This window comes from Schistocerca piceifrons, chromosome 1, assembly GCF_021461385.2.
Source record: "Schistocerca piceifrons isolate TAMUIC-IGC-003096 chromosome 1, iqSchPice1.1, whole genome shotgun sequence".
NCBI classification, from domain to species: domain Eukaryota; kingdom Metazoa; phylum Arthropoda; class Insecta; order Orthoptera; family Acrididae; genus Schistocerca; species Schistocerca piceifrons.
The window spans coordinates 238,755,202-238,899,380 of NC_060138.1; positions in this window are offsets into that span (position 1 = coordinate 238,755,202).

Consider the following 144,179-nt stretch of genomic DNA (forward strand, 5'->3'; position numbering starts at 1 on the left):
TCAGTAGTTAGTGCCTTCTGTAGTTTGAATCTTTTATTTAGCTGCAGTAGTGGCGCTCGCTGTATTGCAGTAGTTCGAGTAACGAAGATTTTTGTGAGGTAAGTGATTTGTGAAAGGTATAGGTTAATGTTAGTCAGGACCATTTTTTTGTAGGGATTTTTGAAAGTCAGATTGCGTTGCGCTAAAAAAATATTGTGTGTCAGTTTAAGCACAGTCATGTATAATTCTTCTAAGGGGACGTTTCAATCAGTCCCCTATAACTTAGAACTACTTAAAATGGTACTAAATAAAGATAGTGTGGTGGTCTCGTCGCTCTTCATTTGGCATCAAATTGAGTAATCTGATTTAATGAACAAAGTACTCCATTCACGAGCTGCTAATGATATCATCTGACTGCAGATATCATTGTGCGGGCATTACATTATTCTGTAGTGAATGGCTTGGCAAATATTACGGTCAGCTACGCAGCTGAAATGGCTCACTACACAGGTACTCTATGTGGCGCTTGATTAAGTGATCAGCTCTCTGCAATCCTGCTTCTGCTGTCCGTAAATACTTGTGTAATGTATTTCGTTATTTTATTAAATATGAGCTGCATTGTGACTCGCATGTATATGACATAGGTTAGCGCCATCACAAAGTAGTGACTAAGGAATTGTCACGTTACATTGATGGCAAGGCAAATGTACTAAAGTCACCTGTATTGCTTCTAAAAACAATTGTACTTAAATATCGAATGGCAACGTCCATACTATCACAGGGCGTTGAAATACAGCAACGGCGGCAGATGAAATTTTGGGTCCGACCGGGGTTCAAATGTGGACCTGCTGTTTACTAGACAGACGCACTGACCATTGCACTATCTCTTTTTTAACGCTTAACTTGTTTTGCCTTCCTCGCTTAGCTTCTCTGCTTTACTCTTATTATTATTATTAAGTCGATCCTGATTTTTATTACTTTTTTGCCAGTTCTCTGCCACTTTTTTTCCGATTCAGCTTCTTACTTTTTTTATAAGCCAGACGTCTTAACCACTTTTTTCATTTTCCGTTCTTGCTAACATAAAGGAGATAAATATTTCTTCTTAATATTAATTAAAGGATATTAATCTTCCTCGTGAGATTTGAGAGACAAGTGTATTAAATGGAAATCAACGTGAAGTCTCTCAGCTTCATAATGCATACGTAAAATCTTGTATCGCCTTGAAGTTAACACATTTTTAGAATACAAAACTTCTCTTCTTGTCACATAAGGGTATTAAAAAATAAACTAAAAGAACTTTTTGTCTAATTTCTTCATGAGGATTTAGTCTTGCTCTTCTTGCCACGGACTTTATTTCTTTTCTGCAATGTCTCGTGAAAGGATCTAAGAAATTTACGTTCCAGTTATTTGCAATGTTGCAAGGCTATCATCTCTGAAGTCCATAACAATCTTTATGTCTTACTGTTCTCTGTAGCATTATGTTCCATGATTCTAGTTAAGTAGCATGCGTAATTTTTTTGTAGTCTTTTGTCCTCATGAGATGATGGTGCTGAGTCGTTATGTACACCAAATAATCTTCTTTGCTTTTATTTTCTTCCTTCAAGATATAATGTAGCGTGTGCCCTTTTACTCAATTAACAGTGGTTCTTTTCGTATCAGGATATGGCACTGCGTCTGGGGTCTGCGGCGGTGAAGATGGTGGGATATGTTTTGTTGACGGCTGCTAACTTCTGCTTAACCATATGACAAACTTCTCTAACTCTTTCACACACAAATCGGTGTTCTTCAGTATCAAGAAGGTTGCATGATGCGCACATAGTCGAATTTTTTAGATTTATAGCATGCATTTCGGAATTAGTTGATATTTTCCTGTTGACTGCGTTATACCAAGTTGCTTTCACCTTGGAGGGTAAGTTCTGATCATGGACCTTTTTCGAAATTACAGACCAGTCGTTGTTAGGGTATATTCTTTCAATAATATATCCTTCCTTAGCTTCCACCAAATATATATAGATGTCCTCTACTTTCGTCAATTGCTGTTCTGAGAGCATCGATGAGACATAACAGTATGCAACGAGAAAAGTTTTTAGGTAACAAAGACCAGCTGGTGTAAGCTGCACATCTATTGGCGGCTGCTTGCTTGCAGGAGCAATTTCATTCAGTAAGTGGGCCGTGAAGTTGTCCGGCAGCTGTTGCCATTGCTTGTGCATTCGACACACATATAACGTTCGTGACTTGTAACAGATATCAACGAGGTTTAAGCCTCCTTTCCTTGTGGAGAGTGTTAGCGTATCCAATTTCACTTTGAAAATGTTGCCTTGGCTTACAAAGCTTTCTATCGCGGACAGAAATCTTCTGGCTCTTTCTAATGGCATCGGCAAAGCTTGTGCAACATAGTTAACCTAGGATGTTATCTGTACAATTACTGGAGTGGTTTTCTGTATCTCGTCCAGTTGTCTGATACTGTTCCCCTGTACAGATGCTCGTATGCTTGCAAGTAGTTTTTTGTAATTGATGGCAATGGTATGTTGGATGTTGCTCCTAAATTCAATACCCAAACATTTCAATTTGCATGCTTCCGTCAACTGTCTCTGATTTTGCATGCGTATTCCTCTGCCTACGTTCGTGATACCTGATTTCCTTTTGTTTAGTTTGGCGCCAGAAGCAAGTTCATATGTGAGCACAATCTTAAGAGCTTTCACCACTTCAATTATGACCAGGACGCCCACATCATCTGCTTAGGCGTTGCACACTGTTTCCTTGCCGTTTGTATGCAATCCTTGTAGATTTTCTACTTCTTCTGTGCCAATTTTGCCTGATACGTTCCTAACAAGATCTCGCAGCGCCTCGTCGTGGGCAGGTTTGCCGGACATTATATCTGAGATATATTTATGAAACGCATCTTGAATTTCACTCTGCTTTGTGAGACTGGTTACATCAGATAACTTCTGTCGATATTTTTCTGTTTCCTCTCTTATTCTCAATCATTACACGGAACATTGCTGTTTTTCTCCCTTCTACAATGTTTTACATCCTCGTTCTGATTTTAAAATCTTCTGACTGTCGCCGCTTCGGTGCTAAAAGTTTTGCTTCAATTTTCTGAATCCGTGTATAGTTCTCCAATAATCGTGTGTCCAGGGTGTACAGGTCTCTAAGGCAGCTAAAATTAAACTCCGTCGTCTGTTTAATCCAGAAGCTTTCCTGTCGTCAGTAGTCATCAACATTCTTCTTATTTCAGGTTTCGCACATGTAGCCAACAAGCTATGGTAGAATTATATAGCGGGAAACGTTTTTCGCATTCTTTCCACACATTAGTAAATGTCACGTGACAATCCTCATTTTGTAGATGTGTAATGTTGAGTTTCTATAAGCCCCTCGCTCGTTAAGTCTCTTGGTTTTCTACATTTATTGTCGTGATGTACGTGGAGTGCTTAGAAAACATAGTGGGCCTGACCTCAGACTGGAGTACATGATTCTTTAGGTTGGACGATATGTAAATCCTCTAAAGCCTGTTTGCTGAGTGACTGGTAAAATATGTGAAACCGGGCTGTGGCCATGGGTATGTTCCCTGGTATCGGTTAACTGCAATTGGTGGATTATTCTTTCCAGTTCTAAGGACCTATCAAAATTCAGCATGTGGTCTATCCGACTAAGAACAGAATCAAACTCTGCAGCTAGTGTTATACAGGGTTAAAAGAATTTAAACCGACAAACTCTGTGAGATTGTAGGGGACATCAAAACAAATATTTTTCCCTAATGTCATTTTTCCTATGAGGATTATTTAAACAGGTGGAGGCCGTATTACGCTCTTCAGTTGTTAGATGGCGTATTACTCTCTTCAGTTATAGGCAACTGCTGTGTACCAGTGTAGTAGTCCATTGTCTCTGTTTACTAATGGAGCGATACACCTGGAGTGAGTACACTGATATGGTTGGTGCGTACTACGTAGAGCACCACAACGGACGTGTTCCACAGCGGGTGTATCAACAACAATATCTTAATCACCGTATCCCGCATCATATGACTTTTGCTGCTGTGTACCAACGTCTGCGTGAGACCGTGTCAAAAATAGCAGATTACCTGGACAAGGACGTTGTCGCACGGTAAGAACTCTGCAATTTGAGGAAGCTGTCTTGCAGCATGTGGAGCGGGATCCTTCAATCAGCATTCGTTCAATTGCACGTAACATGGGGACGAATCAGACCCATGTAAGAATAGTCCTTCGAGAGCAGTTGTTACGTCCATTTCACTTACAGCGTTTCCACAACCTGGAACCAGTTGATTATCCACCCAGATCACAATTTTCGCAGTGGTACCTGGAACAGTGTGAAATGCATCCTACATCCCCATCCTCTGTGTTGTTTACCGATGAAGCAACGTTCGGGCGTGATGGAGTCTTCAACATGCACAATTCGCATGTTTGGAGTGAGGAAAACCCACATGTCACAGTTACTGGCGCTCGGCCACTCTGGCCGGCTCCTGGAGAGTAGCAGCACCAGGAACAATTCAGGATAATCCTGGGGCTTTTACCAGTGTCAGACAGAACATGATCCGACGGCGTAACTTTCGTTTACGTGTCAATGGAGGCATTTTTTAAAAATCTACTGTAATTGAACTTGGGTTGTGTTAATACACTCCTGGAAATGGAAAAAAGAACACATTGACACTGTTGTGTCAGACCCACCATACTTGCTCCGGACACTGCGAGAGGGCTGTACAAGCAATGATCACACGCACGGCACAGCGGACATACCAGGAACCGCGGTGTTGGCCGTCGAATGGCGCTAGCTGCGCAGCATTTGTGCACCGCCGCCGTCAGTGTCAGCCAGTTTGCCGTGGCATACGGAGCTCCATCGCAGTCTTTAACACTGGTAGCATGCCGCGACAGCGTAGACGTGAACCGTATGTGCAGTTGACGGACTTTGAGCGAGGGCGTATAGTGGGCATGCGGGAGGCCGGGTGGACGTACCGCCGAATTGCTCAACACGTGGGGCGTGAGGTCTCCACAGTACATCGATGTTGTCGCCAGTGGTCGGCGGAAGGTGCACGTGCCCGTCGACCTGGGACCGGACCGCAGCGACGCACGGATGCACGCCAAGACCGTAGGATCCTACGCAGTGCCGTAGGGGACCGCACCGCCACTTCCCAGCAAATTAGGGACACTGTTGCTCCTGGGGTATCGGCGAGGACCATTCGCAACCGTCTCCATGAAGCTGGGCTACGGTCCCGCACACCGTTAGGCCGTCTTCCGCTCACGCCCCAACATCGTGCAGCCCGCCTCCAGTGGTGTCGTGACAGGCGTGAATGGAGGTACGAATGGAGACGTGTCGTCTTCAGCGATAAGAGTCGCTTCTGCCTTGGTGCCAATGATGGTCGTATGCGTGTTTGGCGCCGTGCAGTTGAGCGTCACAATCAGGACTGCATACGACCGAGGCACACAGGGCCCAGGGCCAACACCCGGCATCATGGTGTGGGGAGCGATCTCCTACACTGGCCGTACACCACTGGTGATCGTCGAGGGGACACTGAATAGTGCACGGTACATCCAAACCGTCATCGAACCCATCGTTCTACCATTCCTAGACCGGCAAGGGAACTTGCTGTTCCAACAGGACAATGCACGTCCGCATGTATCCCGTGCCACCCACCGTGCTCTAGAAGGTGTAAGTCAACTACCCTGGCCAGCAAGATCTCCGGATCTGTCCCCCATTGAGCATGTTTGGGACTGGATGAAGCGTCGTCTCACGCGGTCTGCACGTCCAGCACGAACGCTGGTCCAACTGAGGCGCCAGGTGGAAATGGCATGGCAAGCCGTTCCACGGGACTACATCCAGCATCTCTACGATCGTCTCCATGGGAGAATAGCAGCCTGCATTGCTGCGAAAGGTGGATATACACTGTACTAGTGCCGACATTGTGCATGCTCTGTTGCCTGTGTCTATGTGCCTGTGGTTCTGTCAGTGTGATCATGTGATGTATCTGACCCCAGGAATGTGTCAATAAAGTTTCCCTTTCCAAGAGTGTATGTTTGCTGATGACACTAGTTTATTAGTAAAGGATGTTGTGTGCAACATTGGCTTGGTTTCAAATAATGCAGTTCATGACGTAAGTTCAAGGTTTGTAGAAAATAAACTAACGCTAAATCACAGTAAGAATCAGTTGCTATAGTTTCTAACACACAATTCAATAAAACCTGACGTTTTAATTACACAGAAAAGGCATATTATTAGTGAAACTGAACAGTTCAAATTACTAGGTGTTCAGGTAGATAGTAAACGGTCGTGGAAAGCCCACGTTCAGGATCTTGTTCAAAGACTTAATGCTGCCATTTTTACTATTCGTAGAGTATATGAAGTGAGTGATCGTTCGACGCTTGCTTATTTTCATTCGCTTGGGGTGGGAGGGTGGGGGTATGGTATTACATTTTGGGCGAACTGTTCCCATTTTAAAAGGATAATTTTGGCTCAGAAACTGGCGGTTTGGGCAACAAGTGGTGTAAGTTCACGATTCTTTGTTCACCCCTGTTCACCAATCTGAGAATTTTGACACTGGCCTCTCAATGTATATATTCCTTGCTCCCATTTCGTGTTAACAATATTCGCTTATTCCCAAGAATAAGTAGCTTTCACTAAGTTAATACTGGGCAGAAATCAAATTCGCATTTGGATCGGACTTCCTTAGCTCTTGTGCAAAAGGTGTGCAGTATACTGCTGCATCCATTTTCAATAACTTACCAATCGACTCCCAAAATCTTAGCAGTAATCCACGCGCTTTCCAATCGAAACTGAAGAGTTTCCTCTTGGGTCACTCCTTGTATTCTGTCGAGGAGTTCCTTGAAAAATTAAGCTGATTCCTGATGAATTGTTGATTGTGTTTACTTAAACTTATGGACTGACTTTTTTGGGGTTCATAAACGTTTTAATTTTATCTGTTATTATTTTTATCTTGTATTTCATGCACTGACACGTTCCATGACCTTTGAGATTGCCTCCTCAATTTGATCCTGCGAAACTAGACGTGTAAATAAAAAATTAAAAAGAATGCAGGAGATAGGGCATCAAGCATTAGAACCAGAATTTAAAAGAGCTTAGAGGACTTATTGCCAAATAAGGTAGAAGTGATAGATAAAATTCCATAAGAATTTCTAACAATTTGTGCAAATGGCAACAAAACGAATATTCATGTTGTTGCGTAGAATGTATGCGTCTGACGACATACCTTCTGACTTTCGGTTAAATACCATCAACACAACACCGAAGAGTCTAAGAGTTGAGAAATGCGAGACTTATTGCACAATGTGCTTAACAGCTCTTGCATCCAAGTTGCTGACAAGAACAGTGTACAGAAGAATGGAAAAGATGATCTCTTCGATGACGAGAAGTTTGGCTTTAGGAAAGGTAAAAGCACGAGAAAGGCCGTTCTAATGTCACCATTTATAATGAAAGCAAAAGTAACGAAAAACGAAGACACCTTCGGAGGATTTGTCGGCCTGCAATAAGCGTTCAGCAATGTAAAATGGTGCAAGATGTTCGAAATTCTGAAAAATAGGGGTAAGCTATAGGGAGAGACGGGTAATATACAATATGTAAAAAAAGCCGTGAAGGAATTATATGATTGAGAGATCAAGAACGAACTACTCGGATTAAAATGGTTGTAAGACAGGGATGTCGTCTTCCGCCGTTATTATTTAATCTCTACGTCGAACTAACAACGATGTAAATAAAAAAGGTTTCAGAAGTAGTATAGAATTGAAAGTGAAAGGATTTCAAAGACCCGATTCACTGATAAGTTAGCCTTTTCCTTTTTTTTAGAGTAATCAGCCTTCAGACTGGATTGCTGCGGCCTGCCACGAATTCCTCCACCGCCTTCATTTCAGAGTAGTACTTACAACCGACGTCCGCACTTATTTGTTGGGTATACTTCAGTCTCTGTCTCCCTCTACAGTTTTCGCCCTCTACAGCTACTTCTACTACTATGAAAGTTATTCCCTGGTATCTTAACAGATACCCTGTAATCCTGTCCCTTCTCCTTTTCAGATTTTTTCCACATATTTCTCTCCTCTCCGCATCCGCGCAGAAACTCTGCCCTTCCTTCCTGTTCATAACGAATCGTACTCCCGTTATACCATTTTCTGCTGTTGTTGATATTACCCTGTACTCATCTGTCCAGATATCCTTCTTTTCTTTTCATTTCACTTCACTGACCCCCACTATATCTAGATTGCTTATTTGCATTTCCCTTTTCAGAATTCCTAGCTTCCCTACTAGGTTCAAGTTTCTGTCATTCCACGCCTCGACTCTTAGGAGGTTATCCTTTCGTTGGTTGTTCAATATCTCTCGTGGTCACCTCCCCTTTGGCAGTTCCCTTCGAGAGATCCGAATGGGTGACAATTACGGAATTTTTTGGCACTGGAAGGATCATCATAACACTTTTACCAGTACAGGCCACATGTCCTGTAGATAAACGCTATGTGTCTTTAATGCGGTGGTTTCCATTGCCTTCTGCATCCTCATACCGTCGATAATTGCTTATTCTTCCGCCTATATGGGTAGTTTCCCATCCGAAATCCAAGAGAGTGCCCTGAACCTCTGTCCGCTCCTCTGCCCTCTTTGACCAGGCTGTCGGCAGAATGAGGGTGACGTCTTACGCCGGAAGTTTTCGGCCACAATTTCTGATGATTGTTATCAAATATTTGAACGGTGTCGGTTTTCTAACTCGGGGCCGAAGACGTTTTGATTACTAATCGAAGATACTACCCACAGACAACGGGTTCATGGTATATCATGTTTAAACGGAACAGTAGTAAGTAAAATCTACCATGAACTACGAGTCCAGAGATCCTTTAATTCTACTCGACGTTCATTTCGTGAATTGACGACACCTTAGGCCAGGTCTAGATAATGCAACCTGCCGAGCAGCTTTTTTGCGGTTGAGGTATTTGCATCAGCGATTACCAACCGGCAGCGCCGTCGCCATGGCCTCTGATAGAGCATACACGTGGTAGCGACTTCTGATCCACTGAGTAAGCAACTGCCGCATCTTGCAGTGCAGAGAGCTAGAGAAATAAAACAACATAGAGTAAAAGAGTCATTCGAAAAAATCAATGGTCAAAAGACGCGAAATATTTCTTTTACATAACGTACTGTGGGGGGAATGAAAGGCACGTGGTAGCTCGTTGCTATACCAGACCCGAACACTGGGGCGAGGCAGATAGTGCAGAAACTGATACGTACAAAAGAGCGATGTGTCGTTATCCGACCTCGTGGCTATGACCTTGTACATCTTCCGCGAGCTTCAGTGCAGTGAAGAGAAAATAAACGGGCAAAGCACCTGATTAAGTAAAGTTCCATTGTACTTGACTCTGAAAAAATTTTACAAGTGGTCTTCAATAAGTAATGCAACACATTTCTTCCTCGGGCAGTTTCGGTTGGAAAAAAAAAGCAGAATTAGCTGTGGGACATAGTAGAATATTCCTGATTCACCCAGTACAGGTTCATAAACTTCCGATATGTGGTGGCTCTATATGTAGCCTTCAAAATGGCGTCTGTCGCAAAGGCACATTCGAAACAGAGAGCTGTCATTGAGTTTCTTCCATCAACGTGAGTGATCATCGTTATTTTAGGTAGATGTATTACACCTATACCATAAAAATATAATATATCATTGCTGTGAGCGTAGTGTCTCTAGTGAAGTGCAACTAGAATGGAGATATATCGCGATTCAATCCCTGTATCAGTGTCAGAACATTATTCAACATGTGACATGTGAGAGATATGGGTAAGAATCCTTAAATATAGAACATATGACGTGTGATTGACATCCTTGTAACATTCTTGTACCGTGTCGCTGACAGTTATTAATCTGCATCCTGCCAAACAAAGTAAGCCTGGATACTTTATTTGGACGACACTTTTGCTTACACTGTGGAGGAGGGTTAAGATGCTGGGAAGAAACACATTATCCATGGATCAAACATGCTGTATGGCTTTCTGAGCGCCTGTCTGTAATTGGTGTAATAGAAAAACATTTCACGTATAATATTTGCCGGAACAGAGATGTGAAAGCTACCAGGAGACATGGGCTTAATATTGAAAAGTATCCCTATCCTCATTATGCTACTGTGAGAGTTTCCAGCACTACTCACTTGCGTGAAACCTGCTTTCAGGAAGAGGTGCTAGTAATGTTCATCCCATGTAGGCACGTTTTTGTGATAAATGTTGACCTCAAATTTCTTTATGTGCTGTTTGCCAAAGACCTATTTCAGCTACAGTTAGAGAATTTTGTATGAATAACCATTATTTTATTATAATGTTGTCAAGAAATGAGCATATGTACCCATGAAGACATACTGATAAACATCTTAATGATAGGTGACACTCTGTGAAGTGCTGTCATCAAAGTTTCCATGCATACAAATGGGATGGTTCTCCATGAATGTTAAATTAAAATGAGATGTGACTCCATATTATTATTACAGTCCGACCGACCCTCCTCCTAGATTACATTACATTCATGAGATGATGTAGAGCGACTTTTATTTTCTATTACACTGGAAGATGGTGTATATTTGGTATGTAGACTGACAGCCGAAGTGTCACCAGAGAGATGGTACATCACCTCTTCTTTTTTCATAAGTGTTCATATTTATTGCTTCATCACAAGCCCAGACTCATGTTGGAAACTGATTGCACAATTGCCTTAGCTTTCCAATCCATGGGTCGGTGAAGACATTCTGTAGTTAGGAGTCTCTAATGCATTTTTTTTTTTTTGCTTCAGGATAGATGTGTATCATGTTATCATGTATTGATTAAATTAGCATGCTACGACTACAACAGTGACAAACTACTATTTTTCCCTATACGTCTCACGTTTCAAGTATACTGGGAATCCAAAATAAACTCTCAAGTCTTGTGCATGGAATACACGTTATAAAAATTTCAGAGACATGTAAATTTTTACCGGCAGGTATTGCAGCACATTGCTCTGATCCTAGCTCTCTCTCCCTCTACACTCATGTGATTAGTAGACATAAAATCATCGTTAAAGAAGCATTAGTTATCGAACCTAACTCAGAGAGCTACTGTCTACAGAATTTGATTGATGTAAATAAGATAGTTGAATTTTTTATACATCAGTAAAACCATAGATCGAGTGTTGTAATTCATCATACTTAGAAAATAGTAGTGATGGTTGTTTCACCACTTCACTGCCTGGTTCCTCTATAACGCCTGCATCGACCACACATACGTGTCCAGATTACTTTGGAATCTGAATAAACCATCACTCTCGACGTGTCCACCACTGTGTATTATGTGGTGGGAGAGGAGGAAACGGTACTGATGTCACATAAGGTATGCAGCTTACTGTCTTGTGAACCCACTTAGGTAATTCATCTTCATACCTTTCTGCTGCACAGCAGTCATTTATTGTACTTTATTCCTTCTTATACATTTCCTAATTGTAGGTTAATCTGAATAAATTAACCTTCGCTTTTATATTTTCATGTCCTTCCAGTCTTGATTAAGGTGAATGAGAATACAGTCCTCTGATGCTTGCAGAAAATACACCTGGATTTACACAGGATCAAATTCATGACCTCTTCATTAATTTTTTTTTACCTCACTAGTTATATTCACGACTGCCCCCCACCCCAAAAAAATGTGTGGTACAGTGACAAGAACAATTTGTATAGAACCTGAAAGCTAGATGAAATAAAATCTGAATTCAACATTTCTTCGATTACTTAAACTGTTTGCCAGCATGAATAATGTAACTATGTATGACTTGTAGCACATCAGATCCTACAAAACCATTATATTCTCATACAAGATGAGAGACTATTATTAGATACATTTACCATCACATTATTTAAAATGCAAATTGTTTTAACACAGTTAAGTAGTAGGAATTTAGATTTCTTTAAGACAATATAAGAATTTCGAATTTTCAGAATTTATTTCAAATTTTAAACTTCACAGTAAAAGATTCAGTGTCTACGTTTCTTAGTTGAACTTGGAATTTCAACATCTAAAACTTCAGCTGCTTATTTTCCCAGTTCTATACTCATTCTTCTTATTACCTTTGACTTCTTTTATTTCTTGAACTGTTCTTTTTTTAACCTGGTCCACTTCATTTTCATCAGATTCCTTCTTTTGTAAGGCTTTTACATTTTTTTTATATTCATCATGCCTCGTATCATTATTTTCTTAAAGTCCACATTCAATTGTTTCTCACTATTAAGTAAACCACCCAACAATAATATTGCATTTTAAACACTTCTTTCTGCAAGAACTGAATTTTCTTCTAAGTTACCAATTAAATCTTGTTTGTTAACAGAAACGCCTCTTTTAACTGCAGGCCTTCCATGAAACATGCATAACTGCTTCTACATGAACGTGATGTATTGCTTCAGTGCAACTGCCACTAGAGAGTTTCTCAAAACGGTGCTCTGCATAACCTCAGGAGATAATCATGAGCCATCTTTGACTAACTTCAGTTTCGAAGAACTTGTCTCAGCAGTTTTTAGATACATTGCAAAATACCTGTGCACTCATTTCTGTTTATTTCTTGGTAGTAGCAGTGGCACCAGATCTGATATATGCATCCACGCTTGTTTTATGAATACAGTCTTTCGTAACACCAACAGTAAGTAATTTTCTAAGATTTCTCATGTACTTCATAACAGTCTTCTTTATGAACTGAGAAGCAGTGCTATACACTAAACTGAACAAATCTTTGTACAAAAGGGGGGTGAGAGAGTCGTTTGACTGGTAGTTAACAACTCCTCAAGTTCAATTTATAATGATAAAATCAACTCAAGTACAGCATAAAGGAATTGGTCTTCTAATTGAGTTAATTTTTTTTTAAGTTCCTACATTCTTGTGGTCATTTATGTAATTCAGCAATATGCTACCTGAAATATGGAATAAGTTCAAGTGCTCTCTCCATGACTTCAGTATTTCCAAACCATCCTATAGAACAAAATCGGGGAGAGAACTTTGAAAATGCAGTGATGTTTGAGAAGGTTGTCATCCTTGAAGGAAGAATCCGTCATAAATTAGGATATCACTCTAAGAAACTCATGGCCATTCCAACCACATTTATTATGATCAATGTTCAAAGCTCAATTCACTACAAGAAATGAGAAGGTGCTACAATAAATCGGTAGGTTACCTTCTTCACTGTTTAGAAATGCTTGCACATCAAGCAACATCTTCTTAGGTGAAAAATCAAGTACCATTCAGTCTCTCCAGAAAACTTGACTACAACTCAGAACATGTAGCAGAATTAAAAAAGCATAGGTGTTTAATATCTTGTAGATACAGACTGACTTTATTCATCCAGAAATAAACCACAAAATCCAGCTGTCCGTTTTGGACAACGCTGTTTAAATTTTCATGATATGGCACACAATATAATCCAACTTCACTGACTGTACTAGTAGCTAGGAGTTCCAGGAAATGAGGGTCCTGTCCACAAGTAATTATATATGGCAATTTATCCTTGTTTAATTGAATATTTTTGGCAATCATGCTGTCAGAAAACATGACTTGCAATAGTTCCCTTGTATTTACAGAACTTCTTATTGAAGAATGAGACATTAACATATTCAAGGTCTAGATAATTTAAGATTTTACCATAATTAAGATGATGTTTTAATGAGTTTGTTCTGGAACGCCTCCAACTAAAGTTCTAGAGGCTTTAGCAGGAGTAGATGATGATAACTGATTGTTGCCATTCAATTTCTGCTCAAAAGAAACTTGTGACTATGGTGGCACTGCTTTTACTACAGCAAAAGGCAACTTGTTTTGTCGTGATAAACTAATAAATGAACTAGTGTTGAATGTCTATTTCCTCTTTCATGCGTGTTTACACATGAAATGAGACTGGCATTACAATCGGAGTTTGCATAAGATATACCTTGATTTACTTTTATTCCTTTCTACCGATTGAGGACACACATTTCACAACTTTGAATCATCATGCCGCAGCTGTTTGTTATTGAAAGTGCACTTCCTAGGTATTCAACAACAATATTACGAAAAGGACAGACTGATATTCACCATACAGTGGAAATGTTGAAAAGCAGATGGGCACAGCAAAAGGATTGCTAAACCAGTGAGCATTCGGCCAGAAAGCCTTGTTCTGAATTAGGCAACACACACACACACACACACACACACACACACACACACACACACACACACATTCACACGAATGAAACACTCACGTATGACCATTGTCTCTGGTTGCCAAGGACAGAGTGCAGCTTCCAGAGACAGTGGTCATGTGTGTCAGATAGCATGTGTGTGACTCTGGCCTCGACAGCCAAAGACAGTGGTCATGTGTGTGAGGGTTGTATTTGCGTCACTGTGTGTGTGTGTGTGTGTGTGTGTGTGTCGGTTTTGTCTGACTCAGAAGAAGCCTTTTTGGCAGAAAGTTTACTTGTTTAGCAGTCTTTTTGTTATACCTATCTGCGACTCAACATTTCCCCTATAATGTGAGTAGCAATACATCCTTTTCACAATACTGTCACTACTTCAGTTTTCAGTACCTGAAACTAAAAATAAGGCCGTTAACAACAGATTCCTACAAGAATATATCAGAGAAACCTACTAATTACACTGCATACAGATGATCAATGAGCGATTATATGAGGGGGTGGTGGAACTGAGGTTCGACCTTTCATCACTTAAGCATGGACCAATGAACACGACCAAAAATTCCATTTTAATTGAAAGAGGTAAACATTTCTCTGGAATAAATAAACAACACTCTCTTCATGTTGCAATGTTAGTGGATGCCTAGCTTAAGTACGAGATTTCGTATTTATGCGACTTTTCGTCTCTGAGCTAAGGTGTTCTCCCTGAAGCCCTCATTACACTGAGACGATCATAAGAGAAAGCAAGCAAATGCCCATTCACGCGAACTGTGTGAGAGTATTCGCTAGCGTGCACCATTCATATTTGTACCCATTTAGACGGGAGTAAACGGAAGAGAATAAGAGGTAACCGAGCAGCCATGGTGTGTTTGGAGTTTTCTCGTATTTCTGCTTGAGTAATACGTGCCCACATAAAAGAAATGTAGGAGAAGCAGATGCCAGACGGATTCACAGGAAGAGAAATCAGCTATCATATGGAAATATATATACAGTCATTTTTCCCTCGCTCTATTTGCGGTGGAACAGTAAAGGAGAGGACTAGAAGTGGTAGCAGGTACCCTCCGGCACTCGCTGTACGGTGGATTGCGGAGTATCTATGCAGAATGAGATTTAGTAGAACCTTAAGGGACCATAAATCATCCACTAAAGATATAGCTTACAAGGGGCTTGTTTGACCAATCCTTGAGTCTTATTCATCAGTCTAGGGTCCATACAAGGTGGGACTGATAGAAGAGAGACGAGAAGAGCCAACGAAGAGTGGCGCATTTAATCACGGAATCATTTAGTCAGCTTGAGCTATATAGGCAACGAGAATGATTATGTCATTATGAATTTTTAATTTTAATTAGCATTACAGTGACTTACTCGTAGCTGTTTACGAATCTTGTGCTTTTCACTCCATTCCCAACTGATGCTGGCATGTAACCAGTTGGACGTTTGCATAGTTAATGATGAATTTCATATGCATTACATACTCATGTGTACTTATTCTGTTCTGTTAGTGAAATATTGTTTTTGAAACATTATTATTAATCTTCTTCTAATAAAAGTGATATTGCCATTGCCATTATTGTCAATTTCGATATTTTCTATGAGAAAAGGATATATATATATATATATATATATATATATATATATATATATATAAGTACACTCATATATGAATTCTGGTAATGTGAATACTAAAACAACTCGATAAATTTTCAAAATACTGTCAAAATAGTACAGACATAAAGTAAAACACAGTATTTCTATATCACAACTTCATAACTAGTCCTGTTTGTCAAACATATTAGTTTTTAAATTTCTATTGAAGGTTCTACTTGTCAATGAAATTGTTTTCTTGATGTCAGGTTTTGATTTTGCAAGCACTTTAAATTTCCGGTTGCTCATTCAACGTCCAATAGGGAAATGCTTATGAATCAAAACTGCTTATAGCATTCATTTCGCTCGCAGTAAATTAATATTATTATGCTACATGTATTTTGCAACGCGTTGAAATACCGTGTCACATGAAGCAATAAAACTTAAAAACAAATTCAGCAGTCAGCAGCTGTTGGAAGGTTATGACCTCTATTGATTTGTCAATGTTCATTGCCACTGGTACAGTGTACTACTATCTGATGTTGACTATATTGTTGTCTTCTGAACTGCACTGTCGCTATCTATGTTTTGTTTCGCAGTTTACATTGTTTTTTATTATTTAACATGACAATACCAACAGTGAAATCAATTTCAATACCACAAGGTATTTAACTGACGATTACATTCGACGTGCATATTGCTGCTTTCGTGTAAAAATTTTTGTTAAATGCGCTACTTACTTACAGTACATGGAGGTGGAGCGTGTTACAACCGCCCCCCCCCCCCTTTAGAACTCACACACATACACTTCCCATCTTCCCTAGACAAACACTGTAGCCATCCCTACTACCTACACTTGACAGGTGCCTATGTACAGTCTGCAAGACTACTAATATGGCTTGGGAAATGTTTTGTCTAGCGAGAAATCTGATCGTCATCAACGCCTTCAAATCGACATTGAAATTGCAAAAGGTTTATATTAATCATTAAAAACCTATAAGTAGACGTCTTTCCAGAAATGAGGCAGATTAAGAGAAGTGGGACTGGACAAGAATTAAAGAAACAGCTCTTCTAACTGATATTCCTCCAGCAACACATGAGATGGCAGCACTGTCATGGGCAGATCTATGCCATTACGTCTAGGTGGATACAGTGTATACAGCTCAACAAAACCACACCTCCAAATATCTCCATCCTCACCTACCACTCCAGGTTGCCAACTATAGTAGCAGAGGCTTTGCTAATATGGCTAGCACAGATGGACATGCAAGTCCTCTACAGATCATAAAGAATTTTCAGGTTTCCGGTGAACTTTTATACATAAAATGTAATTCAAAACTATGTTTACAAACTGATGTGGCACATTGTTCATACAACATGGATCAGTAATGACGTAGGAAACATGGATCACAAACACCATCTGCGGATACTAAATGGCGTTACAGTTTACTCACATGCTACAAACGGACACCCACTAAAGGAGATGCTCAAAGCTTTCTCCTGATGCATCGAGACATGCTTCATACCAAGTGTGAGATGAACGGCGCTCCATCTCAAAGGTACCTGGTGTTTCCCGTAGGCATCCTGTTGCCACAACAATCCTGTCCACTAGATACTCTTGTGACATAACAGGTGTTTCATACACAAGGCCTTTCAGGGGACAGATTGGGTCATCGTGGCGGCCATGCGACTGGCCCACCACGACCAGTCCAGCAGATTTTAGCACCGCAAAAACCCATGGTAGACAGATAAGTGTGACTAACTGATAAATTCAGACAATAGGCGTGGAAAAATTGGTTGTGTAACAAAAATCAAAAGACCCTGGAAGATCTCAAAGATACCAGGAAAACAGTCACAAAAGCAATACGAACAGTCCATAAACAACACGAAGACAAAAAACTGAGAGACCTAGAAGATGATTTCAAGAAAAATTTCTATAGGGTATTCAAACAAAAATTAACAAAGTACTGTCCTCCATCACTCCAATTCAAAAATGAGCATTGGGAAATTGCCCATACCAACACCGAAAACTGTGAAATTCTTAAAAAATACTTTTCTAAAATACTGAATTGTGGAAAGCCTGCAGAAAATTTAAGTTCCGTCATACACAACGAAACCCAGACTCAAAGCCACCAAGTTTACAGGAGATTAAAGAAATAATTCAGTCACTGAAAAGTAACAAAGCATGAGGCAAAGACTAAAGCATCCCAGAATTATATAAAAATGCAGAAGAAACTCTTATTGGAAAACTCAAAGAAATTATAGATGAAATCTGGAAAACTGAAAAAATTCCCACAGATTGGAAGACATTAATCATAAATCCTCTGTACAAAAAGGGAAGTAAACCAGACCCCAACAACTTTCGTGGAATCTCTTCATTGTCAAAAACGTACAAAATTATATCTAAAGCCTTACTAAACCGAGCAGAACCTCAGCTGGATTCAAAACTAGGCGAATACCAAGGTGGATTCAGGAAAGGTCGATCAAGCGTAGAACAAATCCTTAACTTGAAAAACTCGATCAAATATTTGCATAGCACTTCAAACGAAAGTTATGTCATCACGTTTGTCGAATTTTAAAAAGCATATGGCAATATCGGGTGAGGATCCCTTTTTGAAGTGTTAGCAGAATTTGGACTAGATCAAAAGACAACAAACATCATAAAAGAAACACTCACGGAGACCAAATCCAAAGTAAAATTTATGGGAGAATTGCGCCAGAATTTGAAATAGACACAGGAGTACGACAAGGGGATGGACTGTACCCAGTGCTCTTGAATTGCGCTCTTGAAAAAGTTGTTCGAGAGTGGAGAAAAGCACACAGACTGGGACCAAAACGTAAGGGCATAGAATTAGACTGTTTAGCATTTGCTGACGACATGGCACTGATCGCCGAAGACATTACCGATGCACAGAAACAGCTGGAATCATTACGTGAGCAGGCAGCAAAAATAGGATTAGAAATTTCAATTGAAAAAATAAAATTTTGACTGACATCATAGGTGCACATTCTCATCTCAAAACTGGTAATAGCTACATGTCTCGAGTAAAGGAATTTAAATATTTAGGTGAATGGATTAGAGAAAAGTGTAATGAAGAGAAAACTGTCAGATCAAGTGTCTAGAAAATGGAGACGGCGTTTTAGTTAGCAAAAAACGTTTGCAACAAAAAGAGTCTCTCGTTGAACTGCAAAATACGACACTACACAACAGTAACTAAAACCGAAGCTCTCTACGCATTTGAGACACTAAATCTTCAACACAGAAGGGGATCTCCAAAATAACAGACACAATGCGCATGAGAAGAATCCAATTCATGGGGCATTTAGAAAGAATGGATTCAAACAGGTTAACGCACAAAATCCGTACATTTTTAAAGAACAAAACTACAACACCGAACTGGTGCAAACAGATGGAAAAAGACCTGAGAGAATTAGGGTGTCCAAATCTACATGACAGAAATGAAATCAGAAAAACCACAAACACAAGCGGTTTTGAGGAAGAAGAGAGAAAAACTAACCAACATACGTGGTCTGCGCAACGAAAACTATCCCATTCGTTGCGCATGAAAGAATACTGGGCGAAAACGAAGGCCAAAAAAATGTAGATTACGCATAGTCCTAAGTGATCCATCCGCGAAGATGACGAAACGAAAACATGTAGCTAGTATAATTTTCATTTACTCTTGATGACTATAATAAGAAGTTGAGTTTTAAGGGACGGTTTCCACAGCTTTAAGAAGAAAAACTAATTAAGAACGGTCTCTGCTGCCTCAAAAGCCCAAAAACTAAGAGACACGAAAGCATTCTTTCCTTGGTAGTGTTCCACAACAATGATATGAAGGAACAAATATTACACTGACATCATCACAGCCAACAAGAGAAGAAAGCCAAGAAGGCAACGGAAACGAAACGAGTCAACTGGACCTTTCGGCATCATAGGAAGAAGGTGTGGCAGAAACAAGTACAACAAAAAAGGGGGGAGTGGAACGTCTGCGGCAACGAACGATGACCGTTGTACCAGCGTGGAAAAGAAGATGTCGTAAATTTCATTGTAATAATGATGCAACATTAGAAATGTGAAAAAAGGGATGAAATGAGGCAAAAGTTAATAAAAACGTATGTAGAACACAAAGATGATAATACTGACTTATTTTTCCGTTATATCAGCCCACTTATAAGGAATTCACCTCCGGTTTATAATGGAGAAGCCAAAACAAAAACCGAGCGAGGTGGTACAGTGGTTAGCACACTAGACTCGCATTCGGGAGGACGACTGTTCAATCCCCCGTCCGGCCATCCTGATTTAGGTTTTCCGTGACTTTTCTAAATCAATCCAGGCCAAATGCCGGGATGGTTCCTTCGAAAGGGCACTGCCGACTTCCTTCGCCGTCCTTCCCTAATCCGACGAGGTCGATGACCTCGCTGTTTGGTCTCCTCCCCAAACAACCCAACCCAAAAGAAAAATTAGTAATACCGATTCTGATTGTGAAATAATGGCTGCACAGTGAAACACACATCAGCCAAATGATACCAGCAGCCCTTCAACCTCCACACCTTTCTCACCAAGTCTTGTAATTGCAGCACAACATAATGATGTATAAAATTCTGTGGATATACCTCAGCGTCAAATATAATTTTTCTTCTGCACTTACTGCATTTCTATCGCGTTGTGGTTTTATGTCACGAATAATAAAACTGAGCACGAAATGAAACTGTCTTTGGATTAAACGACAATATCTCCTGAATATAATTTAACCAGTTATTTTTTGCTCAGTGCTGTGTGACTATATTCTGCAGTTCTACTTTTTTGTAAACGCATTACCAGCGTCCCTCTTTCCTTGGAATGTAATAAGAAAATGCCATCATCTTCTTCGTCCAATAACCGCGATGCAGTTACCAGACGTCTCGCCTCGCTTACAAGAGACACCATTGCTTGTCTGTCGCTCCGTTCCACAACACATCGACTGCAGACGGCAGCGGTGTTTGCCGTCCGCAGTTGCAGTCGGCCGCTGTAGCCGCGTTCGGAATCACACCGTAAGGCCTTCAGCCAAAGAAATAGACAAAGGACTGTGGCAGACATGTTAAAAATTAAAAATATCCTTCCCTGTTGAGGACTTCATAGTGTCTCAATCAAAAAATATTTAATAATGCTATGGTTTACGAAAAAGTAAATTATATTTCTTGTCTCCGCCAGAGATGAAGCCCAGTTAATCTCTGCCACGGTTTTGCTTACTGACTCTGGGCTCAGAGAGGAAGACAATATAAATTTTACTAGTGCTCCAGGTACTGGTGTGGCAAATAGTTAATATTTCCCCTGAGTTATTAAGATTGAAGATAATAAATAATATTCTTGTGAGCATTACGATAAGCAACAATCACATTATTTTATTCTCCGTGACGTTACTGCCAACGGAAATTTACCTTACTGTGTAATATTTGCTACTGGTTATAGTGAAGAGTGAAATGCGCTACAAATAATGTCATCGTAGTATGCTATCCCTTACAAAATAACTCTTGCTAATACACTTTTATTTCTGTGAGTAGCGATTTACTTTACATTTCTCATTTTGTCAGAGAATATTTTCAGTTTACAGGAGAACCCCTCTAATCCGTCACCTTCGGGACCGGGACCATGGTCGGAACGAAAAACCGGTCGGATTATCCGAAAAATCTAATATTTATTGCAAAAAAGTATAAGAAGACATTCAGTACAAAAAATTAAACGATTTATGAACTAAAAGATGTCTACAGTAATATAAAAAGATGTTTTTTACACAGTGTTAAACAATGTATTAACTAAAAAACGTCTACACACACTATAATATGTATTGGTTTTAAAAGGAAAAACGACAAACAAATTGCAGTACTGTACTGTACTTAATAACGTATAAACGATATATACCGTAAACTAAAAAATGTTTATAGCACTGTATATAAAAAAGAAATTCTTCACGAAGAAATAAACAACTGTATGTATAAATTGAGAAATGATTATCCTGCATGCATTGTTTTTACAGTAAAAATGAAAACAAATTACTTGGAAATAAAAGTCAGTGGTACATTTTTGTTTAGCAGATGTTATTCTAGATTCAGCTGCAGTGTCTCTCCATTTTTTTTATCCACAAAACGTCTATTGAAGATGAAGTTGGATTCTGCTCGATGTATTGAAGGACGATGTCAAAAGCGTTTTCTTGCATCGGTGTGTGAAATCCGGGTGGGGGGTACGTCTTCGCCGTCCGACTCCTCATCCACAGTTTCCTGGCTAACAGTGGTAACAATCTGGTCGTCTTTGAGCTCTTCAAAAGTGTCACAGTCTTTGTCACATTCGTTGATCCACTCTTCAGCTTCATTGGCAGGGACGTTCGACTCCAGAGTTTGTAGATCTTTAACGATTTCCAGTGCGTCGTTGTTTTCCTCATCTTAGGTATGCTCATTTTCAGTCATAACTTGTGGCCAAAGTGTGTCAGGTTTCAGTTCATCTCATGCTGCAGCGATTGTGTAGATAGCAGCTTTGATGTTCACGGATTTCATTGCCTCAGATAAGTTATGACCTCCAGATTTTACCAAGATTGAGCTGATATACTTTCTGCGATATTGCCTTTTTAACTATTCGATAACGCCCTGATCCATTGGTTGAGATCACATTGGGAGGCAGAAAGAGAGCTTTTATGTCCCCTTTCACCAAATCTTCCTCAGATGAATGTGATGGTGCGTTATCCAACAGCAGTAGAACATGAACAGGCATATTTTTTTGCTTCAAGTCTTTTTCGACCGATGGCACAAACTCGTCGAAAAAACAGGATTTAAAAAGGTTGCTGTCCACCCAAGCAGATTTTTGATTGCGGCAATAAACCGGCAAGGAAGATAAGTTTATATTTTTGAATGCCCTTGGCTTCTTAGATTTGCCAATGACGAACAAGGGGAGCTTGTGGGTACCATCTGCATTACTACACGGAATGACTGTTATTCTATCTCTTGTAAGTTTCGTTCCTACCACGGATTCATTTGACGCTGCGAGCGTTTTTGTCGGCAACATTTTAAAGTTCAGCCCTGTCTCGTCGATGTTATACACTTGGCAGGGTAACAGTTCATTTTCTTCTACAATTTCTTGAAACTTAGCAGAAAAATCCCTTAGCAGCTGCAGCATCGGCAGATAGTTTTTCACCGGAAATAGAAACAAATCGGACACCATGACGAGTTTTCCAACGATCAATCCAGCCTTCACTGGCAGCAAATCTACTTTCGGCTTCCAGTTTTCTTCTGCAAAACTATCGCTTTTTCTTTGAGAATTGGCCAGGATATTGGAGATCCTTTCATTCTTTCTTGACAAAACTACATCCACAATGAGTTTTCAAGCAGTTCAAGTATACGCTTTTTTAATGTTTTGCGATTCTTCAGAGTGTTTACACCGTCAATCGTAACTGTATAGGATTCAATGTCTTCCCGATTCTTCCTCCAATCCTTAATTGAAGTAACACCTACATTCAGTTCCTTTGCAATTTTTTGGAGCGATTCTCCTTTGTCCAGTCTTTGAAGCACTGCTAATTTTTCATTTAGTGAAATAGTTACATGTTTACGTTAGGATCGAGACATGTTGAAAAACAGACAGCTATACACACAATGAATCTAAAGTTGTAAGTACTGTAGAGAACACGGAATAAATCAAACAACGACGTTTTTTAATCCCAACAATGGATAAAACTCCGTAATAACGTACAGTATAACAACGTGCACAGCGATAGACACCGCAACAATGGCCCGACACGCGTCCAGTCAGTGACAAGTCGGCACAGGCTCGCGAGCCTGAGCATGGTCGGACTAACCGGAGTGACGGACCATCCAAGGTCGGATTAGAGGGGTTCTACTGTATAACGTATTCAGGTAATAGGATCTAACAGCAGAAGGTAGAAATATTATACCATCGCTACACCATTGCCATTTGCATTATGTTTGGTGCGGCTTGCTATTCTGTAGAGCCATGTATTGGGCGTTGAGATTTTATTTTCATTTCTTACTTCACTGAGGTTAATATTATGTGCGTCATTACGATTGTTTGCTGTGTAATACTGAACACTCTCAGAAGAGAGTACCTCAAACACTATTCGGTGGAAAGTTCGTCGTTGGTCTCCCGAACGAGGAATTCCCGTGTGAAACCAGTCGAGAGAAATGAATTGCGTGTTATGTGCTCACACCATCAACAACTTTTATTGATGATAGTCCCTGTCACTCTGTTGTTGTTGGCAAGATGCCCGCCATGGAAAAGTAAAGTAGGAGACTATTGATTAGCATCAACTGAACAATCTCAGAGTAAGTGATTATATTAAGAAAGTTGAGTTTATCGAACTAACAGGTATCACTCTATAAACCACGATTCCACGTTTCTTGTTACCAATATTAGTTTATTCCCAAGAATAAGCAGCTTTCACTCGGTTAATACTCGGCAGAAATCAAACCTCCAGTTGGATCGGACTTCCTTAACTCTTGTGCAAAAAGATGTGCAGTATACTGCTGCATCCATTTTCAATAAACTGCCAGTCGAATTCAAAAATCTTAGCAGTAATCCACGCGGTTTCAAATGGAAACTGAAGAGTTTCCTCATGGGTCACTCATTCTATTCAGTCGAGGAGTTTCTTGAAAAATTGAGCTGATTCTTATTGTATTGCTGATAGCGTTTGCTTAAACTTATGGATTGACTTTTTTTTTCAGGATAATGAACATTTATTTTTATCTGTTATTACTTTTACATTGTAAGTTTATGTACTGACACGTTCCATGATCTTGGAGATTTGCTCCTCAGTTTGGTCCTACTGAACTTGACGTGTAAATAAAATAAATAAATGGGTAAGAAATCAATGAGATTGAAGAAACGTATGTGCTTACACTCATTACGCTGCCTTCCTAACAAAGCTGACTTGGGCCCTGTTAAAACGTAAGTTGGCAGCCACGAAGTTGATAAAAGCCTGCCTATTCAGTCAAGATTGATAAAAATATGATATTGCGTTGTACATCTCAAGCATTAGCTGAATCTACTTCCGCACCTCTTTTGTGATGGCAATGGATGATTGGAAGTAACATAGTAATAATTTTATATTATTGCTGCCACCTTACGTCTTAACATGCCCCAAACGAATTGTATTAGGATGAAATGGCAGCAATAATATAAAATTATTCTGTAGTCTAAGTACCCATTAATGAATTTACGAGGAAAAAAGGCATTAATCATACTCATTGTGTCATGGGTAAAATCTTGACAAAATGAAGCTATTTAATAAAATTCAGCAGAGGAATGATGGCTCTGTCAAATAATGATAATTACCATCTGACTTCCAAACATCCATTGCCACCAGAAGAAAGGTGCACAAGAAGATTCAGCTGAAAATAAAGCAATATCATATTTTTATAAAACTTCACTGAATACAAAGACTACTATTAACGTCGAAATAGAGATCAGGGTCACTTAAGGCACTCATTATTTACCAGAAAAATAGATTTCTCTTACTTTTTGTATTATTTTGACATTAATACTGTAATATGGATATTTTTCCCTCTTCCACACCTACCAGATTCCTCATCTTGTGTGAGACGCATATTTTTCGTTTCTAAATGAGTAGATATCTTGGTCAGAAAATGTCATAATGTGTTAATCACAAACCTAGCGATCTATTTTAGTAATGAATCCAAATGGGTCACCGCTTAGGCTATGATGTCACGTTTTACTCAAAGTATCTCTGATTTGAATGAAATGAAAATATGAATAATTCTTAAATTTTGTTTGCCTAATGTTTTCACCTATATTCAATAAGAAGAAAAGTTTCCCGCACGTCAAAAATTCTGAGACGATACCAAAAAACACATCTTCTTAAATTTTCTACATATTTTTGATAAAATCTCCTCGGGTTATCAGCCGAATAGTTGCGTCGTCTTCTCGTAACCTTTCGACGAGTTTCCAACTCTTTGGACACAGATGTCGGTTTGGAAAGTCATTGGACCGTTGCGACAAGACGACGCCAGACTCAGTTGATAACCCGAAATGATTTCATCAGTGAAATCTGCCGAGAGACCCTGTATTCCAATTGAAACGTCCCCTTTGAAAATTAATACAAGACTGTGCTTAAACTGACACAAAATATTTTTTAGCGCAACGCAATCTGACTTTCAAAAATCCCCAAAAAAGAATGGCCCTGACTAACATTAACCTATACCTTTCACAAATCACTTACCTCACAAAAATCTTCGTTACTCGAACTACTGCAGTACAGCGAGCGCCACTACTGCCAGCTAAATAAAAGATTCAAACTATGGAAGGCACTAACTACTGATAGGCATAGTTAGCAAATGAAAGATTTTAATAGATTTTAATAGTCATAATATATATAGCAGTTCATGACAAATTTCAAAACTCCGCCATCTCTCTCCCCACATCCACCACTGCTGGCGGCTCACCTCCAACTGCGCAACGCTACGCGCTGTTAACATCCAGCTGCTGCTGCCCAACACTACAATGGCAGACAACAATGCAAACTAGCCACAGACTGCACACAGCACAGCCAGTGATTTTCATACAGAGCGCTACGTAACGTTGCCAATAAGAAAACATAAACAGCCTACTTACACAATGTCCGTATAACGTCTTAAAAATTTGTAACTGCTAATGAAACAAAAGTGAAAACTTAGTACAGCCCTTCCAGAACAGGCTGGAAGTTTCGTGTTTACACAATGACTATTCATCAAGTTTGAGCGAGTTGAGTGAAATGTCAGAGTACGCATGTGTTCTTTGCAGGATGTAGCACCTGTCATCAGCGCATCAAGATACTCCTGCACAAGGGTCAATCCAGAAGTGATTTCGAACAGGGAAAAGCAAAGCGTGAGCTGCTTCTTCACAACACCTCATTTTCTTCTCTGCATTGAACCAGGTACGTTGTAACTGAGTGTCATTATCCCTGGCACTTTTGCTTTTCCTTTGCGATTTTCGTGGTTTATTTAGTCAAAATGCGTTGTCATTATCTTCAGACAATCAAATGTTGTTGATTCTCAAACGAGTAAATTACAGAATCACTTCTGTATTATTTATTGGCATTATTGGAGCTTCACGGTCAGCAGATATGTATTTATCAGCGACTCAGGGCACAATGGACTACAAAATTTACTACCAACGCATTATACACTAAAAGCAGTAGATGAGTTTTGATGTTTAGACAGCAAAGTAACTGAAGATGTCTGAAGTAAAGAGGATATGAAAAGAAGATTGGCTGTAGCAAAAGGCATTTCTTTAAAAAGATCACTTGCTATCATCGAAAGTAAATATAAATGTTATGTTGTGTAATTGATCTTTTAAGGAAAAAGAAAAAAATCTGTATGGAATAAATATTCCGAGTAGAGGCAACAAATCAGTTTATATACATGTAACAGGCTTAAGAGACAGTATCTCATATAATTTTTGTTTGTAAAACAAAAGATAAAAACTTTCTATTTGTATCCTTCTATTCTGCGTGTTACAGTTTTGAGAGGAACGTCATACTGTGATCTACCAGAAGCTGTACAATTATTTAATTGATAAATTAAGTCATAAAATGTATCGGTGTTTTATTTAAAATGAAACTATACCGAACATAATTGCTTCTGTCATAAGGAATTTGTATTTGTGTACTAATACTTCGTAGCAATCAGCGCGAAGATAACTGACGAAGGATAATGACTGTTAACTAACATTTTACTAGCGGTCTCATTCTATAATACGGGTCATTTCAGACCAGCAAACTGTATCTTTTAAATATCGAAATCTGATTTTTTTGTCCGACGACCGTAGGTTACAAAATAACATTTTAATTATTTTAAATACGAGAGCTATTATCCCTTCTAGGCTTTGCAAAAATCACTAAAACGAAAGTCACTACGAGAGTGAAGTAAAGTTACAGTAACATTAAAACTGAAATTTTATTTGGGAGACAGCAACTCTAACCTGTAATACGAATATTTATCTCATTTCACGAATAATCCCTTTGATGAACTTTTCTGAAGGTATTTGTCTGGTGTAATCTTGTATTAATGTGAAACGAGCAGTGCAAATGAAAAACAGAAGATTTATGAATGGTTCGAATAATCAGATAAGAGACAGTGGGACGAATTGGAGAGAAAAGAAATTCCTGTCAGAATTTAACTACAGAACTACCGTGAGGCATCAAGAAATAGTTATGTAACGGAAGGAAGTGTGGAAGATAAAAATCGGAGATTGAGGCCAAAGCTTATACATACTAAGCAGGTTAAAATTGATATAGGTTGCTGCATTTATGCAGAAATGAAGACGCTTAGACAACATAGACTAGCTTGGAGAATTACAAAAAATCAGACTGCAGATTGATGATAACAACAACAACAGTTACAATGGAAAGGAAACGAGCGGAGAGAATGAGCACTTTACATGATTAAATTTGGGTTTCTCGAAGGAAAAACTTTATTTTTGGTTGGTCACATATTTCACGCTTGCAGCTATACAGCATTTTTTACTATTTGCGTATATGTAACTTATTGTGTTTATTTTCGGTAGTCTGCATCTCGTTCACATGCAGCCAACTGCTGACATACTTATCGTAGTCAATTGTGGCTCTGGCCGACATTAGCACTTTGTAATTCTTTCGAAGAGCTAAGGGTTACATCGGGTTCATAGAAAATTATACGAGTGTCCTTTCTGCCAATGAGACAATTTTTTTCCATTAAATATTCGTACTCTCCTTTGGGTACATAATTACTTTAGCAAAGAAAGGAAATGAAAGAGTACGAGAGCAAATTATTGGTTCATCGCACTTTTCAGATGAAGACAGTACTAGACAGAAGAGAACTGAATACTCGATAATAGGTGCTATGGCTCATTATCGAACGTACTACCGTCATCAACTAACGTAGAGATGTACTGAGAAAGGAAACTTAACATGTTCCGCTGACTGCATGAAAGTGCATCGAAACTGGTAAACGTTCTGAAAATTTATTGTAAACCTTTTAAAACTGTCCATGAAGTGTTAGAAATATACTGTACATTGTTAAGAAGGTATCATAAACGGTTCTGACTTTGTAATTTAACTAACGGGTGTGGTCGTAGCTGTAGGAAATGGTAAAATGCCGGGCTACCATTAGTTCACTCATGTTTGGAAAAAAAAAAAAAAAAAAAAAAAGAAACATATCTTGCCCAAACCTTTTTCTTAAAAAGAAAACTATTAAACATTGTAGCGAGTGGCAGTAGTACTGCGATGTTAACTTTAAGCTCAGGAGAATTACAGCCACATCAGTTAAAAGTTTCATGCTGGGTTACTTAATATTAAAATTTAAATCCCCACAGCTATCTTAAAAATGCGTATTGTAGAACGTTAAAATTTATAATGATAAATTGACATCAAATCACATTCCAAAACTATCTGCAGATAAGATCAATACAGAAACAAAGCCTGCACAATAATCATTACAGTGGGACTCCCCACCCCTCTTTTACACACATCAGTTTCACCTGGGGCACAGTTTAAGATAAACTTCAGCACTATATAGAAGTACCGGACTATTTGAAAACAAGCTTATGCGCAGTGCATTTTCTGATGAAGGTCAAATGAGAAGACGTGAATTGTTCGATTATCATGGTGACTGTATAAGTTGAAGAATTATCTGCAGCATTCGAATTCATCCATAGGTACCTCAGTGGACTTACAGTGCCATAAGCTTGAAACGTATTTTATTTCACACTTGAATCCTTCATACATTTCTTGGTGATACATCATACACATCATTTAATCGGCATCAGCGACTGTGTAGTGACGGCTGTACAGATCTTCCACGTTTGCTTTGAGCGACAATCTCTTCTAGACAATAGGTACAGAATCTGAAAGCGTAGACATCGTTCAGTGTCGACACGTCTGTGAATATCAGTACTGTGCGACAAGCAAACACTTGAATCCAGAACACGTGGTTCTTTTCTAAGAAACGGCCCTCAATTCCAAAGACGACCTGCCATCACTCCAGGTCTTGAACAGACATTTTCTGACACAAACACGGGTCTGACGTCAACACCGGCTTTGTTCGACGCTTTCCTCGTGCTACCACTAACCCAAAACATCTTCATCGACCCGCACGTGTTACCTTGCGGACCACGTTCACACAATAGCTTACTCTCTGGCAAAGAGAATCTATACCACCACCGACTTCACCAGGGGGGCATGAAGACGGGAAAATAGAGAATAACTTTCGGGAGGGCTTAGTGCGTGGTACACAAATAAATAGTAATAAGAAGTACGTAAAATTAAATAGGGGATTCAAACCATTTTGCAATGTTAACAGTTATGTACATCCTTTCGAAGTAGACTGTCTGTTTAATGAACCATTGTGCTTGACAAGACCATTTCTTTCGCCCCACTGGAACTCAGTGTGGAACTGTACGGTAAATGATTGAAAACTGTACATGGTCACACTTATGCCGCCACGTATGGTAGTGAATGAAAATCTGAAATGTTTCTCACCATGAATGGGTCGCAATGGCGGAAGACGTTTATCAAAGTACACCAGAAATGAATGAAAGCTAACTATTCTTGTGTCGTTGTAGAGTCAATTTGGACGAAATTTTTCCGTATACTTGTCAGGTTTGCTGTATTATTCATATTATTTATTTATTACCAGCTGAGTCCTCGGAATTGGCCTGGTACGCATTTTTTCCGATCTTCTGTTAGTCCCTATCTTCCTCGTCTCTATAAGTAGATCCCCTCCTTCCCCCTCTATCCCCTGCAAACACTTTGTCAGGGCCTACCACAGAATGACAAACGTCATGCGGACATGTGTGTCGGCCGCGGTCATGCCAAGGCTCTGCCTGTCTCAGCTTTGCTCGTTCCTTCCCCGAAATACATGGTACAGCGCGGCATTTCAGTTAGCACTGCAGTGCAGAACGTTTTGGCCTGCACGACTCTCTTCCATTCGACAGAATCGTTAGTGTCAACGCTTAACATTCGCTATTTGTTCGTAGCATGTTAGACTCCACAGGTCCAATGTCTGTTTCCACAAGAAAGGTGGCCAAGCAATTTGTCGTTATAAACCTTTAAACCGATTGTTAATAAAAGAAGAGAGAAATGAGGGTTCTCAGTTTCTATTACACAGTTGCATAATCGACGTGTACTCCTACTCTACTGTGAAACGACATTACAACACCAATCACAACGAATTCTGAGACTTATTTGACATGAAATAGCAAAAAATTACAACGATTGACAGAGGGGAATCATTCAAGTAGCACTTTGTACAAAATTTACAAGCAAGGAGGACATGTAAAGAAGTTGAATTGAATTCCTGAATGTCGCGCGCGATGTTCTGCTGTGTGCTGCAGCAGCCTTCGATGGATTGAAGAGTCTGGAGACTTAACACATTACTGCGAAGTACGTTAATTAAAACAAGTGCATGCCTGTGATTTTATCCTTGCTCAAATGGAAACAGATGAATCTTTCGTTTCAAATATTGTGTTTAGTAATGAAGCAACTTTCCACACTAACGGGAAAGTCAACCGTCACAATGTCTGTATATGGGGCACTGAGAATCCGCGGGAAACAACTCAGTATGAACCTGACTCGCCTAAGGTGAACGTTTTCTGTGCCATTTCAGCCAATAAAGTTTTTGGTCCCTTTTTCTTCGAAGGTGCTACTGTAACTGGACTACAGTATCTGGAGATGTTAGAGAATTGGCTGGTCCCTCAGCTCGAACAGGAAGCACAACAATTCATATTTCAGCAGGATGGAGCGCCACCACATTGGCACTTATCTGTCCGTAACTACCTGAACCTCAACTACCCGAGGCGATGGATCGGCCGCCAGGCAGCCCGTGATAGAGCACTTCATCACTGGCCTCCAAGAAGCCCTCATCTTACCCCCTGCGATTTTTTCTTATGGGGGTATGTTAAGGATATGGTGTTTCGGCCACCTCTCCCAGCCACCATTGATGACTTGAAATGAGAAATAACAGCAGCTATCCAAACTGTTACGCCTGATATGCTACAGAGAGTGTGGAACGAGTTGGAGTATCGGGTTGATATTGCTCGAGTGTCTGGAGGGGGCCATATTGAACATCTCTGAACTTGTTTTTGAGTGGAAAAAACCTTTTTAAATACTCTTTGTAATGATGTATAACAGAAGGTTACATTATGTTTCTTTCATTAAATACACATTTTTAAAGTTGTGGTATTCTTTTTGAATCACCCTGTATTATGTCTTCAGCGTGCCGAAAACAATTAAGTAATACTGAAAGTGTATTTCATTTGATATGCGTTTTTGACAATGCGTCCGCCATTTCCTCCTCCTCCCCTCTTCCCACTCAGTATGCTTGACCTCGTGGTGGAGGAATTGCGCAGTCTCACTGAGCGTTATGGCACATGGGCCGAGGCATGGCTCATGATCCGAATTCCTGGCACTCCTCCTCTAAGTCCATCTCCTCCTCTCCCCTCTCTCTTTCATCCTCCTCTTCCTCCACTGTATGTCCATCTCCTACCCCCTCTCTCTGTTTGTCACAAAGTGATGTACTTCGGGCAAGTGAGAGACTGTTTGTTTACTCTTAGGACAATGTATCTTTGACATGTTGTATTGTATGTTCTGTGACTATGTAATAAAGTGTTGTTAGACTGGTAATCGCTGCTCTACTGCGATTCACGACATAAAAATTTGGTGCCGAAACCCGGGACTTTGCCCGAGGCAATTTCCACGATTGCCGTAGTGAACCACGAATTCTGGACGCACGTCACGCGGTAATACTACGAGGTGGCTCACTGCAGCGATTTGTCACACCACGCAACAAGCTCTTCGGCGACAACCGCCTGCATACACAGCTAAGTTCAATTGAATTATCACGCAACATGTTTTGTAGTGCCAATTGTAAAGGAAACTGAGTACATTATTGCCGCTGTGTACTGCTATTGTAGCTGTTCGATTAGCGCTTTAACGAATTATTAGATCCTACGCTACGCCTGTACATTTTTTATGAATAGTGCTGCCATCTAGCGACCATCAATTGAACTACTTTGACTAGCGATCCAAAGATAACGCCTTACTAGGACGAGCTGATCGCTAGCCGACACTTTTTTAAACTTTCGCGTAAGCCGACGGAGTGGACATGACAGACCACAAACCAGAAGCACAGTCACAGTCTCTAAAGAGAAAACGTATGAGAAAAAGAGCAAACATTACGCTACTCGTAGCGGAAGCTGCAAGATCGTCGGACACACCCCAGAGGAACTTAATACAACATTCATTGAATGCCAGCGACGTATTCAAGCTCTCCGGCCACTTGGGGAAGACGTAAACGGATACGGCCGAGTCTTCGCGCCGAAAATTTTACGCGCTTTTCCGGATGACATATGCCGCCGCTGGATAATTCACGCCAAGCGTACAGGAATATCCGAAGGGGACATTTTGCAACTGATGGAGTTTATGAACGAGGAAGTCGACGGGGCGCTTACCATGCAGAAGATACGCGGTGAATTTTCCAGCACTTCTAGTAACCTTCCCACAGCGTCCATACTTCACGTACACGCGAAATCTAAAAGATCGACTCCGAAGGATACCAGCGTAAAGGAACCACTCTGCGTCTTTTGCGAATCTTGCGGTCATTGGGCGCAAGACTGTAAGAAGATCGTACGCGTTAATGATCGAATAGATAAATTGAAACTAGCAAACAGATGCTTTCTTTGTCTTCAACGTGGGCACAAAGTGTCAAACTGCAAAAAGAAATAAAAGGCTCGGTGTGTTAACTGAAAAAAAACTGCATCAAAGTCCATTTGTGAGGAACGAAAGGATATTAGGGGTCCTGCGTGTCAGACACGTGTTACTTCCGTGGGAGAGGTATCTGTCGTTCCCCACGGATACAAGTACCTTCAGACAGCTCAAGTATGCGTCTCAGGACCTACAGGATTGAGCAGGACAACGCGATGTCTACTGGACGCAGGTAGTCAGTCCAGCTTCATAGCAAAATCGCTGATTGATGATATGAAACTGCAAGCAGTAGACCGACAAGAACTAACCGTTTGTTCCTTTGAATCAAACCCTGCACGCCCACGCCACCGCAGGCTTGTTTAGTTTAATATGAAGGGGCTTGGCAGAATTCTTCAGTGCCACTTACTGCCTTCGGAAGTAATCACGTTATTTCTCACCAGCCTTCGGTTCCACAACATATAAAGAGCTTACCAGATGCCCGTACGATTACGATAGTAGACCCGAAAACCGATTCAACAGAAGATCTTCCCGTGGAGATTCTTGTAGGAGGCGATTTTTATTGGAAGATAGTGAAGCACAATTCACCCATACGCATCTCTGAAGCCTTAGTGTTAGTTCCTTCTCTGTTTGGCTGGATACTTAGTGGTAACAAGTCAAAAGCCTGTGTGCACGCAACCGTGGTAAATTTTGCTCAGACTGGCCGATCTCATCTGCATTCGGACAATGATTTCAGACGCTTTTGGGACTTGGAAACTATAAGGATTACTGCCGATCAGGATCTACCTCTGAACAACAAGGATACGAAACTTCTTGAAGAGTTTAGAGCATCTTTCTTTATAAAGGATCATCGAGCAGTGGTTACACATCCCAAAAGGCAACATACAGTGCTTTCGAGTAACAGACCTATCGCGGGAAAACGATTCAAGCACCGTAGGGAAAGATTTCAACGTCAAGAGACCTTTAAGCAAATGTATTTCGATATTATGCTAGACTACATTACGAAGGGGCAAGTAGAGGTCGCTCCCACCCCACTCTCAGGAAAGGAGATATTTTATCTCCCTCATCATGCAGTGAGGAAGAATAAATACGGAACCACTAAGTGTAGAATAGTCTTTGACGCTTCATCTCACGAAAACAATGCTCCTTCTCTGAATGAGGTATTAGAAATAGGACCGAACCTATTACCAGAGATTCTGGAAATTTTACTGCGTTTCAGACTATATTCTACGGCTATCGTCGCGGACAGCACACTAGATATCCTTCAATTAAACTTGAACGAAAAGGAAAAAGACTTGACCAGATTTTTGTGGTTCAAACTTAGCCAGGATCAAACAGGAAATCTTCAAAAGACGGACGAACTAACAGAATACCGTTTTAACAGACTCCCATTCGGCCTGACCTGCAGCCCATTTTTACTTTCTGCAACACCAAGAGAACTTGCCGACATGTGTATGACAGCATTTTCCACCGCAGCGCCACTTATAAACAAGACTGCATACATGAACGACTTTGTGATCTCAGTAGAAGGTGATAATTTGGTGGTAACTATATACTACGGACTTGTAACCCTAATGAAGTTGGTCAGTCTCCCCTTATCAAAATGGGCTACCAACTGTGAACAACTCCACACTATCTGGAGGGCAGAAGGGCGAGAACTCCACACCCAGACTCAAGTTTTAGGCGTAGACTAGAACACCGCAGGTGACTATTTCTGTATCGATCCTATTGAAATCATCAGAAGGTCGTCAGAAGAGGCAGCCACTAAACGACTCCTTTTACGGCTAAATTCTATGACCCACTAAGACTGTTTTCCCCTGTTTCTCTTGTTGGGAAATAGCTATTTCAGGACACATGGTGCCGTGACCAGGATTCGAACCTGGGTTATTGCGGCCACAACGCAATGTCCTAACCAATATGTAATAAAGTGTTGTTAGACTGCTAATCGCTGCTCTACTGTGATTCACGACACTGTTCATCTCCTCTTCACCCCTTTCTATGTGTATCTCTTCTTCTTTCCTCTCTCTGTACTTTTTCTCCTCTTCACTTTATATCCATTTCTGCCTCCTGCACATCGTCCTCCCCACGATCATTTCCTCCTTGCCCCTCTCTGTCTATCCATCTCCTCCTCTCCCTTTCTCTCTCGCTCCATGTTATCATCCGTACGCCAATGGGAGGTTTCACTGCATGAACAGCATTAATGCAATAAAGTGATAAACATTTTTCCTTTCATTTTTTATGAAGGGTGTGAGCGACAAAAGTCTCTTGTAGGTCTGAAATTGTGTGTAAAGCTTGTTGCAATTCATTAAGTGCTCTCATCCTGAAATATTGGATGAATATAGTCTGAGTATGCTACTTTCTCACCCTTTCTCCGTCTCTTCGAGAGGTAGGCGGTTCTTACCCATACAGTGGTTCTTTCGAGACATTAAGGAGGACAGTAAGAGACGTGAGTACCAAGTTCGAATGGAATCGAACCAGTGGTTTCGGAGAAGGTGTGCAACGTACATGCATCCACTTTTATAATATGCGTGAATCTGTTACGGCCGCAGTGCCGGTCGCCTACAGTCCAACAGAATGATATTTCCACAGAGATACAGAAAGTTTTATTCGCTTCCTGATTTGTAAAGTAGTTTAAAATAACTGGTGAAAATAAATGTGAATTAGAGTATGAAAAGCTAGACTAACCTTCAAACCATGGCACTACATTTGTTAATCCCTTACATTACCGTCGCAGCAGGTGACTTACTGCCAGCTCCATATCTCAACAACTGGAGCATCTCAGGGTTAAGGCAGCTGTAGCCCTCGGCAAACTTGTATTGCTGAATTCTACAGCAGTGACCTACGGGAGTATTGTTTTTGGCTATAAGAGTTGCCGGTAGCTAAGGACAACAAGAAAAATCCCTGAAACCAGAGTTCCAGAAAACCCATACCATCCCTAAACCGTTCCTTACCAAACACGAGTCGGCCTTGAGCTGCAGCACAGGTGATCATCCCGTTGTCGTGACACGGAAGTGCGGCTCTCGCTGACTCACAGAGCAGAGCGGATGACCTCTGCTGGCGGCGGACTCTGGGGTCGGCGGCGGCGGCCGAAGCCATCGATCGAAACCCAGCCAGCTTCCCCCGCCCCCAGCACACGTGTTGCTCGCTGAGCGGAGCTGCCTCTTCCTGAGTCGGCCGCGCTAAGACTGCCACAGGCATTACTCACAGGCACATTCACTATTGCTTACTAATTATTAGAGTGATAAATCCAAAATTATCCTGTAATAAGGAGTATAGCACATGGTGCTGACACTATCTACATTTTCACAGAGGATTCAAGATCCACAAAGTATTACGCTGAGTGATAAGCTGCACAGTACAAAATGAGATCGTAGGTATGCACTCAGAAGTGACATGAAGCATCGTGTCACATAAGTCAGATCATGACGTCTTATTCACTGATGTACTTATTAATTCTCTTCATTTTTATTTTATGTTACTTCAAATCGTTCAAATGGCTCTGAGCACTATGGGACTTAACTTCTGAGGTCATCAGTCCCCTAGAACTTAGGTCTACTTAAACCTAACTAACCTAAGGACATCACACACATCCATGCCCGAGGCAGGATTCGAACCTGCGACCGTAGCAGTCGCGCGGTTCCAGACTGTAGCAGCCGCTCCGGCCGGCTACGTTACTTCCTCCGCACATACACTTACGTTTCTTTCTCTTAGAATCGCCAGCAGAGGAAGGGAGGAAGGGAGCTTTATATGTTTCAGTGAATGTGTAACACCGTCACACCACAGTAGATTAAACCACAATGACCGTGTGATTGTAAGCATGACAGTTCAGAAAGACGCCATCCAGATGAGACGGGAACACTTACATTACATGCCTAAAATGACAATCTACTCTAATCTGCACTTAAGATAAAATGACGTCATAATTTAAACAAATGAATATGAAACCGTAGAAATCCTCACTAATGGACAAAAAGTAAACAAATGCGTATGAAACGGTAGAAATCATCGCTAATGGACAAAACGCAAAACAAGAAAAAAAAATAATTATTAAAAACTAGGCTGTCGCCCATCCACTAAGCACAGTACTACAGCGTATCAAATTAATTACTGAAACACTGATCTCAGAGTTTAGACGAATTACGTAAGTCCTTCGACAACACATAGCGAAAATTTCCGCAATTCGTTCAAAACGAACTTTAATTCAAAGATATTGCCAGATTTTGAAGAAATTCTATAATCGCGCCTTGCAGCAGTGACAGCAACAGCTACTACCACCTGATGATGTGTTGTCCTAATCATCATCGTTTCATCCCCATCGACGCGCAAGTCGCCGAAGTGGCGTCAAATCGAAAGACTTGCACCAGGCAAGCGGTCTACCCGACGGGAGGCCCTCGTCACACGCCATTATTATTATTATTACGAGTATTATCGATGAAACATTGTGCGAGTTGCACAACACGATCCAGTGGCATACACGAGAAGCGTATTAGCAATTCTATAGTAGATTTTCCGAAAGACAGTGCCTGAGAGTTACAGACGGCATGGCACTGTTGCTTTGCGGTTCTGCCTCAACAAAGCACATAAACGTATTTTGTAAACGTATCTTTGGCAAAGCGCCAATATTTTCGGAACCCTATAGACGGCTACTGGTTTCACTTGCAATCGTTTGCGCTTCGCAGTTGAAAGTAACTGCGGTATCAGGTGCCAGTGCACTTCTTTGGCCGACTATCCCGTAGCATATAACATGAACTGCAGCTACTGTGACTCAAAGAGTATACTCGTATGCACTGCAGTACAAATGTGTCGCTCCACAAGTCTGTACAGTCTGAAGTTACTGAAACTATTATAACCACTGTCCTGAATGATACAAGAAAAAATTTTCAGTCAAAACCGTGTTTCATTGCAAAGGAACAACAAGTTCGCTTTACATAAACAAAAATACGTTACACTGCACTATAACTCCAAAACTGATTAATGACGAGAAAAGAAATTACATTAACTTATTGGCTCCGATAATTATTCAGATTTAAGACTAAATGTCCCTAGTAAACAGCAACCGCTAAGCCAACTCAGTGATATTGTTACTTACAACCACACAACCTTATTACTGTTATTTAACCATCACTGGCACTGAGACTGCCTTTTTCATCGTTAACAATTTAAAAGATATTTCTTAGACATTGTGAACAATCCGATTACCGTCGCATCGGATGGCAATCATGTTCAACAGTCCTTCCGGCTCTCCATGTGGAGTACGGCGTACGGCCTGCACCGATGCCTGAACTCCGTAGCTAGGAAAGAAATACAGCAACCAGCCAGTTGTTATATCACTTTATTTATGCCAATACGCGTCTCAGACATTGAAGCATCTTCGACTGGCATGTTATAAGTATACACTGAGGTCACGAAAGTCATGTGATACCCCTTATTATTGTGTCGGAAATCCTTTCCCTGGCATACTGCAGCAACTCTGCGTGGTATGGACTCAGGTCGCAGCAAGTCCCCTGCAGAAATATTGAGCCATGGTGCCTCTATAGCTGTAGATAATCGCGAATGTGTTGTCGATGCAGTACTTTGTGCACGAACTGACTTTCCGATTATGCCCATTAAATGATCGAAGTGATTGATCGCGAGAGATTTGGGTGGTCAAATCATTCGCTGAAACTGTCCAGAATGTTCTCCAAACAAATCGCGAACAACTGTGGTACGTTGACATGGCGCATTATCATCCATAGACAATGAATTCCGTGAATGGCTGCAAGTGGTCTCCAAGTAGCCGAACGTAACCATTTCCTGTTCAAAATAAAAAAAAAAATGTTCAAATGTATGTGATATCTTATGGGACTTAACTGCTAAGGTCATCAGTCCCTAAGCTTACACACTACTTAACCTAAATTATCCTAAGGACAAACACACACACACCAATGCCCGAGGGAGGACTCGAACCTCCGCCGGGACCAGCCGCACATTCCATGACTGCAGTGCCGGAGACCGCTCGGCTAATGCCGCGCGGCTAACCATTTCCTGTCACTGAACGAACGCAGCCCACACCATTATGGAGTCGTCACCAGCTTGCAGACTTCCTTGTTCACAACATAAGACCATAGCTTCATCTAGTCTGGTGACACTCGAACTTGCCGTCAGCTCTTACCAACAGAAATCGGAACTAATGTGACCAGGCGACTGTTTTCCAGTAGTCTAAAGTCCAGACCATGAGAAAAAGAGTGGATAATCAACGAAAGGATAAAGTTCCACGAGTCGGGGCGTGGAATGTCAGAAGTTTCAATGTGGTAGGGAAGTTGGAAAATCTGAAAAGGGAAATGCAAAGGCTCAATCTTGAAATAACGAGGATCAGTGAGGTGAAATGGAAAGAAGACAAGGATTTATGGTCGATGAATGTAGGGTAATATCAACAGCAGCAGAAAATGTTATAACGAAAGTAGGATTCATTATAAATAGAAAGGTGGGGCAGACAGTGTGTTACTGTGAAGAGTTCTGTGATAGAGCTGTTCTTATCAGAATCGACAGCAAACCACGATAGACAACTATAGTTGTGTTTCGTGCTTATCCTTATTCAGTAGTACAAAATTACACTGAAGTATCAATTTTTTCAATAAACACCTAATCCTATTTACATTACCTACATTTAGTGCTCCCAAATTTCCTTCCCCTGTTTATCTGTATGAATGAGTGAGAGAGTATTTATGTTGAATTTGTCTTTTATACGGCAACAGTACAGCATCTTTCTGCCTGCTGTGGTAGCAACAGTCAAAAGTAGCTTTCTCGGTCAAGACAAATACACTCCTGGAAATTGAAATAAGAACACCGTGAATTCATTGTCCCAGGAAGGGGAAACTTTATTGACACATTCCTGGGGTCAGATACATCACATGATCACACTGATAGAACCACAGGCACATAGACACAGGAAACAGAGCATGCACAATGTCGGCACCAGTACCGTGTATATCCACCTTTCGCAACAATGCAGGCTGCTATTCTCCCATGGAGACGATCGTAGAGATGCTGGATGTAGTCCTGTGGAACGGCTTGCCATGCCATTTCCACCTGGCGCCTCAGTTGGACCAGCGTTCGTGCTGGACGTGCAGACCGCGTGAGACGACGCTTCATCCAGTCCCAAACATGCTCAATGGGGGACAGATCCGGAGATCTTGCTGGCCAGGGTAGTTGACTTACACCTTCTAGAGCACGTTGGGTTGCACGGGATACATGCGGACGTGCATTGTCCTGTTGGAACAGCAAGTTCCCTTGCCGGTCTAGGAATGGTAGAACGATGGGTTCGATGACGGTTTGGATGTACCGTGCACTATTCAGTGTCCCCTCGACAATCACCAGTGGTGTACGGCCAGTGTAGGAGATCGCTCCCCACACCATGATGCCGGGTGTTGGCCCTGTGTGCCTCGGTCGTATGCAGTCCTGATTGTGGCGCTCACCTGCACGGCGCCAAACACGCATACCACCATCATTGGCACCAAGGCAGAAGCGACTCTCATCGCTGAAGACGACACGTTCCATTCGTCCCTCCATTCACGCCTGTCGCGACACCACTGGAGGCGGGCTGCACGATGTTGGGGCGTGAGCGGAAGACGGCCTAACGGTGTGCGGGACCGTAGCCCAGCTTCATGGAGACGGTTGCGAATGGTCCTCGCCGATACCCCAGGAGCAACAGTGTCCCTAATTTGCTGGGAAGTGGCGGTGCGGTCCCCTACGGCACTGCGTAGGATCCTACGGTCTTGGCGTGCATCCGTGCGTCGCTGCGGTCCGGTCCCAGGTCGACGGGCACGTGCACCTTCCGCCGACCACTGGCGACAACATCGATGTACTGTGGAGACCTCACGCCCCACGTGTTGAGCAATTCGGCGGTACGTCCACCCGGCCTCCCGCATGCCCACTATACGCCCTCGCTCAAAGTCCGTCAACTGCACATACGGTTCACGTCCACGCTGTCGCGGCATGCTACCAGTGTTAAAGACTGCGATGGAGCTCCGTATGCCACGGTAAACTGGCTGACACTGACGGCGGCGGTGCACAAATGCTGCGCAGCTAGCGCCATTCGACGGCCAACACCGCGGTTCCTGGTGTGTCCGCTGTGCCGTGCGTGTGATCATTGCTTGTACAGCCCTCTCGCAGTGTCCGGAGCAAGTATGGAGGGTCTGACACACCGGTGTCAATGTGTTCTTTTTTCCATTTCCAGGAGTGTAGATTTGTACCCTTTCGACAGATGCTGGTGGTGGAAAGGACCCCTCTGGTATCTTCCAACTACCTGGTGGAAGTTCGTTGCAGGGAGAGCGAGCTCTTGGCACCTTGGGTGAATAAATGTGGTGGTCTTAAGAGCAACTTGGTGAGTGTGTTAATGTGTGATATTGTATAGCTACTCTCATGAACACATTTATTTGCTAGTCATTTTTAAAGTTCTGAAGTGGAATTCTTATATTTTTCAGGGTGTAATCACGAGTATATTTTCTGTATTTAGTAAGTTTTCCGGTCCTTGCTTTGTGGTGTAGAAAGTTTGTTACTCCAGCATAGGCTGAAAATTCAGTTCCTGATTTCTCTTTCAACTGAGATGTATATGTGAACTTTTCTCGTGTGTGTGTGTGTGTGTGTGTGTGTGTGTTTTATTTTTCTATTTTTTATTTCTTTTCAGTTTTAACATTGTGTAGCTTTGTTTATACAAGTGGTGGTGATGTTGCCGTGTTTAATTTCAGTACCATCTTGAATAAACTTTACTCTCAATTCCGTGAGATATTTTGTTGCTGCTTCTATCCATACGGTTTGCGTTTCTGTTCTTGAGGTTATCATAGGTTTTAGTAACTTTGCTTTGTTGATGAGTATTCACAGCATTTGCGGATGTTTCACGCCAGGGTACCTTAGTGTAAGGTGTAAGGTGATGCAGATAAATTTACTTGTTGGAAAGAATTCCAAGTATTCGTATTCACAATAAACAAATCATAGCGACTGAGTTGAACTCTTGAGCCTTTCACTTACTGTGACGGGCTAAATTCTTTTATCTGTATCTTTTGTAAGTGAATCGCGTATGGTTGTGTGAACTTTTCCCTTGTGTGGCTAAGATTTCTTTTTCATTTATCACCGCAACATATCTCAGCACTCAGTATTATAATATAAGTGACTTCAAATGGTTCAAATGGCTCTGAGCACTGTGGGACTTAACATCTATGGTCATCAGTCCCCTAGAACTTAGAACTACTTAAATCTAACTAACCTAAGGACATCACACAACACCCAGTCATCACGAGGCAGAGAATATAAGTGACTTAATTAATAAAATAACACGCAACGAAAGATCATAGTCATGAATTTTTAATATGATGTTTTACTTTAATAAACTGTGCTAAACTTTCATGACTGTTTCTCAGAGAAACCACTTTCCTTTTGTAAGATTATTTTTAATATATTCCCCCTGAAGTTCCTGGAGCGCAAACGGCAGATCTTATATCTGTAGACTTTTTCCTGAGTACCTTATTTTTTTATTGAGGCTTAAGCGTCGGCTTGCTCTGAATTACTGGAATTTAGCTTCGTGCTTGAAATATTCCTCTAAGTTCATTCCATGCATTCACTTAGTCCTTTTTATTAATATTAACATGTTAGTTATGCTTATCGATTGAGTGATTAATTCAGTTCTTATATAAAATTTTCCCAATTTTAACTAAATTGGGTGGCGACCCTGTAAAATACTGTGGCTCACGAAACTTACAGTAGACTGCTGAGTTCCAGAGTGACTAACTTCCCCACGTTTCTGTTTGCAAACAACTTTACAGATAACAATTCCCCCACTAATAACCGTTTACTGGTTCATTTCTACCTTCGGATTGTAGAACACACTTGTGATTCAATGCTAACATCCGTTTCCATAACAACTGACTGTCATGCAGGACGAAATATGCGCTAATAGCACTTGTCTTAAAGCACATGGATAGACTACCCTACAGCTTTAGATACAGGACAATGACTGGATGAAAATTTAATAACAGATGGTGTGTAGTAACTAATGCTACATGTATGTTCAGTCATTTATACGGATTTCGGCTATGCACAAGGGAAGGAAATTGGAATCATTAGTGCTTATATCAGTGACTGAAGATTTGCATGTAACAAATGTAGTATCAGAATTTTTATAGATTACTCAGTGTTACCAGGAAAAATTTGCAATATACAATGGAATCTATGCAGGATACCAACATGATGTTGATTATGTGATTTGAGTGCAGAGAGATTCAAAGCGAAAAATTTCACTAAAAGTAAGAACGTAGTATCGTTGTTTTTCTGTATTCGTAGGCTAGTTAATAAAAATTATATTAGTCGTCACACTTTTATTAGTGAGCAAGAATACACGCATCTGTAAAATGCAACGAATGCTCAGAGACAGGGAACGTAATTAGTAGGGACACCTCATTAGTATGATAACGGAACGCTGCAATTAGCGTACAAAGATCAATACAGATCATTAGTACGCTATTAATTTTAGGCCCAATTGAAGGGAGACATTGACCGGATACTCAGGACAGTAGAAACAATTTCAGGCATCCTTGTTAGTCGTAAGAGCGTAACAAAACGGCGTAGATATGTCAATAACAGGCATATCGAAAACCTCACGAATACCTGTTTAGAAAATTCGAGATTCGGTTTTTCTGCCGTAAAGCTATAGAAAACTTCAAGAAACACACTAAGCAATCGTTTTTATATAATTTTCCTTGTGCCAGCACGTCTTTCACGTTTTTCATCCGTTTTTCAGTTGGCGAAATTAACTTGTATCTTCATTATTATTTTAACGTCACATCCATTTTTAGCGCTGCAAAACAAAAATCCCTTAAGGTAGCACGATGCTCGTGTCTCATTATCAATTGCGTCAGTTAAGTATTTTGCACCGTTTAACTCGTTGCTTCGCGTTTACACACATAAAATACACACTTTTAAATTCACTGATACACCAATGTATTACTTAACAAATGGCAGCGGCAAAGCACATAGTTCAGTCAGCCTAAACTTAATAATGATAATGATATAGTGAGGTGACAAAATTAATGAGACAGCGATATTCTCAAACACAAATGGCGGCAGTATCACGCACACAAGGTAGAAACGGGAAGCAAATTCGCAGAGCTGGTATTTGTACTCAGGTAATTCATGTGAGAAGGTTTCGGAAGTGACTGTGGCCTTGCGACGGCGATTAAAACTTTGAACGCAGAATGGTTCTTGGAGTTAGATCCATGGGACATTACATTTCGAAAATCGTTGGGGTCTCAGAATTCCGATACCCACAGTCAAAAGTGTGCCGAGAATACCAAATTTCAGCCATTACCTCTCACCACGGGCAAGGCAGTGGACGATGGCCTTCACTTAACGACGAAGAGCAACTACGTTTACGTATAGTTGTCAGTGCTAACAGACAAACAACTCCTCATGAAGTAACCACAGAAATCAGTGTGAAACATGCAACGAAATTATCCGTTAGAACAAGGGGCAACATTTTACGATAATGGCCTACAGCAGCAGATGACCGACGTAAGAGCCTTTGCTAACAGCACGACATGACCTGCAGCGCCTCTACTGAGCTTGCGATCATATCGACCGGACCCTTTTCCTTTTTTTGAATAATCGATCTTCTAATTTGATGCAGCCTCCCACTCCCACAAATTCCCATCCTGTGCCAACCTCTTCACCTCAGAACAGCACTTGCAACATACAAAATCAATTATTTGCTGGATGTTTTCCAATCTCTATCTTTCTCTAGAGTTTATGCCCTCTACAGCTCCATCTAGTAACATTCCCTGATGTCTTAACATATGTCCTGTCATCCTGTCCCTTCTCCTTGTCAGTGATTTCCACATATTACTACCTTCCTCTACGATTCAGCGAAGAAGCTCCTCATTTCATACTTTAACAGACCAGCTAATTTTCAGCATCCGTTAGCACCACACCCCATATTCTTAGATTCCCTTCTGTTCCAGTTTTCCCTCAGTCTATGTTTCAGTATCATACAATGCTGTGGTCAACACGTACATTCTCAGAAATTTCTTCTGCAAATTAAAGCCTGTGTTTGATACCAGTAGAGTTCTCTTGGACAGAAATGCCCCTTTTGCCAGAGCCTCCTTTTGAAGTCCTCCTTGCTCCATCCATCATTGGTTATTTTGCTGCTTAGGTAGCAGAATTCCTTAACTTCATCTACTTCGTGACCATCAATCCTGATATTAAGTTTCTCGCTGTTCTCATTTCTGCTCCTTATCATTAGTTTCGTGTTTCCTCGAAATCCTCTGTGTCTATATTCTGTATTCATTACACTGTTCATTCCATTTAGCTGATCATGTAATTCCTTTTCACTTTCACTCAGGGTAACAATGGCATCTGCGAAACGTATCATCGAGGTCGTTTCTCATTGAATTTTAATTCCACTCCTTAACGTTACTTTTATCCCCATCATTGCTTCTTGGGCCTGTAGATTGAACATTAGGGGCGAAAGACTACATTTTACACCCTTTTTAATCTCAGGACTTCATTCTTGTCCATCCACTCTTATTATCTCCCCTTGGCTCATGTACGTATTATATACTACCCGTCAGCAGAGTACAGTCAGTGTGTCACCATTGTGACACACGCATAACAGTCAAATCGCTATGAAACCTAACGACATAAGAGACTGGAGAAACCACATTTTGCCCCATGTTTCTGGCACAGATGTCAAGATTACAAAAATGAGCGCACAGTTCATGAACTGATATCACAAAAAGATTAATGAGGGAATGTAGTGGGCCTGACTGCATTCCAGTATAGTCTGCACTGTTGCCATACCTCCATACATAAAAACAATTTGTCACACTGATTGTAATCTCCATCCCCTTCCACCTTCCTCATCGTTCTAGACCATTTGAGCGAGATTTAAATCTAGGAAAATGTAAAGGATCATTACCCTATTGGTCAGGAAAGTTTGTGCAGCCTGCATGATTGCCTGACAACTCAGATACGTTTAGGATGTAATTTATGAGTCAGTTATCATAATGGTTATAATTTATGATCTTTATGTAAATAAACTAGCCACCTGTGCTCTTATTAATTATTTATTCAAGTCTAGTTTATAACCCACTTTGGTCTAATTACCATATTGTATGACACAAAAAAGATGTTACAGTGATACACAGGTGATTCATCATTATCTTTCTTACTTGATTTTTTGAGACATTGACCCACCACGAATTACTATCCTGCGCCAACCTTTTCGCCTCAGAGTAGCACCTGCAACCTACGTCCTCAGTTATTTGGGGGAAGTAATTCAATCTCTGTTTTCTTCTGTAGTTTTTAGCATCTACAGCTCCCTCTATTACCATATGATGTCATATTTAAACAGTGTCATAACATCTAGTGACTTATTATTGTCAGTGTTTCCCATATATTGAAGTATGATAAAGTATAGTCATAAGTGGGAAAAGGTCAAACATTTTCGGCGCATTATTTCCTTCTAGTTTAGTACAAGGGTGAGGTCAAAAGAGGCAGCTCTGAACGTTTGTATTGTGTGGGGAAAGCGTTTTTGGGCAAAAGATGTCAGAAAAAGACATTTCTGCTACAAGAAACATTGTTCTGGCTGGAATGATTTTGCACATTAAGGAAGCCTCGATAACAGGCACATGTGATGGAATGAGACCATGTAACCCTTGTGGCTGCACGATGTTGGGGCGTGAGCGGAAGACGGCCTAACGGTGTGCGGGACCGTAGCCCAGCTTCATGGAGACGGTTGCGAATGGTCCTCGCCGATACTCCAGGAGCAACAGTGTCCCTAATTTGCTGGGAAGTGGCGGTGCGGTCCCCTACGGCACTGCGTAGGATCCTACTGTCTTGGCGTGCATCCGTGGTCGCTGCGGTCCTGTCCCAGGTCGACGGGCACGTGCACCTTCCGCCGACCACTGGCGACAACATCGATGTACTGTGGAGACCTCACGCCCCACGTGTTGAGCGATTCGGCGGTACGTCCACCCGACCTCCCGCATGCCCACTATACGCCCTCGCTCAAAGTCCGTCAACTGCACATACGGTTCACGTCCACGCTGTCGCGGTATGCTACCAGTGTTAAAGACTGCGATGGAGCTCCGTATGCCACGGCAAACTGGCTGACACTGACGGCGGCGGTGCACAAATGCTGCGCAGCTAGCGCCATTCGACGGCCAACACCGCGGTTCCTGGTGTGTCCGCTGTGCCGTGCGTGTGATCATTGCTTGTACAGCCCTCTCGCAGTGTCCGGAGCAAGTATGGTGGGTCTGACACACCGGTGTCAATGTGTTCTTTTTTCCATTTCCAGGAGTGTATTTAGCAACAATGTAACCGACGTGTTACTTTCTGGATGACGCAGAATTAACCTACAAAATTCGCTTCATACATCGTATCATTTCCATTAAATGAACTGTGTGATTTTCACTTAACAGTACGGTTAGAAATACAATTGTTAATTTATGGGTTTTAGTCGAGGGGACGTGGAAATTGGAGATAATCTCGTCTTTTAAGTTGCGAGCTTATGCAACCTAGCAATCTGTGCAGTAATAAGAGAGAGCACAACGCTACAGTGAGGTAAAGTTGTTACCCGTAAAGTGGGGCTGTTTTGATTCCTAGTTCCATGCTCAGTAAAGAATACACTTTTAGCCATTCCGTGACAGAGCTACAAGCAGTCAGATCGAAAATCTTTAAGTGAATTTCATTGATTTTTAATCATGAAACGTAATATTTCCATACTAAATCATTGTGACACAGGACAGCAAATAAACACAGACAGTTTCAAATCCAGAATGAGTAATACTTTACCATTTCATGCTGATGTATACACGCTCCTGTTACAGGTGCTTAATGTTTCCTTAAAATAGACTTTCGTCGTAAGGATATCATGGTAAACTGAATTTCAATTAATAGCGATGTCCATTATCTTATTGAATACACAGTAAACATTTGAGAGAAGTTAGTAATCAACAGTATTTTCTGTCGCATAATCGTAAAGATTCTGAGACCGCTCAGGTAGTTTACAGATTCCACGATTATAAAAACCTACTGGATCTGAGTTAAGGACGTCGTCAAATCAGCATTGAAGTGCGTTTCCGTCCTGTGAGGGATATCCATAACTGTTTTTGGGTGATATGGTCGGATAGTAGGCATTTGATGGATAAGATCAGAAGAAATGTCATATGGCTGTCATAGAGGCTTCCTGAATGTGCAGAATAATTCCTGCCAGAAGGATGTTTCCTGAATGAGAAATATCTTTCTCTGACGCGTTTTGCCCAATAGCACTCGCCCCACACAGTATAAAGTTTCAGAGGTAACTCTGTTGCCTTCACCCTTCTACTAAACCCGAAGGAAATAATATGTCGAAAATGTTAGACCTTTTCCCACTTGTGACTACGTTTTATCATACTTGAACCACGTCCAAAAGTTGCGGGCATGCAAAGTTCAAATCATGACTGTAAGATACCGACAATTGGTAAATAGATTCAGCGACACGCCACGTTAACGTCTCTGGAGGCATCTGAAGATGGCAGCGGACTGCGTATGGATGGTAGCTGGTAGCTGCACTGGAGCGAGGAAACTCTTGCGCGTAAACTGTTGTAATCTTAACGCAGGCCGACAACTGTCTGGCGGAGAAGTTTCTGGAACTTCTTGCTGTTGCAGGTGGATTTAGAGGTGAAACGAATTATGTTTGAGGTTCCATGAGAGTCACAACTTCAACAGATATCCGACATGCGATTTGAAGAATATAGTCAATGGAGTGGACTCGAATGCGCAAATTTACGTTTACAGAGCACGAAGCGTATCACTACACCAATAGCAGATACATCTCCATACGCTTTCGCATCCTATTGTTTTTCAAAATCCTGATGCGGCCGGACTTAGAATTCTGAAGAGTGGCCGGGAATATTGGCCACCGTAAGTCAGCAACTCGGATTTCGTCTCTGAGGAGACTGGCCAGCGAGAAGGTTTTATGACTAATACTGTACTTTCTTGTCATCGCGTTGTAATATCTTAAGTGGTTTCCATTTAAGATGTTACTCTGGGTACGTAAAATTCAGTGTTTAAACCACGTATTTGACATTGGCCGCCTAAGCTAAGATAGCTCTGTAGTAGCACATTCCCAGCAATCTACATTAAGAAATATAGACGTAATGATAGAAGGTACACCGCAGCAGTGACATTTGGCTTATTGATAACACGCTCGATATTCAACGCCCTGTATGAAATAAAAGTCAGTTCTGATCTAGCTGGAGAAACACTGTTGTTTGTAAGTCTTTTTGTCGCTTTCTTTGTTCGATCTACAAACGACCAGAACAAAAATCAGAGACTAAATCATAAGACAAGCTCAGCATCATAAGCCATCTCACAGCTTCCATTCAATACATTGTAGGACAGATCAGAAATATATGTTTTGGAAATACTTACTTACTTCACAAGACAGGCTCTGGAAAGGCGCCAAGGGACCATTAACGACAGTAATTTTTCTGTTGTTTATGAGACATCACTTCAGGCAAACATTACGGAAGAAATGTTTATACTGAGGTAAACATGGAGGTGAAAAACATTTTGAGTAGCAGAATTGCACGGTTTTCATCTCTTTCTTTCTGTATCTGCTTCTGAACAGATACATTTTCCTTGTAAATTTACATTTTGATTAGTGTTTCATGAACTTGAATCAGTTCACAACTATAAGTGAAAAAAAAACAGTTTTTATTCATTGCATAAAACTTTCATCGTAAGATATATACCATAAGTCTATAATTCAACTGCATTTTCTGGTACATTTCAATCATGGTGATAGAATATATGCTACAAAGATTCTCAAGACGAGCAATTATCACATCAGAAACTCCGCTGTCACTGTGTCGAAATTTCATGACACTTCCGTTAGCAGCTATTACGTTAACACATTCTCTCACGCACAGCATTTCCAAAACAAATAGGTCTGGTAAAACCTGACAGAATACTTACAGTGTTACTTTCTGTTAGCTTATGTTCTTCATAACTCCGTTCATGGAATTCTAAGTCAGATGGACTGTTTGCATTTCCATCGAAGAAGCTATACGCCGCTCTCATTCGCTATACCATTTCTTTACCGTGGAAGGTATGGATCACAGACCATGTCATATCATTTCGTAAGCGTATCGTTCGTTATGATGAAATGGCGTACTGCCTAACGCCATCAGTTTCTAATCTGCAGGCAGAAGCTCGGAATCCTGTCACTTCAATGAATGTTAATTGGTGGTAAGAGTTGCTAGTTTAGGAGGTCGACGACAATTATTAAGTATTTACAGTTTTAAAGTATCATGTCTACACCGCAGGTTTCGCACCACTTTTTCTCTTTATGTATTGTGATTTCTGCTTGGCATTAAAAGAAAATGATACCCTTTTGTGCTTTCTTTTGTATTGGAGTCCTGCCTGCGTCTAAGTAGAGAGAACACAAATTAATGTGATGCTTTTTCTAGACGTACAGTAACTAAATACTTTCTCTTTGACGCATTCGTCGGCGGTGACTTCATGTCCCATGTGACAAAAATATTAGTTTTATGTGCGTCTAAGTCTATTTGATCACAGGTCGTAAAGTAAATTAAAATAAAGAGTCTATTGAACGACTGAAAAGAGTGAAATTGACAGCGTAATTATTACGTATAATCTGCTCCTGTTTTCTTTAAAAAAAAGTAAAAAAAGAGAGGCAAACGAATTTTCAAGGTTTTCGAGGGAGAATTAAACATTCATTTGTCATAAATAATTTCTCCCTAGCAACACAATTACTCAGTACCGCATATAGTTTCCGTCCTCATCTACAACTGCTTTTAGCCGCCAGGGAATAGAGACAAAAAGTTTCCTGATGAATCTGTTATTCTTTGACAACTCTTTTCTTGCGTCATGAACTGCTGCGGACAGCACTATCTTGGTTGTCGGTGCCGGGCTTCTACACCTAATAATTTTCCCTATCTCTGGCCATTCTTGCTCTATGCGTCCGAGCACCTTTGCGAGCCCAGTCCAATAGCTCAAAGTCTCCGTTCTTTTGAAACCAGTGTCTTACCCAGTTCGCTGTATACAGGGTGGTCCATTGATAGTGGCCGGGCCAAATATCTCACGCAATAAGCCTCAAACGAAAAAACTACAAAGAACGTAACTCATCTAGCTTGAAGGGGGAAACCATATGGCACTATGGTTGGCCCGCTAAATGGCTCTGCCATAGGTCCAACTGATATCAACTGCGTTTTTTGTGTAAATAGGGACCCGCCTTGTTTATTACATATTCGTGTAGTACGTAATGAAATATGAATGTTTTAGCTGGACCACTTTTTTCGCTTTGTGATAGATGGCGCTGTAATATTCACAAACATGTTTTTGTTGTTGTGGTCTTCAGTCCTGAGACTGGTTTGATGCAGCTCTCCATGCTACTCTATCCTGTGCAAGCTTCTTCATCTCCCAGTACTTACTGCAACCTACATCCTTCTGAATCTGCTTAGTATATTCATCTCATGGTCTCCCTCTACGATTTTTACCCTCCGCGCTGCCCTCCAATGCAAAATTTGTGATTCCTTGATGCCTCAAAACATGTCCTACCAACCGATCCCTTCTTCTAGTCAAGTTGTGCCACAAACTTCTCTTCTCCCCAATCCTATTCAATACCTCCTCATTAGTTACATGATCTACCCACCTTATCTTCAGCATTCTTCTGTAGCACCACATTTCGAAAGCTTCTATTCTCTTCTTGTCCAAACTAGTTATCGTCCATGTTTCACTTTCATACATGGCTACACTCCATACAAATAATTTCAGAAACGACTTCCTGACACTTAAATCTATACTCGATGTTAACAAATTTCTCTTCTTCAGAAACGATTTCCTTGCCATTTCCAGTCTACATTTTATATCCTCTCTACTTCGACCATCATCAGTTACCTTACTCCCTAAATAGCAAAACTCCTTTACTACTTTAAGTGTCTCATTTCCTAATCTAATTTCCTCAGCATCACCCGATTTAATTTGACTACATTCCATTATCCTCGTTTTGCTTTTGTTGATGTTCGTCTTAAATACTCCTTTCAAGACACTGTCCATTCCGTTGAACAGCTCTTCCAAGTCCTTTGCTGTCTCTGACAGAATTACAATGTCATCGGCGAACCTCAAAGTTTTTACTTCTTCTCCATGAATTTTAATACCTACTCCGAATTTTTCTTTTGTTTCCTTTACTGCTTGCTCAATATACAGATTGAATAACATCTGGGAGAGGCTACAACCCTGTCTCACTCCTTTCCCAACCACTGCTTCCCTTTCATGCCCCTCGATTCTTATAACTGCACATCTGATTGCTGTACAAATTGTAAATAGCCTTTCGCTCCCTGTATTTTACCCCTGCCACCTTCAGAATTTGAAAGAGAGTATTCCAGTTAACATTGTCAAAAGCTTTCTCTAAGTCTACAAATGTTAGAAAGGTAGGTTTGCCTTTTCTTAATCTTTCTTCTAAGATAAGTCGTAAGGTTAGTACCGCCTCACGTGTTCCAACATTTCTACGGAATCCAAACTGATCTTCCCCGAGGTCCGCTTCTACCAGTTTTTCCATTCGTCTGTAAAGAATTCACGTTAGTATTTTGCGGCTGTCGAACTCGGATACTTGATCAAACGATGTTCGCTGTTGTCTACGAGGCATAACTGATCGTCTTGTGAAACAACCACAAGGTAAACACACGTGCCGAACGTACACTCGTCGAAATCGCCAAGCCTTAAATGGCGCTATGAGGTGGCGCCACAGGCGCGCGTGATGTGCGTCTGTGCTGAAATTCTAATCAGTAGCATATCTCATCGCTGCAAACCCATGGTGTAAATTTCACTTGATTCGGATGCTTCCTTCAGGGTGTTGCATTTACGGTGGCCAGCAGTGTAATTGAAGTCTGGCCCGCATCTGGCTGTAACTTGTGCTAACTAACTGTAAATAACTTTCCCTATCCGAAAGTGTGGTGCCGCTACATTGTTCCCCTCTTTGGATAGACCCAGTCTCCGGGTCGACCCTTAAGTAGCTCTTATCTTGTTTGGGTCGGCACCTATGGCATATTTCTTTACTACTAGAAAACTTAAATGTGGTCTAGTGCTCTCTTAAAACAATGACATGAAACCAAGCGTAAAATTTCTTTACTGGACGACTACTGCTCGATCAACCCCTTACCTACTCGTCTCACATCCTCAGTATCCAATCCACTGGGACTTAAACTACCTTTGGTTCCCTTTTAGAATTAACTGTCCGCCTGATCAGAAAGAAAGCAACACATAACAAAGTTAAGGCTGTGATGAGACTTGGTACAGAAGTGGCCAAAATGATCGTTATTTACCGTTGCCTGAGCGACATGTTGCGCAAGCTGTTCGGCTGATATGCGGCCCTCTTGCTCTAAAATGAACTGGTTTATCGATCGGTCAGATTCTGTCTTGCCAAAACTCTAAAGTGGTTTCTGGCCAGTACAGGGGTGGCTGCGTGACATTCAATAGCATGACTCCTGAAACTTACACTGGCAGGTGGAAGGTTGGTCCTATTATGTTACACTTAGTACCATTGATAAAAATTCCGTTCCCCTCGAGCTCACAAATACAGCCCGCTCAAAACAACTTGCTACTACTACAAAATTCTCGTAGGTGGAGAAAATCCAATGCATACCGACCAGCTTCAAAGCTCAATTTTGGCTCCACGAAATCACTTGGACAGTCTATTCCTTCCCCCCTGGCTAAAAGTAACTGTACTGTGCATGTGTCCCATAATTGTAGCTTCACAGATTTTCCTCCAACATTCACTATTTTTTATCCAAACTCAACACCGACTGTGTGACTACTTTCATCCTTAAATTTACATTATATGAACTGGTGCAATAAACATGACTTTCCTGACCCAGCACTGTCGATAACTAAAAATTGAAACAGGAAATCGTACGACTCTGATATAGTTCAACAGATATTTATTATGGCATTGCCACAAAATTTACTCCAACTCATTTATTTCTCCAGAACTGCGTTTGATATCTCCTCCAACAACACTCCACATACGTCAGACGCTACACTTCTCTTTCCAGTGACCTGAGGATAGGGATCACCATCACCCTTCCTCCCTCTTCAAAAGGACTGCTGTCTGCAGCAGACTATATTCGAAAATACATAAAACATATGAAAATACAATGCATAATTACTCTATGCATACCCAATGATGTATGGCACGAAAACAAAAAAATTACAAATACTCTACTACGTTCTGGATCGCAAAGCATACGGTACTTCATGCTGTACTCTATCTTCCTGGTTTTCTCTACGCTGAACACCTCTCTTCACTCTCCCTTTCTGCTTCGTTCTTTCCTGTAACACACCTGGAGTCACATCCAGACAACCCTTAAATGGCTGTAACCACCCAATGGGTACTATCGTCGTTCTAGTTGGCAGCTGAAGCTTAACATTAATGTGAGATCTGGTTTCAACAACTTGGTGTGGCCCTTGATACCTCGTGAGGAACTTCTTCGTTTTCCCTTTTTGCATATAGGGGCTGGACAGCAATACCCATTGCCCCTCTCTATACTGTGGTTGTAAGACGTGTATATTTCTCCAAACCACAATTTATGAAAGATGTTTATATTTTAATAATAGGATTAAGTAGTAATTAATTAATTAATATTTGCCGCAGTGGCCGAGCGGTTCTAGGCGCGTCAGTCTGGAACCGCACGACCGCTACGGTCGCAGGTTCGAATCCTGCCTCGGGTGTGGATGTGTGTGGTGTCCTTAGGTTAGTTAGGTTTAAGTGGTTCTAAGTTCTAGAGGACTGATGACCTTAGATGTTAAGTCTCATAGTACTCAGAGCCATTTGAACCATTTTGCACCAAAGTATTGTTGATATATTTTTAAAAAAGGGCGGGAGAAACCGCGTACGGATACATTTTAAGAAAAGAGCGGGAAAGACCGCACATTGATACATTTTGTAATGGTAGCAGGGATTGTCTGCACCAGAAAGCATTGTTGGCAGGAGATACCGCACTTTAGCGTTCGTAGGAAGTCAGTAGTAACCGAGATGTGAAGCGAGTTGGTATTAGGTCTGAAGCGAGAGGTCGAGAAGAGTAGTCTGCCTGCCAGCCACCAGTTATGATTTACAAGAAATTATAAACGGATGTACAGAGACATCAACTAACTATTATCATAAGAGGAACTAATATTATTGAATTATTTTCTTTGCGAAACTCAAGACTACTGAAGGTATGTTGGCGCAATGCTAGTTGTAAGATTATTGTAAAAAGTAAGTCCCATTTGAACGTTTGTAAAACCATTTGATTACCAACAGTAAATATTTGAAGCGTTTTCAGAATATAATTAATTTTTGCTAGCAGTGTTGCATTACTGATTATAATCCATCCCAAAAACCATCAATGTAAAACTTTGCAAAAATTTTATTGTTGTCAAGTAAAAGTGTAACATGAATTATGTAACTTCAGTCAAATTAATTAGAGAAGAACGTCAGCTTTGCTATTAAAGAATAACGTCAGCTTTGGTAATAAATACAGCCACTTATTATGAGAGCCCACCTGCAGTTAACAGAGTATAGTAAACCAGAGTAAGTATATTCACGTCGCAGTTCGATGTAGCAGTCAGATGGCGATCTAGTAACAGTAAAAAAGGTAAGGAACAGTTTTGGGTTATTGCAGATAACGACTGAGGGCCACACGACGACGACACATTCTACGTTTCGTCGAAATAATCCGAAAATCACTTTTAAAAAGCAGCAATTAAATTTTTATGCGAAGATAGAGAAAGAGAATAATTTTCAAATGGAAGATTTCATTTGTTATTACTAAGCAAGAGAGAGAAATCCTAAGGGAAGGTTACATAGGTTATTGTAAAAGGGAAGGTTATAATTAACGAAAGAGGTATAAAGGAGACGGGAAGGTTTCACGGTAAAGTTCCTCTCCGCTTTACTGCGTCTTCTTGCCTTTCCAAAGCCTTTGTATTCGCCTGTTGTACCCGTTTCCAATCATCCTCAGATACCTTGCCAGAAAATGGAATAATCAAACTCTCAGCAGCTGGATCAATCTCCTGCAGTGGCATCCTAGGCAACAACAACTAATCCGACGCGGTTTCCCGCTACATTCTAAATATTAATTCACTTCTCAACTGCATACTGTCAGCTGTGAATTGCTACCTTTTCCATCAAAATCCGAACCGCTTCTGGTTCCGACACACCTCGCGTCCCTGACTCTGCCACTGTGTTGTTTTCGTTCCCAGTTAGTCCCGAAACAAAACATTTGAGAGAATAACCCAACTCCCTACACCTCAGTCTCATCATACTCGGTAACATCATAGTCAAACCAATACAAAAGTAATTAAATACCACGAAAACATAATAAATCTTACTGCCTCAAATGCAATAACATTTAATATGGCAACAAAAAATACTATGCCCACGTAACACATCTAAAATGTGGCTTGCCAGGAGCCATACTCGAAAAAAAAGGGAGTATGAAAACGTCCAATACTCAAAAGAAAACTGGTCAAAACTCACCACATCTTGTGACCGCAAAACAGGTGGTGGGCTTGAAAGTCATACTGTACAGACGATGTCCACTATTCTGACACCAAATGTAGTGGATGGTGCCAGGAGGTGCCGTATTAGAACTCGGAGAGAACTTTCCAAGTGATTTATTGTTCCGACTACAGTGCCCTCATACACCTCGGTCTGCGTCACAGGGCCCGGCAATGCTAAGGCCACTAAACCAGCGACCCAGTACAATGTAATGCTGTGTGTCGGCCTTGTAGGTTCGCGTCGTCAGGGCTGCGCCTGCAGCCAGCTCAGCTGTAGCTGAGATCGCGGCGACCGCAAGCGCCTGCGATCTGGCGTCAGAATCTGCGGCCTTCGCCTCGGGATGCCTCCAGCGTGTGTTGTATCCAGGATGACTACCCACGGTAGAGAGCTGTGGAGTGGACCGACGCTGGCTGGCTGGCTACGGGCCTCGCATCTGCCTCAGAGGGTCGAACCAACGGCCTGCCGTGGACTGGAACGCTGGGGCCCCATCTGCTGCTATGTGTAGCTGGTGGTGCGACATGCCCCGCCGTCCAGGAGAGCTGTCACACTTGAATTAATCTCCTTAGGAAACGGCAACTATTTACACTTGGCTCTGCAACCCTGTTTTGCCAAGCCCACTGCTTCGTGTCACGTACGCATAACACTTAGGTTGGCCAGTGGTCTCCTTCCGCCTGTGACTTGCTCCATGAAAACTGCTGCCCTCTCCAGCAGTTCTAGGTCCCTATCGCCTGTATTTGCCTTCGCAACTGCTGGTATGCATAACTCACTGCAGTCCGGCCCACACTTGTGCTCAGAATATCGCACCAAACAACTTTCCCTATCCTAAATGGTGGTGCTCCTACACTTATATTTCCATTTATTCTTTCTTATTTCCTTGTACATCCTTCCACTATTCCTAGAAATCTCATTTCTTGAGCCAGCATTGTACTTTCTTGATTCTTGTTGCTACCCACGCTTCACTTCCATATGGAAGGGTTGATACTGCTATTGTTTTATAAAATTTCACCCGGGTTTCTTACATGGCTTTACTCTGCAAATTTTTTACTATTGTTCTGCATATGGAAGTAAATTTATTCTAATTTTGGTTAATGTCTCGACTCTATTCGTAAGCGAAGTCGCATTCTAGATATTTAAAATGTTCTCCTTGTTCCAAGATTTTATTTTTTTCAGTCTTCTTCTTTTTTTTCTGAGATTTTCCTGATGGTCTGTCCTGAAATGCCATCCGTTTAGTTTTTGTCTACTGACAATGTTAGGTTGTAATATGAGGCTATTTGGAGCAGCTTATAGACTCCCGTCATCTTAAGGTCATCTACATTCTCTGTAATCAGATTTAGGTCATCTGCATACAGTAAGTTTACTGTCTTGATCTTAAAGAACTCCAGATATGTTCAACAGTTTTCATTTCCTGATAACTTCATGTGTATGTATAATGGAGAGCGCTGTCGAAATTCGACATCCTTGTTGTACCTCTTTGTTTGTGTTCATTGTTTTTTTTTTGTCATAGTTCACATATCTACAAAAATCTGGGTATTTGTGTATAGACACTTAACAGCATTGATGTGGTGAGAGGGGTAACCTCCGTCAGCCATGATGGTCCACAGCGTTTCTCTATTCACATAATGGAATGATTTCCAAATCTCCATAAAAGCAAGCTGCTTTTCCCTATTAAACTCTGGTCTCATTTCTATGAGTGCAGCGTAAAAAAGTGGTCAATTACAGATTCAGACAATTTCTGCGATTTATGCAAGCCAGAGTGCGTTGCATTACGATGATGATGACAAGTGGGAGAGGATGAAGCCAGTTGCCAGCACAAAGTCTATTGCTCCTCTCAAATAGCCCAAAGGAACCCCCAATCTTAACATCCCCGTCTGTCGATGGGATCACCGTCAATAGTGTCACTTGCCCACATCATGAGATTCTGCAGAGTCTCTCGTGCAATGGCTGGGGATCATGAACTTCTCGTCACCATCTCTCTCCCTCTCTCTACATCCCCCTCCACCCTGACGGCCAAATACGTACAGCGCAAATTTCATCCACCACTACGATTCGAATCAGCTTATTGCCCAGTTGAGCGCCATGGCACAGACATGCATTTTTTCTCTTCATGCTTTAATTGATCGATTCTTACCCCCCGCCCCATCCCACCCCCCTCCGCGCTTTCTCCTTTTTTTGTTTAAAGAAAGTTTTCAGGGGTAGTAGGGCGAGGTGGTTGGGGATCGCAACACGAGGCCTGTTTATGACGTGCCAGTCGCCCATGACGACCACTGGCTTAAGTTAGGAAATGTATAGAACAGATCTAGAATCGGAAAGATCAAACTATTTACTTGTTTTTGTTGTTTTATTTATTTATTTATTTATCTACCGTCTATGCTGTGCTCAATAAGGGTAGACTTCCCTAATGGTTGAAGACATGACAACAAATAGAGACAGAAAAGGAGGAATAAAGGAGAAAACAAAAGAACGGCATGGTGGGAGGCATAACATGCACTTCTTCAAGTGCATCTCCCACTCACTGGCCGGGACTAGACCGATATGCCATACCGTTCCAAAAAGGGCATGAGGGGTCTGCAATGTCCAATGTCTGGTATGACTCAAGGGGGGGTGCCACAAATTACACTGTCTGATTAAGTGCCAAACTGACGGCGGTAGTATGTCGTTCTTCCAAGAGCGGTGCCAGCATGCGAAATATGGTAAGTGTTGTGGCTTGGCAAGACAGCCAAGTCACAATGAGAGGAAGCCGAAAGGCACGCGTTAAGCTCACGCAGATTGGCGTGAGGTCTGGAACAGGACAATGTCTTGAGAATTGCAAATAAAGTACGTAGTTGATGTAATACTTAACTTTAATCCACAATTATAGAACATCTCTCTTGACGATACATGTTATAACCACAATATAAAATAATATCCAATGCTATGGCGCCTTGCTAGGTCGTAGCAAATGTAGCTGAAGGCTATGCTAACTATCGTCTCGGCAAATGAGAGCGTTATTGTCAGTGATCCATCTCTGGCTAAGTCGGCTGTACAACTGGGGCGAGTGCCAGTACGTCTCTCTAGACCTGCCGTGTGGTGGCGCTCGGTCTGCTATCACTGACAGTCGCGACACGCGGGTCCGACGTATACTAATGGACCGCGGCCGATTTAAAGGCTACCACCTAGCAAGTGTGGTGTTTGGCGGTGACACCACAGTAAGAAAAGTCAATCTTGAAGTGTTCCCATCCCTGAAGAGGTAAGCATTCGTCAGGTCCTTGAACCATATTATAGGATGGTGCTCGATTCCTTCCTCCAGAAGGGGAAGGAATTCCGTACTGACCGTCACTGGTGGGGGTGTAGGTAACATGTCATTATCCATTGCACGAGCTCCCAGATACCATGCACCGGCGGACATGTGAGAGGGTGCCCATCAGTGTCCTCACTGTATCACTGAGTACATAGAAGTTAGTTTTCCAGCCCAAAACATTGTGTCGGATATTTACCACTTATGATGTAGTACCACACGGCTTGTGCATCGGATGTAAGGAAATTTGCATTGATGTTCTCGAAAAATGTTGTCCAACGGATATCTGGCTGGAGATTCTTCAATATGTTGCCAGAGGAGAATTGTGAGAACCACTTTTTTAAACTCTTTCGATCACGCTGCACACATGGTCACAAGGGAATTACGTATGTAACTGAGTTTGACGAATTAGGTCAATATGTGGGAAGGTGTTGGGCAAATGTGGGCGGAATTGACTGACGAGACAGGGTAGGCTGGCGTAAGAACCTCCAAGGGGTTGCGTGTAACGGATGTGCCTACGCCAACACTTTGTCACATGTAGTTAGGTGCAAATTGAATCTGATGGTTTTAACTTGTACGAGACCGAGTCCTCCTGTGGAAGTACAGGTGTCGTGGAATAATCCAAATATCTCCTGAAATCTTCGTCCTCGGGCATTGTCAGAGAGGTGACTTGGGCAATGCATCATCTTGGCCGCGACAGATTTTGACGTGGCCGCTCGCCGGAGTGGATGCAGGCTGTGGTGCAGATTGTGTTACATGTCGGCTCCTATCATCTGAAGCAAACGACGGTAGGCACAACACCCCTTATTATGGGTATGTCTAGTAAAGGTGACATTCAGGTAATGGAGTTTGCCTACTGTGGGTAGTGGCAATGTCCATCTTGAAAGCAACATCCAATGTTCATAATAACTGATTTGGCCACACTAAGGATGTTTCCAGTGGGTCTTCCACACTGTCTAACCCATGCTATGGCGCTGTATATTTCCATAGGTGTACGTGCGAGGAGCACGAGGTCGTCTGCATATACCTGGCAATATAAGGTATGGCTGCGTAATAATTCGGCTATGGTGGCGGGCGAAAAGAAACAGTTTGTGCGGAAAAAGAAATGCTTCAAAAGTTACAGGTCGCAGTTTTCTGTATTTGCTTTCAACCATCTACTTCACCAGTTCTGTAAAGTGAAGAAGGACGTGGGACTTCTGCAGCAAATGGTATTGAACTTTGGCCTGTTCAGAGAAGCACACCAAGATCTACTTTCACTTCATTTAGGAGCAAATGTTCACTGAAAACGTCGCGCTTGTTTTCATTCTTGTTTCGCACGACCTAACCGCACTGCTTTGACTGAGATTACTCGCTAATTAAATGATCACCCCAGCTGAAATTATCCCCGCCTGTAGGTCCTGAATCGTCCCTCATTGCGACGCGGCGGGAGCAGACGACAAAGGCAAGCGCCTGTGCATACATTGCCTTCTGCCGAGTGACGAGCGTCCAAACAGGTGACGGGGCTCGGGAATTAATTAATCTGCCCGCTGCACGGCGCGCCGCCTTCGACTGGAACGAGGTGATGGAACCAACCCCTCATCTGCTGCTCTGCTCTCCTCTGCTATCGCTCGTTTCCAGCTGCCAACTGACAGCTGGCTACAGTCGATGAAACGCTCCGGAAAACCACCCGCTTCCTCACAATGGCGCTGGGTCAGTCAGGTTGAATATTTCGTACGTTGTGCACCAGCAGAGCTCTGATTAAGTTCCCTGTCTACATAACATGAGTTCCCTGTCTATATAACAGACACGGTGCCCTTTGCGTCACACAGGAGCTACTCCTGTGGAAACTGGAAAATGAACGCCACAGAGTGTCACGCTCTCTCTCTCTCTCTCTCTCTCTCTCTCTCTCTCTCTCTCTCTCTCTATATATATATATATATATATATATATATATATATATATATATATATATATGTGTGTGTGTGTGTGTGTTCGTATGTGAACTAGGCAACTTGGACCATATATAGAGATAACTGTTACAGTACAGTACTGATGGTAACTAAAAGAAATATGCGATAACGGGAACACTTTATTCACAGGCAGTAATTATACTGAAGTCACCGTCATTTATGGTGGTCCCCTGGACATTAGAAAATGCGGGATATGGTCCTCAATACAGAGTGTGATGAACACAGACGACAAAGCACGCTTTGCAACTGGTCACCATGTTGGCCACAAGGTTGCTAAGCAGTTCTTTTCGTTCCTCCGCCAGCGCTGTTGACAACCCAACGCATCCCGTATGCGCTGCATGGGATTTATGTCGGGAGAACGGAAGGCCAGTCCATTCCCCGGATTTCCTCTCATTGCAAGAGCTCCTCCAATTGCGCTCTTCGGTGTGCTCGCGCATTGTCATCCAAAAGAATAAAGCCAGGACCGAACACACTCCTCAACAGATGTTAACGGATACCGTTTTCACTGTGACAATAACAATACTCGGTGAGCGAATCGAGTTCAAATATTTGGAGGTGCATACGCTCATGCTACATTATGACTCTCCACGGCATAACCGCCAAAACGACTTCAGACAACGTTCCTAGATGCGTTACGTGCTTCGTCCAGCATCTCAATTCTAGTCCTACCCGGCGTTGGCGAACTTGGAGGTGTACATTGCCGCTCTTTAGCCTGAACACTAATAAAATATACGAACATAGTTTGTAAAAAAAATTAAAATTTCTACATGTTTTTAAAATTAATCAAAGAGTTAGTTGTAAAATGATGACATCTATATTGCAATAGAGTTAAATTTCAGTAATCGTAAAACCAGATCACTTGTAGTGATACTAGGTGCGATACTGGTGCAATGTTAGCTACTTACAGGTATATGCATAAACTGTTAATGACGTGAATGAGGGAAATGCCAAACGAACATCTTGGCTGCTAGGCGTGTCCTAGAGGTGGATTTTCCAAAATAACAGCTTCCTGTGAAAGGAAGTGAGAGCCGGGCCGTGAACTTCTACCTCGTCGAAGAAAACAAAGACAGTCTCTCGCCCTCACCAGGAAACACAACAGCGCCAGGTTCTTCGTTAGTTAATGGAGCTTAGAAAGTCTACATTACCAGTTGCTCTGGGAGCCTGAAAGGAGCCAGTCCAGCAGATTATCTGAAGCGAACGACCGAAAAAAGGCCAATAGTTTTCGGTGTGGAACAAGAGCTCATTTCTAAACGGGCAGTGTTGAGACGTGCCGTGCAACCCTCTCCATGAAGGATTAGTCGGTCCTGACGCCAGATCCGTGCGTCACTAAGATCGCTATCGCCTCAACAAAGCACACGTGCGCTACGCAGGTAAACTCTTCATCAGTTTCACCACTCAGGTGCGGCTGTTCCTTTGATTTCAGTTGACGCTCAACGGAAGGCTGTTCATGCTTCACACCATAGCCTGTTGGTAAAACTATTCATTTTATAAATTCTTTCGCATGACCAGCCAAAATAATAGATTCTATTATTATAGCACCACTCACGTCTGGAATCGAACTACGGTAACAATACTGCTACCCATTCCCGCAAGTAATATCGAATCGGTGCCATTCGATTCAGGGTACTTCTACGCAAATTAACGAGTATCGTTGCAATTTATGAAGTTCCCTTTAACAGTGATATGAAGTATATCGGTCCGCCAGCCGGTGAGCTGAGCGGTTCTAGGCGCCTCAGTCTGGAACCGCGTGACCGCTACGGTCGCAGGTTCGAATTCTGCCTCGGGCATGGATGTGTGTGATGACCTTAGGTTAGTTGGGTTTAAGTAGTTCTAAGTTCTAGGGGACTGATGACCTCAGATGTTAAGTCCCATAGTGCTCAGCGCCATTTTATATCGGTCCAAATTTATTGCCCGTTAGTGTCTACCATTACTACAGCAGTATTTGTAGTAAGCAATCAAGAAGAAACGATAAATATTTGAAAGTTTTTACTTAACCAATAATTGATGTCACTCTCCAGGAATGTCGGTGCCTGATAAACCTCGTAAAAAAAAAAAGTCCTAGGTTTTTTAACAGCATAAGTTAAAATACTCTGTTGAATTTTCAAATTTTCACACATCAGCTATTTGTTCTTTAATAAGAATACACTCAGAAGAACTCATTACATCCAGTAAGTTCACAGTTTTGTTAGTTGTCCTTCATAGATAATTAGCAAAGAGTTTCGTCCACTACTCATCAGTACTGCCAGATTACAACTAGCGTTTACTAGTTTGATACCGCCCGCCGCGAATTCTTCTCTTGTGACAACGTCTTCATCTCAGAGTGGCACTTGCAGTCTATATTCTCAATTTTCTGAATGTATTCCAATCTCTTTCTTCTCATACATTTTTTACCCTCTAAAGCTCCATCTATCTCCATGTGAAATGTCTTAACAGATGTACTACCATCCAGTCCATTCATCTTGTCAGTCTTCTCCGTATAGCAGGCCGCTGTGAATCATAAAAGAAGATTGTATACATGGAAGAACCCTGGAGATACTAAAAGGCATCAGATAGGTTATATAATGGTAAGACAGAGATTTAGGAACCAGGTTTTAAATTGTAAGACATTTCCAGGGGCAGATGTGGACCCTGACTACAATCTATTGGTTATGAGCTGTAGATTAAAACTGAAGAAACTGCAAAAAGGTGGGAATTTAAGGAGATGGGACCTGGATAAACTGAAAGAACCAGAGATTGTACAGAGTTTCAGGGAGATCATAAGGGAACAATTGACAGGAATGGGGGAAAGAAATACAGTAGAAGAAGAATGGGTAGTTTTGAGGGATGAAGTAGTGAAGGCAGCAGAGGATCAAGTAGGTAAAAAGACGAGGGCTAATAGAAATCCTTGGGTAACAGAAGAAATATTGAATTTAATTGATGAAAGGAGAAAATATAAAAATGCAGTAAATGAAGCACGCAAAAAGGAGTACAAACATCTCAAAAATGAGATCGACAGGAAGTGCAAAATGCCTAAGCAGGGATGGATAGAGGAAAAATGTAAGGATGTAGAGACTTATCTCACTAGAGGTAAGATATATACTGCCTACAGGAAAATTAAAGAGACCTTTGGAGATAAGAGAACGACATGTATGAATTTCAAGAGCTCAGATGGAAATCCAGTTCTAAGCAAAGAAGGGAAAGCAGAAAGGTGGAAGGAGTATATAGAGGGTCTATACAAGGGCGATGTACTTGAGGACAATATTATGAAAATGGAAGAGGATGTAGATGAAGATGAAATGGGAGATACGATACTGCGTGAAGAATTTGACAGAGCACTGAAAGACCTGAGTCGAAACAAGGCCCCCGGAGTAGACAACATTCCATTGGAACTTCTGACGGCCCTGGGAGAGCCAGTCCTGATAAAACTCTACCATCTGGTGAGCAATACGTATGAAACAGGCGAAATACCCTCAGACTTCAAGAAGAATATAATAATTCTAATCCCAAAGAAAGCAGGTGTTGACAGATGTGAAAATTACCGAACTATCAGTATAATAAGTCACAGCTGCAAAATACTAACACGAATTCTTTACAGACGAATGGAAAAACTAGTAGAAGCCAACCTCTGGGAAGATCAGTTTGGATTCCGTAGAAACACTGGAACACGTGAGGCAATACTGACCTTACGACTTATCTTAGAAGAAAGATTAAGGAAGGGCAAACCTACGTTTCTAGCATTTGTAGACTTAGAGAAAGCTTTTGACAATGTTGACTGGAATACTCTCTTTCAAATTCTAAAGGTGGCAGGGGTAAAATACAGGGAGCGAAAGGCTATTTACAATTTGTACAGAAACCAGATGGCAGTTATAAGAGTCGAGGGACATGAAAGGGAAGCAGTGGTTGGGTAGGGAGTAAGACAGGGTTGTAGCCTCTCCCCGATGTTGTTCAATCTGTATATTGAGCAAGCTGTAAAGGAAACAAAAGAAAAATTCGGAGTAGGTATTAAAATCCATGGAGCAGAAATAAAAACTTTGAGGTTCGCCGATGACATTGTAATTCTGGCAGAGACAGCAAAGGACTTGGAAGAGCAGTTGAACGGAATGGACAGTGTCTTGAAAGGAGGATATAAGATGAACATCAACAAAAGCAAAACGAGGATAATGGAATGTAGTCGAATTAAGTCCGGTGATGTTGAGGGTATTAAATTAGGAAATGAGACACTTAAAGTAGTAAAGGAGTTTTGCTATTTGGGAGCAAATTAACTGATGATGGTCGAAGTAGAGACGATATAAAATGTAGACTGGCAATGGAAAGGAAAGCGTTTCTGAAGAAGAGAAATTTGTTAACACCGAGTATAGATTTAAGTGTCAGGAAGTCGTTTCTGAAAGTATTTGTATGGAGTGTAGCCATGTATGTATGTGAAACATGGACGATAAATAGTTTGGACAAGAAGAGAATAGAAGCTTTCGAAATGTGGTGCTTTAGAGGAATGCTGAAGATTAGATGGGTAGGTCACATAACTAATGAGGAGGTATTGAATAGGATTGGGGAGAAGAGAAGTTTGTGGCACAACTTGACCAGAAGAAGGGATCGGTTGGTAGGACATGTTCTGAGGCATCAAGGGATCACCAATTTAGTATTGGAGGCAGCGTGGAGGGTAAAAATCGTAGAGGGACACCAAGAGGTGAATACATTAAGCAGATTCAGAAGGATGTAGGTTGCAGTAGGTACTGGGGATGAAGAAGCTTGCACAGGATAGAGTAGCATGGAGAGCTGCATCAAACCAGTCTCAGGACTGGAGACCACAACAACAACAATATTACTTTCCTCTCCGATTCTGCGCAGAACCTCCTCATCATTTACGTTATCAGTCCACATCTAACATTCGTCTGTAGCATCACATCTCAAATGTTTCGATTCTCTTCTGTTCCGATTTTTTCACAGTCCATGTTTCACTACCATTAAATGCTGTGCTCCAAACGTACGTTCTCACCGATTTCTTCCACAAATTAAGGCGTATGCTTTGACTTTTGGCCAGGAGTGCACATTTTGCCAGTGCTAGTCTACTTTCGATGTCTGCCTGACTCCACCCGTCATGGGTTTTTTCATCCCTAGATAGCGGCATTCCTCAAATTCATCTACTTCGTGACCGTCGATCCTGGTGTTAAGATTCTAGCTCTTCCTATTTCTTCTACTTCTCATTACTTTCGTCTTTCTTCGATTTACTCGCAGTCCACATTCTGTACTTATTAGACTGTTCATTACATTCATTAGATTCTGTATTTCTTCTTCACTTTCACTGAGGATACAATGTCATCACCAAATCTTATCATGGATATCCTTTCACCTTGAGTTTTAATTCCACTCTTGAAACTTTGTTTGATTCCCATCATTGCTTCTTCGATGTTGAACAGTAGGGGCAAAACACTGCAGCCCTGTCTTAAGGCCTTTTCAGTACAACCACTTCGTTCTTCCTCTTCCACTCTTATCATACCCTCTTGGCTCTAGCACATGTTGTATGTTACCTGTCTCTCCCCATATTTTCCTTAGAATTTCGAACATGTTGCACCATTTGACATTGTCGAACGCTTTTTCCACGTCGGAAGATCCTGTAAACGTATCGTGACATTTCTTTATTCTTGCTTCGATTATCAACCGCAACGTCAGATCTGCCTATCTGGTGCCTTTGCCTTTTCCAAAGCCAAATTGACACATCCTTAATTTTGTTTTCCATTTTATTATATACTGTTCTTGTCAGTAACCTGGGTGTATGAGCTGTTAAACTAAGCTGTTAATTTTCGCACATGTCAGCTCTTTCCGTCTTCGGTGTTGTGTGGATGATATTTTACAAAATTGAGATGGTATATCGCTAGACTCATACCTTTTACACAGCAGCATGAAAAGTCGTTTTGTTGCCACTTGCCCCTGTGATTTTAAGAATCTGATGGAATGTTATTTATGCTTTCTGCCTTATTTCATCTAAGTATTCCAAACGTCTTTTAAATTCTGATTCTAATACTGGATTCCCTAGCTCTCCTATATCAAGTTCTGTTTTTTCTTCTATCACACCAGACAAGTCTTCCCGCTCACAGAGGCCTGCAATGTACCTTTTCCATCTAGTCGCTCTCTCATCGGCATGTAACAGTGGAATTCCGTTACACTCTTAAAGTTACAACTCTGGCTTTTAATTTCACCAGATGTTCTTTTGACTTCTCTGTATGGTAAATCAGTCCTTTAGACAATCATTTCTTTTTCGGTTTCTTCGTATTTTCCATGGAGTCATTTCGTCTTAGCTCCTTGCACTTCCTATTTATTTTATTCCTGACCGACTTGTATTTCTGAGTTCTTGAAGTTTCCTGAACATTTTGGTACTTCTTTCTCTCTTCGATCAACTGAGTCTTCCCTCTGTTGCCCACGGTTTCTTCGCACCAGATCTACAAAGTGTCTTAATTACGCATTGTTCGAAAGGCGTCTACAAAATTCGGTGAATCGAATTTATAATTCATAGATCTCCGGATTTTAATATTTGACATTCGTCCAAAATATTATTTCAGTGAAGATGCTCTGCTCCGATGGTACTAAATTAAGTTCCTTCTTATGGTCCGACATGGCACCCACGTCGATGAATCTGGTTGTCATGTTGATAAAAGTACGTTCTGTTGTTTCACTATGTGCTCCATGATAGAGCTCTTGAAGCCGACGGAATAATCCTTCCTGCCTCTGCTACAACATCCGTTGTGCTACTTTGGCCGGCTGCAGCCAGTCCTATTCCAAAGCAGAAAGATTCCGTCAGTCATGGATGAACCGCAGTTAACTCACAGCCATTTGTATCTAACTGTTTTTTCGTGCGTTGTATTCTCTCTAGCAGCAGGGCGAAGCTGGCACTTGGAAATTTCTCCTGGCGGAGCTTTGGTTATATGCTAGCGCATTACTGCGGAATGCGATTCATCTTCTATTCACAGGAGCGTCGTATGAAAGTTAGAGTGCTTACTTAACACGCAGTTTCTGCCAGGCGTTAAATAATGAGCGACGTTTCCTCTCCTAGAAGTGTTATCAGACGATGCGACTAAGGAAAGAAAACACAAACAGACAGAGATCAGAAGGGCATGGATGGCGTTAACGACATGACATCAATACAGCTGCGCTGTTGGACTGAAGAAAAACAGGCGGGAAATGGAGAGTTGGAGGCTACGCTGATGTGACAGGAAAATCGTTAACGTCCTCTTGAGTGCAGCTAGGGGGTAAGATATGGAGAAATCGTTAACGTCCTCTTGGATGCAGTTTGCGGGTAAGATATGGAGAATGAGAAGGAGAGAGATTTAGTTTTATGGATGACTTTAGCAAGAAAGTTGGACGTATCAAATGTTGTATTGCAAATGCGTTAAGATGATAGGTGTTACATAAGCGAGGAAACGTTTTGCGAACACCAGTGACTAATAAAAGTATAAGGAAACGAAGCGTGTGAAAATCTCGTCGCCTATTCCGCGGTATCCACCCTGACTGAAAATAGGCGTAACTGGTCTGATACAACAATGCAAAGTTACACAAGTTGATGGATCCGTGCACTTTCTTGGGGGGAATGTGCACGTTTATTCTCACGGAGCAAAAGTAGTTCACACAGTCAGACAAACGGATGGGAAGTCCGTGGAACGGCCTGGTCGCTGCATGCTATCAAAAACGGTTTCCTAAGCTTATCCGCAGCATGCAGGTACACTGTCTTATACGGAGTCCAACATACATACATCGTCACCAATGTCCAGCGCCCTTGCGGCTTTCTAGCCAGCTATGGAAACTTCCGATCAGCCTCAAACTGCCGCTTCCGTCCGGCGGTTTCTGTTTACATCGGTCTTGATTCAAATGGTTCAAATGGCTCTGAGCACTATGGGACTTAACTGCTGTGGTCATCGGTACCCTAGAACTTAGGACTACTTAAACCTAACTAACCTAAGGACATCACACACATCCATGCCCGAGGCAGTATTCGAACCTGCGACCGTAGCTGTCGCGCGGTTCCAGACTGTAGCGCCTAGAACCGCTCGGCCGCTTAGGCCGGCTTATATCGGTCTCTCCTGTACCAGGTGACAAGGAATGTGATACGAGTGGTGCGCCGTCTGTTGGTGCCATCTCAGAGTAATTCCTTCCAAGTATCGATAAATCTACCACAGAGATGATTACCTCTGGCTAGGATCCTACTGCCGGGAGATTTTGGGCTGTAGGCGTCTGAGCCACCACTATTTTAACAGGATATAAGACACGTGCCTTACGCAAACATTCGTGTTTGGCTAGAGTAGTCGGGAGTTTTCACTATTTGTGCTGTGTTCAACTACATCACAGGAATAAAGAACCGACAGGGCTGAAGACTGAACTAAATTCGTGCAACCAATCTTCTGTTATGCCAATGCTCCCGGGTGTATACTGCGAAAAAATTTCTCAACTGCTTCCAAATCCTTGAGTGCTATGTACTCCGCCGTGCCTTCCGTGAATATCATCGGCCACTAAGTTCCTCAATTAAATTACTAATTTCGTCTCTCTTCCCCCTCACTGAACACCTTCGGATATCCTACATGTGGTATCGTCCAAACATCGTAATTTCGTGTAAGACTTTGACTCCTCATCATTCGCTGTTACTTCCTATTTTCCATTATTCCTTCATCTTCGGATTTTGACATTTTTCTCTTCTGGTATTTTATTCTTAAACCTGCTTCTTTCTATTATTCCTGATTATCTAATATTATTTCCTTCTACTTTTCGTTCCCATTCTGTTGCTGACATCTTTTTCTAAAAATTAATGAATATTTGTTCTGGTATGTCGTTTTCATTCATTCCGTAGAATTTCCTAAAGAAGGTGAAACTTTGCTTCTTGATTACTTTGAGTTTCTCTACGTACCTTGGTAGATGCTCAAAATATTTCCTTTTTCCATCCACGCTTAGTTCGTAGAGGAGAGTGTTATACGTTGAAACACTTTTCAGACTTTCACCGCGAGCCAGCCCTGTGATAAACGTGGACATAGTTTCTTGCTCCACTTTCAATTGGTGCTATTGGTTCCTTGTGTGCTTCAATAGTTTTCTGAAATTACAAAACATACTCTCCGAAAGTCAGGTTTTCCCAGACATGAAAAAATGTTCCTAAGTACTACATCGCCTTGTGCCTTGGAACAAATATTCTGCTTGCATACAGAGGCATCGAGGAAATGATATCAGTACTGCATTTACTTGACTATGTGTTACAGTTTTAATAAATTACACATTTCTCATCAGTAAGGGACATAAAATGAACCAGAAGTATTATCGAAAGGAAGTTATAAGTTAAATACAATTTTAAGTATAAGAAATTCAAAATTAACAGAAATTTTAAATGCCAAGTAAGGTAAAATAGCTAATAAATTTAATAAACTCAGTCCATTTACAACTTTCACTTGTCCCGTCGTAAAAGACTTTTCCGACTGTAGATACAGAATGGCGAACAACTAACGAAGTGTTGCTTCACCGTTCACTTGTCATATAACTAGTTTCAAAAATAAGTAGAATTTTACTTACTACAGAATTCCATAATTCAGAATTGGCAGTTCCTTCCAAGTAGATTCAATGAATCACACACCACTTAAATGTGTGAGACCTCGACAGCTTTGCAAGTGCTGTACAGAACGTAGCCTCAATTCTCACGACAGCAAGAAGATCAGTAGCAAGTCTCGGAAAGTGCTTATGGCGGTCTCTGGTGCACATTCGTCCATGTCATCCTTACACTGAAGAGCCAAAGAAACTTGTACACCTGCCTAACATCGTGTAGGACCTCCACGAGCATACAGAAGTGCCGCAACACGACATGGCATGGAGTCGATTAATAAGTAGTGCTGGAGGGAATTGACACCATAAATCCTGAAGGACTGTCCATAAATCCGTAAGAGTACGAGGGGGTGGAGATTTCTTCTGAACAGCACCTTTCAAGGCATCCCATATATGCTCAATAACGATCATGCCTCGGGAGTTTGGTGACCAGCAGAGCTGTTTAAACTGAGAAGAGTGCTCCTAGAGCTACTCTGTAGCGATTCTGGACGAGTGAGGTGTCACATTGTTCTACTGGGATTGCCCAAGTCTGTCAGAATGCATAATCGACATGAATGGATGCAGGTGATCAGACACGATTGTACATACGTGTCACCTGTCAGAATCGTATCTAGACATACCAAGGGTCCCATATCCAGCTGCACATGCCCCACACCAATACAGAGCCTCCACCAGTTGACATGCAGGGTCCAGGGACTCATGAGGTAGTCTCCACACCCATACACGTCCATCCACTCGATACAATTTGAAAAGAGACTCGTCCGACCAGGCAACGTGTTTCCAGTCATCAACAGTGCAATGTCGGAGTTGACGGGCCCAGACGAGGCGTATAGCTGTGTGTCATGCAGTCGTCAAAGGTACACGAGAGGACTTTCGGCTCTGAAAGCCCATATCGATGATATTTCGTTGAATGGTTCGCATGCTGACACTTTTCGATAGCCCAGCACTTAAATCTGCAGAAATTTACGGAAGGGTTGCAATTCGGTCGTCGTTGGTCCCGTTCTCGCAGGACCCTTCTCAAAGAGGAGGGAGAGAGGAAACCGAGATTGGAGGTAGATGGAGAAGGGGGGTAGGAAGGGGGAAAGAGGTGGAATCAGTGGCATGCCAAGGAGCAGGAGATGAGGAGGGAGAGCAAGGAATGGGAAAGGAGAAGTGAGAAAGACAGGGGGGGGGAGGAGGTAGTAAACAGCTGAGGGCAGGGGAGGGGAAAAAGAGGGAGAGGAATAGGGGAAGAGGGGGGTCAGAATTGGAAGGAAGGATAAATATTGGGGCGAAGCATATAATCTGGGATGGGGAGGTTGTGAAAGTCCTATTAGGAGAGGATGGGGAGGGTATGGAGATGGAGAGAGGAGGGGACACATCACTAAAGGCGTTTCAGCAGGTGGAGAGTGGAGAGAAATGTAGATACCAGATGGTGAAGGGGATCCATGTAGCAGTTGGTGTAGAGGATACGGATCTGTTCAAGGAAGGTGGAGACGTGGGAAGGGGATGAGGTCATATATCATCTTCATGGGGGATGGGAGACAGATACAGAAAACGAGGTGGAGTGCATGGCATTCAATGATTTGGAGGGATTCATAGAATTTAGGATGGGCGAAGATCCAGTGACACTGACGTAACAAAGGATGGGACGGATTAAGTATTTGTACAAATGAAGGACGGTGGAAGGGTGCAATCCCCATTTATGGACGGACAGGAGTTTCGGGAGATGGAGTCTACTGTGGGCTTTAGGTTAGATGGTAAGGAGAAGGGGAATCCAGAGGAGGTGACAGTCATGGGTGAGGCCAAGGCATTTCAAAGTGGGATAAGAGACTGCTAATTCACGGTGTCGGCTTTGTATCAAAATTGGCGCGGAAACGCATACCCAATGGCGACTGTCCCAGGAGCGTTCTCTACCGAAATCCGCTATCCCATCAGCAGAGCGGAGTTGCATGCTTAACGGTGACACTACACGTACATCCTGTGTCGGAATGCGCGCTCGTGCCAGTAAAAACAAACGTCAGATGTCGATAGGCGTGTTATTATGAATGAGATGTTTCTCTCAGAAGAATTAAAGAGATCGTCATGTCCCAAGCCTTGTACAGTTGAAAGTCGCCTTCACTATTTATAAGATTTTGTGCTAGGCGTATTTCCACAGATTCTCTAACTAGTGAATTCCGAAAGGATCTCGACTGTGCCAGATTTTTGTGACAGAATAATCCATAGAGTGTCCTCTGGTAATACAATGCTCAGCTACAGTCGTTTTACTGGGCTTCGAAAGGCGAGTGTGGTACTCATGTTCAACGCATCTTTCATGTGTTGCGCCTATCGTTTGACCTATGTAAGCTTTGCCACACTGGCAGGGAATTTTCTAAATTCCAGCCTTCTGCAGACCCATATCTTCCTTTACCGAACCGAGGAGGGTACTAATCTTCGCCTGTGGCAGTAAAATTATTTTAACTTGATGTTCACTGAGGTTCCTGCCCGCTTTAGGCGAATAGTTGCGACGTATGGAAGGAACGCCCTGGACTTGAACAGCTCGTTATCTTCTTGACGTTGTGGGTGGTCACGTCTCTTCCTTCTCAGTTCTGTACTAATCTGACGTGGAGAGTAGCTGTTATCTCTGAACACCGACCGTAGATGTTCTACCTCCTTTGTTCTAGCTCCTTTGTAAGGCTGTCTTCAACAGAAACAACATGAGTCCCATGCACCAACGTTCTCAGGAAACCGGTAGTTTGAGAAGGATGATGACAGATCGACGCTTGCAGATGTCCGTATGTGTGGGCTTACGTTAGACAGAATGTCCTAATGACCCATCGGTTCTCCTAGTAAACAAAACGGTAAGCAACCATCATTCTCTGTTTCCATCGTAAACTGGATGACCTCGTGGATTTAGATGCTGCAAGAACGGTGATAGTTCTTCTTCATCATGGGGCCACACTACAAAAAATCATCTACATATCACCATAAGAATCTCGGTTTAAGTTCTGCCGAATCAAGTGTCCTTTCCTCAATGTCTTCGACAATAACGTTTGCTACCATAGGGGAAGGAGGACTGCCAGGGTCACCTTAAGATGGCTAGACGATCGCCAGGAAAAGTATCGTGGTAAGAAGTCAGCATGATCCGGCTGAAATCCCGTAACTCATAGAATATTCAGTATTCATTCCTGACTGCATATTTGAAGCACAGATCTCAATTTCATTTATATGAGACTCGGAGTGACTGGAATATTATGTTTTCTGTGTTATTTCTCTCTTTTTTCCAATTACAAATATTTCGCTGCTGTCTCCTTTGCGCTGCTTGATACATGCCCCTAAGAACTGCAACATCAGTGGGTTTACACAGGTTATAGAGCCACTACAGGAGCCCCAACTCACAAAAGGATAGAGGGTGGGCCCAAGTGACGTAAAATATTGTTGTTGCTGGCCATAACAGAAGTGGCAGTGACGTTGGTAACAAACTTTCTTAATGGAAAATCTAGAAGAATTCATACCTAGCGATTGGGTGAAAGTGAGGAATCCAAATATAGACAGAGGCGCGCTGGAGGTGCGGAGGGACTCGCCAGACTGGCCGAAGCTTGTTAAGTTCCAGTGGATTGGTGGATCCCCTACAGGATGGGAGAAATAATTAAACACCATCTTTTATATTCAGAGAGATCCACTGTCAGATCGTCGGGGCGCCGACTCCTTGTCGCTCCTGACCAGCCTCGGTAAGCTCCGACATGTCTGTTTTTTCTCAATTGGAGTACTGCTCTCAAGTTTATACTTAATGTGCTTCTAGTGTTCATTATTTCTGTTAGCACCCACTCTCTGCGGCCTCAGACATTGACTTCTGTTGTGCAACCAATTGCCGCCTTTGCTTTCTCTAATGTTTAGAATTAGTCTTCAATGTAGTACTGTAGTTAGTGAGATCGCAGATAAACAGTGTTAATCAGGCTCCTGAATTCCATGAATCTCTTTCAGCAACCGTCTTGTTGAGTCCTAGAATCAGCGCAATGAACATCAGGGTCATACACGCCTTCGTCAACCGGAATAGTCGGCAATTGCTGAACACTGCCTGAATACAGGACATCGTATGATTTATGAAAAGACGGAAGTTTTATCCCCGGCATCATCTTTCTGGGACTGCGTCATTAAGGAAGCAATACATGTCCGTACAGCCTATAATCTCATCAACAAGGATACGGGATTCCAACTGAGCACAACGTAAGGTGTCAGGCAAATCCAACACCTTCCATGAAAACCCTGATATGACAGCAAATCCTGCAGTATGTCACATAGCTCCAAATAAATCCTGACATTAAATTAACCAAAGTAATACGATCAACGAGTGAGCAAATGGAATACCACAGACTAACACAAGAAAGCTTAAATGCGTGTCATACCTTCGCACCGTGAAACAGACGCAGTTCCGAGGGGAGAAACGAGAACAGAAGCCGAGAGCAGAATCGTGTAGGCTAGGAGGCCCTATGATAAGGGACGGACACCCACGTCGTCAGCCGACCATCAAAACCACCCCCCAGCCCACGTTAAAAGATGGAGCCCTCCAGAAGAACAGTATATATCTTACGATAACACTAAAAGGGCCACACCAGCTGCAAGTTTTAGCGTCAGACTTTTCCGCGCCTCTGTTACGTTAGAAACATTGCCCCACCACGAAAAGTATAACGTTTCTCATTGGATAGACAGAATTTTTGTAGGTGGAGCTTAAGGTTAACACTGAGACCCTGACTGGTCAGATGAAAACACAGCCAGATAGTTTTTTTTAAACCAACTTCGGTAAATTGTTGTAAGGAGAAGTTAGGAGAGAGTTGCTTCCGAGACGGCGAGGTGCGTGAAGCTGTGCCGTCCGCCGTCCCCTGGCGAACACTGACAAGGTAATGAACGCATGCGATGCCGCATTTTTGAGCGCATAAGGTTTCACTCAGAACTGCAGAAGTCTCATCTGTTACATCCCCTTTTTACGTAATACTAGTGTCGATCGTCAATTAAATCTCATGGTGTTCACATTTGCTATTTGAAGTAACAATCTGAAACGCAATGATTTTTTTGTTATATAATTATTGAGAAGCCACATCAGCCACTGTAATTTACGACAAGTTAGATAAGTAATTAAAGGTAATTGAGGGTCACTGTAGACCATTTTGATAGTTTTCTCTTTTATGAAACTTAACTTAAATCTAGATTATAGATGTGATATGGCATAGGTCATCCTTCGATCCATTGTAGAACTTGGAAACCCATTCAGGGTATATTCGCTCAGATTTTTGTTGAACGCAGTTGGTTTTTATCATCCTGCAGTAAAATATTTTCTTTTATCAATAGTGCAATTTATAAACAACGTTTTGTGAGTAGAATAAAATTTCCAATGGTAAACTTAACTGTTTTTTCGACGTTATTTTACCAGCTAACTAAAAATAGGAAAGCCTTGAACCCCTTCCACTAAATTTAGCTAGTATGAAGATTCTTTTACAGGGAGTGCAGTGGACCTGACGCTGAAATCATTAAGTATTTGTTTATATCATCGCTAGTCTCACTGAACTCTTCTGAACTCTACATGTCATGTGTGGTCTGGCGTCTCCTTACCAGCAACAGGTCCCAGGTTCAAACTAGTCAATTCCCTAAAAAACACGCTCAAAGCGTCGTTGCGCGAAAGTGGTAGGGAGACACGACTTAGAACAAACAGACACCACCCAGAATGTTAGAACTGCCTGAATACAGGACATCGTATGATTCATGAAAAGACGGAAGTTTTATCCCCGGCATCATCTTTCTGGGACTGCGTCATTAAGGAAGCAATACATGTCCGTACAACCTATAATCTCATCAACAAGGATACGGGATTACAACTGAGCACAGCATTGAACCCTGCATTGGCAGGTATTAAATTACGACACGAAAATCAAGATTCTTCGATAACAGTCCCGTCATAACAATGGTCTTGTACGGCCGTTGGCGAGAAACGTCTGGCTGCACTGTTGACAAACGCAGCAGATAGCGCACTTGCGGGAGAGCTGCTCTGCAATTTTCGGCAGAGGGAGTTTGAATAGAGCAAATCACTGCGCATGCGCGATTTCTGCGGCTGCACTTTCTTCGCGCGCGTGTTCTAAAAACGGGGCGTCGGTGTGCGGATATCGTCAGTCGTACCTAGCCACGAGCAAGGTTGAACCACCTGAAGGTGTCCTACAGTTGCTCCGAGGAAATATTGTGGAATTTGCACTACGTGATCCGGCGGCAAACCCGTGAAGACTATTTACAGCACATCCGCCGGGAAAGCTTGAAGAGTCACATTGTTTGTTTTGTTTGTGTGTACTCGTATTTTATTTTGTCTAGAAAATAGAAAACCTCCATAATGAATTCTGCATTGCCTATTAATAAACTGAAAAATCGTTGCTTGTTGCTTAACTCTTAAATTGTGTTCTGACAATTTGCATAATTGATGATTTCACACAAACTAGCTTTCACCATTCGGCAAAACAAGATGACGCTGTTACGCTGCTATGTCAACTACGAACACACTTCCGTTTGACAGTGAAGTTACGCTTGTGTTACTTTGGGTCCCACTTTCAATCGAGTTTAATGAATTAGCAGAATCATGGTACTGTTGAATCATGTCTGTAACACTACGTATTTTCCACAATTAGCTTTGATATACGTTACTTGTGCAGAGAGAACAAACACATAGCATGCTACCCTGAGATTAAGACACAACCTCTATATGATTAGGAAAGGTCAACTAGCTGTAAGGACGTGGTCTTCCATACGATAGAGAAACAGGACTGTATACGTGGAGTAAGTGATAACTCTTTTCAATAGAGTTTGTCACAAGGAGGCTGACGTTCTTTGCTATGCACAGAAACATATTAATAATGAACAGACGATAGCTTCCAGCTTGTTATCTGTCAGTCTAACAGACGCTGTTATGTTATACGGCAGAGCTACTGAAGCAAGGCAGTCTCAGTGAGGAGCTTGTGCCAGGATCGGAAAATTGGTATGGTGTCGTCCGAGTAACGAGGCACCGGCAAGGGAAGCAAGGTACACTGCAGACGACCAAGTCTGGTTGCAGAAGTAGGGCGTAACCAGCAGCGTGTGTATCATTGGGGACGTCTCTCTGCTGCGACATTTCCGGCAATCGCGCCCTCCACACACGACCTCAGCTCCTCAGTCACCTGCCGCTGTGTTGCTACCACAACTATGACAGTCTACAGTCTGGACCAGTAGTTCCCATCCTGAAGGTAATTTTCGCATTAAGGGGTAAAATGAAACTTTCTGAGGGGTAAAAAGCAAACGAATCGATTCTGTGCCAGTCACGAAACTAAATAATTTTCAAAATATTACTATTATTATTACAATTTTGTAAGACTCTAAAACTGATTGTATAAGTTATCAATATTTACATTTTCTCAGTAGCATTAACGCAGTAGAGTTACAGGTTCCTCACGCAGTCCACCCACTACAGACATATGTTGTGCTTTGTCCCGTACATCACTGATGATGTAAGTGAGACACACACGTAACAAATGATAAATATCTCGAGAAAATGTCTTCTACAAGTTATAGATAGTAAGTGCAGTAATCCAGAAATTGCTTCATTACTCGCTTGAAACGGACAAGTGAATTAATTGACAGCGCGACACAGCAGTAACTACATAAGAGATACTACAGTGCTGAATACAGTTGTGTAGTATCATTATTATTAATATTAGAGTGGTTAGCCACAAAGCATTAACAGCCAGACGTCGTCGAATTTCTGGCAGTTCAGAAGTAAGGAGTGCAGCCATGAACTGATTTACAAACAATAAGTACAGTGCACACATCTGAACATGTTTGATTTTATATGAGGCAGCAGCGTGCAGGCAAGGCAGCTGACGCGGTGGAGAGGAGTAATGCATAGGAAGTATGTTTCGTAACGATTGTGTGCCCTCACTGTGGATAGTTAACTTTCTTTTCTAAGGAGTGGTGGGTAGCACTTGCGATGCACCACGGATTCTTCGGCCATTCATTAAAACACACACATACACACACACACACAAAATATCATTCATCTTTCATCATTTTAAAAAATAAAAGTGTTCCAAGAAAAGTACTTCATTCAACTGTTTAGTAATGAGCTGAAGTTGGTGATAACGTGAGAGAGGTCTGGGCAACAGATAACACGGAGGGGGGGGGGGGGGGGGGGAGGAATGGAGGAATGGGGGACAGCAGGGCTGGGGTCCAGCTAAGGTAAGGTCTGATTGTACTGAGGGGTAATGGTTTAATAAAGGTTGGGAGCCACTGGTCTACACCATATCCATCATCCACTTCAGTCATTATGGTTTCTCCCCTGCTTCAAACGATTGGATAATTTCCAAACATTTTAGCGTCAAACGCACAGTACGCCTCCTTTTAACCCTTGCAGGTAACATAATCCTAAACTTAAATCTTACAGTTCTCCAGAAAGGTTCAAAATCATGAAATGTTCAATTTTTAGTTTCTTTTTTTTTTTTCATTTTAAAAACATACAGACTATCCCCTTTCAATTGATATACGAGGGTTGACTGAAAAGTAATGCCTCCATCGTCGTAACACTTCAACAGTTGGCAGCATTGACATACGGTAGGTACTGGCTTTTTCCGTAGCCTCTTCTCTACAGCTCCAGTTGGCGGGAAGCCTTAGCATTGAACGGTTGTGTTGTTACGGTGTAAAGAATGGAACCCTATGCAGACGGTCGATCAATACGATTTAAGCAACGTGCAGTCATTCAATTCTTGACAACAGAAGGTGTCACCCCAAAGGAGATTCGTCAGAGAATGAAAGCAGTTTATGGTGTTTGTGTTGATGCGAGTGCTGTGCGTCGTTGGACGAGTAAGTTTAAAGATGACGAATCGGGAACATCTGACCGGCGTGACAAAGAGTTGGACCTCCTGTGACACGATTGACTCAGGACGATCGTCGTGTCACGCAGAGAAAAATTGCAAGCACAATCGGCATTCCACAAGAACGTGTCGGTCCCATTATTGCTTCACGTGCACCGCACTTCACGTGCCACCACAGCAGAACCTCAGAGACTGAATCTCACCACCGTACGGCATCCTCCATACAGTCCAGATTTAGCACCGTCTAACTTCCATCTGTTCCCCATAATAAAAGTCGATCTTGGAAGACATCATTATGTTTGTGATGAAGACGTTGAAAAAACTGTGAGACTGTGCTTGCGGAAACAGAGTGTCGACTTCTTCCGTGACGGCTTCAGAATACTTCTTCATCGTTGGCAGATATGTATCCAATTGGCTGATGATTATGTGGAAAAGTGAATATTGATAATTAAGATCACATTCTATGGATTATTTCTGCGTTTGATTTATTAAAATATTCCCATCCTAACTCAATTAACGAAGGTGGAGGCATTACTTTTCGTTCAACCCTCGTATAATTTATTAATTTATAAATCCACAACTATTTTTAAAAAATTTTGAAATATGTTTCGCATGTGCGTGACCCACTGTGGCGCTGTTAAACTAGTGGCAAACGTCGTACTTACGAATCTACGTTCTCATCATGTATACTTTACTGATGTGAGAGAAAATAAGTGCTAAAAAATAAGTATTGAGGCTAACTTGTGGTAGTTCGTATATCGTTCCCTCGATTGTCGAGAACTTCATGTTTATTTACTCTTTTGTAATCCTGAAAATATGCATAGTGAATTCTGCTCATTGGGGTCTTTGTTTTATTGAAGGATAATCATGGATAAACGTAAAGTGACTAGAAACCCTCTGAAGGCTTTTAAGAAAAGGAGAAATGTTGCAAAACCGAAGGTAGGTGTTGTTACCGTAAACAATAAAGACAATAACTAAGTATGTGAACCTAATCTTGCTGGTACACTTGCCCACTGCAATGAAGGGAGAAGATTGATGAACTTTTCTTTCATACTTTTTCAACAGGTCCAAGCCCCCATCATTACTTGTGTCACAAAGGAGAAAACAGTTAGCGTAGGTACAACAAGGGATTACTAACTGGTAAAGTGTACACTCATAGACATAGACTGCCTGATGCCGTAATGGAGGTAATAAAACCTATTTTCATTTGAAAAACTCAAAACCCAATAAAAGTGTAAACTGTGTAGTAATGTCAAGATCCTACAAGATTGTGTGTGTTGGAATAGAAATACTTTACTTTGTTGTGTATGATGCTGTTGCTACTTTCATTTATGGCAACGGTGTAAGGTGCGAAGTACTTCGAAATATGTGAATGAAGGCAGGTATCAACATGGTACAAATGATACTTGCTTCAGGCTGCTGACAGGGCTGTAAATAGCCTTGAAATACAAGCCAGAGTAGACAGAAGGAGGACAAAGAGGAAGCTGGAGGAGGAGCTTGCAGAAGATGAAGAAACCCACATTACGGACCTTGGAATGCACTGAAGAGGTGATTCAAATTTTCTCTCTCAGTCCCCAAAAGTCTTCTTTTTTCGTACAAATTACATTTTTTCTCAGGATCTCCGAAACCAATTTGCTTCAAATTTTCAGTAAATGTTAAACAGTCCCCTTCTACGCAACTTAACTCAGCCTTTTTCCTAAAACCCGTACATTGTTGAATTTATAAACAAAAATGGCACAAAAAAGTAGCGAATTTCCATTACAATAGAAAAATTTTGTCTCTAACCACTGAGTTCAAATTTAGTCAATTGCCAATAAATAACTTGTAAAAATTTCAACTTCCAAGCTCCAACACTTTCGAGAAAAATATGAAGTTTACGAGCGCTATTTTTACATTGGAAAGATGGGGCTTGCCGGGGCTCCCTAATGATAAAAAAGTCATACGAAGTCAACTATCCTATTACGGTTGCGACAGAACAGATGTCGTTGTCTCATCTTCGGTAGCACCACTCTTGATCACCGCAAGGCTGAAAATCTAATTGAGTGTGGGGTGGTGTTTCTTCATTGATGTACACACCACCATATTTTAGTGGACATAAATGCACGCACTTCATCAGACGCGGAGTTCACTTATGAAGCGCGACTACCATGTTTTACACAAGCAAAAATTACCGTGGTTATGCAACATCAGAACCGTAACCGCTGAACAGTCACTGTAGAGTAGCGAAGCTGAATGTTTAACTGTGGCACAAAAACATGTTTTTATTTATACGAGAATATTAAGTTTAAATTAAACGCTGTACTTAAATCATCAGTGGAGACCACACTTAGATTTCACTGAATTCTTAACACAATTTAGTGAGTTCAACAATAGTTCGCGTAGATGGTAGCAATGTTTAACATTCTTGGTAACTGTAACAAAATTTATTCCTAACAAAATTAATGTAGGTTTCAGATGCAGTTAAGCCTACTTACATATTAAAATTGTTGAGTTTCGCGTGTCTTGGTGCTTTGTTTCAGTTACAGAATGTACGTAAATAGTGCGTGACACAACAGTGAGAGCGCGTCGGGCCACATTTTGCTCGTCTACTTTCAACCCACGGACTGGCAATTTCATTACCGGTTTCACAGCATAATAACTGTTTAACTATATGAAATAAAATCGTCATAACTTCCGAACAATTTGCATTGGGACGTTCAAACTGCACGGTTGGCCGCGGGGTATGATGGGAATTAGAATGCGAATGCGCACGTGGCTTGTTGTTGTCGGCCATTTGCACGTGAAAATGTCACGGTACGGCGTTCCCTAGCGTATCGCGCTTGTGAAGGCCTACTACGCTCGCAATAACAACCCACGTGCGGCTCAAGGAAAGCTTGCGACCGAGTTCAAGATGAATGCAACGGATCCTTATGTGTTAATAATCAATAATTTGATTCGCAAGTTTGAGAGAACGGCTAGTGTTCATGATGACAATGTTGGCAATTTCGGTCGCCCAAAATGGATGAAAAACCCGGAAAGATCGAGACGACACCCGCTGTGTTTTAAAATCGATCAGATGACCCGCACAGCAGATGGGAAAAACTGGGAGACACTACGACTAATTGTTGTTGAAGACCTACATCTCTTCCCATGCAAAATTCAAACCCATCAACCATTAAGCTTCAGGGCCATGGTACAGCGATTGTGATTCGCCAACACTATTGTCCACAGAATTGACGAACATGATTTTGATGTGAATATGGTGTGGTTTAGCGACGAAGCCCACTTGCATTTGGATGGTTCATCAATAAGCACAACTGGTGCATTTTGGAGTCTGAGAACCCGCATTTCGCGCTCGAAAATCCTCTTCACCCTCAACTGGTGAGCCATGTCAAGTCATGGAATAATGGGTGCGATATTTCTTGATGGTATGGTGACAACCAAATGGTACGTGAAGGTTTTGGAAGGTGATTTCATCCCCATTATCCAAAGTGACCCTGAGTTCGACACTATGTGGTTCATGCAAAACGGAGATCGACCCCCTTGGAGCAGGAGAGTGTTTGATGTCCTGGTGGAGCTCTTTGGGGGCCGCATTCTGGCTCTGCGGTACCCAGAGCCACTGGCATGGGCCTCGATTAGCAGCCATATTTTCTGGATCTGAACACAAGCGACACCTGTTTGTGAGGCTGTACTAAATACAAGATGTACAGCAATAACCCCAAAACTATTGTTGAGCTGAATACAGCCTTTCAGGAGGTCATCTACAGTGTCAATGTTCCAACACTTCAGTGAGTCAAGCAGAATATTGCTATTCGTCTGCGCCACAACGTCACCAATGAAGGCAGGCATATCAAACATGTCATAAACTAAATCCGAATACCTGTAGCAACATTTAAATGTTGTACAAAGTGTGTAACTAATTTACGTTTTTTTCTCCATATAATTGTCACCCTGTATAAAGACTGCTGTATGAACCAAATGTTATTTTCAGAAGTACATGAAGCTTATGAAAATGGCTAGGATGAATTTTACTATGTTTGATACACCTCAAAAATCAATGAAATATCCGGTTTCAAAAAACATAGCTAGTTAGAAATTTGGAAAACAAATGGTCATAGTTTTTCTTCTGCAATATGAATGCCCTCGAATACATGAATGAGCGTCGTACTGCACGTGATTGTGAATTACATAAAACTAATAACCCACCACCAGCCGTTGTATTTTATTTTAACTGCCTGCCTCTTCCAATCAGCTTCTCAGAATGCTGGCGCCAGCTTTCCTCGCAACAATACTCTTCTTGCCGCCTGACCCTCCCGATCCCTTTGTTGCGGCTAGTACCCATTAAAAACATTAAACTCGAAATTTTGAGGAAAGACATTCCGCTTTGAGTAAGGAAGAAATAACAAGTGCTGACACGATTCTGATAACCAAGTTGAGGAAGGATAAAATTACAAAATGAAGAAAATAAAGTTTATTGATATCTAAAAAATAACAAAGAAAAACACAAAAAAATACAGTAAAAAATTTACCTGGTCCAGGGAGAGTAGCAAGAGGTTCCATACCTCCGATTTATATTTTCAAAACTCTTCCATGTAAAAAATAGTAGATGAAATTCTAGGATACAATAACACGAAAATCGGAAAACTACACCCAAAATATGCGCGGACAGAGATTGAACCCGTTCAATCACACATGAACCAATGGCCACTATTGGTATTCTTATTGAAGTCGGCTTAAAAAAGAGACGAATGACAAATGTGGAAGACTTATGGACAGTTGGCGTAGCTATTGTGAGGAGGGGAGGTAGGGTCTTTCATGTCCGGGCCGCCACTTGCAGAGTGGCGTCAATTGGTCTCCACGACAAACAAGATTTCCCGGAAATTATAATTATTATTAGAGTAAATTCAATATAGTACGTTACTGTGTGTGTTTATGGAGGGGAGGGGGCGCCAATAAAGTGTTGTGCCACAGGCAATAGTTATATTCACTACGCTCCTGGTTATGGGAAAAGGATGGGACAGGAACGACACTTCTGAGACCGGACATGAGTTCCCAAAGGTGTCTAGAAATTTTGAGGAGCCTTTGACGTAGAAATTGGATATTTGTGATAAGGTCTTAAGGTACCAACTGCTGAGATCATCGGTCCCTAATCCCACACACTACCTAACCTATGGGCAACACACACAGCCATGCCAGAGGGAGGAGTCGAACCTCACGGACCGTGAGAAGGCGCCTCGGACTGCGTGGCTAAACCGCGCGGCTCTTTGACTTGGTGATACCACAACCCTACATGATAAACTGGCCCCCATATCATGTATTTTTCACAGATTTATTCTAAAAATTACCAAAAATGAATAAACCACGTTATTTAATACATTTAATAAGATAACACCAATAAGAGAAGCAAAACAACGTGTTTCTCTATGTGAAATGCGTGATCGCTCATGCGACAGACCATGGCACGACCGGTTGAAGGTTAATCAGTGCATTAATTAATCAGTGCTGTGTCTCAGATGCTACAGAAGGAATAAGACGACGAAAGAATGTAGTGAAAGCTCGGAACACGTCAATGGTTATGACGAAATCTGCAATCAGAAATGGAATCAGCGAGGGACTTTGATGTTAATTATTGTGAATCGTATTTACATTTCGGTAATTTAACGTTTTTTTTCTGGAAAGAAGGAATACTTTACTTTAAAATAGTGTAGGTCAGTTTTTGGAATATGCTGGTTGTCTCGTGCTCTTTTCCGTGAAGCGATCTATTGTGCTAAGTGTAGTTATATATAGCTTTTAATTAACACTACAATACTGAAAACTGATTGTAGAAATGGTATATACAAGAAAACTTGAAATAATGATCTGAGTAATAAATTAAAATGAAATTGAGCCTAAATAGGATTATGAGAATTTTTTTAGGGAAATATTACCTACCAGTAGGTATATATATATTTGAAGTAAGATAAAAATGAGCGAAAAACTGTTTATATTTTTGGGAGAAGAATAACGTAACAGATAGGGTGAATCCATTTGCTTTGTCACATCCTTTAGTTTTCTCTGTGACAATGTAGAGCTAGAATATATACCACTGTAAGTTTTCTTTTTCCCACAGTCACAAATTTTTTTCCATCGTCCACATTGACTGTATTCTCATCGATAATTTATTTCACCCTAACTGCCAAGTGCTTGCCCATGTACTCGTGATTCTACAACGTTACCCCATATGTTTGGCAGAATAGCATTGCATCCAATATACGATTAGATTTTTAAAATTACGAGGATATGCATAAGCACTTGCAAGGCACGTCGTTGGAATCAACTGACTGTTTGAAATAAATGACTGTGATCATGATACAACTAAGGTGGGCTTAGCACTGTCCTTCCGCAGCAGCTTTCTGCGCTCTTATGTCTGTATAAATACCAGTCATTCAGCCAGTTGTCCCACAGAAACTTGCACAGATTTTTTCCGTCTTATAAAGCATCATTCATACTACCTAAGTGATGAATACAATGTCCTACTAGTGAACGTTGCTGAATACTGCTGACACGAGCTTCAACAACCTAATGGTTGCTTGAAACGTCACAGCGACGACACAGCACTCGTTGAAGTAACAACCGATAGGAAAATGTCTGTATGTCAACACCAAGCATTTACCAGTGGTAAATCATCCCGTCGACAATGTCAGATTCAACACTTTACTTAAAAAGATAAGGAACATCATACCATTTTTCTATTTCATCCACGAAATAGTTGAATCACGTCTCATTCATATTTAATGCGATTACGAACAGAGCGCCAAGATGTGATGACGTTGTGTAGACACAAGTTTCCTTGAAATTGGACAGCGTAAAAGAATGATCAAATGAATTCAGAAAGTGTAGTAAAATAACTCATGAAGATAGCACAGATATGACGTACAGATTCAACTTCTCCTTTGTGAACGAGAAGTTCCTCGTTAAGCAAAGTTGACACAGTGAACATGCATGAATTGAAGCTCGACGATTTCTGTATCTCTTAGCTTATAGGAACTCGATCGTTGGAGCATTGCAACACAAAGTTGTTTAGTGCGACAATAGTTCACTTTTGAGGTCATTGCCATTGAAAGTTTGGCCATTATCATTTTATGAGATTGGAAAAACTCACCCATTTCTAAATCTCGCTTGTTCCATGGTAAAGAGATCTTCCACACCAAGACACAAGATGGTACACTAGTCACGAAGTATACCTTAACCTTCCTTACGTACCACGAAACATCATTTGTTCCTGAATACACAATCCTCCATATACAACACTCTCCCTTTCTGTGGGCTGGCAAGTAACACCCAGAATGCTGAACCAGTGCATTCATTTCGTTATTTGTAATTGGTCATTTCGCAATGTGACCTTTATCAAATAATATTTTAGAAATTCATTAAATCAATGAATCAAGCATTTCAAATACAATAACCTGCAAAGGATCAGTGTCTCCTAGGGTAAGAGGAGACTCCCAACTGCGTAAAAATGTCCTGGAATTACGCACTATTCGGTCATGTCTGATAATTAATGTTGAGCCCATGCAGAACCCTCAGGACATATTGAGAGACATTACAATTCTTCAGACGAGTAAAGCTCGTGCCCTGGAGTCCAGGTTTCCGCTTTGAGCTCAGTTTATTCCAACGACGTGCCTAGTGCTTAGACATATCCTCGTAATTTTAAAAATCTCATTGTTTGATTTTAGTGTTTTGTAATTTGTAATAATGTATTTTCAGTACTCCGATACAGAAACGTCTTACATGCAATTTTAGTGACTTTGTGTGTTGCTTTTGCACGTCTGGCACATATAGTATTTAACTGACATTTAATACAGTAAATGAGTGTACGCTAATCTGATTTACAACAACTTAATATGGTTCTGGTACCCTCTAACTATACACTGTCCATGTATGTAGTCGTCACCTCAGCAGACCTCCCATCTTAGGTAAATAAGAGGGAAACTTTTTTATAGGTCACGTACGTCACGAAATTAAGACGACAGTGAAAATCCCATAAAGCTTTGCGCAGGTGTGTTGCGCAGTGTCTCTAGTATGTCCGTCGATCGCGTAACGCATTCTTCAGTTCCGAGAGCACCTTAAACTCCTAGATCTATAACGCCTCCTGCCCATCGTGTAGTGTCTGTCTCTTCTTGCTGCGACAATCCACCTGATGACTGTCATGCATGATACCAAAGTGTGGCAGTAGTGCACTGTATTTGAACCAGTACGTAGAGACGACGAGCCAGACGGTGAGTTTCAGGAAGCGAGTGTCAGCTGATGGATGAGTGGGTCAAGCGATTCGAGGAAATCGTTTACGAAGGGCAGTTCAGAACAAGTGAAGGGGTATGTTATCATCAGACATTGTCCTTATACAGGACATTTCTTGGCCGCACACCGCAGCTGCGACAAAACCGCACCTGCAGCGTTTTGGATGGAAAGCGCTTGATCACTCCCGCTCCCTCTGATTTTCTGCTCTCTATTCACTTGGACAATGTAGCTATGAGGACAGCATTTTGGCACGGACAACGAGCAGCAAACTAGCACAGTATCTGGCGGAAAGCACAAGCTGCTGCCATATGTTTGGAGGGTATCGGAATTTTGGTACAACTATACGACAAATATCTAACAAAGCAGGAGCGCTGACTGTATAAGAACAAGTAGCAAGGTGTAGCTAAATGCTGCAAATAAAACATTTTTGATTTCACTGTGGTATCCATTTCGGGACCAATTATATGCTTCTAAGGACCGGGTACTCGTCATTATGCCCCCTGAGGAAAACTTGTTCATAAAGTTGGAGAATGCTCATCAACAGGAGCGATGCCCATTTGTAGTGTACGCCGACTCTGAATGCCTCCTCGCTCCAGTGACAGGCTGTGAAGGTGAACCTACAGCTTCACATACCACCTTTACAGAAAAACACGTACCATGTGTGGCAGAGAACCGCATTGTATCGTCCTATGATTCGAGTCTTAACGGCTACAAATCTTATTTTGGGGATTATCTGCGGTATGGCTGCTGACTCTGCTCAAACAACATTAATGGGGAGTTGATAAGCTTTGCAGCGACAACGTTCTAATGAACAAATCGATGGACAATGAAGATTTTTGCAATAACGTGGTTCTATCATACTTGAGGGCTGCCGTTAGACAGAAATTCAGAAAGTTCTCGTAGGGACAACTGACATCTCATAGGGAAGTTGTAAGGAGTGTGTCAGAACTCTCAGTGACAAAACAGTATATCTTTCTTAACGCTATCCTTTCATTGTGTAAGCACTCAGGTATCAGTAGTAACAATCTGAGGGCGACACATTGTAGCGCGATTCTGAGCATTGTAGGGAGACGAGGTCTGTCTGCGAGAGTGGAAGAAGTAGTGGCGTTTGAGAGCTAGGAGACAGAAGACATGTCACGCTGCCCTCACGTCGGTGATGGTAGATCTTACCACACTCAACGCCTGATTTAATTTATGTAGCTAGGAGGGATTTAGATGTCTTAAATACCCTTGAGGATGGAATTCAAGGTATAATTTGCAAGCGTAGCACAAAAGCAATTGCAGGGTTAGGCTAGTGATTGTTAGAGTTTGCAATAATCCCATGTTTTACTTGTCAGTGAAAGAAGCTTCCTTACCCTCCAAATAATAATTATTATTCTCCATATCTAAATAATATGCTGTGGTTTCTAAATGTTAATGTAACTTGGAAATTAAAATAATTTGTTAATCTGGAACTCAATCATTATTCACACATATGTCATTTATCATTGTCATTATTTATACCTGTTAATGATGGTTCTGAAGTTTTAAATAAACTTACTTAATGAAATCCCTCCTCAAAAGTTATTTAATAGTTATCAGGATCCAAGAAAACTCCTTGTTATTAAATTCATTATTAGTAACAATAAGCTTTAGCAGCTGTTGCTGCATGCTGCTGCGCAGTGCTGTAAGCCACAGGGAAAAAGACAATCATCTGAAGAGGTGAGTACAAAACGTAGGGCCAAAACAGAGACACATACACGACAATGTGTCATGTACTCTAGTCCAGTAAATTCCGTTGCGCAAGTCAGATTCTGTATCACTTGGAAATTCTTGTTTAAAGACGCAGTCAGTCAGCTTATCCAAATATTAGTTTTAAGTTTTTCTTGTGACGATCTTTTGAAGGCTTAAATGACACTGAAAGTGACGCTCATGCTACATGCACACAGCATTATGCAGATTAGATTCCGTTCACTGATAGCTCAGGTTGCTTATGGAGACCAGTGTCTCAGACGAACATAAGCAATTTTGGCTGTAGCTACGTTACATATTTGTTGCATATAAATTTCATATATCGTGGCTGAATATACGTTACATATGGCGAACCCTGTTGCTAGCGACAGCATTGGAAATTATAAAAACTTAGCCAGATCAACATTACACACACAGTGGTTACAGCTGATAGCTCAGGTTGCTTATGGAGACCAGTGTCTCAGACGAACATAAGCAATTTTGGCTGTAGCTACGTTACATATTTGTTGCATATAAATTTCATATATCGTGGCTGAATATACGTTACATATGGCGAACCCTGTTGCTAGCGACAGCATTGGAAATTATAAAAACTTAGCCAGATCAACATTACACACACAGTGGTTACAGCTGATAGCTCAGGTTGCTTATGGAGACCAGTGTCTCAGACGAACATAAGCAATTTTGGCTGTAGCTACGTTACATATTTGTTGCATATAAATTTCATATATCGTGGCTGAATATACGTTACATATGGCGAACCCTGTTGCTAGCGACAGCATTGGAAATTATAAAAACTTAGCCAGATCAACATTACACACACAGTGGTTACAGCTGCGCTACCTTGTTACTAGTTAATATGTAGCCTACTTTGTTTTTCAGCAATAATTGTGTATTATGTCAGTCTATGTTAATTATACGAATTTCGTGTGACATATTTCACGATTCATTGTCGAGGACTAACAGTTACGAACATCATTTTTTTTTTCTGTGTGACATGACTGATCCTAAGTGACTGGCAATTTAGCTTGTGTTAGTCGAAATCATTATCTCTGTTTCGTAAGTGATTTTATAAAGAGATAGATTTGCTAGTGAGACATTATTTTCTGTCATTATTTTCTAAAGAGATAGATTTGTTGGTGAGACATTATTTACTGTCTTACTTTTCAGATTATTACTAACGATGGCTGACCACATGAGATCCACCATTTGCATGAGGGACCTAAGGGATCTTCCAAATGCAGACACCACTAATGACGAATTATCTCTTCAGAACATTCCCAGCCTTCAGAGACTGAAGAGGAAAATGTTCACCAAGGTAATGAGACACAAGTTTCTGTTGCCTCATTACAAGGGTCAAACAATGAAACGGATGACCTTAGTGGCAATGCAGAAAACACTGTAGAATTACCAAACAGTGTAGTACAACAGCACAGTGACACATCATGACAAATCTTTTCAGAGACAGTAAATTCAGGTTCCATAAGTCGTTCTGAGGTACAAGCAACCTGTCAGATGGCTTCACATAACAGCGATGTTCAATTTATTACGAATGACTCACTGAAAACCCTGTTATAAACTATGTTTAACTAGTTCCAATAGGATACACAAATGTCCCAACAACTCATGCTTATAAAATCCCAACAGGACACACAAACAATGGAAGAACGCTTGAAAACTCAAATCACGATGTCGCAAACTGAAAACAGAACAATTATGAATGAATTGACGAAAACACTGCATGAAAAATTACTTTCGAACATAAAATTAACACCATTGAGACTGTGCAATCTCAACAAACAGAACGAATCTCAAGGATTGAGGCAGGTTTACAAAATCCCAAACAGGATGTGTTAATTGCCGTTAAAGCAGCAATACCCAGAACTTTGATCACGGATCTCAAATGCCTGTAAAATTGCAGAAATTAGCACCAAAACAGACTCTGTAAAAGAAATAGTTCATTGTATTTTAGAGTAGTTAGGCACAACTTCTCATAGAACTGAAGACCTAAAGACAAAAGTTACAGGCTTGTCCAACAATGTAGACACAAGCTCTGACGTCACTGCACCTGTACAGTTCTCCCAAACAGAAGAGTATTTTGAAATGAAATGGGTAAGGGAAGGGTAACCGGTCATGAACGCGAAAGTAAAAGATAGATTAAATTCTATAGAACGAAAAATTCTTAACGCTGAAAAAGTACCAACTCCTATTAGAGCCTAACATATTGTCAAATTACACAACAATGGGATTGCGTCAGAGGTTACATACTCGTCGACCATACTGGCGACGGCGTTAGACGACAGCCTCATTCAGAGCGCATTTGCACGAGTGTCCATCAACCTGAATACAACAATATGCAATAACCAGAACAATCGATGTGATTCTTTCTCCACAATTTTGAATGAAGAAGGAACGATAGGATCGATTACAAACACTTTCTTTACGTACGAAAATTTAAAACATTTCGTAAAGCTAGCAAAGTAATAAACGCAAGGGCCTGACTCGATCAATTCCAAAAATCTTTACCCCCTGAATGCCAGATTGAAAACAAGTTGGAATTGATGTGCTCTTATTTGGAAAATGAGCCGGCTTCTAAAATGCGTTCAATAGCGCAACAGTGTCGATCACTGGCAGAACTTCAGCACATCTTTTTGACGGCACACTGGTCTCCCACAACGCATTCACCCGTAAAAACCAGCATATTAAACCGAAAAACCGTTCGAAAGATCGGAATTTACCACCCCAAGATTGTATTTTGAGGACATGGTGCGTAGAAACCAGTATTTAGGCAATTCGCGCAGTCCAGTAGAACTTATCACTATTTGCATAACAAAATTACACATTTACATGAAACATGGTTTTGTAGCTAGTAGATGCAAAGACGATACTGATGAATTCACAGGTCTATTGCAAGAACTAGAAGATGATGCCGACAATTGCCTCACTAGGCAGGGCTCTATTAATAGTAGTACAAATAATAGGCAAATGCAAGCCTCTGTGAACCAGTACGGTAATAATAGCCACTCAAATGACTATTATAATTACGAAAATCGTGCATACCAACATGACTACTCGCATCACTATGCAAAGAACCCACGGCTCATGCAGAACAATAAGCGTATGCGAGGTTTTAACAGTAGTCCTAACAACTGCAACAATTACGACCAAAAAATTCATCAGCAAACACATTATGATCAAGGTAGTGTGCCCAATCAACAATTCAATGGAACTCTGCTAATTTCCAAAAACACAGACGCAATGGAAATTTCGAGAATGGACACTTTAATAGTAACAAAAATTTTAGAAACAAGAGTAATAGAAGAAATAATTATTATAATAGTGACAGTTTCCAGGGAAACAATGCTCCCCAGAACATGCATTATAATAATGCAATTCAGTATAGTTTTGACAATGGTGGTAACCATCCACCAGATAGCTACAAAAATCAATATGACTTTCCATCTAATAATCATGGCAACGGAAATCAAGGTCGGGCAATATCTACTCAGAGTAATAGTCATAATAATTCTGCTCTCAATTTTCGAAGAAGACAACCGCAACCGTTAGCAACAAACTGGCAACCCAACGATGATATAAAGCAGCGAAATCAGCGTGAGTTTGTTGAAAGAAGGTCACCAGATCCTCTAAATAATTCCCGTGAAACAGCACTGTGATTAGCGCAGCCAGTAGCAAAATCACATTATAGTAGAAACGAAAATGATACTACAACACTAAACTTTGTACAGTTAGAAGATCCAAGGGATTTTCTATTAGAGGAAAAGGAAGATAATAGTAACAATATTGTCCATCTAATTATATCAGTTTCAGCTGTCGATACCAAATTTTCAGCAGTTTTAGACTTAGGCAGTACACTTTCCGTTGTAAGTCATGTCATGTTTAGTCAATGTAAAATCCGTCCAGTACTTCCCTTGCAAAAGAGACAAATTAAGGTACCATTTTCGGGAAGTGTGTGGATGTGAAGCAACAAACGATCATAGATATAAAGTGTCAGGGCCATAGTCTCTCAGAAAACTTCGTCATTGAGCCCCACCTGTCCACTCAAATGAGCTTAGGAGTAGACATTTTAAATGCACGTAAAGCGGTGTTAAACTTCAACGAAGGAGAAGTAGAACTAGAAATACAGGTTAAACTTGTTTGTCTACAATTTCAGAAATTAATCTTTCCTCAAGAGCAAGTTCATATTTGTCTATGTTATCTAAGAGAACAAAATCTGAACATCTCACAGATTAGCGTGTGTGGCGAATTAAATTTAGAGTATCACTCTTGGCAGAACACTAATAAGGCCATATATATAGATCGTATAATCATGGTAGAAAGCGCACAACAGTGCCCAGAGGATGACAAAGAAGACCTTGTAAACATATTGCATAATCATGCTGAAGTCTTCACCTATCACCCTGGCACCATTAAAAGCTTTAATTATAAGTTCGAGGACGAACCTCACCATAAATTTAGAGAGCCACCATATATCATCCCTGCACTCTATAGAGAAAAGGTTAAAGCTGAAATTCAAACCATGCTACAACAGAGAATCATTGAGCGAGCAGTAAGCTCCTACAATAGTCCATTACACATGGTTAAGAAGAAAGGTGGCTCCATCTTTTGGTCTTGGATTCGAGACAAAATAATACCATTATAGTACCAGAATCTATTGAGAAACTCCTCCAAAATTTCGATGGAGTACAGGTCCTGTCTTCAGTTGATCTCCAATCAAATTGACCAACTGAACTTCATCCAGAATGCTGACAATACATGGCATGTTTCGGTACATGTTACCAATTCTGCAAGCTACCCTTTGGGCTCAACATTTCTACGGCAGCGTTTATTCGTGGGCTAAATACTATTCTCCCTGGTTATTTGAAAAAGCATATTACAGCCCATGTCAATGACGTTCTTAAAATAGAAAAATCCTGATCTGCCGCAGATCTCTCTTGACGCAAGCAGTACTGTAAATGTAGAGAAATTCGCATTTGGAAAATCTGAGGTGAAATTTTTAGGTGATGTCACTTCATCAACAGGCACAGAACTGGGTCCTGACAAATTGGAATGCATAAGCTTGATCTCTTCACCAATTAATAAGCGAGAAATTTGCATTTTCCTCGTAATAATCAATTTTTATCGTAGATTTCTGAACTGAAAAATTATCACAACGCCAAGATTGTATGCTGTCGCAGGGGAAAACGCCAGTGGAAATGGGATGAGCAGGCTGGAATGGAATTCCAATGCTTTAAGCTGAAATATTAGGTCATCCACACTTATTGAAAGATTTTTGCTTGTCCACAGACTCTTCCAAGGTTGGATTTGGGGCTCACCTGTTTCAAGAGATGGAAGAAAATGGTGTTAGTGTACAAAGAAGTATTGCCTTCGGTAGTCGCGTTCTGACAAAGTCAGAACGAACTACTTAACAACAGAACTGGAGCTATTAGCCACTCTTGGGCTTTTACGAAATTCCGTTATTTTCTATATGGTAAAAACACGAAGGTCTATACAGATCATCGTGGATTGCAGTTTCTAATGTCTTCGAAACTGACAAAAGAGCGCTTAAGACTCTGGGCTCTATTTCTTTAAGAATTTCAAATGACCATTATCCAACTCCCTGGTGAGCAGAATATTGTGGGAGATACACTGTCTCGTGCACCCACTGGACTATCTAGAAATAACAAGGAAGTTCAACATGACAATAATTTCAGTCTTCTTTACATAAAGAAAGCCATGTCTGACAGTTTCGCTTCGTCATCATTACAGAACATTTAGAAAGAGCAGGATAAGGACACAGTATGGAACGACACAAAGGAGAAGTGTCAAGACAAAGCTACAAGAAATTAGGCATTATTACCTGGTCAGGAACAATAATCTTTTTAAACATATCTCTGGTAGCCATTCTTTTTGGGTTGTATGTATACCAGATGAGCTAGTGAACAAACTCGTCTGGTACATTCACCTTTATTATGCACATTATAGTGTACCAAGTGCTTCCATTAAATTTCGAGCAACATGCTATTTTAATGATATGGGGAAGGGAATATAAAATGTCCTCAGCAGATCTAAGCTTTGTCAGAAAGCAATGCCACCCACTGTGTCACCTCAAGCCTCACTGTTTCCTATTATCCCTGTAAAACTGAGGTATTTAGCAGCAGTTGATTTATTATGACCTCTTGTAAGGGTATGCTTACATTATTGTAGCAGTTGAAATGACATCAAAACACATTTCTCTCACTCCCGTGAGAAAAGCTACCGCAAGGACAGTTGCTGCAGCTCTCTTAAAAAATTTGCTAACAGAAGTAGGCCACATCGATAAAGTTATATCCGATAAAGGCTACAAGTTCCGTTCACATACTTGGGTACGCAAGCTACGTCGACAGAAAATAAAACCTGTATTGGCCAGGATCTAATCTGGTAGAACGTGGTATGAAAGAGTTCAACAAATTGTGCAGACTGTACTGTCACAGTAAACACAGTTCATGGGACACACATATTAATAAATGAATTACCACATGACTCCACGTCATTGCCTCCCATCCTAGTTCTCAAAAATGACAGCCACCGGATAGGATCATTGAAATGGTACCCTTTCTGGTAACAAGGAAGTTAAGGCACAGAGAACTTGTAAATGTTGCATTCCACTGAATAAGAGAGACGGCAGAACGAGGAATTACATCTCTGTCTAAAAGGATCAGAGCAATAAAACTTGCAATTAATCAGAAGTTATTGGTTAAGAGCAGCTGTCTCGCCAATAAAGGTAAGAGTCTTAGTAAGAAAGTTTTCCTGATGTACAATGGGCCATAGGATTCGTCGCATTGTGCATGGCAATGTGGTTTTAGTGGAAACTTTACGTACTCACAAGAGTAAAGGCCCACAACATAAAGCCATTCATGAATAAGCTACGTATTTAAGTGTTTTCTTATATGTATATTTCCTGTATTATGTGTTAGTTTTAAGATGTATTTTCTTCATTAAGTTAGCAACAAGGGTCCACTCAAGTTAAGAAACTACGACGCCACAATAAGCTTTCGAGAGACAGCAAGGCGTGACAGAAACATTTTTTTTTTTTTTTTACTTTTAGTTTAACGCAACTGGCCACAAGGTAGGTCAAGGTCAAAGACGTTAGCGGAAGTTCGTCGCCCAGCCTACCAGTTCACCTTTTTTGTGTGTAACTCCAGCCGATGGGTCGTAAATACGTCATACCCCTTGCTGAAGCGTTCCTTTTAAAAGAGAAACAGATTTACAGATTTACTGACTTGTGAAAGGTAGTGGCCGCTGTTGTCTCTTCGGAAAAAATTCCTTCGTACTTCCATTTATAAATAATAAACGATGCTCATTGTTGTAAGATTAGATTCATAGAAGTTTACTAGGTAAAGAAATGATTATTCTCACAGATTACGATGAAACATGTTATGCATAGAAACTTCCACTTGCTAAAGCATAAAGTTAATTTTCAGAACACTCCAGAACTTGGTGCATTATGCCATTTATCGATTGTATGAGCTGCCATTAGGAATAGATGCGGAAAGCACAATTAACACAACAAGATGACACCACTCACAGAAAAGGTTTTCAGTTAAGTAATACAAGAAGATTCAAAGGAACTCCTCCATATTAATGTAAGAAACTGAAGGTAAGATGCGCTGAGGGTCCATTGTAGACGCGTCCAACACTAAATATTTTGTAAGGTCTGTGGAAGACATTCGATTATTATACTATTAATAAATCGACATTGCTACGATATTCTAGGTTAAGGAAACTTTTCAAAGGAGTCAACGGAGCCTCATAGTTCCGGATATAGCTGAAAAAAACAAGTGCAGAAATGCTAACAATGCAAATTATGGAGAAAGGTAAAAGTAAAATCGTGGAACAAGGTAACATTCAGGTTTGTATAATATAGTTTTTCACTGTCACAAGCAAACATTAACAAATACAGAGCTGAAAAATTTATAATGCATATACAAAGGATGCCAAAGATCTATATATTGACCAGCAAGGAGAACAACTAACGCTGGTCCAGAAATTTAAATACCTAGGCTCTTACATGCAAAGTGATCGAGGACTGGAGGCTGAAATACAGCACAGGATAAACAGTGGATGGATGAACTGGAGGGAACTGAGCGGAGTACTCTGTGTTAAGAAGGCTAGCTGCAGAATGATAGGCAAGGTTTACAAGTCTGTGGTGAGGCCTGCGATGCTGTTAGTGCAGAAACTTGGCCAATTACGCCCAAGAGAGAATGATGGAAATGGCAGAAATTAGAATTTTAAGGTGGATGAGTAGGGTGAGACAAAAGGATAGACTAAGCAATGAGTACATCAGGGGAACAGTGAAAGTGGGGCCCACAGGGAAGAAGATCCAAGAAAGTAAGCTAAGATGGTATGGACATGTGCGGAGAAGAGGGAGTACTACGTGGGGAGAAGAGTTGAAGAACTAGAAATCGAAGGATGAAGGAGAAGAGGAAGACCGGAACTGAGATGGAAAGACAAGGTAGAAGGGGACCTACGGGAGAAAAGGTGGCTCAGAGAAGAAGCACTGGATAGGCATTTATGGAAGATTTGGATCCAGCAAAGCAATGCCGACCCCACATGACGTGGGAAATGGCTGAGATGATGATGATGATATGTACATCACTAATCAAGTGTTTTCAGATAATAATTGAAATCAAAAAAGGAACGAAAGAACCAGAGATAGAAGTAAATCATACTAAAATGAAAGCAAGCAAACCGGAAAGAGTTATTTTAAAAAATATGTATAAAATATTTCATGTACTAAGAATCTTTTTGCAGGTATCTGAGGAAACTGAACTTGGCAGCCAATTCTGAAAGAAGAAAACTTATTACTTGTTAGCTTAGACAGTAACGAATTTCTTCCTTTAGAAACCGAAATGATGACACTAAATGCCAGCACCAATTGCAACATAAATCCATGAATGTGAAAATAAAAATTTTATGTTACATTTATATTACTGTTAGTATCAGAAACAGTCAACTTTTTTCAGATGAAAAGACAAGAGAGAATATATGTTGAACAGTATTCCATAGTGAATACAACAATGAAAAAGATAACTATACCAATCCCCTTTACTACAGTCCATATCCTGTAGAAAGATGTATCCAGTTTATGTGTAGTATAGATCGCTGGGTGATTTTTGGTAGTGAGGGTGATGGTAGGATAGTACCTCCATTCCCCAACAAAAGTACACTTCTGGTCATAAAATAATTGTTAAGAATTGTAATCAATATGTGCCAGATACTGCCTGTGCAGACCAATAATTTTTTTAGCATTCTTGGGTATAGCTGCCTCAAGCAGCATGTCCTACGACCATATACATACAAAGCAGTTGTTATGCAATATAATATTTTTTGCGTCATTTTGTGAATGACACTGCAATGAGCTAGGCACTTCTTAGGCAATATAATTATTTGTGCCATTTTTATGTATAGCACTATGTAATGCAACACACTTTGGCGTTTATATTATAAGGAAACACTGCCTGTGCAGAATTACTTAACATTTTATGTGTTAACTTCATTAATCTTCATGAGCAGATATCTTAATTAGTAACTGCACAGTTCTCATAATGACAAACATATGAGTTCTATGTACAATAATTTTAGATTCATGTTGATATATTTGTGTCTCATATGAAGCAATTTAAAAACTTTTATTCATATCAACTGCATGTGCGGTTATTTACTTAACTATCTTCATTTACGTTTACAGAAATATGTAAAAAGTTTTGTAAAGTTGTTGCAATAAGTATTTTCTTTCCATAGAGCACCAAGTAACTAAGATCTGCCAGGTCACAGTTGTCCAGTTGCGGTACTGGCAAGCAAATTTTATCCTTTGTCGCCGACGAACAACAGTTAGCATGTCTGCATGTGTTGGGTGCCTGCCACAGTGACCCAAACAGAGCAACGTTCGCTGAAAAGTCGTTGAGAAGACATTTTTGATTCATCCGGATGGCCAGTTGCTCAATAATCACACGCCCATTTGCCCCTATAAATCTCCGCAGCTATCATTCAGCCCTTCCACCTATGGCCCCTGGTGCATCACAGTTACCTTGGCGCCAGTTTTCGACAGCGACACTTTCCTATGCACGGTGTGCTTTACCCAGGAGGGCATGCAAATAGTTAACAAACTTGGCCTTTTCAAAAATGCTTCCACCCATTGATTCGAAAGCCAATGACCACGTCCTTTAGGAAGTCAGATAAATCGCTCCGTTTCCGCATTATGACGACTCAGCGTTGTTTTTCGCGTCCCCCCAACATGCTTTATGTACGCTACACCGTTTGTGCTACATCCTCCAATTTGTGAGTGGTTAATGCACGTTCACGTTGGACATGGGCAGTGATAGTATTAATGTGACTGGACCATTCATATAAGCTCCGCAACTACGTGGGCCACAAATCGAGGAATCCAGTGACGTAACAGACTTCGACAGACAGTTTGCTATGATCTGTTGCTTGGGAACGAGCATCATGGAAACGTCGAAGGTGGTCGACTATTTGCGTGATACTTTCATGAGCTTTTACTGAAAGTGGTTTTATGATGGCGAAACCACGAAGTCTCATGAAGGTCTGAGCCCGACTAGCTCTGTAAAGCAGCTTGGGCTGTCATCTGTAGCGCATCCGACGACAGGATAGTATGCTGGCTAAGGCACAAGTGTTTTGGAATACAACTGTCAGTGCATATTGTTGATCATCGTACTCCGCAGCAGACGACCTCTACGAGTTTTCGTGTAGACCAAATGACGTTGTCAATTAAAATCGCAGTGGGCGCGGAATAGATCGTGCATCAATCGACGTGGATCAATGGAAATATGTCACCAGGTCAGATGAGTCTTGTTTTCTGTTAAACTGTGTTCTTTGTCGTATCAGGATATGCTATCACGGGCGATCAAAAAGTTTCCTTTTGTGGTCTTTGCTGCAGCGTGTATGCAACATAGGGTGACTCCAATGCAGTTATTTAAGCATCGACATGTATGCAAGGGATTAGTGTAGCACTCGTGTCTTTATGAGTTGCGTGACATAAACGCAGATACGTGAACCATGGTGACGTTATTACTAAACGCTTCCAAACAACAGAAACGTGCTATTATTCTTATACAACGGAATACTGAGGCATTTGTATCTCCCGGACACTCGTGTAGACAAAGCGAAAACGTGGACGATGGACTCGTCGTTACTAAGCGCTTCCAAACAGGAGCGACGTGCTGTTATTCTTTTCTTGGCTCCCATAGAACAACGCCGGTAGACATCCATCAGAGAATGAAAACGTGTACGGGGCAGCATGTCTGTCGGAAACCACCGCTGTGGAAAAGTGTACAAAATTCCTTGTTGGTCGCGATTCGATTCAAGATGCCGGACGATCTGGGACGCCAGCCTCGACTGGGAGAGTCTAGTTGGAAACTCTCAAGCTTCAGCCGTATAATTCTAATGTCGCACCATACGAATACCACGATTTCGGTCCCTTAAAAAAAGCCTTGAATGGTCCACGGCTTCTGTCAGACGAGGATGTGCAGTAGGTAGTTACCAATTTCTTCAAGCAGCAGGACACAGTGCATTTATTACCATATAGGTATCTCCAGTCTGGTGCTTCAGTGGGATTACGGCGATTTTGTCTGACTGGCATGCTGACTCAGGAATGCACGTTGTTAGAATGGAAACTTTTTGATTGTACTTCATATAATCCAGCAGTGGTTCAAATGGCTCTGAGCGCTATGGGACTTAACATCTTAGATCATCAGTCCCCTAGAACTTAGAACTACTTAAACCTAACTAATCTAAGGACATCACACACATCCATGCCCGAGGCAGGATTGGAACCTGCGACCGTAGCAGTCCCGCGGTTTCGGACTGCAGTGCCTAGAACCGCGAGACCACCGCGGCCGGCATATAATCCAGCAGAATGGCTGCTAGAAACATGAACCATTTCATGGACACAGGTTGGTGAGCGCAGTATTATGCTATGGGAGATATTCATTTGGGATTGTGTGGGACCTGTGCTGGTAACTGAAAACAGCATGACAGCTGGTGGCTACGTTACTTTAAGGAAATCTGAGTCTCATCAAGCTCGATGCCCACGAAAACGGCGATAATACCTTTCAGCAGGATAACTATCCGTGTCACAAGGCCGGAATCGTTTTATCGTGGTTTGGGGGACCATGAAAGCGAACTCACGTTGCGTCTTAACCATCAAATACACCAGACCTGAATCAGGCGGAACAATCTGAGACACTATCTGATGACTGCTCCACACTCACAAGCCAGCGGTCCGTAATACACGGGAATATGGAGCCGTATACCAGCAGAAATCAACCAATGACATTTTGAATCCATTCTACGCAAGTCGTCGCTATTTCAATGGCGGAGCAACGAGCTGCTAAGCAGGTGGTCATACTTATTCAGCTCCTTAATATATACTGCTGAATATCATGTCCTGTATGTTATAACGTCCACTCCTGGAACTGTGTGGCGGCTAATTTATACTCCAATTGGTTGTTCCTCAAGTAGTGAGTTTCGTATTTGTTAAAAATGGTCCAGCTGGCTGTTTCAGCAGAATCGTTTATGAGGAAATATCCCTTTCACTTGCTGAGTAATTCTACTATCGTTCGATGATTCAGAATGCTAATATTTGCAACACATATTCTAATCTCAACGATAGATTCGCAAGTACGATGGAACCTTAATCGTTTTCTACCCGTTTGGCATCTGGCGGACACGGTTTCGTGCATCATGAGAAACCGAGTAATGTAGCCTGTTATTGAATTACAGACCGACATAAATTCAGCACTCAGATTTGATTATCTGTAACGAACTTCCTTGTAACTTATTCCCAAACTGCTACACTGCATGTTCAGGGAAAATGCGGTAGTTTGCCGTTCATTCGGCACTTTTATTTCTACCCGTTATATTTTTCTCTTAATATATCGCACCATTTACCAATGCATCTTCAAGAGTGTCCATTACGGAATGTTTTTTGGGGAATGGCAGCCCATTCTGCACGGAGTGCTGCACTGAGGAGAGGTATCTATGTCGGTCGGTGAGGCCTGGCACTAAGTGGGTGCTCCGAAACATCCAGAAGGTGTTCTACAGGATTCAAGTCAGGACTCTGTGCAGGCCAGTCAATTACAGGAATGTTATTGTCGTGTAACCACTCCACCACAGGCAGTGCATTATCAACAGGTGCTCGATCGCGTTGAAAGATGCAATCGCTATGACCGAATTGCTCTTCAACAGTGGGAAGCAAAAAGGTGCTTAAATCAAAAATGTAGTCCTGTGCTATTACAGACCAATGCAAAATATTTCTGGGTGCAAGCCCCCTACATGAAAAACATCACCACACCATTACACCACAGACTCCGAATTTTACTGGTGGTACTACACACGTTGGTAGATGACGTTCACCGGGCATTCGCCATACCCACACCGTGCCAACGGATCGTCACATTCTGTATCGTGATTTGTCACTCCACACAATGTTTTCCCACTGTTCAATAGTCCAATGTTTACGCTCCTTACACCAAACGAGGGGTCGTTTGGCATTTACTGGCATGATGTGAGGCTTATTAGCAGTCGCTCGACCATGAAAACCAAATTTTCTCACCTCCCACCTAACTGTCAGAGTACCGGTGGTGGATTCCGATGCATTTTGGAATTCCTGTTTGATAGTGTGGATAAATGTCGGCCTATGACACGTTACGACCCTCTTCAACTGTCGGAGGTCTCTGTCACAACCGCGCGGAGTGGCCGCGCGGTTAGAGGAGCGATGTCACTAATCGTGCGGCCCCTACCGCCAGTAGTTCGAATCCTACCTCGGGCATGGATGTGAGTGTTGTCCTTAGTGTTATGTTAGTTTAAGTAGTGTGTCAGTCTAGGTACCGATGACCTCAGCAGTTTGGTCCCTTAGGAAATCACACACATTTGAACATCTCTGTCGGTCGACAGACGAGATCGGCCAGTAGGTTTTTGTAACGTATGTGTCCCTTCACGTTTCCACTTTAATATCAATTCGGAAACAGCGGAGTTAGGGACGTTCAGGAGTGTGGAAATCACGCGTACAGACGTATGACACAAGCGACACCCAACCACCTGACCTCGTTCGAAGTCGATGAGTTCCGCGGAGCGCCCCATTCTGCTCTCTCATGATGTCTAATGACTACTGAGGTCGCTGATATGGAGTACCTGGCACTAGGTGGCAGTACAATATACCTAATATGAAGAAGGTATGTTTTTGAAGGTGACCGGATACTTTTGATCACATTGTGTAAATAGCTTTCTCTATAAGTTTCCATGGTCAGACAACCTAGGCCGATGTACGCTTCTTCGATGACTGCTGTTTGTTACATGTCAAATGGATTGATTTCTCACATTACTGTGATGTTACATTAAGATACGATTTTTTTCCCCTGAGATCTTTAACGGATTCTTGGTATTCAGGATCAGTGGTTACTCATCCTCCTTGTAGAGATGGACGCTATAAGTAGAAACCTAACACTAGTTGAATTTGGTTCACTGCATTTACGTATCAGTACTTGCTGTACAATATTCATATAATAGCTATGTAAGCCCATTATCTTAGTTCCACAGGTTTAAGGGAGTTGGTCGCACGAGCGCGCACGCGACTTTGTGTGTGTGTGTGTGTGTGTGTGTGTGTGTGTGTGTGTGTGTGTGTGTGTATGTGTGTGTGTGTGTGTGTGTGTGTGTGAGAGAGAGAGAGAGAGAGAGAGAGAGAGAGAGACTATTTCCATTACGTCTCTATTAGACTTTACGACTCAAACAGGGTTTCAAAATTGTTTTCTGTGGCGGAAGAATTATAGCTTTTGTATACTTGTAGCTTGGACGTTTCGAGGCTTATCTGTTACTCTCTATTACAACACACGGCTCTCATGATAAAGCTCCTCTTCGGTATGTAAACGGTTTTTTACACTGCTGTATTGTGCAGCGAATCGAGGGCTACTGCTGTTTAGAACGATTAGTACACCGCAGCTTTTTTTGACACTATTACCGTTTATTTTGCTGTAGAGCAGCAGATAAACAGAACTATGAGCAATATGCCTTTTAGTCTTGAAGCAATATCAGAACTGTTCATATATCCCATTCGTATACCGAAGGTACCTCCCCACTGGTTTCCGGCAGTGTGACCAAACGGTGGCATTAATTGTCGATTATGCGATAAGGCATTTCAGCTTAAGAGAAAAATCTGGCCACATAATCTGCATAAAAGTTCTTTGCATAAAACAGTCACCGATATCTGCATCCTTCAGTTGGTTAATTCAGTACAATTTCTCAGTGATATTAAATAACACAATGAACTGTCCATTAGCAGTGCAAAGTATTACCTCTGTTACTTAAAAATTCAAGTCGCTTATTTTTACTAAACTATAGAAAATGTTGTTCCTGTTTCCAATAGAGTTGAAACGTTTGCACGAACGGAAAATGTCATTGTGACACTAACACTTGCCACTACTGGGTTTGTCACCAAAGGGTTTGAATATAGTAATCATTACGGTATAGACATTAACAGGGCGGTAGATCAAATATGTGACCTTTAGAATGATAGTCAGGTATGTTAAAGACGACCGGGTTATGGTGGTTCATGGAAATTTAGTTAGCCAGTCTATGGCGACTGCTAATGTGCGGTTACTCTGTCCTAAGTTTTCGCATCTCTCTGTCCCTTTGTCGGTAGAGCGGCCAAACAAGGACAGCGTGGGTTGTTTGTCGCGCGTGACAAACACCGCAGCGCTGCAGGGTGGCGACACGTGGATGCGAGCCCGCCCACTGCTCCCTCTTCGCCGCCCCTTCCCCCACCATCCACCCACACCCGCTTGTCACACTCGTTGTTTGTCAGCCGTGTCTAGCAGATCGTTCGCTGGTCTTTAAAAGAGGGAGGTAACATTTCCGTGCGTGTACCAGCCAAGTAGCTGTGGGCACGTAATACTTCATGCCAAATGTCAATACCGAAAGGACAGAGATAAGTAAAAACAGAATATTGTCACTATCCCAGCATCATAATACCCAGTATTGGAGGCATACTAAAGAATATTTCCTTTGTACTTCTGGTGCTTGACTGGAATACTCTCTTTCAAATTATGAAGCTGGCAGGGGTAAAATACAGGGAGCGAAAGGCTATTTACAATTTGTACAGAAACCAGATGGCAGTTATAAGAGTCGAGGGACATGAAAGTGAAGCAGTGGTTGGGAAGGGAGTGAGACAGGGTTGTAGCCTCTCCCTTATGCTATTCAATCTGTATATTCGGCAAGCAGTAAAGGAAACAAAAGAGAAGTTCGGAGTAGGCATTAAAATCCATGGAGAAGAAATAAAAACTTTGAGGTTCGCCGATGACATTGTAATTCTGTCAGAGACAGCAAAGGACTTGCTAGAGCAGTTGAACGGAATGGACAGTGTCTTGAAGGGAGGAGATAAGATGAATATCAACAAAAGCAAAGCAAGGATAATGGGATGTAGTCGAATTAAGTCGGGTGATGCTGAGGGAATTTGATTAGGAAATGTGTCACTTAAAGTAGTAAAGGAGTTTTGCTATTTGGGGAGCAAAATAACTGATGATGGTCGAAGTAGAGAGGATATAAAATGTAGACTGGCAATGGCAAGGACAGCGTTTCTGAAGAAGAGAAATTTGTTAACATTGAGAATTGATTTAAGTGACAGGAAGTCGTTTCTGAAAGTATTTGTATGGAATGTAGCCATGTATGGAAGTGAAACATGGACGATGTATAGTTTGGACAAATAGAGAATAGAAGCTTTCGAAATGTGGTGCTACAGAAGAATGCTGAAGATTAACTCACATAACTAATGAGAAGGTATTGAATAGAATTGGGGAGAAGACGAGTTTGTGGCACAACTTGACTAGAAGAAGGGATCGGTTGGTAGGACATGTTCTGAGACATCAAGGGATCACCAATTTAGTTCTGGAGGGCAGCATGGAGGGTAAAAATCGTAGAATGAATACACTAAGCAGATTCAGAAGGATGTAGGCTGCAGTAGGTATCGGGAGATGAAGAAGCCTGCACAGGATAGAGTAGAATGGAGAGCTGCATCAAAGCAGTCTCAGGACTGAAGACCAGAACAACAACAAACAAATTCAGGTGCTGTTAGTCATATGTCTAACACTGGTGGTCAACTAATAAATCGATAGTGGTTAATTTAAAACTCATTTCTGGTTTTTACTCCTAACGGGGTTTCATTCCCCCCCCCCCCCCACCCCCACCCCCCCCGCCTCCTTTTCCCCACACTACTTGTTGGTCTCGATGCATAAATACCTCGTAAAACGTCAGATCCTTTCAGCCACAGAAACGGAAAGGCTTGACAAAATAATCTTAGAAAAGGAACTGAAATTTCCATTTCCAGAAGTTAGGTGTATATCACAGATTGGGACCAGTGATGACTGAAAATAATGTGCACATCATCTGAGCTTCTCACAAGACACATATCACAGGAGCAGAGACACTCAGACGAAACGTTTCCCACTCGTCACCCGTAACCAAGCGGTGCCGAGAGCGCCTAAATCCCGTGCGCTTACAGCAAGACGAAACTGCGTCCGCAGCTGAATTCAGTGGATCAGACTGACGGCGTGCACAGTCCAGCTCCGGTGGCGGTGGTGGTGACGGCACGAGGTGGCCGCCTGAAGGAAACAGGATTCCTCTCGACCTGCAGTAGGTTATATTGTCATCTTCATACCTCCCGAGGTGGCCGATTTTCGTCGTCGGCTGTCATGCAGTTTATTGAATATCTTGGCAATGTGTCTCGAAGCATATACACAAATATGAAGTAGTATTACGAATATAAGCTCCATGCAAGAGGGTCCAAGACGGATGTGGAAGAAACGCGCTTAATAACTTTGATTTCCGAAACAACAAATTTACAAACGGTGAGATGTAGCAAGATGTCAGTGTAAGCACGTAAGTCCATGGACATAGGCCTGTAGTGACCGCTACACTGTTCAAGCAGCCTGTTTCACACTTTTCATAAAACAACGTCCATTGTGTGTACTTTGTTTAGTGATTCAGTGTTGTACTCAATGATGCAGAAAATTTCTGAAAGGAAGGGAGAATCGTGAAATTGGTTACAACGTACTCAGTCATGAAGAAAGAAGCTGACTCGAACCAGAGAATTAATTTGGTAAATGTCCAGATTGGTGTTTCTGGAGCTGCATGTCTACTAGCAACCATTTTCAGACACGTAAAGAACGAGGATAAGGAATCTGAGGAATTTATAACGCCGAACAAGAAACATTATAAGGAGACGATGATAACTCAAACTGACGAATTCGTTAACTGTAGTGATACATTTGTTTTCATAAAATAATGGAGAACGACGAACAGTGACAACAGTGTTTCTAGTCTTAATTGGTGGGGGGGGGGGGGGGGGTTAATTTTTTGGGTGCCAGCGCAGTAAATGATTTTACATATGTCGGCCCGAAACTGGCAGTAGAGGCATTATTATGAACATAATTCACTGGATTGTAGACAAGCTGAGTTGCCGCAAATAAACAGGGACTAGTTGTTTTTTGGTGCATTTATTCCAAATCATATGTTGCTGTGTCTGACCGTCATCAGATATCCATTTCTCAGCAAAAATAACTTTGACAGCTTGCTCCTTATTCGTACATTCACGAACTAAAATGTTATATATGATTTAAACTTGGAGGATGTGAATGTTGGCCGTGCGAAGGACCAGCATTTACATTCTCCAAGCTTGACTTAAATGTCAAACTTTTTGGTTCATGAATGTACGAGCAAGGCCTCCCAGCTAGCCACGCGATGTAACGCGCTGCTTCCCGAGCGGGAATCCGTCTGGCGGATTAGTGTCGAGGTCCTGCGTGCTGGTCTACCTGCGGATGGTTTTTAAGGCGGTTTTCCATCTACTTCGGTGAATGCAGGCTCGTTCCCCTTATTCCGGCTCAGTTACACGGTGTCGGCGATTCCTCTGCAAACACTGTTTCCACGTACGCATATACCATAATCACTCTACCACGCAAAAATTTGTGGTTACACTTGTCTCGTATGAGACGTTCCCGGGTGGTTCACCGCGGGCCGAACCGCACAACCACCCTGGGTTCAGTGTGGGGCAGCGGTGGGGTGGGTGGACTGCTATTGTGAGGTTGTGAACCACTAAGGGCTACAGCGGGACGAAGCCTCTCCATCGTTTCTAGGTCCCCAGTTTCACAATTGCATAATACAAGGAACAACCTGTTAGAAGGGCAGAGCCTGAAACATGTCATTCAGAACAAATGCATCAAAAAACATTTAGTACTTATTTGTTTGCAAGTACTCAGCTTCTCTAAGATCCAGTGAATTATATCAGTGAACGGTGATTTATTTACTTTCTTACTTATTGCTTATTTAGCCTGACCAAATTAGAGCCTTAATCCCTCTCTTACATCTGACCAGGCACAACACATACCAAACATGTTACAAAACTTTTACAGCAGTAATAAGTAATAACAAGAACAACACTGATAACAGTAATATAAATAGATATTAATAACAACAACAATAATAATGGCATTTACAGTGGTATGGATTAGCTCCGTACATTTGAAGCCAGTTTAGTATTATTATAAGCGTAATGAATAAAGGAAGAGGAGATCATTGATATGACATTGACAGTGTATCAGACGTCCATTAATTTGTCACAAAGAGTTCTTCGTTCTAGGACGACAAAGAAAATGGATCACTTATAGCAGTTTCAAAATGAAAAGCGAGCAATCATTGAGCTCGTGGTTACAACGTATTCGTGCAAAATTCACTATTAATATTTAAGTCTGGGACGAAATCGTCTGATTATCATAGTAATATAAATTTTGGAAACTTCCAGAAGTGCCTCAGTAGCAAATTAATCCCCAGCCTCCTGCCAAACTCGACGTTAGTGATTGACAGTGCTTTGTAACTTAATAGTAAACCTAAGCCAGAAAAAGGAAATGTTTACCTGTCTTTCACGAAGAGTTATTCCCTCTCATGCTAGTATACATATCGCAGAACTTACTAAAAACATCACAGGAAAGACATTCAAAACTGCTGCTTTCCTCACACAATGTGGGTATTCAGTACTTATATTACTTCCTTGACAACAATATTTAAACGCAGTTTCACTCATATGGCCCACAGCAAAGAAAAATTTACGGAACAGGTATGTTAATACTTATTCTAGATGTGCAATTACAATCGTGGTAGACAAGTTATATATTAGATAAAGATGAGTGAGCTTCGTGTACTGTAAAGCATGAAAACGTGACGAGGAGTATCTTCTACTGAAATTTACTCGAACAAGTCGCCGACTTCATTTTATACACACCGTGGTCTAGGGGTAGCGTCTTTGATTCATAATCAAAACGTCTTCGGGCCCGGGTTCGATCCCCGCCACTGCCTAAACTATGATAAATAATCAGCATTGGCGGCCGAAGACTTCCGGCATAAGAAGTCAGCCTCATTCTGCCAACGGCCTTGTCAAAGAGGGCGGAGGAGCGGATAGAGGTTCAGAGCACTCTCTTGTCCTAGGGGTGGGAAATTGCCCCTAAAGGCGGAAGAATCAGCAATGATAAACGACATGAGGATGCAGAAGGCAATGGAAACCACTGCATTAAAGACACGTAACGTGCATCCACAGGACATGTGGCCTGTAATTGAAGAAGTGTCATGATGATCCCTCCATTGCCAAAAGATTCCGGAATAGTTCCCCATTCGGATCTCCAGGAGGGGACTGCCAAGGGGGAGGTTACCATGAGAAAAAGATTGAATAATCAACGGAAGGATAACGTTCTACGAGTCGGGGCGTGGAATGTCAGAAGCTTGATCGTGGTAGGGAAATTAGAAAATCTGAAAAGGGAAATGAAAAGGCTCAATCTAGATATAGTAGGGGTCAGTGAAGTGAAGTGGAAGCCAGACAAGGTTTTCTGGTCAGATGAGTATCGTGTAATATCAACAGCAGCAGGAAATAGTATAACAGGTGTAGGATTCGTTATGAATAGGAAGGTATGGCAGAGGGTGTGTTACTGTGAACAGTTCAGTGACCGGGTTGTTCTAATCAGAATCTACAGCAGACCCACACCGACAACGATAGTTCAGGTATACATGCCGACGTCGCAAGCTGAAGATGAACAGATAGAGAAAGTGTATGAGGATATTGAAAGGGTAATGCAGTATGTAAAGGGGGACGAAAATCTAATAGTCATGGGCGACTGGAATGAAGTTGTAGGGGACGGAGTAGAAGAAAAGGTTACAGGAGAATATGGGCTTGGGACGAGGAATGAAAGAGGAGAAAGACTAATTGAGTTCTGTAACAAGTTTCAGCTAGTAATAGCGAATACCCTGTTCAAGAATCACAAGAGGAGGATGTATACTTGGAAAAGGCCGGGAGATACGGGAAGATTTCAATTAGATTACATCATGCTCAGACAGAGATTCCGAAATCAGATACTGGACTGTAAGGCGTACCCAGGAGCAAATGTAGACTCAGATCACAATATAGTAGTGATGAAGAGTTGGCTGAAGTTCAAGACATTAGTCAGGAAGAATCAATACGCAAAGAAGTGGGATACGGAAGTACTATTGAATGACGAGATACGTTTGAAGTTCTCGCAATAGATACAGCAATAAGGAATAGCGCAGTAGGCAGTACAGTTGAAGAGGAATGGACATCTCTAAAAAGGGCCATCACAGAAGTTGGAAAGGAAAACACAGGTACAAAGAAGGTAGCTGCGAAGAAACCATGGGTAACAGAAGAAATACTTCAGTTGATTAATGATAGGAGGAAGTACAAACATGTTCCGTGAAAATCAGGAATACAGAAATACAAGTCGCTGAGGAATGAAATAAATAGGAAGTGCACGGAAGCTAAGACGAAATGGCTGCAGGAAAAATGTGAAGACATCGAAAAAGATATGATTGTCGGAAGGACAGACTCAGCATACGGGAAAGTCATTACAACCTTTGGTGACATTAAAAGCAACGATGGTAACATTAAGAGTGCAACGGGAATTCCACTGTTAAATGCAGAGGAGAGAGCAGATGGGTGGAAAGAATACATTGAAAACCTCTATGAGGGTGAAGATTTGTCTGATGTGATAGAGAAGAAACAGGAGTCGATTTAGAAGAGATAGGGGATTCAGTATTAGAATCGGAATTTAAAAGAGCTTTGGAGGACTTACGGTCAAATAAGGCAGAAGGGATAGATAACATTCCATCAGAATTTCTAAAATCATTGGGGGAAGTGGCAACAAAACGACTATTCACGTTAGTGTGTAGAATATATGAGTCTGGCGACATACCATCTGACTTTCGGGAAAGCAGCATCCACACAATTCCGAAGACGGCAAGAGCTGACAAGTGCGAGAATTATCGCACAATCAGCTTAACAGCTCATCCATCGAAACTGCTTACAAGAATAATATACAGAAGAATGGAAAAGGAAATTGAGAATGCGCTAGGTGACGATCAGTTTGGCTTTAGGAAAAGTAAAGGGACGAGAGAGGCAATTCTGACGTTACGGCTAATAATGGAAGCAAGGCTAAAGAAAAATCAAGACACTTTCATAGGATTTGTCGACCTGGAAAAAGCGTTCGACAATATAAAATGGTGCAAGCTGTTCGAGATTCTGAAAAAAGTAGGGGAAGATGCAGGGAGAGACGGGTCATATACAACATGTACAACAACCAAGAGGGAATAATAAGAGTGGACGATCAAGAACGAAGTGCTCGTATTAAGAAGGGTGTAAGACAAGGCTGTAGCCTTTCGCCCCTACTCTTCAATCTGTACATCGAGGAAGCAATGATGGAAATAAAAGAAAGGTTCAGGAGTGGAATTAAAATACAAGGTGAGAGGATATCAATGATACGACTTTGCTATCCTGAGTGAAAGTGAAGAAGAATTAAATGATCTGCTGAACGGAATGAACAGTCTAATGAGTACACAGTATGGTTTGAGAGTAAATCGGAGAAAGACGTAGGTAATGAGAAGTAGTAGAAATGAGAACAGCGAGAAACTTAACATCAGGATTGATGGTCACGGAGTCAATGAAGTTAAGGAATTCTGCTACCTAGGCAGTAAAATAACCAATGACGGACGGAGCAAGGAGGTCATCAAAAGCCGACTCGCTATGGCAAAAAAGGCATTTCTGGCCAAGAGAAGTCTACTAATATCAAATACCGGCCCTAATTTGAGGAAGAAATTTCTGAGGATGTACGTCTGGAATACAGCATTGTATGGTAGTGAAACATGGACTGTGGGAAAACCGGAACAGAAGAGAATCGAAGCATTTGAGATGTTGTGCTATAGACGAATGTTGAAAATTAGGTGGACTGATAAGGTAAGGACTGAGGAGGCTCTATGCAGACTCGGAGAGGAAAGGAATATGTGGAAAACACTGATAAGGAGAAGGGACAGGATGATAGGACGTCTGCTAAGACATGAGGGAATGACTTCCCTGGTACTAGAGGGAGCTGTAGAGGGCAAAAACTGTAGAGGAAGACAGAGATTGGAATACGTCAAGCAAATAATTGAGGACGTAGGTTGCAAGTGGCAAGTGCTACTCTGAGATGAAGAGGTTAGCACAGGAAAGGAATTCGTGGCGGGCCGCATCAAACTAGTCAGTAGGCTGATGACAAAAAAAAAAAAAATAAAAATAAAATAAAATAAAATAAAATAAATAGATAATTAAGTTTTTACGTAATCCAGGCTTTCGTATTTTTCGACTGGGGCACATTTTTCCAAAACAGAATTAAAACTATTTCCAATCCCTTGGTTCTGACCAAGGTTTGTGGGAGGTTTCCCCTGGCTGCAAGGCAAATGCTGGGCTGGACCTGGTAACTATCTTCCAAAAGTTCCCAATCGGAACTCGTCCCCATCCACTGCCCGCTAGCCTGGTACTTTGCTGCAAAGCCCACGACTCTCCCAACCCACTCTGGCTTTAGCGGCAAGGAATAGAAATGTTATGGACAGTCATTTTCCTTTGGTTAGATACCGTGAATGCGACAGAAAAAAGAATCGCAATGTACAGTGGCTTGCGAAACATACAAGCCGCTGAAATATTACAGAATTACGTGATTCAAATTCCATGGAAGTGACAGCAGATCAGTTCTTGTACATTCTTAATTACATTTTCTGAATATATAAGTCTGTGCGTGTGGAACCACAAGTCCTAAAACACAAACGAATGCATATACATACATTTAAACTCAAGTAGTCTGAGATCGGAGGGGTGTAAAACCTAGAAGTTATGTTAAGAATATGGTGGTTAATTTGGAAGTAGACATCTCGGATGTAGTTCGCAATTTTCAAATGGGAAGAGGATTTACAGAAGACAAACCACGGTGCCTTTCATCTGAGCGTATCTTTAGCTGTTCATTCATTATAAGTGATTTTCCTTTCTTACAGGTGAAAGCTAGTAGAATTAACACAAGTAAATTAATGGAGATCGTCTTGATACTAGGAGAGAGAATCACGCCTGTTATCGCAGAGAATTTCAGCCAACGCTGCCCAGACAGATCGCCTATTTCCCAAAGTTCGATGAAGAAACTCCCGAAGTTCCATGAAACTGGCGATGTCGCAAACTAACCGGAAGCTTGGCGAACAGAAACATCTATAACTGTTCTGGCATCGTCCAATAAGAGTGCAGCACTTCGTAGGAAACTGGGAAACTGGGGTCAGCTGTACTCAATGACAGTTCTGGTCACACATAAACAACAGCCTTACAAAATTGAAAATGTCTTTAATACCTCTCGGAAGACGATCCATATCGTTGAGTTCAGTTTGCAGAATGAGTCTCATGGAATCAGGACGAAAATTGTTTTTCCCCTGTGACTGTTTACGGATGACGCAAATTTCTGTGAGGACGGAGAGGTGGTTAAACAGAATCATGGATACTGATCAGATGTCAATCCTCACTGGATGGATCCGTCGAAGGGCATCGAAATTGATCGTTTGGCGTGCAATATGGAATATTCATGTACTTAGGCCCTTCTTCATGAAGGGTACATTGACAGCAGCCCGTTATTTGCAATTATCAACTGATTTGCTGTGTCACTGCTGACTGAAGATGAGACATTTCCATCTTTGTTTGAGCACTATGGGTTATGTGGATATGTATTTTCCCCGGAGTTGTATAGGTCGTAGAGGGTGGTTAGAGTGTCCCATACATTCCTCAGATTAAAGAGCAGTAGCTTTATGTGTGGACATGTGACAGCAGTTGTGTTCAGTACACTTGAGGGCGCCGATTGTTGATGCTTGTGCTCGCATTACAGTGTAAGTGTTGGTTAAATTCGATGAAGAATGGGTGAAGCGGATGACAATGGATACAGAATCAGCTCAAGGCCGAATAGACTGTGTGCTATCTCCAGCATTTGATTTTTTCTGTACAAAACGTGATGCAACTTGAGACTGAATAAAGCTATGACAAATGAAGGTGTTTACCTTGTGTTATAATCTATATGTTTCATGTTCCACGTGTACCTCTTTCTGTTCGAAAGTTGTGAGTTACATCTAAAATAGCGGCTTTCAAAACGTACTCTATGGTGACAAAGTAGCCACACAGGATTTTCCCCTCTCCATTTTTAAACTACTTCACTCTAAATTTCAGCTTATCTGACTGCTTTTGGTTTGGCCCACACTGTGTATTAGACTTGTTTCTCCTACTAGCTGAGATTATGAGGACAAGGCCAGCTCAAACACAGTATGTTAGTGTGGGTTGCCTACATCAGGGGTAAGTATGCACTAAGGGAAAGCCCAGTGTTCTCTTTTGACTGACAGGTCATCAACTTATTGTATTGATTCCTTAACCTATTGTTCCTCAACACTCCCCTCCCTCACCTCCTCACAACCCCTGAGCAAACCTCCAACCCATCTCCCTCCCCCTCGTTGATACAGGTACACATTCAGGTCTGAGTTATTCGAATAGCACCCTCTCACTCTTAACAATTTGGCTGACAACTTAATTAAACTGTTTACTTAATTAATCCCTCGCCCTCCCCTCTCCCCCTACCTGGAAACTGACAGCTCTGTGGTAGAGAATAAATTCAAAGGTGTATCATTTATTTAAAAAAAATTCAGACTGCAGGTTTCGCATTTCTCTTACCCATCATTCTCTGCCGTTTGTGAACATGCATGTCTTTTAAAAAGTAATTAAATCGATGGGTTTTTTTTTTTCATTCCGATCGCACAAGGAATACCGTCATGCAACACTGATCACAAGTAATTATCCTGTTCAAAATCTTTCGATTGCAAAGCATGTGCCATCCACTGGACTAAACAGACAACACCCACACAGGCTGCCAGGAGTTGGGGTGCACTGGCAGCACCTGCAAAGTGATGACGTGGCCGTCAGATGCCGAGCCACACACAGGTGTTTGTTCAGGTCTCGTGACTGACAGACAGGATGTGACACTAATCCTCAAACAAAAGCATCAGGCTGCAGCACCTCTTTCATAATTGACAACTGAGAAATTCCCGTCGAAAAAAGGGCTCCTTATTTCCTCTGCTATTGCCTACCAATGCCAGGCATGCACATGTCATTAACCATGGTCAGGCCAAAGCGCAAACAACAGAACTTTTATCCCGTAAATCCTGTGGGGAATACCGATGAACGCAAGGACTCCTTCCTTGGCAAATGGATAACTGGGAATCTATCCAGAAATACTGCTGAAGTTAGTAAATAATTAATATCGAGTCATGCGATCGTGATGAATGTGGGATGTCGAAATAATGCATTGCCCAGCCTACAGACATGTTCACAAAATATTGCAGTGCTCCTATCTACAGACACGCTCACTTTAAATCAAATTGTCAAAATAGTGCAAACACATTCACAATACTTAAATATCGGAAATAATGCGGTGCAGAAGCACATATTGCATGTAAAAAGATTTTAGAAATATCGTTAAGAAATTCGACCACGACGTATCAGCTATCTGTTCCCTGCAGAGATTCAAGGCAGAATAATAACCAGCTGTGGTGGGCATGCATGTCTGTCCAACAGGCAAAGCGCGTCTGGACGCTCATGCCTGGAGAGGGCTGTAATTTGTTTACCTGTCCACTGTGGCTGGTGTGTTGACATGTCGCCTTTGTACCAAAGGTCCACCGCCGGCCTAATTGCAAAGCGTGATGTCTTCCTAGCGACCCACACACGCAGGCGCAGCTAAAAGGTTGTCAGTGTTATACTGGCGTCTCATGTCTACATGAAGGACGGCCAAGACCACTCTCGACACGCTATAGAAATTTTTTGCACTGCTTTCAGAAACTGCTTACGAAAATACCTCAGAAGAACACAGGCCGCGTTCTTTCGAGCGATTCTAACGAGACAGCACATCCATTACATATCAAATATACTCATAAATCGTAAAGTGCCACAGATATAGTTAATGATCGCTTTTGGTGTAGGAGCTTTCGTGATGTCTCAGCTTGGCTGTGTGGAAATTCTTGTCCTAACAGGATTGCCTGTTCAAAACTTGGATCAGCATACGTTATTAACGCCCGGGGCACCTGCCTTTGAGGGACAAGAGCATGGAACAGCTAAAAGATTGTCACTGTTATGCAGAAGCCTCAAGTCGTTGCAGCTGACAGCCAAATCTCCCTGTGGACAGAAGCATACTATAGAAATCTTTTGCACAGCTTTCAGAAACTTTTTACGAAAAAATCCCAGAATAACACTGAATGCATTATACATGATGGTCCTAACAAGACACGTTGCCCGTCATGTGCTATCCTTCCTGGTAATCATGACGTACTGCTTTCAACAATCGTGTCAGAAATCGCAGACATTCGCTCTTGTTCTCACCGCTAAAGGCCTCCATCATGTCTCTGCAAGCTTGAGGAAACATCATTAATCATAAAAGCATTCTAAGCATTCTTCTTGTTTCGACGGACAGCATCCTGCAAGAATATCTGCTTGAACCTCTGAACACTCACAAAAAGTAGATATCACGTTACTCTCAGAAATTTACTTAGACACGTTTCCCCCCATCTTGGCTGAACCAGTCTGTAGAAGCCCCTACGCCCCACACATAGAATGTATTGTGAACGAATAGAGCATTCTGACTGGCTCTTACTGAAATACCATGCCAAATTGCTGCTGATGCCAGTAAGTGGGCACCGTCCACCATTTTTTTTTTTTTTTTTTTTGCAGACAGATAAATTACGAGCCTTTCAGCAGCAAAACTAATTTGGACAGCTTGAAAAAAGCACACAGCAGCCATATTCCATGAGGAGTTAAAGCCTACAAAAATGGTCAGCAGATAGTGACATACATAAAGACACTTCTTCAATTAAAGTGCTCTGCCATTGTCGAGCAAAGCTAGAATTCTTTTTGTGTGAAGCCCGCCAAACTAATGATGCTGCCGGTGTGAGAGCACTGTCCGCATTTTCTTCAGTTGAGACATTCAGCGCCAAAACGTTTTGTACAGAACGCCATATCACACTCTCAGTTAAACGCAGCAAAAGTGACCTACAAATCATGAAATAAAGTAAGACACTTCCTGGACTAAACTGTTCTGCCACTGACGACAAAACTCAATATTTCAGCGTGAAACAGATCTTCAATCCGGCTATATATACCACATGCCATATCGATATAGAAAACGCACAATTCGTATCCTGCACCAAACAAAATCGTCACATCCGCATCCTGCATATGGCTGTCAACTATCAGACACTCGTACATATACTGTGAAGGCAGACAGCACAGGCACATGCACTGTATACAGTCCTCGCAGCACGAGATATGTCCCACGAGCTCGCTAGGCCATCCACCACAGCTGACGGACAGCAGACATTTGCCCCCGCACACACACTGTCTTGGCGCATGACCTGGGCGCACTCCGTGGACCGAGGCCAATGTGAACTATTGTACCTAGGCTGGGTCGGTACCCTCGGCACAAAGGCGTTACGGTCTCTGGCTCTGACCTGCTTGCTTGCTCGCCTTCGACACCCATATCCTGACTTTGGGATTACAAAAACATATGTATTTTTACTTGTTTTATCACAATATCATACCATTTACGCGATACTCCCCGATAACAGGCACATAGCAATATCGCTTGCATAGCGGCATCGCTTGTTCAGTATAGTTATGTAGATATAGACTGGATATTATTTTTCTAGAAACCTGAAACTTCAGTGAGATGGAACAAGGTGGAACATGCTGGAAACCACTGAGAACTAGAAACTTATTTCGACTGCGAAGATCTTTAGGTGAAAACCCTAAAGAAATTCAGGAAACTGATAATACCGCTTCCGAATATCGATGTCGGTAATATAACAGATTCCAAATCTCCTTTATAATTTTGTCTGAGAACCAGCGAAACTATTTTCCACGCGTCATTCACCTGCTATGTGTACACAACACACACCACAATCGATGTTCTCTCAACCAAATGAAGATGGTAAATGTGCAGAAAGAGTCAATCGGATAATTTACTAGGAGGGAATGAGGGAATAATGGTCCAGCGCAAACACACGTCCAAATTCAATTCCAAACTCAATCTTCTGAAATTCCCACGGAGAACACCCAAGCGATGACGAAGGCTGTCCATCACATGCTATTAGTTCACCATTTAGCCGTCTAGACGGCGACACAGTTTGGTCAACTACATTCCTGTACTCCAGCCAGCATTTCCATTCGGACTGCTCCCTATGTAAGCCAGAAGCTTCGATGATCCCCGCCACAGGCCACAGCCGCCACTTACTTCTCGCACACCAGGCAGAATCGTCCTAAGAAACTAGTCACATATATTCTATCACTGTATTTACGATAAATTTTACGATAGCGGTCTCAACTGGACGATTTCGTCAATGAGATAAGTATCGTAAATACCCCATGATGACGGCTGTGGCTCCAGAAATAGAAATATCTGAACCATTCTGATGACTGGACAAGTAAAAAATCTTTCATTCCTTTTGCGGCCTTCGCAATTTTCCACGTCAAATCCGTAGCTTTCATACGATAAATTTCTTTTACACATGCTGGAACACACACATACTTTATAAGCCTGCTGCTCAAGGCGAATCTATCGCGCATCGCCTACTAATAACTATAATACTTCAACAATAAAAGAATGCTGGTGATACGAAAGAACATCGAGCGGAAATCAGCGATGGGTGGAAATGTCTCACAAGTTTTTCTTGCGAATGGTGGCAGTGTGTCTTAGAAAGAGACGCATAATCGTCATACACGGCGCCAGATGTTAAAAACACGATCTCAACGGTCATGCTACAATCACAATCGGTATTGGTTCTACCGGCGCACACAGTTATCGCTAACGATACCAGTTTTAAAAATTATACTAATCTTAGAAATCGAGATATCGCGTTACCTCCGAAAGCAGTGATTTTTTTTACAGAAATATCACGACTTTGAATATAGACGGTGATTGCCACATCGTGTATTAACAGACTGACAGTGCGGTTACACGTCGCCAGTGGTGTGAACTCGTAACAAAATCACCGAATTTAGAAAGTTATTAGGCTAAGGAATGTAGTATGAAGCTGGTATTTGCAACTCCCTCAATCCACCGCTAGATATTTCTCCAGTATTTGTAATACATTCTGTCAGAATGCCTTGTCAGAGGACCCCTGATATATCCACTGGGTTATAGGTGATGGTTGATTGAGAATGATCATGGTCAGTGCATCATGTGCTGATTGATGTCATAAGAAATGTACATTGGCTCTCCAGACCTCCAGTGTTACGCTTCCAGTAGAAATTCTGTCTGCAATTTGCAATCAAGTCTTTCCATTCATCTACATACCAGCATTGGATCCTATGAAGCAGCCTTTTTATGATTACAGCCAATAGTAAGTCATATTCGTGGCACTCTCAGATCTCGAAGCTAGCCACCTTTTTCGAACCTATGGGTTACAGTAGAATTCCAAAGTGGTTTCAGATACTCCCTATACATCTTGTAACTGTTTCTCAGATCCTCCCCTGCCATCCCTCCAACTTTGTGCATGTGATCATTTCAATTTAAGTCGGTACTGAGCAGAAGTTAGAGAGAACTATATCTACATCATCCGGCAACCTATGTAGAAACAGAGTGCGATAGGTTAATGTGACAGGACTACGTTTTGACCACTTGGTGGATATGGGAATATGTTGTCGTAGCTCCGCGATCCGTGTATGATGTGAATGGTCTGCAACAAACTAAGCCTGCTCCTGCAACGTAAGGTAGTCTAAAAGATAGCACAAACAGTTACAGTGGTGCTTCTTATTGGAAAAATTAGGAAGACTCAGCATCATACAAGTACAGCACTGTGAGGCAGATCTCCCTCCCTCAGGGTCCATTCACGTCTATCAATCCCAATATTATATCATTCTTATTCTGTACCATCCAAAAGAGAAAAATTACGAAATATAAAAGCTCCACTAACTTTATCTGGTACAGGACTCGAAAAGATTTTTAATCCATCTCTCTTTTCTGATAAATTAAAAACAAATACTGTCTGTGCGCCAGCATTGAGCACATGCAGCGATCATATTACATACAGAGGCATTGATCAATTGCAGCAAGCGGCCTGTGATTGTTCTCGCTTGCACTGGCTACTGCAAAGTTTCATCGCCAGTACTGACAAGGACTATATCCCACAGGCTATCAGTTGAAAGAGAGAGTCCCTATTTTGTTGATTGGAACATAGTTTTTTGTCTGCTGTAACATGCTATATACACAGCCATAACATTTTGTTTCTCCTGCCTTGACTTCGAGGTCGGTGTCAGACACTAAACTGACATTAACACGTTTTGATCCATTGCCACTTACAGCAAACTAGACATCACATGGTGTAAATCATGCTGTGGCTGCTGGTAGCATAACACACATGCTCTGGATGATTTTAAATAAAAGACAGTCGCAGCATATGGAAACTGGAAGAGTTTAGCAGCCTTGTGGAGCGTTTATAAACTACTGTCCTAAGGTGATTGACAGCCTCTACATTTTTCATCTTTCACAGTCACGGAATAGCTGACGGCTCAGTGTCCTGTTTCGATTGACTCCTTGTATTGAAGTCACGCACATGATCACTGTTTCGGTGCTAGCCACCCTCAGAAGGTGTTATCCCTCCACCACGACCCTTTCTGCATCTCAGACAAGCGATGTCACTCAATCATTATATGGTAACCAACAGCATATCGGTGAAAGATTGGGATGGGGAAGACACCACTGATGTACTGTAAGAATAAGCATCACAGTTCATGGCGCAAACAATTTTAGCAATTTTACCGTAATTTCAACACCCGGAAATGATGCGCCAGCAAGTTTCCCAATTTCAATATCACCGCTAAACCGCCCTTCATCTACTATGCGAGTGCCATTGCAGATGCAGATAGATGACTGTGTAGTATGTCCAATCATTGTTATTCCTTGAACATAAACATCGAAGTTTACCAGACAACGACATTGAGCCGTGTATCGACTCGTGCTACACCTTGTGTTTAGATTGCATTGGTTTTCTTTTCTTCCCCTGACATGTTTGATTGATATGTTGTTTGTCATTAAGTGGCTGCTTGGTTGTCTTTTCCCTCTGCTATCGATATCTGCGTTTTTGCTTCTGGGTAACTGCTATGGAGGAAGTGAGATCTTTGACCGGCTGTAACCTCGTGTGGTGGCGCGGAAGTAGGGCGTTGCGCGCAGAGAGTGTGGTGGACACGGGAGGGCAGTGTGGCTCTCCAGCGAAGCAGGCGTGGTCGGTTGTACCGAGTCGCCACGTGATGTATGTCGGTTGTGTGTAACGAGCGGGTCGAGTTGACGGAAGAGCTCCCCACGTGTTGGTTGTACACAAAATCGCCCCGCGAGTAGTTGCTGTTCATTTCGCCTTGGTGGGACGTTTACAAGCTTCTTTAAATCCTCCGTTTCAGCACTGGATCTAAAAGGAGACACTTAACATGAAGGAGCGGTCACTACCGGTCAACGTAGCAGAGAAGACGTGAACTCCGGTGACAGAGCGTGTTGCCCTGTGACCGTGGCGTGTTGGGTACGCTGGCGCCGCGTGCGCGGTCGGGTGTGTGGATCCTTGCCATCGGAGGTCGTGTACTGCCTGTTCCTGCATAATTACAAGTTAAGTTCGTGGAAGGTTTAATCATTAAGCAATAATTCTGTGTAACCAGCGTCTCTTCTGACTTGTGGCCTCCGGCGACCGGGTTTCCTGTCCCTGGCACCGGTGTAATTGAAGACAGTGATCTTTCCTCCTCCTCTCGTACTGTATGATGGGAGGTGTAGTTTTGGGCAGTTTAATTGTTTCGCTATTCTGTCGTGGGTTATGAGTAAATTCATGCTTCTTGTTGATTGATGATGTGGTCGCTCATTCAGGACTGTGTGGTGTAATGTTTCATTGCACGAAGTTAGCTCTAATTCTGTCAGCATGTTAAGCCATCTTGTAACAAGTTTTCGCTGGCTAAAAGCCGGTGCAGTGACCAGCCTGAGAGTGGCAATTGTGTTTACGGGCGTATTTAAATTGTTCACTATTCTGTCTAACCTGAGCATCCCTGAGTGGGTGATTTGTGGCCGCCTTACACGGTCCGTCATGTCTGTTATGTTCTAATGATATTCCAGGACACTATTGTTTAAAATTTTTTTAATTTCCTCCAAGTTTTTAAATTCCCTTTATTGCCATTAATCGTGTGCTTGCTGAGACCTGTTAAATTTTTTTTCTTAATGGCGGTGTTCGTAGGTTCACTACCTCACCGTACCTTATTAACAAAGTTCTGTATTTACTCTAATAGCCTGTTTACTAATGTTCTTTACATTTTTTACATTGTTGTATTGCTACAAATTACTTTGATTGGCGTTAGCGGCTTGTTTTAAAAGGTTATTTATTGCCGTACTGCTAGTTTCTGTAAGATACGAATAAAACATTTGTGAAAATCTCAACTCGACAGTAAACTACTAGAAATTTGGCCCCGTTTCCTTGTGGTATGGCATGTAGTGACCGTAGCCACTGTGTGTGTGATATTAGCACTTCTCTATCCTCGTTTCCGACTTAAATTGAAACGATGACATGCACAAAAATGGAGGGATGGCAGGGCAGCGTCTGAGGAGCAGTTACAAGATGTATAGAGAGTATCTAAAACCACATTAGAGTTTTACTGTAAGAAATAGGTTCGAAAAACGTGACTCTGTTCGAGACTTGACACTTGTCCATAAGACCCAAAACAGGTATGTGGTTGAATGGAAAGACTTGATTCACAATCGCAGTCAGCATTTCTGCTGCAAAGTGGAACACTGGAGATATGAAAAGGCAGTGTACATTTCTTATGACATCAATCAGCACAATATCTAATGTATGTGATCATTCTCAATCACCCATCGCCTATAGCCCAATGGATATGTTGCAGAGCCTCTGACGTGGCATTTAGACAGAATGATTTACAATACTGGAGAAATATCTAGCGGCGGCGTGAGGGAGTTGCAAATACCGGCTTCATTCCACGTTCCTTAGCCGAATCACTTTCTGAATTCGGTGATTTTGTTACGAGTTTACACAACTGGCGACGTGTAATACTACTGTCGGTCTGTTAATACACACTCTGGCGATCACCATCTATATTCAGTGTCGCGGTGTTTAAGTGGAAATACCACTTCATTAGGAGGTAAGGCTGTACCTCGATTGATAGTCCTTACATAGTTTTTAAAATGGATTTCGTTAGCGCTACTTGTGTGTGCTGGTAAAACCAACACCGATTGTGACAGTAACTTGGCCTTTGCGATCGTGTTTTTAACATCTCACGGTTTGTATTACGATTACACCTCTCTTTATAAGACACACTGCTAACACTCCCAAGAAGAACTTAAGAGAAATAAACACCCGTCTCTGTGTTTCGCTCAGTATTGTTTCGCATCGCCAGCATTTAGTTATTGGGAAAGTATTATACTTCGTAGTGCAGGATGCGTCATAGACTCGCCTTGAGCAGCAAGGTAGAAGGTATGTACACTATGTGGTCAAAGGTATCCAAACACCAGGCTGAAAATCACTTATAAGTTCATGGTGCCCTATATCGCTAATGCTGGAATTGAATATGGTGTTGGGCTACCGTTAGTCTTGATGACAGCTTCAACTCTCGCAGACATACGTTCAATCAGGGGCTGGAAGCTTTCTTGGGGAATGGCAGCCCATTCTTCACGGAGTGCTGCACTGAGGTGAGGTATCGATGTCGCTCGGTTAGACATGGCACAAAGTCGGCGTTCCAAAAACTCATAAATGTGTTCTGTAGGATTCAGATCAGCACTCTGTGCAGGCCAGTCCATTACAGGGATGTTACTGTCGTGTAACCATTCCACCACAGACTGTGTTTTATGAACAGGTGCACGATCTTATTTAAGGTGTAGTTGCCAGCCTGGAATAGGTCTTCAGCAATGGGAAGCACGAAGGTGCTGAAACGTCCCCCTAGAAAAATTATACATGACTGTGCTTAAACTGACACACAATATTTGTTGCGCAACGCTATCTGACTTTCAATAATCGCTACAAAAGAATGGCCCTGACTAACATTAACCTATACCTTTCACAAATCACTTACCTCACAAAAATCTTTCGTTACTTGAACTACTGCAATACAGCGAGCGCCACTACTGCCAGCTAAATAAAAGATTCTAACTACTTAAGTCCCCAACTACTGATAGGCATAGTTAGCTAATGAAAGATTTTGATAGAGAACAAACAATGTATTTACCTTAATAGTGTTCATAGTCATATTATATATAACAGTTCATGACATCCATTCTTACAAATGTACTGTTTCTGATGGACACACGTCCAGATCATCCGTTCTCAAAATTCCGCCATTTCTCTCCCCACATCCATCACTGCTGGCGGCTCACCTCCAACTGCGCAACGCTACGCGCTGTTAACAGCCGACAGCCCAACACTACAATAGCGACTATTGCAACAATGCCACCCAGCCACAGACTGCACACAGCACAGCCACAGATTTTCATACACAGCGCTACGAGGCGTTACCAATATAAAAACGTGAACAGTCTACTTACATAGCCCCCATGCTCCCCACAAAAAAATTTTCAAGTTGTTTTGGGCAGTGGCCAATACAGATTTGAAAAAATTTTTCATAATTCCAATAACAAAGATATCAAATGCACACACTTATTGATATAATGTTGGTCAAAAGCTAAAATTTTCTTACAGTCCGTAAAGACAGTCCTGATCATTCATCACAGTAGTAATTACAGTTTTTTTCACAAAGTCTCATTAGTAAAAGAAAATGCACATGGAAGTAGTGGATTTCCATGCAGTCTTGAAGAAGTAGTGTTGTCCTTCCAACGGAAAGACAATGCTGACTCTTGACATGCAGACAGGTAATAGGCCACAACAGAGCAAACCCACCGCAGAGTCAGTCGAAGTTTTTAAGAATATTGGTAGATAGGTCGTCACAGAGCAGACCCACTGTAGTCCTGGTAGAAATTACGGCAGTGGTGGGCCACCAGAGGTGCAGACCCACTGCAGTCCTTGTAGAAATAATGGTATTAGTGGGTCATGAAAGATGCAGCCCCACTGTAATCCTCGTAGAGATGGCTAGCAGCCATCCGTTGCGACTGTGCAGGTGCACAATCACCATTGAAGAGTCTTGCGGAGAATATAGCAAGTCCATAAACCACCACTTGTGCACTCACAAAAAGTTTTTTTTGAAATGTCCTTAGAACCAGCAATGCTGTTATCCAGTCCCTTGTTGAATTATTAACACACGTGCAAACACTATCAGTCCCTACTTCTCACATATTGTCCATATACTATGACCAACAGAAACGAGTGCAGTGAAATGTAACTTACAAGTTACTTAATTTGATGAATTGGTGTCAATTACAATTTTATAACATAAGAATACAATCACAAAGGTACAGAAAACATCATTAAAAACATAATACAGATAACATTTGTACTAATACAGGCTTTACAAAAGAATAGAAATAAACATATACATCAGTGTTACAGGAATTATGACATAAGTAAATATATAAAATAATGAGAATAGTTTTCTAAACATTAATTTCACACATGAGCATTGAAACAGAACAGAATTAATAATGTCTAAACATCTTTACAAAGTAAATAACATATTATTAATGCAGATTATATTTGAGGATAACAGTATTCCTCATCATAGTGAATGTAGCTTAGTACTAGAAAAATTCTACAACATAAATCTAATTAGCTAAAGACATAAAAACAGGAAAAACACAAATACACAAGAGTACACAAACACATAAGAGAGTAACACAGGAGGAAAGGACAGGGTTTGTTTTCAGTGTAACATTTGGTACTGCAGTCCAACCCAAAACGTCATTCCATACATCTTTAGTCTTATTTCAACATTTGTTTCCACCAAAAAAATCCTATCCAAGTATATTTTCTGTATTTATATTTTCACGTATTTCTTACCTCATTATTTATTTTCCATTATCTTACCTCATCATTTATTTCCAAGAAAATCCTACCTAAACCTGTTACCCTACTTTTTGGTTCATATCCTCATTCAAAATACTTTTCTGGCCAAACCATTTTCTTATGGCTTCTCAATGCATTTCTTCCAATTCATCACAACTCGTTCTCTCATATAGTCTACCCCATCTTAAGCTAACTTAAATCTACTGAGCTCAGATGCTAAACTAAGGGACGAGGCAATGCAGCAGAACAAAACAATTAACACATACAGAAATGACAAAAGAAAGTGGAAATTGGCAAAACAAGCAGCAGTAAATGTAATAACTTATGTCTGAACATGACAAACCCACAAGCAGAAAAAATAGTACACTAAAGACTACAATGCAGATAAGGTAAATGTCCATTCACTTCTTAATGTCTATGTAATTAAAGTGGTGCACCACAAAAACTTACTCTACAAAAAATTACCTAGTACTTGAAAAGAAAATAATATGTGAAGTTACTGTTATTAGTCCCTTCTTGTTGTTCTTTCCTTTCCAAGTACTCCTTTTTCGAAGATTGTGGATCATAAAATTATTATTTAATAGATCTGTTGACAGAAAGTGTTCACATTAGCAAATGCATTTAATTTTATTTTACAAAAACCAAAGCTGCAACATAGCTAGAAGCCAGATATCAAATGAAATAAACAACTATGTACAAAGTAAAGCATAAAAATATCATTCAATAGTCATGTGACATTTCATAAGTTAGTAGAAACTACTGATAGGCATAGTTAGCAAATGAAAGATTTTGATAGAGAACAAACAATGTATTTACCATAATAGTGTTCAAAAGTCATAATATATATAGCAGTTCATGACATCCATTCTTGCAAATGTACTGTTTCTGATGGACACACGTCCAGATCATCCGTTCTCAAAATTCCGCCATTTCTCTCCCCACATCCACCACTGCTGGCGGCTCACCTCCAACTGCGCAACGCTACGTGCTGTTAACAGCCAACAGCCCAACACTACAATAGCGACTATTGCAACAATGCCACCCAGCCACAGACTGCACACAGCACAGCCAGTGATTTTCATACAGAGCGCTACGTGGCGTTACCAATATAAAAACCTAAACAGCCTACTTACAGTGCTTAAACCATCAAGCTAGGCCTGTGTGTGATAATGCCACGCAAAACAACGAGAAGTACAAGCCTGCTCCATGGTAAACACGACCACACCGTAATACCACAGCCTCCAAATTTTACTGTTGGCACTACAAACGCTGGTAGATGACGATCACCAGGCATTCGCCATACCCACACGCTGCCATCGAATCACCACATTGTGTACCATGATTCGTCACTCCACACAACATTTTTCCACCGTTCAATCGCCCAATGTTTACGCTCCTTACATGAAGCGAGTCGTCGTTTGGCATTTACTGCCTTGATTTGTGGCTTATGAGCAGCCGCTCGATCATGTAACCCAAGTTCTTTCACCTCCCGCCTAACTGTCATAATACTTGTAGTGTATCTCGATGCAGTCTGGAATTACCAGGTGATGGTCTGGACAGATGTCTGCCTATTACACATTACGACCCTCTTCGACTGTCGGCGGTCTCTGTCAGTCAATAGACGAGATCAGCCTGTAGGCTTTCGTGCCGTATGTGTCCCTTCACGTTTACACTCCATTATCAAATCGGGAACAGCGGAACTAGGGATGTTTAGTGGTGTAGTAATCTCGCGTACAAACGTATGACACAAGTGACATCCAATCACCTGACATCGGCCGAAGTCCGTAAGTTCCGCGGAGCCCTCCATTCTGCTCTCTCACGATGTCTAATGACTACTGAGATCGTTGATATGGAGTACCTGGCAGTAGGTGGCAGCGCAATGCTCCAAATAAGAAAAACGCATGTTTCTGGGGGAGTCCGGATAATTATGATCACATATGCACGTTTTCCGGCATGTGCAAAGAAAATGACTATGTCCTGGAAGGTATGGATTTGAAGTAGAAATCTGCGATAGCGACAAAGGGAATCAAAGGTATTTTTACTTGTCCAGACATCAGAATGGTACAGATATTTCTATTTATGGAGCCACAGCCATCGGCAGGCGGTATTTCCCATACTTCGCTCTTTGTCGAACTTATCCAATTGAGAGCACTATCGTAATATTTAATTGTAAGTACAGTGATAAAATATATGTGGCTGGTTTTCTAGGTCGATTCTGCCTGGTGTGCGAGGAGAATGTGGCAGCTGTGGCCCATGTCGATAACGTCGGGGTCACTAATTTGTCGGTGGTGCCTAACACAGGTAAACAAGCACACACAAATAAGAACTTAAAACTTCTTTATTATAACATTTTATAAGACGTGAATCGGCGTGTAGCTTAGGCAACGATACATTTTACAACTCTCAAAAACAACAGAATCTTCTTTTGTCTCGTATGATATCAAACAACATATAGTTCTGAAGCCAACTTTATCGATGTCGAAATACTCGCCAACACACCAAAACACTATGTGGAAGAGCAATCTGCTCTCACAGATGCTTACTGCTTACGGCAGGAGCAATCTGAATGGAAAGTCTGGTAACTGACCTGACTGTGTAGTCCTCTAGGTGGCTGAATAGTGAACTAATACTCCGTAGGTGTTGGTCAGCCTTCATCATTGAGTGTGTTCTCCATGTAAATTTCAGAAGATTCAATATGGACGTGTGTTGACGTTGGATCTTTATTCCCTCTCATGTAAATTGTACGGTTGACTGCTTCTGCACATTTCCCGTCGTTATTTGGTTGAGAGAACATACATTCAGGTGGTTGTTGTGTGCATGCCGCAAGTGAAAAACGGATGGAAGACACTTTTGCTGATTCTCTAGACATGAGAAACATCTTAATTGACTTTCCAAATTATAAGGATGATTTGGAATCTGTTATATCGCCGACTTCGTTATTCATGAGTTCAATTATCAGTTTCCTCAGTCCGCAGCTCGTGGTCGTGCGGTAGCGTTCTCACTTCCTGCGCCCGGGTTCCCGGGTTCGATTCCCGGTGGGGTCAGGAATTTTCTCTTCCTCGTGATGACTGGGTGTTGTGCGCTGCCCTTACGTTAGTTAGGTTTAAGTAGTACTAAGTTCTAGGGGACTAATGTCCATAGATGTTAAGTCCCATAGCGCTCAGATCCATTTGAACCATTTTTGAACCAGTTTCCTCTATTTCTTCGAGTTTTCACGTAAATATCTTCGCAGACCAGATAAGCATCTAGTTCTCAGTGGTTTACAGCAAGTTCCACCTCCCTTCATCTCGCTAAAGTTTCTGGTTTCTAGAGAAATTATTTCCAATCTATATCTTCGGAATTATACTGGCAAGCGATACGGCTATGCAAACGATATTCCTATGTGCTTGATATCGAAAAGATCGCGTAAATGGTATGATGTTGTGGTAAACCATGTGAAAATACAAACGTTCTTGTAATCCCAAAGTCTGGAGATGTGTGTAGAAAGCAAGCAAGATAGCCAGATACAGTAACGCCCTTCTGCCGATGGAACCGACTCAGCATTTCTACAACAGTTCAGAGAGTGAACTCGTTCCACCAAAGGCGCCCAGGTCATGCGTCAAGCCAGTCTTTGTGCTGGGCCAATCTCTTCTGACCGTCAGCCCTAATGAGCTAGTGGGACGTACAGCGTGCTGCGAGGACTGTATACAGTGCATGTGCTTATGCTGTCTCCTTTCACGTTATATGTACTAGTGTCTCATGGGCGATAGCTATATATGGGAAGCATATGTGACGATTCTGTGTGGTGCAGGATACGAATTGTGCGTTTACTATATCGATGTGGTATGTGGTGATATATAGCCGGTTTCACACTGAAATATTGAAAGTTTCTTCATCAGTGGCAGAGCAGTGTAACTGAGGAAGTGTCTTACTCTGTTTCATGTTTTGTAGTTCACTTTCGCTGCGTTTAACTGTGAGTGCGATATGGCGTTCTGTACAAAAAATTGTTGGCGCTGAATGTCCCGTCTGCAGAAAATGGACAGGGCTCCCACACCGGCAGCATCAGTAGTTTGGTAGGCTTCAGACCGAAAAAATTCAAGCTTTGCTCAACAGTAGCTGAACACTGTAATTGAGGAAGTGTCTTTCTGTGTTTCACGATCCGTACACCAGGGTTTAACTGTTAGTATAATATGCCTACTGTGCTTTTTTTTCGATCTGTACAAAATACTTTTGCTGCAGAAACATTCTGGAAACATCCCCCAGGCTGTGGCTAAGCCATGTCTCCGCAATATCCTTTCTTTCAGGAGTGCTAGTTCTGCAAGGTTCGCAGGAGAGCTTCTGTAAAGTTTGGAAGGTAGGAGACGAGGTACTGGCAGAAGTAAAGCTGTGAGTACCGGGCATGAGTCGTGCTTCGGTAGCTCAGTTGGTAGAGCACTTGCCCGCGAAAGGCAAAGGTCCCGAGTTCGGGTCTCGGTCGGGCACACAGTTTTAATCTGCCAGGAAGTTTCATGTCAGCGCACACTCCGCTGCAGAGTGAAAATCTCATTCATATTTCGACAGTTTACATACATCAGACCTAAAAGTGTACCTGTATAAGAGAGGGATAGGTGGGTTGGAGGTTTCCTGAGAGGTCTGGGGGGGATGGGGAGGGGGAGAGGTGGTTGATAAGTAAATTAAGGACCTGCCGTTCAAGAGGAAGGATTATCCCCAGGGGATCTTAATCCTCTTACCAACACAATAAGTTAATGACATGTCAATCAAAAGAGAACAATAGGTTCTCCCCTGTGTGCAAAAGTGACCCTGATGTAGGCAGCTCGCGTTAACAAATTTTCTTTTTGTTGGCCTTGTCCCCTACTGCTGAGCTGCTTTAGACTTTTCGCTACAGTTTCTCATCACACAAAGAAGCCTGTGAATATTCTTACTATTTTTATATTTTTACTATACCCTACTGTCCCAAGCTAATTCTGATTCCAAGTACTTTAGTAATGTTCCAATAGCCGCAGTAGGGCCAATAGAAATGTTTTATAAACTATTTTCAAGCAATTTACAGCTACCCTGTACAAAACAGTGAACTTCAGCATTTCACCCACTTTACTGACAATTCAGCATCTACGACTGACCATACTATATGCTGACTTTGGTCATAACGCATTTGACATTTATTGTTTAATGAATGCGTTCTCTATATGTTGCTGTGCACTACCATTCTTTGGCGAACAGCAGCTATGTAACTTCAGCTTGCGTTACCCATCTTCCATTATGTTACCGCCTCCAATTTTATTTTTCTCTCGTTATTCAGTGGATTTCGCATCATGCATATCTCTCCACTGCTTTATGAGCATCTCTGACATTCTGAAGGTTTCTGCACTGAAAGTTTCAGTTTCACTCTCATATGTCCAAATGACTACTAAATGTCCTTTTTTGGAAACCACATTCACCAAAAGCACCCAATGGCAAGTTTACTCTCGCATGCCAAACTAGTTTTTAAAAGACAACAAAATTCCTTTTTCCGATACACTTATCACTTCGTTTTGCAAACTGTATTTTGTTTAGTTTACCAAAGGCACTCCAGGTTAATTACAGCTGTTACAGGGGGAGCGAAGTTGTGATTCACACCTGGATAGCACATGCGTTATGTGCATTACCCACAGAAGGGAATGATCTGGGTCGTTGTGATGATACAGAAAACAACTTTAAGCTGCCAGGAATTTTAAAAATATAGTTGTTCCGAACACTGTTAATGCTTTATCATCACTTCCATTATCTACCTTGAACTTTATTAAGTTTAGCGGTACTGCAGAATTAAATCAGTATGTTATCTGCGTATTTGTTTCATCTTTGTAACAAACTGTGCAATAGCGGCAGTATTATCGTCCCGTTCATGGATATATGCGTGCGATTGGTTTAATCCCAGTAAGCAGTTATTCGAATGCGTGAATGAGCCGTAGCGGAAAGTGTCCTTCACCGTTGATTATATAACTAAGACACTATGGTATCAGGTACAGTAGACATAACTAAATATCTGATCCACGTCTACTAAAAGTAAATTCCTTTCTTAAGACCACAGATGAGTAACAAACATAACTTTTTCTGATACTAAAATGTAGACTTTCACGGCCGGAAATATCATGTCCGTTGTAATTATCCGGGCTGTTATGCCGTGGTCGGTTGATGAAATCTGTGGTGATTCCCAACGTTTCGTCTCCGACTGCGGGAGACATCTTCAAGGGGGTCCGTAGCTTGATGGAAGGTCCAACACACACACTGGCTCGCTACTGACTGCCGCTAAATTCCGTGTCCGCGCGCCCCCGCGCCGCGGCGTGACGTCACGTGTTTTGAAAACGTCAGTCCAATTGGCCGCTGTCCGTTGCCGTCGATCGCCGTTGCCATCACCCAGTAGTGGACGGGTGGCACACATCTTCTTTCACACCGGCATCCATATACCGTTTAATTTGACGCCCTCCTCCTTTCGGTTGAAATTATTTGGGTGTTTAGCGATTTCGATTGCCTCCCTGTAGAGCCTTTCGTAATATCCGCTCGTGGCCGCTAGTACTTGCGTCTCCTCGAAACGAATATTGTGGTTCCCTGGCTGGAAAGCATGCTCCGCAACAGCTGATCGTTCCGTTTCTCCTCTTCTACAATTTCCCTTGTGCTCTTCAAAACGTTTAGACACATTCTTTTAGTGGTACCCACATAAACATCACCACAGCTGCATGGGATCCTATACACTCCTGATTTTTCCAATGGCTTGCGAGCGTCCTTGGCAGGCTTAAGGTATTCCTGTATCTTCCTGGTGGGCTTGTAAATTACGGTAATATTCCGCTTCGTCAAGATCCTCCCTATTCTTTCCGTTACATTTTTAACAAACGGCAGGAAAACCTTAGATTTTGCAGCAGCCTGTACGTCAGTATGATTTCTGCGTGGCTGCCTCAACGCACGTTTGAATATCCGTTCGTCGTTAGTGCATTGTGGAGATGTTCCATCTCAGCGTCGAGCAACTCAGGTTCACAAATATTTCTAGCTCTGTCCGCTAACGTCTTGATAACACCCCGCTTCTGTTGTGGTTGATGGTTCGAATCCCGGTGCAAATAACGGTCCGTGTGCGTGGGTTTGCGGTACACTGAGTGGCCCAAACTACCATTTTCGTTTCTAAAAACAACCACATCGAGGAAATGTAATTTGCCGTCTACCTCCTCCTCCATTGTAAACTGAATTCTCGATTTTATACTGTTCAGATGTTCGTGGAACCGGCTTAGTTCCTCCTACCATGTCTCCACACCACGAACGTGTCATCCACGTATCGGAACCATACATTTGGTTTCTTGCTGGCAGTACCTAAGGCCTGTTCTTCGAATTTCTCCATAAAGACGTTTGCAATTACGGGACTTAGGGGACTTCCCATAGCCACGCCATCCGTTTGCTCATAAAACTGTTCATTCCACTTTAAGTATGTGGTCGTCAAACAACACTTAAACAGTTCTAAAATATCGGCAGGAAAAATTCGATCCAGCTGTTCCAATACATCATTAAGTGGAACCATGGTAAACAGCGATACCACATCGAAGTTGACCAATATGTTCTCCGGCTGGACCACTATGCCATTCAATCTGCTGATGAAATGTGTCGAATTCTTTATATAAGAGTCCAAACGACCCACATGTGGTTTTAACAGCATAGTCAAAAACTTGGCTAACTAGTCGGTGGGCGAACCAATGGCACTTAGTATCGGTCTTAAAGGCACATTTTCTTTATGAATTTTGGGCAATCCATAAAGCCTCGGTGGTAGCGCAACCGAATTGCAGAGACCTTTCTGTACACTCTCTTCAATGTGGCCGACTATCAGAGAAAAATTACTGATCTGCTGGATCCGCAGGCATATAGGAAGCTGAATAAGGACCCCACTAACAACGTTCTTAGAACTGTGTCGCGGTTAATAAAAAAGTCCTCCATCATGTGACCAGAGGTCAGTGAAATGCACCTTGCAGGTCTCCAGACGAATAAACCATGTCTGTTCAGTCGTCTGGAGACTGTGTGTCTGGAGACAACTGTTCCAGTGGCTATGGTTAGGTGCCGAGCAAGGCTACCTGCAGTACTCCGTGGCCGTCTGCGGGCTCTGATGGTGAGATATCGGTCTTCTTGCGGTGTTGTACACTGTGGACGTCCTGTACTGTAGCGCCCGGACACGTTTTCTGTCCGTTGGAATTGTTGCCATAATCTTCAAATTTTGTGGGCGCATGCTATGACCTTCTGTGTTTGACCAGCCTCCAGTCGCCCTAATATTCTACCCCTCATAACGTCATCAATATGCATTCTTTAAGCCATTTTCAACACACAGTCACCATTAGCACGTCTGAAAACGTCTGCACACTTACTCCCTGCACCGTAGTCTGACATGCACCAAAACATCTCTGCGTATGTGGACTGCTGCCAGCGCCCCTGCGCGACGACCGCAGGTCAAATGCGCTTCATGGTGAGCATCTTCTTCAAGGGTCGGCCATTCACCCCCTGATTGTGGTGGAGTATCAGCAGCTGGGCTCCTCTGCCTCCCCTACTCTTTCATACGTTATCTTCTAGAGAAATCTTCGGTTGTAGCTAGTGTCTTCTCGGTTGCCCTTATCAGGTTTTTTGCGTCGTTGCTGGCTGAGTCAGCCAGCAGCTTTGGGCCTTCTGCAAGGCCCAGTCTTCTATTCTCCCGGCGCGGACGGCGTAGGGAGCGTCTTAGGTGGTCGTCTGAGCTGTGGACGCTGCCACTAGGGATGCCTGGTGCCACAGCCCAATGTGACGTCTCGACAAACGAAACACGGATCGCTCCTGTACATTATTTACTGAGATAAGCGCCCGATTGGGGCGATAAGGGGGAGAGGGGCTCCAAAGGAAACCATGTGCAATATGTGTATGCCGTAATTAGCAGCAAAACTTACGTCCTGGAAGTGTACGATAACACTCACAAAACAAGTAAATAAATAAACCAAAAAATGTCCAATAAGAATGTAGCCGCAAATGGGTTGTTGGAAAGTTACGGATGCCTAGTTACAAGTCGCCATAGACTTTAGTATTAAATATTGTGCTAGTTAGTATAAATTTATTGCTCTTTAAAATTGAACCCATCATCTAATTTGATTCAGATTTCGCCCAAAGCCTACCTTTTCAAGTAATGCAATACCACTTCGCCGCGAGGGGTAACCGTGCGATCTTAGGCGTCTTGTCACGATTCGCACGGCTCCGCCCCCCCATCGGAGGTTCGATTCCTCCCTCGGGCATGGGTGTGCGTCTTGTCGTTAGCGTAGGTTAGTTTATGTCAGACAAAGTAGTGCGCAAGACTAGGGACCGATGACCTCAGTAGTTTGGTCCCATAGTTCTTACCACAAATCTAATCTAATACTACTACAACAGAACACGTGCAGTCGACCTCACAGGGTACTACACGACATTAGGCAGGCCTACCGGTTTCTTTGCCTCTTCAGTATACAACAACTCTTTTACTACTAAAGGCTTTTTAAGATTTCAGGAATAAATTGAAGGGATACGAATTGTTTCTTCCCGTTATAAGATTTAGAAATCTATTTCTGTAACAGAAAAACGTATGTGTAGTACTAATTTTCAAATCAAAACAAAAAATATCACTTTCATGAATACTAGATTTAAATTATTTAAAAAAAAAATTACCAAGCGGGCCAACTAAATGCACCCTAAAACTTATGCTAAGGCTGGCCGCTCATGTGGGTTTCCGAATGATATGTCACTTCTGCTGGAAAATGTTCTCGAACCGCTCCAGCAATATTAACAAGGATACATTTTTGTACTTGTTCCTTTCTTATTCGCAGGTGTTCAAATGTATAAATTTATTTGCTTTTTTCCCTTTTTTTCCACTGGATACATCGTTTCGCAGATTTACATACACCACGATGGTTAGCATCACAGCTCATAGATGCCTCTGTCCACCAACAGCAAATGCCGGGTACATGACAGCTAGTATACATTAACATTTTTTTTAGTGCACATACATTCTTCCGAGGTCAATAGATTTTCGTAGGAGGAATATTCGTAAAACTACCATAGCTGTACAGTAGGTAAAAAGCACAAAAATTGTAGAAGATTGTTGCAATGTTTATCTATCATTGAGACAAAAATATACAGTGGCTTTAGCTAAGCGAAGATGTCTGGATGTTATCCATTTCATACAGAGTGTGCCAGGAGGCCGGCCGGAGTGGCCGAGCGGTTCTAGGCGCTACAGTCTGAAACCGCGCGACCGCTACGGTCGCAGGTTCGAATCCTGCCTCGGGCATCGATGTGTGTGATGTCCTTAGGTTAGTTAGGTTTAAGTAGTTCTAAGTTCTAGGGGACTGATGACCACAGCAGTTAAGTCCCATAGTGCTCAGAGCCATTTGAACCATCTTTGTCCCAGGACGAAAGGTCAGTATTCAACTATATTACAGGAACACTCATTTGAAGTAAAAAATTTCACACGACCATTTGCCATACTCCGAATGTTTTCCGATATAAAACACAATTAAAGTCACTTTTGTATTTCTTGAATAATGCGACAACCGTAACCTTGGGCAAAAAAGAAATTCCTACAAAAACATCCCCATTTTTTCTCTAAGACTAATAATTAGCGCGAAGAAAGAGACAGAGAATAATGAGAAACTTTAGTGACGCATATGCTCTGTACCTTGGGTAATTTTTGTAAGTATATTAGTGATAGTTTCCCGACTTGATACACCACATCTGTCCCGTATCATTGCGTTCGTTGTAAACAATGACAATATACTGAGTGATACAGAAAAAATATTGCAATATACATTAAATGTGTTTTAGTTAGTAAACCATTCGGAGCAGGGAATTTGTCCTTACGAAATTTTTTTCTGCAAATGATCGTTCGTATCATATCCCTGAGCAGTAACCATTCCTCTTGGTACATCCTGTATAACGCGACTAACTGTAATCGTGAATCATTAAAATAATGTATACTCGAAAACAACTACATCTTTCTACTTGGGTTTCATGGAGATCATGAGTTACCTTTCTCCAAATTGAGATATAGTTATTGGACTTTGCACCAGGATTATATGTTGTATAGATCTGATTGAATATCAGTGCATTTTGGCATTCGATAGCACAGCCCGGTAGGGAACTGTGTCATCTGCAAGAAGCTTTCTGCCATGTGTAGGCGCTACGTCTTTAATGCGCAGCTTGAACGACAATCGAAACCCCGTCTGTTTATTCCAAAACAACGAATTCTATTAAACAAACCTCGGTAGGCCTACGTACTGAATAGAAAGCTTGTCCGAATTCTAGAAGCATTGAATGAGTTTGGTTATCATTATTCACAAAAATCACAATATCGAACGTAAGAGTACTTTGGAGCTTGGTAATTAATAGTGCTACCGATAGCACTGTGTACAGTTAGGGCTTTCGTGTTGTACATCTGACTGTAATTAGAATCAGGATTTTTTTTGCCTTCTCCGACTTGAAGCTGGTTGTTTGCCGCCCTTGGTCTAGTGGCTCTAGTTGGAGAAGGCACTTGCATAATACCCATTGTCTGGCACGAACAAAAGGAAGAGGAAACAGGGGGTGGGATGGGACTCTTCGATGAGGAACAATTCGCGGCTGGGTTTTGTTAAAGATCTCTAAGGAGCCAAAGCGTTTTGAAAGTAGATGGGAAGTGACGTTGATGCTACACTCGTTTAAAAAGGGTTTAAAAAAATACGCACTGTTCAAATTGGCGCCGTCACCGAAATCTGTACCCCATCACAAATGACAGTACTAGTAACCTGATTCTCGCACAATCCAAAGATAGCATAGTAAACTTCTTTTATGCCTGACAAAACTTCATTTCTACCTGGTACGAGAGGTAAGGAAATAGAGCTCTATTTCAAACAGTATACGTTGTGCATACGAATGTATTCCACGTAGGAACGCAAACAGTATCTCCACAGCACAATATTTATAGAACAGGTATTCCCTTAACAGCAATTTGTCTGGTATAATACAAAAGCAGGCCTCAGTCTCTGTTCCAAGTTTTTTATGTTTTTTGTGGTCAACTTAAGATTCATCGATATGTATAACTGACAGTCAATGGAAACGAGAAGGATAGCAAAAAATGTAAGTAGACTTTTTATTTTTTAGTAAGTAATCGTCGTAACTATTCATAAATTAGTGCCACTAGCGGACAAGATGATCAACGCCGTCATGGAAAAATGTTTGCAGTTTCTTACAGGGCTTTAACCGTAGTCGTTTTCAAGGCCATTTCGAATGCACACTGGGTAACCCTCACCCACCTTCCATACAGTCCTGATCTCTCCCCCATACGATTACCAAATTTTTGGAGGCCTAGAAAGACATTCGTGGTCGTCTATTTGTTTCAGAGGAAGAGGGGTACAATCACGATACCGACGGCAATCGGAAACGTTTTTGCATGAAGGCGTTGATGGACTTGTCTCATGAAGAGATAAATGTATTAATAGTTACGACAGTCGTTTTTGAAATACTGAAGAGTTTACTCTCTTTTTTTCCATCTGCCTCGTTTTCATTTGACTGCTCATGGTGGTGCAGTTACTTGTCATACCTAATCCTTGAAGAAGTACCAACATTACTACTGTGGATGAAGACCATATATCATTCATACTGTTATTTTTCGGGCAACAAACATTTCTAAGTATTGGGTTAACTCAGAACATTATTCCACAAGACATCACTGTGTGTAAATCCACAAAATATATGAAGTTGATTTATTTCGAAACTAAGTAATTAAATGAAGAGAAAAAGTCGCTGAATTTAATTGTTGGAGAAGCTCACTAATATATTGCTTCCAGACATCCTTTCAAGCTTTCAGCAATATGTACATCCAAAAACTAGGAGCATTCTCTAGCCTACTTACTCGCTGCTTTGCGTCAGGGACGTGTCCCAAAATTTAACACCACAGACACTAAAATTTTCAACTTTCCTGGGAAACCAAACTAAGATATGTAAATATAATTGTTCTACTTAAATGTGAGACTACTCTTGAATACATTACTTTTTCGAGTATTTTCCCAAAAGTGTATTGGAAAGAAAAGTGGGTGACAGCTACTTAAGTCTTTCTTTTTCTTCCTTATACAGTGTTTAACCTGCTACAGATTTTAACCTGTCTGGAGAAACTCCCTCTGCCAGTAATGGATTTCGTACACCGCTGAGTACTTTACTTATTAAGCTAGAACAACTTTTCAGAACTCCATTTGAAATTCCATCAAGATCATGTAAGCTTCTATTTCTCTGAATTTTTATTCAAAGAAGATGCACCCATAGAGATACATGTTTAATATGATAAGCAATAAGTATGTGTTTTTTTTCGTGTAAAACGTTACTCTACACCTACTTATGTGGAAAGTCAAATGGCAAATATTTATGATACTATCACTTTAATGCGTTTTTAATGCGGAATGTCACTCTCAAGTGAACATTACATTCTCCCTTCGCAAGTGTTTAGAACAAATAAGTAAAAAACAAGGTAATGGCAACATACTGTTAAGTCAGAAGATACCCTACCGTGTGGGGTTAGTATAATACATGGATGTCCGTGGTATTAGTTTTAGCAGAGCGACTGCGACATTTTCAACAGTAATTAGAAATTTGCAATTTTGTAATATAAAATAAATATGTTAGTGCTCCATTTAACAATTATCTACTTGGCAAATTATCGAAGTTCATTTCTATGAGATATGGTGCCAATATGAACCAACCATTTCTCCTACATTGAAACAATATTAGTGAAAGATCCCGTTTAGTGGTCTGTAGAAACAAGATGACAGAATATATGATAAATGGTTTTTGAGAAAAGTAAATCTTCAGTATATGTACAATGATGAACTGGATAAATATATGGACGACACATATACACTCATCATTAGATATGTGTCTTCACAGACACTCCATTGGATTTTTGCTATATGGCTTTAGCAGACAACAAAAAAATGTGTAGAAACCTTAGATGGTAATTAATCGGTCTAAGAAGGGCAAAGGATCGATAGATACATGCATCTGAATATAGGCAATGTAACAATTCACAAATAGGAGTAATTAGTCGGGGCGATGATAGTCTCAAGTATCATTCCGATAAGGCACTCCTCGGCACTTTCTGCAATGCCCGGAGACCTCTCCGTCTCACCTTAATTTTGCTGTCACTTGTGAATTTCATCTATTTTAATTAACTGCTCTTCTTCACAATTATAATATCAAGTTTGTCAGCGAGAAGGAATCTCGAAACCGTTGAAGCCACTTAAAGTACTGACAAACTAAATGCTGCAGATAACGCTAACTAAATGATTGCAGGCTAAATGCTCCAGATAGTGGAGAGATGAATTCTTTCCAGGAGAAATAGTGTACACGCACCTTACTAAGAAAACGTCTACAGCCTACTGTTACGAAGGATGGATAAATTCTAATTTTAGAAACTAATTTATTTTCTGTGCATCGAAAACAGTACATTTCAACTGTGAAAAATTAGGAAAATTCTTAGGAAAGAGATATGGTCCAAAATTTACCCATAGGTTCGACAAAGAAACGGACCATCAAGTCCAAATTTGAAATATGACGTTGGCATTGCACGGAAACTTAGATTAGTTCACCTTTTGAATGGTGAGTCGTGGGCTCCCCAATGAAGAAATGCACAATGACGAGAGAAGATGAACGAAAAATACTAAAATACTAAATGACGATTCTCACTAGTGACATTTAATGGTTAGTCGTCTTTTACTTTAAAAGCGTGTTTCATATATAGCCGTCAATGTATATCTACCATAGTTTTGGGAGTCGGTTAGTCTTTCGTTCGTTACAAAGTTTTTTTTTCCCAAAGTTGCTTTCAACAATCACATAATATTAATCCTGATGAGTTTAGAATTACACTGAACAAATCGATAGCGATTTGGTGATTTATTTACAATTACGATGACCACTGCATCGGAAATTTATGTCGTCTCAGCTCCAGATATGTAACTGCTACATCATTGTAAAGTTATTGTAGGAAAGATTTTTGTCTTCAACAGTTCTGCCGCAAATATACAGTGGTATTATCACAACTATATCCGACGTTTACATAAATAAATTTGTAATTTATGTGAGTGTACACGTGAAACATTTTCCTCGCTAGAGGTAGATCAGTGCTACGTTGAGTGGTAGACCGTTGCAGAACAGTTTTATGGTTGTCTGAGTCATTAGAAGAGAACTGCTTGCGCAAGTACAGATGAGAATCTCCATCAGTTGTAACGTTTACGGAAAACTAATGGACTGCAAGTAAACATTGCGTAGACCTATTTGAATAGCGTTATCACATTTAGCTGTGTTCTAAACAGACCCTGTAGTTTACATGCGCAGAGAGTAAACGAAGCTACATCAACATTTCAGAAATTTTATTCGAGGACGCTCTCACGGCTGACATTGTTTACACGAATAACCTTTACTGCTGCGTTAACATTTTACGTAATTTATTTTCTCTTTCTGAACCAAGCATAGCACTGCTATGACGCAATTTTTCCCTTTCTTTGCATTCTGCATTGACACGATATACACGTATCGCATTCATTAGAAACTAATCTTTTGTTTAAAGAACGTGTTTCACATTCTTCGTTTTCCTTTCATCATAAATTAACGTTCGTATTTATAGAATCCTCTGAATTCATTATCCATAATACACTGGCTACAATCGATTGTACACGTAAATTTCGACGTACATCAATCTCAAAGGAGACGAGTGGGCTTCTTTCGGTAATATACACTCAGAGGTCAAGTAAAGTTTTAAACTCTGTGCTGAAAAGATAGGTATCTCAATATGTAAAAGTTTGTTTTATTATAGCTTGCAGAATTTGAAGGACTAGATGTAAAGCTAGATGGCACCTCAAACGAAAATTATGGATTCCATTGTCCCCCACGTACAGATCGCTACTCACGAAAAGAATCTAATACGATAAGCTTCTTACCATTCATTTGATTATTCCGCTCGTTGGAAGACAACCAGTTATATTTTGTTTGGCTAATGTGTCCAACCACTTTACACTGGGCTGCAGTAAATGGGCTGTATTCAAAAATAGCAAATCGCTAATCGGAAAAACATTAAAGGCCTCACGCCACTACAGCGTTCACGGATGTAGTATGTAATTCGTTACTTACGCATAATAGGTATTCTAGTTGGCATATATCAATTACGAGACAGTATATAGAACACGAAGGACAGATAGTT